Raw genomic sequence first — 144179 nt, forward strand, 5'->3', positions numbered from 1 at the left:
ATTTTCACCAATTGCGAGCCCCTCTTGGTTGACTTATGCCAAATGCATGGGGGTTGATGCTTAGGATAGGGTAGGTAGGATAGGTAATTAATTTTTATTATTAAAATTTTTTTTTTTAAAAAAAAAAGGGCATGTGTGTCTTTCCCAAGGGTCACGTGACCTCTCTTGTGAAAAGTTTTTAGTTTGCATACTTTTCTCAAAAAAAAGGTTTGATATTTTTAGTTAGAGGTCAGAGATTCTAGGGAATATTTCCTATGATTATTTTAATGGACCATAATAGGCAAGGAACTATTTTCCCATTCCCATACAAATTCCACAGAACAAATACACACCTACAGATTGGTTTGCTATGTATTTTCTTTTGGTGCTATGTTTTCTACCTGGTTGATTTGATATTCTTATTCCTTTTAGATGGTATATTTTATATTCCACTCTTACATTCATCTATGCTACATGATCATTAATGGTTTGCATGAAAATCTACGGGCTACCACATAAAATGAAAATATACAAAAGCAATTATATGTTTTCAAATGATGGTAAAGCTAAAATTTGGCAATGCTTATTATTGAAGCACATGGAACTATTTTCCATGCATACATATGAACAAGTGCAATACAAGAATTCTTTTTTTATTATATTAAATCACATAATATGAAACCTTACAATGAATTACTCGATCTACTTTGAATAGTTATTACAAAGATCATATTACATGAGAAATCCATAAAGTTTAGCTATTGATTGAGTACAAGAATCTACCTAAGGACAAGAACTGAATTACACAACTTTAACATGGTTTCCACCACAATAGACATTTATAACTTTTTTTTATGATTTTTTTGTCTTCTTCCTACATAACTATGAAATTTTCAAAATCTTTCTCTTACATTCCCAACTATATGCATAGCATTCATATGTCTTTACACATTTACATTATTATAAAATATGGTGTAAATACCTTTTACATTACATAGAGTAAAAATGGAGAGGTTGCTATCACAACACATTACAAATGACATAGAAATGATTGATTCTAGCATGACACTTGATTCTCTAAAGATGCCAAGGGTAAAACCCTAATCTCTTTGTAGGATCCATTCTCACAAAACCTACAAAACAACACAAAACTAGGAACCATGGAGGCTCACCTCCCATCCTAGGCCTCCCAAGAGGTCACCCACCGAGCTGGGGAAACAAAGCACAAACGAGATACACAAACAACATCTAATAATGCATACAATCACACAACACAACACATAAAAATCCCTCCCATGGCTTGTACATGGATTCACCATTGGAATCATGAATACATTGGGTGAAGGTGGACTCTTCAAAGAGGAGAATGTCATATCCGTAATACAAATATCAAATTGCAATTGTATTTTTTCCTTTCAAGGCTATCATAAAAAATAATCTCCTTCTTTTTACAGCATCCCCTTACTCCTCCCAAACACAAAGGCATATGGCTTCAATGGAGCCCATACTCCATGAAAGAAGGAACTACCCCTCATCATGAGGTGAGTTTTCTCAACTACAATGTTGAGCCCAACTAACCCTTTCACCCAAGGCTTCTTTTCAAGGGTGAGTGAAGCCTTCACACCCATTAACAATTCAACATCCCAAAAATAAAACAAGGAGATCAAGAAGAAAAAATCAAGAAAATACATGTAACACAAATCACAATTTTACCATCACAACACAATACAAGGATTCACAATGACAATGGATGAAACCCACAACAATAATACATGCTTTCTTCTTCATTATGCAAATGAAAAAGATGGTCATGGTTTGAGCACCAACCTTGGTCCAAGCTAAAGGAAATGATAGTTGATGAAGAGCTCCCTTCTACTTAGCTTCTGTCCCGAAACCCTAACTGTCTCTAAACTTAGAGAGTGGGTGAACACCCTACTAGTTTATCCAAGTCTCCCTAAAAATGCTCTCCCGCTATCTATTTTGGGAAAAACATCAAGCCACTCTCTCTTAAAACCTTGTCCCACCCCCCCAAGTTTTCTATTTTTGACTTAGTGGAAATATGGCGAAGGACTCATGTGACATCTCAGTTTTCGAATTGGTGGAAGAATGCATTGGTAAAGGGCCCCCCTAGGCTATCTAGGCATTAACATCATCAAAATTAGGCCCCTAACATGTTCTACTAACATATGGGTAGCTTATTTTCACACAAAGGACACTTTGGGACCACCTAATGACCCTTCAAAACCCTAGTCAAGTCTAAATTCGAATTCCCCTTTGATAATGACTCATCTTATCCCTTGTCAAGTGGGTTTACTTAATCTTTAACAAGGTAATTAGTTTAAGGGTTGAATGCTACCATGACCAAAAACCCTAGGTGACATGTCATTAACACACAACAATCTACAAGTTTCAAGTGACATATTAAAGCACATTACATGTCATCATGATATGTCCCTAATGCATCTTTCAAATTAAAATCTTCACGCACATACAAGCTTACACTTACAAAATAAAATACACCACAATGAGGCATTTGAATCTTCCAAAGATTTTCCTCGGCTAAACCATGTTCACATGAGTTTGGATCTTGTTTCCCCAATAATTTCCATGGTTCCGCTTCTTGTACACTAAACTCAAGCATCAGTAGTCCAATGGAAGGTCACATAAAATACATATCATAAATGCATACAAATTCCAATGTTACGTAATCCATATTACATAATTCAATTAAATTTCTTTTCTTAATCATTTCAAATAAAACATTTCAAAACATAAAAATATCAAAATCCACATATCACATTTAATCTTAAAACACATGATTGAATTAACATTTTGCATCATATCAAAAATCTAATTTCTATCCTACATGTGTAAAATTGCATCCATATTTGTTTGATCATCCCATACAAAAAAATTGGTTCTTAATACATATCATAGATGGAAATCACTATTGTAAATGCCAAAATCAATAAATAATATAAGTCACTATCCATCTAAGTCTTGAATGAATGTCAAAATATCCAAATCCTGAGTATCAAAATGCAAGTAAAATATCTATGTTATGATGGGTTGGGGTGAGGCCTCACAATACCACATTTAAGATTCCTCAGAGAGAGCTTTGACGATGTTAATTTTTCACTTCAATTAGAATATCACATTTTGATTGACTTCAAGAGAGTGAATACTTATCCTTAGAATAAATTGTCCTTAGCAAACCAAGTATTTTTAAAAATAATTCTACCTAAAAGTGCTATCTTTCAAACAAAACATTACTAATAGAGAACCAATGAACTAGTGAACAATTTTATTATTTTAATATTCAAATTTAAATTTAATTTTGTTTTCTTGACTTCATTTATTATGAGCTCTATTATTGCACTAAAGAAAATCTCAAAAATTAGATAGTTGAGAATGAGAAAGATTTTTTATTATTATTAAAAGTAGTAAGAGGGTACTGGACCATATAACAATACTAGTGTATTAATAGCACACTAATAAAAATATAACCTTTTCAACACATAAAAAACAACCCATAGTTTGCCTTTATCAAAAACAAAAATCATAAAGTTCATAGTATCAATTGTAATAAAAGTAAAGTCTTGCAACATACTAATTAAAACATAGTGTCTACGCCATGTAGGGCGGGTAAAAGTTCTAAAGTGAATTAGGCTTATAATTAAAAAAAAACTATAAAAAACCATACAAAAAAAAACATAACTACCTCTCAACCACTTTGACAATAGTGTGGAAGTCCACTACTATTTAAGGAATTCAAAGACATCTTTATAGTTTTCATCTATCTTCAACTTTGTCCTAGATATCTTCTCATGTAGAACACACATTGTCATCAAGCATGCATGCATCACTTTGACATAAAAACTTTTCAAAAAAATTAATTCTCATGTTGAAGCTACTAACCTCTCTTGTCAACCCTTGAAGTGCCATTTCCTTCTTCTCAATCTTTTTCTTCATCTTTTCCAACAACCCACCAGGTGTCGAGTCACCAATATCCTTAGTCACCTCCATGAAAGAAACTAGCATGAAAGAGGGGTTGAGATTAGGGTTTTGGGAAGGATTTTTAACTTGGGTGTTAGAGGGGGAGGGAAAGGGGGTGTTGTTGAGATTAGCGAAAGGGGAGGAGTCCATGGACTTACTTGAGGAATGTGTAGAAATTTCCTCACTAAATTTTTCTACCAAATTATCAAAATCTAACCCAAATTATTTTCAAATCTTGCTTACATTTCTCCTTAGCAAGCCAGTTAGACCTATGAGGCTTAGGGATTTCAATAATGTCACCTGACTCCATAGTATGCACCTCTCTCTTTCCTTTTTTAGGGGACCTAGTGAGCTCACTAGATTTTTCACTAGGTTCAAGCAAGGAAGAAGATTCTATTTTGGGCATCTTACTGTGAGTTTGGGAAGGGCTAGCCTCAAGGGACCCAAGACGATTGGTGGCATGCATAACAATGGGCTCATTAATTGGAGGGCATAACACATGGTGAAAATTATATAGCCTAAATAGTAATCCTTGGTGTAAAATAATATTGTCCTTGCATTTATGGCTAGCTTCAATATTGCTTTCAATGAAATGAAGTAAGTAAAAAGGAATGAAAATTAAGAATTTATGGTACAAATGGTTTAGGGAAGGAAGGTGATAAAATTAGTAAATATTAAACTTACCTTCAAGGGTAAAGTATTTCATTATGATGTGGAAGACATCCTTCCAAATACCTAAGAGATCTTCTCTATTGAACCTACCCTGCTTATTGATTGAGTCTTCTAGGGGATTGAAGAATTGTTTTAGGGCTTCATAGTTAGGTGTCTTACTTCTCTTTTCCATTTTCTCCCTTCTATGGCCAAGCCTATGGCCTTAGACATGACAACTTCATTCAACTCAAAGGTTAGGCCTCTCACCATAACTTTCTTGTAATTCCAGGATGTCAAAGACTGCTTTGATATACTTTTGTCATGCCCAACCGGTCATACATTCTATGAGCTGTAACAAACCTCCTTCCTCACACACAAATATATCCTTCAAATTATTCCTCAATGCAATGTCAATCTTGTTTAGCTTAATGCAGAGCTTAATACCACCCATGGTTTCTAGTTTGAAAAGATGCAAAGAATACTTTTTTTCCAAATCATGTAGAATGCAATTTAAAAATCCCTTTTTGATGTGGCCATAACATTTCTTTTTATTGCCATAATGACAATGATAGGAGTACTGGATGATTAGGTAATTTGATTGTCCGTACTCATGCAAAGCTATGGTTTAGCATAAATACTTAGTCTGCAACCTTCCTTTGTAATTAAAATTACTTAAGGCCACATTGGAAATATAAATTCCCAAAATGTTTCTGTAATGATGTGAAATCAATAAAATTTTGTGACTAAAATTCTTTGAATCAAGCCCAAAATTGCCTTTATAGCTCATAATTAATATGTGCCAAGTATCTTTTTGGAGAAAAAAAATTCTTTAAATAAGGGAAGGGTAACCCTTATTACCCTTAAACCTCTTCCATGTAGCCAACCAAATGGTGTTAGTCATGGTTACCTATTCCCAAATGCTCCTCCCTCTTGACAAGGTTCCTTGTATCTTGTAGAAGCATATTTACCTCCCTCTAGCATCTTAACCCTTCCATGTGAAGCCAAGTGGAAGCCATGGAGTGTTTCCCTCCTTGTATATATGCTCACTTTTATTGTTATGGAATCTAAGCAATTGGGTAGTGACATCATCAAGAATGGTACTAACTCTCCACCCTGCACTGACCTTCCTCTAGATGGCCTATATAATAACTTTAGAGTCACCCTCAACTTTAATTTTAGTTATCCTCAAGGTCATAGCAATATTCAGACCCCAGAGAGTGTCATGCCTTCAGCTTGATTAATCATATGATCTCTCAATGGTCCCATGCAGGAAATCATATATTTACTTTCATAGTGCTTTATTATGCCTCCACTTACCTATTTCTTTCAAACAACAACCCCATAAAAGTTAAGTTTACACCATCGTGCCAAAGGGGGAGCCCATTTGGTATTAGCTCTGGCCACTTTATTTGTACTATCAATTCTGTTAAACCCTTGGAGAAGGTTCCTTTCCCTCACAATTTCAATATCCATAGGGGAGGGGGGTGAGTCTGGACTTTTCCAACTACTAGTATTCACATTCTCTAACAACATCTGAAAACCCAAAAGTAAAGTAACATGGGGGGTATTTTCCTCTTCTTGAAATATCATGTTATTCCTCTCCTTTTAGATACACCAACATATGTGTGGGGGGATTAGTTTCTATAACATATAGATGAGGGAGTGGTTAGAGAGACTAACCCAATGAAAAAATTGTCTAAGATCCACATCCATAGTCCAATTAAGCCTTAGTTTATTGAGAACCTGATGCTATATAAAAGTAGAAACCTCACAGTGAATAAAGAGGTTATTAATCGCCTCCTAAATTATTTTTTGTACATTGCATGTTTATTGGCTAAGCTAAACCCCCTTTAAACAAGGTTATCCTAAGTGATGAGATCTTTCCCATGCAGAAGAGTCCATGAGAAAAAAATTATTTTGTTGATGAGGTTCTTATCCCAAACTTTGCCCCATTCAAGACTAGCACTAGGTAAAACTAGAGTGAGATCATAGGTCAAATTTGTGGAAAAGCCTTATGAGGTCGTAAGGGCCTAAAGAAATCTATCCTTACTACTAGTCTAAGGGATTCTTGTGTGCCTCATATTGTCAAACAACTCTTGAGGAATGACTTGCAACCTCTGGTTGTTAGTCAAATATTGAATCAAGTTAATCCACCTTCCATTACTAATGTACCCCTCCATTTTTTCACCCAGACTATGTGTTAGCATAGTACTCAAATTATGATTCTTAGCAGTGTCCAACTAAGTAGTAGTATTCTAGTTGTTCTTCTAGAAGTTAATTTTATTGTCATTTTCATGTTGCCATTTTAGACCTTCCTAGAGAAGAGCTTTACATTTAGTAAGGTTGTTCCAAATTTTGGAGCCCTATGGAAGATTCTCATTTTTGAATTTATCCTTCAAACTTCCCCCTTTCATATACTTGTCTCTCATAATGTTGCACCAATCCTCTTCTTCTATCATCAATTTCCAAACCATTTTACAATTGAAAGCTCTATTAATATTCCTGACTTTCCTTAAACCTAAGCCTCCAATTTTTTAGGAGCACAAATCATGTCCTAACTAGGTAGTGAGAGTCTATTTTTCTCCTCTATTCCAAACCATAGGAAATTGCATTGTATCCTTTATATTTTTTCATCCAACACACTAGAGATCTTGAAGATGGATAGGAAGTAAACTGGTATACCTTGGAGGGTAGATTTCAAGAGCTAGAGTTTGCTTGTGTGACTAAGGAGTTTTCCTTTCCACTTGACAAGTTTTTTCTGATTTCTCTTTAGGATGGAGTCCCAAAACCCAAACTTAATCTCCTTGACTATGAGAGGGAGGCCAAGATAAGCAGAGGGGAGGAAAGTACTTTGGCAACCAAGAATATTGATAATGTTGTTTTGAATACTAGTTTGGTCCATATTAAAGAAGAAGATTATGCTCCTTTGAAGGTTAATTTTCTGATCAGAAGCAACATCATGAAAAATATTTTCTTAAAGATATTGACTACAATAGTTTTGAGTCATCAATGAAAAATTGTTAGAGTGTATCTTTTTTTAAAAACAATTTAAATGCAATTTTTTTAAAAAAATGTTAAGACCCTTGTGTTGGAAATATAAGAGGAGTAACTAAAAGGGGAGGGGTGAATCAGTTTACACTAAAATAAATCCCAAATCCCTTAGATGTCAATAAAAAACATAAATTCTACTAAAACTTTTATTACTCGGTTAGCACATAGGATCTCAGTTAACACTAACAATATGTTGTAACTCGGCAAGCACTATAATATCAACTGTTACTCAGCAAATACTGAACATGTAGAACTTAAGATATTAACAGTGATTAACCTTAATGAACTTAGTTGCATACACATAAAAGAAATAGCATGAACACAAGTGACACTAAGATTTAACATGGAAACCCAATTTGGGAAAACCACCAATTGAAACTAGTTATTGATTTTCACTCTTCTAAAGTGAGCTTTATTAGGAGCCAACACTATTAAAGGTTAAAAAACACACTGTTAGGTGTGACTCTATTAGAGGATTTAATTACCCTATTAGGAGTGACCTTGTTAGAGGTCTTTAGACACTTCAATCTAGAAATACCACCTTGTTAGAGGATTTGGAAAATAGTTGTTAAGCCAACTAGGTTAAGAGATTTGATACACAGCTACAATGGTTAGACAGTAACAATGATATGACCTAATTGCTAATGCAACTATATTACTGATTTTAGATATTAATTTTGGCTCAAATACTTGATCCTTCCTAATCAAATTAATCTTTTCCACCCAACAAGGATATGTTAGAAATGCTTTAGAATAACTGAGAGGGGAGGGGAGGGTGAATTAGTTATTCAAGGTCCAAATGTCCAATTCAAACTTTTCATCAAGTAAAGTGATCCTAATAAATTTTTCATTCATCCAAGCTTAAACATTCCAATTCAACAAGTTACTATAAATCAACATAACACATGAAAAGATCAACACATGACACAATGATTTACATGGAAACCCAATTTGGGAAAAACCACCAATAATATGCTACTCAATTCTCACTCTTCTGAAGTGATGCCCTATGAAAGGCCTGCCCTATTAAAGGCTACAACACATTGTTAATGTGACCTAGTTAAAGGATTTAACCACCCTGTTAGAAGTGGGCCTGGTTAGAGAACTTTAGAACATTCACTTGGAATGCTACCCTGTTAAAAGATTTACAAATGGTTGTTTAACCAACCTAAGTCCATAGGATTTCTACCCTAACTGATACAATTGCTAGAGAGTAACAATAAGGGCTTTTGACCTAATTACAACTTTACAAATTATCTTGCAGGTTTTAGATCACTTCTTCAACTCATAACATTGCCTGGTTTTTAGTTTCTGCAACTCTTGACAACTTGCCCTCCTTTCAAGCTTTGTCTCCTTGAGTCTTCATGCTTTATGTACCAGTGCAATCTTTTCTATGACCACTAATTGAAGCAGAGTCTTTGTACTCTATTCTTCCTTCTCCTTGATGCCTTCTTCTTAACACCCTTCAACCACTTTGCAATTTGGCACACCAACAACTCTTACTTCTTGGTCTATGACTCCTTAAATAGAAGTCTGGAATTTCTTTTCCTGCTCGATTCTTCCTTCCTCTGATTTCTATTTGAATGGGTTAGGTAGGATTCATTGAATCTAACCCACATTTTGTTCCTTCTAGAAACATCTTTAAGAATCTTCTTGAATTCACTCAAAAATGGTTTACATGGAATTCTGTGCTTCCAGCTCATCATCCTTATCCTCCAACTGGTTCACAAAATTCAAGGTAACAAATTTGTTGGCTTAGATTTGGTGAATCTTTGACCTTTCCAATAATGCAACAGCTTGGCACTATTGAAATTCTGGTGCTTGACATATATTGTGTTACTCGGCATTAACTACATTTTATTGATGCTCAACACCTACTATGGATTCACTCGGCATCCACTAAGTTTTTTTGATGCTTGGCACCTATTACTTTGCTTGAGACCTAAACATGCTCAGCTCCTATATCACTCGGCATACACTAGATTTTTCATTTGGTCAACACTAACTAAAAATTTGCTCGACTTGAACTAATTTTCTTGGCACTTACTAATGAACTTAGTTTAAGCTTTGCAGTCAACCTTGTTCGAACTTATTCCTTCAATGTTTCTAAGTCTGGCCAATCTCTATATCTTTAAGTATGTTATCAATACATTATTTAATCATTGTCTTAACTGATCCTTGCACTTCATTACAAAACCATAACTCAATCTTTCTCTTAGGTGCTTTTGTTACATCTTGTTGATTAGATCCTCTTCATCAATCAACTAAGTGATAGTACTTGGATCTTATAAGCAATTGTCATTCTAGCAAATAGTAGGTTTGACATCAATGACAAAACAATGATTGAAAATATTCTTTTAACAACAATCTCCCTCTTTCAATCAATCTTCTTCTTACAACAATCTTTTTAATTAGATTTCCAGCAATCTCCCTCTTTGGCATTGATGGCAAACCAAACTAATCAACCAAGATAACAAAATGCTAACTAGGTTAAAACAATTACTCAAATACCAAAAAAAAACTTTATTCAACTATCAGCAACATAAACTAGCTTATGACTCTCTCTAAATTCTTTTGTTGATAAGTTGTCTTCCTCTGATTGATTCTTGTTTGTACTAATTTTCTCCTTCTAAGCTGCTATTTCCTTTTTCATAACTAAACATCCTTTTGCTTTATTGACTCCCTCTTACATTCTCTCCCTCTATATGCATTGCTCATCTTCTTCTATTTTGGTATCTAACTACTTCTCTCTCTGTCCATAAATATGATCAGTTTCTTAATTCTTCTCCCTCAATCTTCATTCTTCTTCATCTTCTCCCTCAATTGTTGATCAGTTTTCTTCATTCTTTATCTCCTTCTTTGACAACAATACCAAAGATTTACTGTTTTAGTATCTTAACATGCAAGTTTAGCATTTATAGGTACTCCAATTTCTCCTCCTTTCACCTTACTTGTGACTGTTTTGGAATTTCATCACTTTGATTACTTTAGGCATGATCCTAAAGTAAACATCCTCTGCATCAATGTGTAATATTTCAACAATCAATTCATTTGATGTAGAGCAGTCTTGTTTTATCTTAAGTAGCATTGGCTAGGGGTATCACCCCTAACTTACCTCTAAGATACTCAAAAACATCTTTAGGTAGTGCTTTTGTGAAGATGTCAACAATCTATTCTTTTCACCTATTCCATCCTTGCTTGTCTTCCAACAATTCTCTACATAGTGATACTTGATTGCAATATGCTTTGTTTTGGCATGCATCACAGGATTCTTTGATATGTTGATGGCACTTGTATTATCACAATAGAGTATCATAGGTTCAATTATTGCTTCCGTCATACCTTGGAACAGATGTTTGATCCATACAATATTGGTGCAATTGATAGAAGGTGAAACATATTTAGCTTCTACTGTTGACTGTGAGGTACAACTTTGCTTTTGTGCTGGTCAGAGTAATCAATATTTTTCCCAAGAAAAGTGCTCCTCCACTGGTGCTTTTTCTGTCATCAATATTACCTTCCAGTTCTACATCAGTGTAGGCTCTCAACTCAAACTTTTCACTCTTCTTATAGTATAAGCCAAAGTCATCAATTAATTTTAGGTACCTTAGTATTCTCTTTATTGCCATCAGATGATTTTCCCTTGGATTTGTAGAAAATGTTGCCACTATTCCAATAGTTAATGTAATGTTTGGTCTACTATGTACAACATACTACAAATTTCTAATCATTGATCTATACAATGTCTGATTCACTTCAACTAACTCATCATTCTTTGATAACTTATGTCCTGTTACCATTGGTGTGTTGATTGGTTTTGAGTCTTCTAATCCAAATGTCTTGAGTACCTCCTTGATGTATTTTGATTGGGTCACACATATGCCATGCTTCAATTGATGTATCCAACAAAGAATTTTATTTCTCCAAACATTGACATTTCAAACTCATGTTTCATTTTATCAGCAAAATCTTTGCATAGAATATCTTTTCCTCCAAATATTATATCATCAACAAAGATTTCAGATATCAAAATATCTTTACATTTTTCTGCCTTGATATATAGGTTATTGTTGTCATCTATTCTCTCAAATCCTATCTTCAAAAGATATTTGTGTAGTCTCTCATACCATGCTCTAGGTGCTTGCTTTAGACCATAGAGTGCTTTATGCAGTTTGCAAACCATATCCTTCTTGTTGTCATCAACAAATCCCTTTGGTTGTTCTATGCAGACTTCCTCTTCTAGTATACCATTTAGAAAAGAAGACTTCACATCCATTTGGTAGACCTTGAAACCTTTTTAAGTAGCATATGCAAGTAGTGTTCTTACTCCTTCCATTCTCGCAACAGGGGCAAATGTTTCCCCATAGTCCAGTCCTTCTTCTTGTGCATAACCTTTGCAAACTAGTCTAGCCTTGTTTCATGTTATCTCACCATTCTCATCAAGTTTGTTTCTAAAAACCCATTTGGTACCAATTACATTTTTATCAGTTGGTCTGAGAACTAGAGTCCAGGTTTTGTTCTTCTCAATTTGATCTATCTCCTCTTCCATAGCTTTATACCAGTTATCATCTTGTAGTGCATCTTTCACTATTTTGGGCTCAACCTTGCTTAGTAGACATGATTCATTCCTTGGTCCATTCCTTATCATTGGTCTTGCATCTTTGTCACCAATGATTTGTTCTGTAGGGTGATGTCTTCTCACATACTTGACTAGTCTTGGTCTTGTCCTTCTTTCCACATTTGGTTCTTTGGCTTTATAGTCACTTTACACATCACTATCTGGTATTTCATCATCTCTCCCATGCATACTATTTTCATATTCAGAATGTGCATTTTCTTCACTTTGTAACTCAGCTTCTGAATGCAACTCAACATTCACTGGTTGTGACTAGGCTGATATTGAAATTTGTTGTTGATTCCCAACTTGATTTGCAGCTTCATCTTCAACAGTCATTCTTTCATAGAGGTATACAAAGGATCTATAATCTTCTGGTTTCTTGGATTCATCAACTTGGACTTTTGCATGCTCATCAAAATTCACATTTGCACTCTCTACAATCTTATTAGTGTTAGTATTCAAACACTTATATGCTTTGCTTCTAGTGGAGTATCCAAGGAATATGCCTTCATCACTTTTTGCATCAAACTTTCCATTTCTAGTATCTTTAAGAATATAGCATTTACAACCAAATATTTTGAAATGTTTTACATTAGGTGAGTGACCATACCATAGTTTAAAAGGTGTTGCATTTGTTCATTTCTTGACTTGGACTCTATTCAGGGTGTAAACTGTAGTACTTATAGCTTCTCTCTAGTACTTTAGAGCAACATTTTTCTCCATCATCAATGGTCTAGCGCAATCTATCGCTAATCTATTTCTTCTTTCTACAATGCCATTCTATGGGCAAGTTCTTGGTGCTGATGTTTTCCTTTTGATACCTTTATCATTGCAAAATATCTCAAATTCTTTTGATGTAAACTCTCCTCCTCAATATGATCTTAGGCACTTCAGACTTTTGTCTGTTTCCTTCTCAACCCTGGCCAAGTACCACTTAAACATTTGAAATGCATCAATTCTTTTCTTTAAGAACATGGCAGTCATTAGCCTCGAATAGTCATCTACAAATAGCATTATGTATCTATCTCCTAGGTAGCTTTGTACTTCTATTGGCCTTTTTTAGTCAGTATGGACCAGTTCTAGTACTTCTTTGGAAGTGTAGGTTTTTCTTCTGAAGCTTGATTTGGTCATCTTTCCTATTTGACATTGTTTGTACATTGTGTTTTCAGGCTTCTTCAGTTTGGGAATACCTCTGACTTTTTTCTTTTTGCTGATCTGATCAGATTGTCAAAGTTAACATGACACATCATTTTATGCCACGACCAAACATCATCAAATTTAACAACAAGACAAGTTGCATCTTCCATATCTAGGTAAAATAGATTACTCCTAGTTTGTTCACATTTTCCTATTAGATTTCCATTAGTGTCATAGATTTTGGCAATTTTGTTTTCAAATTCTACTTTGCAACCTACATTGCCTAACTGTGATACACTTAGCAAATCGTAGTTCAAACCTTCAACATAGTATGTGTTATCACATGAACTGTTCTCTGTAAGTTTAATTGAACCTTTTCCTTTGATTTGACATGGAGCATCATTTCCAAATCTAATACTATTTTCATCATATTGGGTAAAGGTAATAAACTTACTTTTATCTCCTATCATGTGATGTGAGCATCCATTGTCTATGACCCACTTGTCATTCTTGTTCACACAGGTTACCAGTGTTATTGCCTCATCTTCATTTCATTCATCCTTCATGGCTACATAGACTACTTCGTCATCATTCTCATCATAATCTTCTTCAACAATGTAGCATCTTTTGCCTTTATCCTTGTAATCTTTGCTATCATCTTCTCTTTTGTTCTTGTACTTGTTTCCTTCTTTAAATAGTTCTTTAATTGTGTACACCTTGCAGCAATATGTCCTACTTCATTGCAATTGAAACAAATAATAGGAAGCTTACCTTTGAATTTAACTTTGCCTATGTGGAATCTTTTTGCCAGTAGTGCTTCCACTTGTTCCACATCTTCTTCATCTATGTTGTTGTCACTAGATGCATGTTTTCCTTTTCTACTCTTCTTCTTTGATTTCACCTTCTCAGTATCTTTCAATGTTAGCTTGGCCTTGAAAGTAGATTCAAGATTCTTAGGTCTGTAGTTGTCAAAGTTGGACAACTCAAATGCAGTAAGTCTTCCCACTATACCTTCAAAGGTTAGTTTGTTTCTTGGTACACACCTTAGCTCTTGGATGGTTGAAACTCTAATAGCATAAATGGGGAGCAAAGTTCTTAAATATTTTCTATTAACAATATCATCATCCAAATGACCACCTAGACTTCTTATTGCACTTACCACTTCTTTCATTCTAGAGGCATATTGAGCAGAATTCTCACCTTCCTCCATTTTCATGTCATCAAACTTTCCTCTGAGGCTTTCTCTCTTTGCTCTTTGAACATTTTGATCTCCTCCATAGATATTTGACAGGGCTTTCCACATCTTGAATGCAGTATCACAACCTTTGATGTCATCAAATTCAGCATAGTTGAGTGCAGAGGCAATCTCCAACATTTCTTGATTGTGCTCCTTCCTTTTGTTCAAATCATTTACAGAGAGGGGTCCAGCTAGATCTACATGTTCCACTCCAATTGAGGTTTTTGCATAATCACCTATTGATCTAAGGTGCAATTTCATCAGACTTTGCCATGCAACGAAGTTATCTTTGTTGAGCTTGGGAACTTCTCTCTTGGACATCTTGATCTTCCTACTTCTAGTACCTTGAAACTAAATTAGTAGATGGCTCTAATACCAATTGTTAGAAATGCTTTAGAATAACTGAGAGGGGGGGTGAATCAGTTATTCAAGATCCAAATGTCCAATTCAAACTTTTCATCAAGTAAAGTGAGCCTAATAAATTGTCCATTCATCCAAGCTTAAACATTCCTATTCAACAAGTTACTGTAAATCAGCATGCAAGCATAACACATGAAAAAATCAACACATGACACAGTGATTTATGTGAAAACTCAATTTGGAAAAAACCACCAATAACATGCTACTCAATTCTCACTCTTCTGAAGTGATGCCTTGTGAAAGGCCTGCCCTGTTAAAGACTACAACACACTGTTAAATGTGATCTGGTTAAAAGGTTTAACCACCCTATTAGAAGTGGGCCTAGTTAGAGGACTTTAGAACATTCACTTGGAATGTCACCCTGTTAAAGGATTTACAAATGGTTGTTAAACCAACCTTTGTTCATAGAATTTTTACCTTAACTGATATAATTGCTAGAGAGTAACAATAAGGGCTTTTGACCTGATTACAACTTTACAACTTATCTTGTAGGTTTCAGATCACTTCTTCAACTCATAACATTGCCTAGCTTTCAATTTCTGCAACTCTTGACAGCTTGCCCTCCTTTCAAGCTTTGCCTCCTTGAGTCTTCATGCTTAATGTACCAATGTAATCTTTTCTATGACCGCTAATCGAATTAGAGTCTTTGTGCTCTATTCTTCCTTCTCCTTGATGCCTTCTTCTTGACACCCTTCAACCACTTCTTCAATTTGGCACACCAGCAACTCTTACTTCTTGGTCTGTGACTTCTTAAATAGAAGTCTATAATTTCTTTTCCTGCTCGATTCTTCCCTTCTTTGATTTCTATTCGAATGGGTTAGGTAAGATTCATTGAATCCAAACCACATTTTGTTCCTTCTAGAAACATCTTGAAGAATCCTCTTGAATTTGCTCAAAAACAATTTACATAGAATTTTGTGCTTCCAACTCATCATCCTTATCCTCCAACTGGCTCACAAAATTCAAGGTAACAACTTTGTTAGCTTAGATTTGGTGAATCTTTGACCTTTCCAATAATGTAGCAACTTGACACTATTGAAATTCCAGTGCTCAACACATACTGTGTTACTTGGCATTAACTACATTTTACTAATGCTTGGCACCTATTGTGGATTCACTCGGCATCCACTAAATTTTTCTTATGCTCGACACCTATTACTTTGCTCGGCACCTAAGCACGCTCAGCTCCTTTTGTATCACTTGGCACACACTAGATTTTTCATTTGCTTGGCACTAACTGAAAATTTTCTCGGCACTTACTAATGAATTTAGTTTAAGCTTTGCAGTCAACCTTGTTCTAACTTATTCCTTCAATGTTTCTAAGTGTGGCCAACCTCTATATCTTCAAGTATGTTATCAATACATTATTTAACCATTGTCTTAACTGATCCTTGCACTTCAATACAAAACCATAACTCAACCTTTCCCTTAGGTGCTTTTGTTACATCTTGTTGATTAGATCCTCTTCATCAATCAACTAAGTGATAGTGCTTGGATCTTATAAGTAATTTTCATTCCAGCAGGTTTGACAACGATGACAAAACAATGATTGAAAACATTCTTTCAACAACAATTTCCCTCTTTCAATCAATCTTCTTCTTACAATGATCTTTTCAATCAGATTTCCAACAAGATATTCTATTTATCATTCCAATTTGTTAGTGTAAATAATTATTATTTACACTTTACTTAAGTTTACTTAGGATAAATGCATTATTTTATTATTTATTAGGTAAGAAACCTAGGACTCATACGAGTTTTCATGTTGACAACACAAAAGTTAGCAACTATATTTTAGCACATGGTGTCTACAATACTGGAGTTTGCATAATCAATTTAGTTGTCATGTAGACAACACAGTTGTTCATACTTTAATAAAGCACATGGTGTTTGCAACATAATTTTATGTGACACACCTATGTAGGCTTGTCCTCTCATCATTGCACTTACTCATGTGCTTAATGGAGGATAATCCACTCTTGGTGGACATGTGCTTAGTTGTGAAGCTTATCATATTGCTAACTCCTAGTCATTCTATAAGCCTTCATATATAGGCACTCCTAGTGTACTTGAACATCAATCAACACATTAACATCAGTTGAATTTCGTATTGTTATTCTAATCATACTTTATTGGCCTATGTGTGCTAGTTGTTGAGCTTCTTGGTCTTGGGTAATTTTGCCCTAAGGCAAATTCTTACATGGTATTAGAGCCATAGAGGCATCATTTCATAGCCATTGGAGACCATTTTTGCTTCACCTCTTGGAGGACCTTAATTCAGATTTAGAGTATCACAACTATTGGGAGCATCTAGAGCCAAAGTGGACCTCACCATTGTGTCTGGAGGATTGATTTGGTGAATTTTGACTATAAATTTTGCCTACCCTAGGCCATAGTCAAAATTGAGGCAAATTTTTTTTTGCAAACCGGCACCCAAATGCCTGGTTTGTGAATTTAGTATGATCATTTCAGATCTCTAAATTTAATTTTCAAATCTACATATTTTATTATTTCAGTCTCTGCATATTTTGTTCAAATGTTCTTTGGCCATCAGGCTTGTAGACGAGAATTTTTTTGTAGGAGAAGATTGGAGGTTGTTGGTGCTAATTAGATATTGGCATCATAGTTAGAAGGTCAAAAAACTCCCGAATCGACCTTTGTTTCATTAAAATTGGACATCTGAGGTGAAATCTAGAGTCAATTGATTTTGAGGCGCGACGATGGCAATTCAAGAAAAATAATTACAAGGGTGATTTTCAAACAACGATATCTCCCTCCTACAGACTCCTTTTTCCAAGCAATTTTTTTTTGTTTTGGGGTAGAATTTTGTGATCTACACATTGGTGTAGGATGTTTGAGATCTCTATTCTTGAATTTTTCTGCAAATTGCAAATCCCATTTTTTACAACTTCAAATGCTTAGCATGGGCTCATCTGGACACATAATCAGGTTCCATTTTTTTTGAAAGTACATATTTTTTCATCTACTTTCCAGATCTACAATCAGATTATAGGCTTGTGTGGACAAAAATACCACTTTCAAAAATAGGTCCTTTCTTTGCATTGTATTGCTTCAAAATTGTTGTATTTCTGAGCTACATTGTAAAGTTCCAAATTTGAACTATAAGAGGAGGTTGCAAACAAAAAAATTAGAAGTCCACTAAGTCCATTTTGACAAAGTGGCCTATTGTAATCACACTAAGCATAAAGTGCCAAAATTGAACATTAGGGGGGGGTTCATTGATTATTTTGTTCATTTTGGGAGGTGCATACATTTATTGATCTCATGGAGTTTTGTTTCACATGTTAGTTTGGTGTTAGACTGTGGTTGACAAAGAGGAACTATTAGAAATGGAGTGCCTTAATCATTGATCATCTAAGAAGAGAGCATAAGGAAGTATTTCCTTATCTATGTTCCAAAGAACTGCCCTCTGATGATCGTACACCTGTTAAAATAATTTTAGATGTCATTTTTTTCAATATCAATTCTTATTGCCTTGATGTCATTGGAAAGGTAATTGAACCTTATGACATTTGGATGGCTCTTTGGAAAGCATATGGAGATCCTATAGTTCCTCCATTTCCAGAAAACATTTTACCTTCAGTCACTCTAGTTATGGTACCTTCTACTCTAGATGAGATCCTACTTCTTGATGCTCTTGTTGCTTCTACTGATCCAGTTCCAACCACAGTTGCTCCTGATTCAGTGCAGCAGGAAATACAATGTCTTCCTACTTCAACTTCATGGGGTGACTTCCTTCCAGACATTACAAGGTATTTTGTGGAGTCTTACATTGAAGATGTGGGAGACATCATTGATGACATCAATCTTCTCTTTGTTGAGGAGACTTCTTCACTTGTTGTGAGGACACACTTTGACCCTCAACCACTTGAGCTTTCTTTCAAGACTAACTTATTTGTGGACATTTCTTTACAGCACTTGGAGGAGAACTCTTTCACTTTAGAGGAGACATATCAGTCTTTGGAAATTGTATTCCAGTTTCCTTAGACATCATATCTTCTGAGGATTCTTCCTAGTAGTTGGGGAGCATTCTCTACTCCACTTATGGTACCACTTCTTCTTACAAGAAGGACCATCATTCAGCTTTCATGGTGCAACTTCTTCAATAATAAAGGAGCTTCTTTCATGGGTATGCATTCATTATTGAGGGGAGGTGACATTGCTTCTCTTTCCACATCTTTCTATTAGGATTCTTTATCATCTTTGCAGGTTGATTCAGCTTCATACATGGACATGTTACCTTGTTTGACACCTTCTTTTGAGCATCCACCAGATTGGTTTTTGGCATCTACATTCATCAAGGACTTGTCAACATATGAGCAGACTTCAGAGGCAACATCCACAACATACTACATATGGATTCCTCTTGCATCTTCCTATCCATAGTAGGAAGCATACTTGCACCTAGACTTGGTATATCTTCTTCCTAAAGGGAGAAATGTTGTTTGTTGGCATTGGATTTTCTTTTGTCTTTAAGCACTCATCATCAAGAGATCCTTCACTAGGGGGGGGGGGGGGGAGGGGGGGATTTCATGGAGGGATTCTCTATTGTATAAGAATGATGTATGTCATAATGGGGTCATCTTGATTACTCCATCCATACATGCATCTTGTTTATTGTACTTATCTCTCTTTTTGGGGGAGGGTTTTTCCCATGAGGTTTTCCCTCTTTCTCCATTTTCAGAGATATTGCATTGCATTTGTACATGGGTACCTAACATGGCCTAGTAGCCAGGACCCATTATGCATTTCATCATAGCTTTTGCGAGCTTAAGTGCATTCCCCTAAGTTGCACTTAAGGGGTGGTGTTAGTGTAAATAATTATTATTTATACATTACTTATGTTTACTTAGGATAAATGTATTATTGTATGATTTATTAGTTTAGACACCTAGGAGTATGCATACTCATATGAGTTTTCATGTTGACAACACAAGAGTTAGCAACTCTATTTTAGCACACTGTGTCTACAACATTGGATTTTGCATAATCAACTAAGTTGTCACGTAGATAACACACTTGTTCGCACTCTAATTATGCATATGGTGTGTACAACATAATTTTACATGACACACCTATGTAGGAGTATCCTCTTATCATCGCACTAACTCCTGTGCTCAATGGAGGATAATTCACTCTTGGTGGACATGTGCTTAGTTGTCAGGCTTATCATATTGCTAACTCCTACTAATTCTAGAGGCCTTTATATATAGGCACTCCTAGTGTACTTGAACATCAATCAACACATCAACATCAATTGAATTTCATATTTTTATTTTGATCATACTCTATTGGTCTATTTGTGCTAGTTGTTGAGCTTCTTGGTCTTGGGTGATTTTTCCCTAAGGCAAATTCTTAAACAATTCGCTTCCTCTAAGCATCTTCTTATCTTCCACAAATTTCTCTCACATTCAATCCTCAATGTGACCTTATACTTATATTATTAACATTGTCAAGTTGGCTTGAATACAACTTAGAATAATTAATATTCATCTCCTTAATTGGCTAGAACCAATAAACAAATCCATTAAACTCAATATGCCAAAACAAGAAAATCCTTTGTTAGCTAACCCTGCTCGGTAGACACTAACACTAAAAGGATTTTCCTATGTTAACCAAGTGAACTTTGTTAACATTGCATCTTCACAAATTTCCTTTGGTAACTAAGTGAGTTCAGTTAGCATTGGTTCCATCCAAATTTCCTTTGTTACCTAAGTGAGCTCAGTTAGCACTCAACTTCTGCGAATTTCTCTTTGACGTCTAAGAGAACTCAGCAGACACTATCTTCAGATCTTGAAAAACACTATAATTCTCAACAAACACAAGAAGCTGTCTTAATCACCTGAGTGACCTTTGCATATGTTGACTAGAAGAGATATGACATTTTTGTATCATCAAAGACAATATACATTTGATCAACAATTTCCCTCTTTGGCATTGATGGCAACACAACATGTCATAATACAATGAAATTTCAGAGAAAAATAAAGTATAGAAAATATCCTTAGTTTCATTCTGATTCTCATCCACGAGAACTCCCTCTATTAGTATGAACTCTCTCTGACTTTAGTTTCTTCCTCTATTAACAAAATTTGTCTTCAACATCTTCTTCTGATAGAAAACTCTCCCTCTTTGATATTAGACCAAGTTCTTCCACTTTGACATCTTCACACAAAATTTATGTGATATGACTATGACAGTAAAATCTCCCTTTTTGACATCTTATGCCAAATACAATATTCAATGAATATCAATGTACCTAATGTACAAATTCATATGTAATATGCCCTTTCATTACTACATCAACATGATTGATCTCAACATGCTCTAATTGATGCATCACTATATTTCATTTAGTGAGCTTCAGATAGGGGAATAACCTCTAACTTACCTCTTAGATACAAAAATGCATCCTTAGGTAATGGCTTTGTGAATATATCTGCAATTTGTTCTTTAGTATTCACATATTCCAATCTTACCTCTTCGTCTTGCACCAATTCTCTCAGAAAATGATATTTTATTGCAGTGTGTTTGGTCTTGGTATGCATCACAAGAATCTTTGATATATATTAATTGCACTTGTGTTGTCACAAAAGATAACCACTGGAACCTTGATTTCTACTTTCATACTTGCCAAGAATTTCTTGAACCAAACAAAATTGGAACAATTAATTGTTGCTACAACATACTCTGCCTCTACTATAGACTGAGAAAAATAATTTTGCTTCTTACTTTTCTAAGAAACTAGTCTCTTACCAAGAAAGAGTGCTCCACCATTGGTGATTTTCCTATCATCAACACTTCCTGCCCAATTTTCATTAGTGAAGGATTTCAAATCCAAATTGCCTCCTTTCTTGTACCATAATCCATAGTCTATAGGACTCTTCAGATACCTCATGATTCTCTTTATTGTCATCATATAATTTTCTTTAGGATTAGCTGAAAATCTTGCCACCATACCAATTGCAAGAGCAATATCAAGCCTAGTATGTACAACATACTAAAGTTTTCTAATCATTGATCTATATGTGGTCTGATCTATCTCCTTGGAATTATCATTTTTGGAAAGCTTATGTCCACTAGACATAGGTGTTCCAACAAGTCTTCAATTCTCCATTACAAACATTTTTAGTATCTCCTTGATATACTTAGATTGAGTAATGTAGATAACATCTTTCTTCTATTGAATCTGCAAGCCAACAAAGAATTTGATTTCTCCAAACATTGACATCTCAAATTCCTTACTCATTTCTTCTGAAAATGCTTTACATAAATCATCATTTCTAGTAAACAATGTGTCATCCACAAAGATTTCTGCCAACACAATCTTCTTGTCTGATCCTTCTTTGATGTAAAGATTGTTGTTATCCTTTGTTCCTTGAAAACCAATCTTCATCAAATAATTATGAAGTATTTCTTACCAAGCTCTAGAAGCTTGCTTAAGACCATATAGTGTATTGTGCAATTTATAAACCATATCCCTTTTCCTAGAATCTACAAAACCTTTAGGTTGTTTTATGTAAACTTCTTCTTTAAGAATTCTATTCAAGAATTAGATTTCATATCCATCTGATACATTTTAAATCCTTTATATGCAACATAAGAAAGTAAAGTCCTAACACCTTCAAATCTTGCAATAGGAGAAAAAATTTCACCATAGTCAATACCTTCTTCTTGAGAATAACCTTTGCATACTACCCTTGCTTTGTTTCTTGAAACTTCTCCATCTTCATTTAGCTTATTTTGAAAAACCCACTTTGTGCCAATTACATTCTTATCCTTAGGTCCAGGAACAAGAGTCTATGTCTTATTCCTTTCTATCTATTCTATCCCTCCATTCATTGCTTCAATTCAACTTTCATTATCCAAAGCATCTTTAACTATTCTAGGTTCAAATTCAATAAGCAAACATGTACCTTTCAATTTGTTCCTTGTCATTTTACCATCTAACTTGTCTCCAAATCTGCTTAGGTGCATGGTACCTTCTGACATATCTTGCTAATACAAGTACTTCGGATTTAGAGCTTGTTCCACTTACCTCACCATGATCATTTGCATCATGCTCGGGTGCTACTATTTGTGACTCAGGTCCCTCAGATTCTGACTCAGGTTGCATTGGTTGCAACTCAGTAGCCTCTAACTGTGACTCAGGTCCTTTAGACTATGACTCAGGTTATAATGGCTGCAACTCAGGTGCTTCTAGAGATTTTTGGGACTTGGGAGGTGTAGTTTGTCGACTTCAAATTGGATTAGGAAATTTATTAGGTTCAAAGTAAACAAATTTTGTGTAATCTCCAGGTTCTTTGTTGCTCTCTTCTTCACTCCTTTTTGTAAATTCATCGATCTTCACATGTGCACTTTCTATGATCTTATGAGCGGTTAGATCCAAACATTTGGATGCCTTAATTTGACTAGAGTATCCTAGGAATATGTCTTCATCACTTTTGACATCAAACTTACCTTTCCTAGTCTCCTTCAAAATTTAACATTTGCTACCAAATACTTTCAAGTAACTTATATTAGGTTTATAGCCATACCATAGCTCATAAGGAGTTCAATTTGAGTGTTTCTTCAGTTGTACTTTGTTCAAGATATGAACTGGTGTACTAATTGCTTCCTTCGAGTATTTGATTGCAACATTCTTTTCTATCATCAAGGTTCTTGCACAATCCGTGATTTATCTATTCCTTCTTCCTATTATACCATTTTGTTGGGGTGTACCAAGGGTTGATACTTGTATTTTGCTTGCTCTTTCAGTGTAGAATTCATTAAGTTCATTAGAAATGAATTCACCTCCTCTATCTAATCTCAAACATTTAAGGTTCTTTCATGTTTCCTTCTCTACTCTTGCCAGATACCACTTAAACTTTTGAAAAGCTTAAGATTTATCTTTCAAATACATTACTATCATCATTCTAGAGTAATCATCAACAAATAAAATAAAGTACTTATTTCCACTATAGCTCTCAATGCCAATAGGTCCGCAAAGGTCTGTGTGAACCAACTCCAAGACTTCTTCAGAATGATAGTTCTTGCTCTTGAAACTTGTCTTGCCCATCTTACCAATTTGACAATTTTTTCATAGACCCATATCAGGGTTCCTCAAACTAGGAATACCTCTCGCTCTTTTGTTTTTCCTTATCTTGATCAAGTTATCAAAGTTCACGTGACATAACCTTTTATTCCATAACCAAATTTCTTTTACTTGACCAATGAAACATGAACTTTCACTAAGATTTAGGTAGAATAAGTTACCTTTTGTTTGGTTACTAGACCCAACTAGATTTCCTTTTTTGTTTAGTAGATTGGCCTTCCCATTCATGAATTCTACCTTGAATCCAATGTTATTCAACTATGCCACACTTAGTAGATTATGTTTCAATCCTTCAACCCAATAAACATTACCTCATCTAAGTTCATTGGCTAGAGAAATACAACCTTTTCATTTTATGCAACATGGTTCATTGTTTCCAAATCTTAAACTTCCACCATCATAGTGTTTCATATATTCAAACTTTGACTTATCACCAGTCATATAATGAGGACAACCACTTTCAATGATCCAAGTATCATTTTTACTAATATGAGAGATAAGTGCCATTTTATCTTCTTCATTATCAGATTCATCTTTTACAAAAATATAAACTATTTCATCATCATCACTACTATCTAAATCTTTAGCCATAAAACAAGACTTCTTACCTTTGTCCTTGTCATCCTTGTAGCTTTTTAAATCCTTCTTGCCTTTGTACTTGTTGTTCTTCTTTTCATTTTTGTCTTCTCTATTTGGGCACGTTGCAACAATGTGACCAACTTCTTCACAAGAAAAATAGATTAGAGGAATTGTACCTTTGTACTTTCCTTTTCCCTTGGGATACCTCCTTGCAAGAAATGCTTCAATGGATATTAAGATTGTCTTCCTCTTCACTTTTAGATTGTTTTCTTTTAGACTTTATAGCTTTCTTCTCGAGTGATAACTTGGCTTCAAATGTAGACACAAGATTTCTACGATTAGGAACATAATTATCATAGTTATCTAGCTCAAATGTTGTCAATCTTCCCACTAGAGCATCCAAGGTTATCTTATTATTTGGATCACATCTCATCTCTTGAATAGCTAACACTCTAATTGCATAGATAGGAAGAAGGGTTTCGAGTACCTTACTTACCACTATCACATCTTCAATTGTCCCTCTAGAGGTTTTGATTGTACTAACACTAGCTTTGATTCTATCAACATATTTTACAATTTTTTCATCCTCTCTCATCTTCATATGATCAAACTGACCTCTTAGGCTTTCTGCCTTAGCTATTCTCACATTATCATTGCCCCCATAGATGTCCTTTAGCTTTGTCCTTAGGTTTTCCATTTGGTTCCTCTAGAAACTTCTCCCTCAATCCTCTTTGAGTTCACCTCAAAATGGTTTACCTTGAATTCTATGCCACCAACTCATCATAGTTATCTTCCACATGCTTCACACAATTCAAGAAAACAAAATAGTTGGCTTAGATTTTTCAAATCTATGATTTAACATGAATACTAGCACTCGACATCAATATATTGTTACTAAACTTCCATACTGTTCTAAAGTTTACTGGTGCTCAACATCAACTAAATTTTACTTGACATTGAAACTTCACTTTTCTTGGCTCTAACTAATTGTCTGCTCGGCTTGCACTAACTTTTCTTGGCACCTACTATCCACTCAGTCAAGCTTGACAAACTCAATTCTTCTTACTTGTTCTTCTAGACTTAATCAATGTATCCATCCTTTGTAGTCTTAAGTAGATAATCAATACACTATGTCATCACTGTCTTAACTGATCTTTGTACTCCTTTTTCATACCATAACTCAACCTTTCCTCTAGGTTTTCTTTTTATCATATTTGATCAAAACTTCCTCATTAATCAAACATATGATAGTACTCAAATCAACTAGGTAGTTGTCATACCAACAAGCAATAGGTTTGGCATCAGTGACAAAACAATGATTGAAACATTACAAACTCATACTTATATCAATATGTTTTCAACAAATATTTTATGGATGCATCGCATCATCATTTTTCAGCCTATTTGAAGTGCATGTTAAATTAAAAATCACAACAATCATAAATAAAATTCAGTAGATTGGATAGCAGAGAAGTTGGATAATCCAGGGGGAAATGTTTGAGGTATTGTTGATCTTGTTATTGGCCTAGGTGTCTATGTTGTTGTAATCCAAAAGCATGTTATTCCCATTTATGGTAATTGAGAATACTAATATTCTTAATTTGGATTCCCTCATGGTGCTAAAAGCAGCTCAACATGGTGATCTAGGTGCGGATATTTGTAGGTATATTATTTATAGTTTCTAATGCAACTTGTAAAATCATTTTTTTAGAAAGAAAAAAAATGGGGTCTGAGTGTGGGGCCATAATCAGTTATTCCACTATTGGATTTTGCTCAATTTTTGATATGTTGTTGTGAGGCAAGTTGCACACAATCTCACTAGAGCGATTGCTAAAATATGATTGGGTTGAAAAGTTATTAATATCTAAGTATGTGTTTGTCCAGAAATTTTTGAGGAAAAGATTAAATATGAAAGTTCATTTTGTGAAGAGTTTTGAAATCAATATCCAGAAAGCTATTTGAATTTATCAATTACCACCAAAACTATTTTATTATAATGCCACATTTACAATACTATAGTATACCACTTGCAAAGAACCTTATGTTGAAAAGACATGAAGTAAAATGTGATTGAGAATTAGAAATAAAAATACCATCTTTTCAAGAATCAGTTATGTAGGTAATTGAAATGTTATAGGAATTGGCAAGTGTTAAAGTTGTAATAGAGTAGTGGTAAAGGGGTTCCTCTTTTCTGAGAGTCTGAAGGCTACAGGGAGAAGAGATATTTTAATTGCTGATTGTAACAGAGAGAAGGGGGATGTTTTCTTTTACTTTTTGTAATGAAGGGTACAACAGGATCTTACGATCATTCTATTCTATTCAGGAATACAGACAAGTTTACGTAAAAGATCATATGATTTATTTGTTTTCTTAATTGATTAAGGTTAATCATAGGGTTATCTTTTTCATGTTTCTAGATATTTACTCCCATTATTGTGTCATGTATGTGTTGTTGCAATCTAATGGTTCACATATCATACTTTACAAAATGGAATATTTAATATTCCTCATTTCCTATTTCCTCTATAACACAAAAAATTGGATAAGTTGTCTTGTGGTTGATCATTCGTCTTTCTATCTCTATAAATCTTATAAGCACATTAATTTCATGTATATGGATGCATGTTTTGATTATGTAAAAATAGGTTTTAAAGGACCCTAAACCTTGTACAAAGTATCATAGAAACAAGAGCAAAGTTGCTCAAATAAAACAAAGCCTCAATACTTCAAAAAGATCAGGCCAATCAAACTAAAACAAGAGGCCAAGAAATGACTATGCATAAAAAGACAACAAAAGTAAAGCAAAAAGACAACACTGAGACAACTACAATGTCTTTAGAAGATCTGCTGCTCTACCAGAATGTTCATGTTTTCTGCAAAGGATTTCATATCATCCAACTCTTTGGCTTCCACAACGTCACTCTTCTTGGAATTAGCCCTTGTACACTTGCTAGGACCTTGGTCCTCTTTCATATCCTTAGAGCCTTGGCCTTTACCTTGTTCAAGCTTGTTCAAAAGGGTGTTAAAGTTGTCAGCCACTATCTTCAAGATAGTGCAATTCTGATTGGTTAATTTCTTGACTATATTCTCTAAATTACCCACTCTGTTGTCTAGACCATCCAATCTTTTTTGAAAGTCTTTGTTCATCTGATCTAGATTTTTGTTCTTGGATTCAAGTGGTGGAACATGTTTCATCAAATTTTTTATCTCTTCAACATTGCCAATAACCTCATAGAGTCTATCAATATCCTGACCTAGAGTTATCTCCCCCCTAGCCATCCTATTGAGCTAATCAAATTCTCTTGAGATGTCTTGCATCTACTGCTTCTAATTGCTAATATCCTTCTTCATAAGCCCTGGGTTACAAAAGATTCCCTTAAAAAAACCCTGGTCATCCTCATCCCTATTATGCATAGGGTAATCCTCATTCCCTCCCCTTTTGTTCCTATCAAACTCAGCCTCCTTAAACCCTTTATCTGCATCCAAATCTTGAGAAAGCACATTTTTCCTTTTTCTCTCCATCCTCTTAACTAGGAGTTCATCATCAAAAGGAACAAAATACCTTTCTATATTCTTCCCCGTGTTTCTAGAAACCTTGCTTGAGATACCTTTCTTCTCAATACCCTCTTCTTGCTCCTCTTTAGAATTAGTGTCATGTTTAGAATCAATCTCCTTATTCTTCCTTTTCTTCCTAGACAAGCTCCCAAGATCACATTTCTTCCTCTTCTTAACCTCAACCTTAGCAACCTCATCCTTTGTATACTCATCAAAACCCTCCTCCGATTCACTTACCTCCGTTTCACAATCTAAAGTTTTCTTGCTCAAACAATGTCTATCCATTGTTTTAGATTTCAGAAGGTTCAAAACTAGAACCATTAAACCCTCATGACAAGCATGATCACCCTCAAGATCATTTTGAATGGCTAAAATAGTGTTACCCACCAATTTACTGAGGTAGAAGAGGAGATTAAGCCTAACCCTATGCCTAAAATGGTTAACCAACGTAAAATGGTGTCCATATATCTTTGTAAAGAAACCATCTAAAGTAAGATATTCAATCATCACAAACACGACAAACCTCCAAGGGCAAGAAATGGAACCAATGCTAAAGTATGAATTACCAATTTTCACTAGCCTGTTGCACTCCTTAATCGTATCTGTAAACTCTTCTACCACCCGATCTGAAAGCTTCCTATCTAGATAGAAGTTGATACCCTCAGTATCAAGACCTGTAGCTTCAACAATAATGTCCTTAGTAACCTCCATTCTCTGCTTACCCACCAAAATACTCCCATCCATCCATGTTTTGACGAATTGGTAGGTAATAATAGGGATACTACCTTTCAGCTTCTCCATAAATCTCGTTAAATTCCCCTGTTCTAGAATGTCCCAAATCTCACTCTTCTTCTTCCATTTTTTGCAACTTGCCAGTTCAATCCTCTTTCTCCTTCCTCCCATTTTCTTCAAATTAAAATAAGTTCTCTCAGTCCTCAATAAAACACATTGCAATAAAAACCCTATGTCAAAATCATAGCAAAGGATTTCGGTAAGAAAACAGACCCACAATTCACATGGCAGTGAATGATAAACATTGCCCAACTCATAATAACCCACCATTTCTCAATCCTGCCAATATCATAATTAATCCTTAATGCCATATTCATCATTAATGAAACTTTTTTGTTTGATTCTAACTTTTTCATACTCAATCAAAGAAAGCCCCTCAATAAGAATAATATCACCTTGATTCCAAATTAACTTTTCATGACTTTTGCATGCCACATTAGTAGCCCAGTCAACAACTTGATTAGTTTCTCTATAGTTGTTGGTGACAACAAAATTTTCAAAAGAATTTATTAGATCAATGACCTTGCCAATAATATTATGAATAGTCCAAGAAGGATTAGTAACTTTATTAGGACAATTTATAATATTAAGGGAGTCTCCCTCAAGCCAAATCTTTTTCAAATTCAAACTTTTGGCATAGCTAAGACCATATGGAGCTGCACTTGCTTCTGCCACATGATTAGTTGGTTCCCCAATAGGAATGGCCATCCCACCCAATCTATCCCCATTCATATTCTTGACGATGACACCACAATCCATTGTTATTGGGTTGCCCTTCGAAGCCCCATCAAAATTAATCTTACACGAGTCCTGAGGAGGACAATCCCATCTAGCCAAATCCCTTAAGTTAGGACCATTTTGAGCAAGACTAAGACCATCCAAATTCTAGTTCTGAATCACTTTTTCTTCCCAAGCATTTTGAGGTTGGTGCCCTTTTCCACAAGATCTAATATTCTTCATCATCATATTCTTAGTCTTATAGAACAACTAGCTAGAATTAGTTTCTTTACCCCTAAACACCCTATCATTTCATTCCTTCCAAACACCCCAACAAAGAAACAAAAGGATGAAATCCCACAACATCATAACCAAATTATTACTAGAGGGAGATTTCCAACCATCAAATAGCTCTTGAATGCTAAGGGGGAAGACCCAAATCATATTCAACAAACCACAAACCTTTTCCCATAATCTTCTAGTAGAAGAACAATGAATAGTCAAATGGTTAACCGATTCATCTACTTTCTTACAAAAATAACACCTGTTGACAAGGTTAAAACCTCTCTTCAACAAATTGTCAGTGGTAAGAATTTTATCCTGCAAAAGAATCCAAAAAAATATGTTAACCTTGGGTGTCATACCTTTAAACCAAACTTTGACCCAACAAGGCTCCTGATGCTCTTCAAAGGCATTATCATACACCAAAGACACATAAAATAACTCGTTGGGATAATGTTTCCATGTCAAGGCATCCTCCTCTTGAAGTAAAAAGAAAACATTTAGAATCATCATTAAGTTTATTATCCACTCTATTGAGGTACAACCCAATTATCCTCCTCCCAATAATCCTTCACAAAAATTCCAAAAAGGTTCTTGCATTGTGCCATAAAGACATTCCACCTTTTCTCAGAGCCGAGGGTATGATCAAGAATCCATATATCATCCCAAAACTGATTAGTCCTCCCATTTCCCACCTTCCATTTGACCCCTTTATTAATAATCTACTTATTTTTCTGAGCTTGTTTCTAAATCATTGAACCCCCTTGTAAAGTCTCATTGCTAAGGAATAGTTTAAAATCTTGATTCTCCCTATTATATTTATCATTCCAAATGTCTCTCCATTATCCCTCCTCTTTGTACCATCTCCAAATAAGCCTTGCAAGTATGAATCATTCATAGAAGCAACCCTTCTAAGACCAAGGCCTCCTTTATTAATAGGCATGCTGACTTTCTCCCACACAATCAAAGTCAATCTTTTCTTGTTTTCCATATCCGTCCATAAGAAAAGTTTTTGAATTTTCTCAATAGCCAAAGCAAACTTTCTAGGATCTTAAAAACACTCAAAGCATATAACGACACATTCTGTAAACTGGATTTGAGAACAATGACCTTACCAGCCTGGGTAAGGAGGGATCCTTTCCAACCTACTAACTTAGAATGGATTTTATCAATCAACGAACTCCAAAATATCCTAGGTGGGTCAAAATAGAGAGGTAAACCAAGATAAGACCCCAAAAGGGTACCAATCTCACAAATGATAATTCTTTTAATTTTATTCTGCCTATTGTCATTGACATTGATAAAATAATTCACACTTTTATTCCAATTGATAATTTGGCCAGAAGCATTCTCATAATCCTCAAGAGCTTTCTTGATGTTCCTCACATTCCTAGCAGAAGCTTCTCCCATAACAATAGAGTTATCCACAAATTGTTGATGGGAGCAAGATTTAGACGAAGTCTGAGCCCTACAAAGTCCCCCATAGATGCCATTTTCTCCACAAATCTACCTAAGCATTCAACCATGAGAATGAAGAGTATAGGCAAAAGTGGATCCCCTTTCCTCAACCCACGAGATGCCTAGAAGAAAGGAGTTGGAGATCCATTGACAAGAACAGAGAAGGTGGCAGAGGAAACTAGCATAAGGACCAACTCCAAAAGTCTCTTATTAAACCCAAAAGCTTCCAACCCTCTTTTAAAAAAATTCCAGTCCACCCTATCATATGCTTTGGATAAATCAAGTTTAAGAAGGAACCCCTCTCTTGGACATAGTAAGGGGATGAATATTCTCATGCACCAAGAAGATAGAATCCAAGATCTGCATGCCAGGAACAAACCCATTCTATTGTTTGGAAATCAAATTAGGAAGAAAAGATAAAATTTTGAGAGTTAGAACTTTTGAAATAACTTTATAAAAAGAGTTACATAGACTGATTCCAGTCTAAACTGATCCATGCAATTAGCACCATGCTTTTTAGGAATCAAAGTGAGGAAAGTACCATTCAACTCCTTGAGATTTTTTCTAGATCCAAAGAGCTCCTTAACTCCATTAAAAACATCCTCTTGAATGATAAACCAATACCTATGAAAAAATAGGAAAGAAAACCCATTGGGACTAGGAGCCTTGCCTCCTTCAAAGGAGAAGATAGCCTTGGTAATTTCATCATTAGAGGGAATAGCAGTGAGGAATTTACCCTGATCATTTGAAATACATTTTGGAATACAATCAAGAAACAATTTTTGCTTATCCTTATCCAGATTGGGATCACCTTCCAACATATTACTAAAAAAATCCATAGCTTCCCTTTTAATAATCTCATCATCATCAATAGGAAACCCGTGAACAATAAGTTTGGAAATTTTATTAACCATTCTATGCTTCAAAGTAGTCATATGAAAATACTTAGTGTTTTGATCCCCTTCCTTCAGAAACACTTATCTAGAGTGCTATCTATGGATGTATGTTAAAATCTTCGTGTCTTCTGGTTAAAGACATAATTGATTTATATAATTCATTGAATATCTTTTCACGAGGGAGTTGTACCTCTCAATTCAGAGGAGAGTTATCAATCCATGACAACTTGTCCAACTATTAATACATTTTGTTCTTCTTTTCAGACGTATTGGGTCATTATTTACGTTTCTTTCCTAAGGACAAATCTGTTTACTAAGTCAATGGTTGTAATGACATGTTGTTTAATTTCTATTTGTTAATGATGTTTATGTTTAATATTGTTAGACACAATATTCTGCTAGTTAGGTATGTTCCTAAATGGACTAGTCATAAGATTATGTATAGTTCTTCTAGCTTAGATGGTAGTGTTTATAAGATTGATAATAGCTTTGATAGCCTAGATACTGCTTGTTTCACTATTTTGATTAGATGTGATTTTTTAATTTTTAATGTGTTGGTAAGGTGCTAGTAATTTGATTTAAGTGTTAGCTTTCATAATTGGTTGTAATGGGACAACACCCTAATTTTGTTACTTATAATATAAAAACATTATTGTACTTATAAAATAATATCTATTAAAGATTATAAAAATATATAATATCACCCTTACTTAACTAACACTAAACTCTATATTCACATCAATAAAAATAATTAAATTTTTTATTACCCAATACATTAAATAATGGATCCTATCGTTTGTATATATTAAAATGATAAACAAAAAATATGAAACATAAAATACTATACATTTTATACAAAATTATAATTATAAAGAATACATTCTATAATTAATTTTGATTTTTTATATATAAAGAAAATACAAAAACCTAAAATCGTTCTTATAATGGAAAATTTTCAAAATGAGTCTAAGGAAATAATTGTCACAGTATAAATTTTGAATAAAATTATTTCTGTAAATACGAATTTTGAATGAAATAATTTCAGTAATATGAACTCTGAATAAAATAATATTCACTAAGACAAGTTCAAGTTACAAGGATACACACCGAGTATGAGCCCCACCATTGCGAGGGTGGTTTGCTGGAAAGAAAAGAAAGGGAAAGAAAAAGAAAAGCGTAAATGATATGCCACCCCAAGCTTTAGATTTTTTATATTTTCCCATCTGCACTGTGTTGGTTTCTCTCTCTGCATTTGCAATGTCCTGTAAATTGAGGGGAAGGGAGGGATCCTGTTCATCCAACACAAGATCATTTGTCTCCTTTGAATTCAATGGGTGTAAGCAAATGGTGGAGATGGAATGCTGATTACGAGGAGGAGAATGAGCAGTGGAGATGCGATTCACAGTTGTCAAACATCACTCTGTTTCCGCATGATGAAGATGAGCTTCCACAGGAGGAGGAGGAAGGAGGGGGGCAGAGCGATGAGTATACAATTGTCGAAGATGTAGACAATGAAACCCTCTACCTCACTCCATCATCATCATTCCAGAGCTATACTAGTTGTCCATCAAGCCCAGGTACACACTTTTAACGTTTTTCCCTCTTTACTGCTATTCGATAGATTTCATATCAATTGTTTTTGTTTTCTGTGATTCAGATATGGACTCAGGCGAGGGGGAACTCCAATTCTTTTGCGATGACAGGTTTGTGTCTTATCTTTGTCACGCAGATGCAATTCTTTTACATTTTTTGTTTCCTTGTGGCTCAGCAGTACCCTGCACATGTATGAATGTAGTAATTATGAAGATGAAATTGGAGTTCCTTGCTCTTACGAGTCGGGTGTTACACCGCAATCACAAGAATATATGGAGGAGAGTGCCACGGAGCATCATGTTACAAGGATGGGAAATGAAAATGAAAATTTGGACAAGGAAAATGTGACTGAATTTGAGACTAATAATGGACAATTGGAAGCAGAGGAGCAGAAATTGGATTCCAACTTCTTTAGAAATGAGCTGATTTTTGAGCCTCCGGAGGCGGAACAAGAGTACCAGGACAAGTATGGGGAGGATGAGGAGGAGGAGGAGGGATTGCCACGCTTTAACTCTAGCTCTTGTAGCACAAATGGTTATGAGGAGGCGACAGGGATGTTGAGTGAGGGATACAGAGTGAGAAACTCTATTCAATCAGTAGTAGATGGGCGCTTTAGGTTTTTGGTAGAAAAATTTATGGCTGCAGACAGTGTGAATATTGAGAGGTGGAAAGAAATAATTTGTTCATTGTCATGGGGAGCCGCTTCGCTTATCAAGCTAGATGCTTCAAAGGAAGGAAAAGCAATGGACCCTCGATGCTATGTCAAAGTCAAGTGTATAGCATGTGGCGACCACACGCAAAGGTTTTCTTGCCTTTGCCTCTTTAACCTATTTCTTGTTGAATATGGTAACATTTGCCTCAGTTAACGTATCTGTGTGTTGCTCTGACAGCGAGTTAATAAAAGGAGTGGTTTTCAAGAAGAATGTAGCACACAAGCACATGCCCACACGATACAAGAATCCGAGGTTGCTGCTGCTGGGAGGGGCTCTTGAATATGATGGGCCTTCAAGCCAGCTCTCATCGTTCGATAATTTGCTGCAACAGGTGCGCATACTATGTTCACTGATCTTGTTATCCGGTCTTCTTCCTTGGCGATGCCATATGTGTTGTATTTGTAATTATCTCTCCTTGTCCTTCTACAGGAGAATGATTTTTTGCATATGATCCTTGGGAGAGTTGAAGCTCATCGTCCTAATGTAGTGTTGGTAGAAAAGACCGTTTCCCGTCCCGCTCAAGAATTCTTTTTGGCCAAGGAAATATCATTGGTGTCAGATGTCAATAAATCACGCTTAGAGTACATTGCACAATGTACTGGTGCACATATTATAGATGTTGATAAATTGCGCTTAGAGTACAATTACATTACGAAAGGTACTGGCGCACAGATTGTTTCATCTCTTAACAATCTTACTATTACAAACGGAATGCACTGTGAGTTTTTTCATGTTGAAAAATTTGTTGAGGAACATGGCAGTATTGGCGAAGTTGCTAAAAAGTTTACCAAACACTTGATGTGCTTTGAGGGTTGTCCAAGGCCTTTGGGTTGTACGGTAAGGCCTCTTTTTTGTTTAATGTTTTCTGTTTCTATCAGGTTCATGTGCTTTGTGTTCTCTATTTTGATCTTGCAAATGGGTATTACTGTTTTTTGCTTGGGAACATTAAAATATAGAATTGAGTAACAAGCTCAACTTCTTATAAACCTCATCTTTTGCAATAATCTTTAGTTATTGTGTAGCAGGGGCAGTGGTCGCTAATAAGTTCTGTTGTAATAGACAGTAACTGATGGATGTATTATTTCTTAATGGATTACACGAGGACTAAAGTATCTTAGAAGAAACTTGCATTCAATTACCTCATTACACCGCCTCAGTTTAAATTCAAAAAGAACACCAGAAGAGAACACAGACAAACACAGATGATTGAAAGTACTATTCTACTTTCCAGATCTCATAGAAATTATTAGCTACATAAGATTTGTGTCAAAGCAAAATTAAATTATCTATCTCCAAATTAAAAATTTTACATTGCAAATAAAAAACTTATATGACGAATTGCTGGAAATTCAATTTACAATTTGATCTTTTACAGGCTAAGTACACAATATGTTTCCCATACAAATAAGGGTTTCTCTATTGGATTCCTTCATCATATACAAGCATTTGACACTCATGGAGGGTGTGGAAATCAGTTTAATACTTTTCTCACAAATTCTCACAGAAATCATTTGCTACAGATTTGAACCATTGTTGATGCAAGAGAAAATTAAGGGGTCTTATTGGACTGCTCAATTTTGCACCCTCTGAATCACATTCCTTTTCAATAAAAACATGAACACATAACTTCCCTATATAGTCTATTATAAATCAAAATTTCAAACATCAAGTTACAAATTCATTCCGCTACAGAGAGCATACAGAGTACTTTTATCTGGATTCTTTCCTTGGCTTCATGTCCTCCCCTGTCCTATCTTTAATCTTCTTTCTGCGACTCTGCTTGCTCTTTTTCCCTGTCTCTCACTGATTTTTCTTTCCATCCACTCTCTCCCAACTAAATTAGGAATTGACTTTTTGACTTCCTTATATCTCTCCCTTTGGCTGTGCATCTGCCCTCCCTTCATCTGTGTCTTCTCTCAAATTTCACTGTCACACTATCTTCACCTTATTACTTCATTTCAAACTGTAAACTTCAAGCATTTATCACTGCACCTTTGTTCTATTTGTTCTGTCTATCCCATGCAATTTCTTGATTCATATCTGCCGAAAAATAGTTTACTCTCCAAATTAAGTGCCATTCTTCTCGTATTTCCCACATAACTCCGTTGCTGTTTACGTTTATTCCCTCAACACAATTTGCTGTGTATTTGATTTCCATTTGACTTGGGCTTCATTTCCCTCCAGGCTGCTTCTCCTTCCTTTCTCTTTCAGCTTCACTCTTTGGTATTGGCATGTTTTTACCATTATGGTTGTGCTGTATGTTCTTTTAACTTCCTGCAATGCCCGATCTCATGGGATCTAAAGCCACACAACAGCTTTCTCCCTGTTTCTATGTGCTTGACATTTTATTCATCATCATTTTACCCTTCATCATCATATTACCCTCTCTTGGTATCTATGCTCTCTCGTGTACTTTCTTTCTCTGTTTTTCATTTTTTTGGCATATAAACTTCTCATTGCAGCCCTTACTCCACTGACTTGACGATGGAAATCATTTTGAATTCCCTTTCTTTTCGTGCTGCAAGTGCAGTAGTTTGTGAAGCAATTTGTTTGTGCTGCATACTAGAAGGATCGGGGGTATCACAAAGCAAACCTTAAATCATCCATTGTGACAATCAGAGTCTTCTGAAACTTGTTCAAAATCCAATGCTTTATGATGAATGGGCCAAGCATATTGAAGTTGACTGTCACATACGAGAACATGTTCAACAAAACAACTTTCAGCACCAATTCTGCAGGAACAACTTGCTGACGTCTTCAGCAAGCCTTTTATTTGTACTTTAAAGAAATGATGTAATAAGAAGGGAATGTTGGATATTCCATCATTTACTCAATGTAGATAGTTTGTTATTGTTTGTTTTGACATTATGTTTATTGTTCGTCGAAAAGGGTTGAAAAGGATTTGGGGGTATCACAAAGCCAACCTTTAATCCCCCATTGTGATAATCAGACTCTTCTCAAGCTTGTTCGAAATCAAATGTTTCCTGAATGGACCAAGCATATTGAAGTTGACTGTCACATATGAGAGCATTGTAAACAAAACAACATTCAGCTCCGATTCTGCCCAACTCAGGAATAACATGCTGACATCTTCACCAAGCCTTTTATTGGGACTTCAAAGAAATGATGTAATATTCCATTATTTACTCAACATAGATAGTCTGTTGCTTTTCGTTTCCACACTATGTTAATAGTTCATTCACACCTAATTTTTTCGTGAGTTTGTTGTGCAAAATTTGCCATAGGCTGAGGTAATTTATACCTAACATCTAATAGAGAATTCCATGGCATATTCATTAGAATTGGGTTTATGATATTTCACAATATCCTTTGATAGAGGTGTGCTACCCTTGACTTCATTTTGGTGCTGCCCCCAAATTTCAATAAAACTACAAGCAATAAATAGGCCGTGATCATAAAAATCTACAAAATACATATTCCTTGTTGTGAATCTCTACATATTCATAGTTAGAGCGATAATCAAGTATTATCTTGTTTCACATATTGGACTTGTGAAGTATGCAAGGATAGCCATAGACAAAGTTGGCATGCTAAAATCTGTGTACTGCCAAGTATAAGTCAAGTAATTGTTGGCAAGAAATGCCATTTTTATAATGCAAAATATATCAACCATGCCTTGCATACATGACTCATATAAGAATCCATCTATCATAATCTTAGCTAAAGTCAAAATAGAACATAACCATTTATCTTTTCACTTAATCACCTCTTCTTTGTTAATAAGTTTGTCAACAAAACATGCAGCATTGAAGGTTTCGGGAAAAAACCAAAACAATAGATGTCTCCCTTCATTATACACACAAGTTATTTAGATGCAAGCAAATATCATCGCTATATCATCATCCAAGAACCATCTGAGACACTAGCGCATGACTTCTCATGATGTTGGGATGAGTAACACAACTTCCTTTGGGTCATAATCTTATAATTTTAGTATTGATATTTGTTTTGATGATGTTAGTGTGTCTTTATTAAGGGGTGCATGAAAAAAGTTTTAAATCTGTAAACATTTCTGAATTTCTCGGGGTTTCAAATTTGCAGAGTCCTTGCCCAGCTTTTGTGTTGAGTTGGGGTCTGAGTCCGAGCCCAAAATTATCTTGTCATATCTGAGCCTCATAACTCTGGTTTCAAGTTTCCCACAACTCAGCAAAGAACTCGTCCGTACCAGAAATGGTTTCTTGTGAACCACTACACAAATATGAAACATGGGTTGATGTAAATTGACATGAAACTACACTGCTGGACACCAAAAGTCACATCACACTTTTGCTCTCCTATCTCATGCTTTCAATTTTTTGTCTTTCTAATATCAGAGACAAGTTCAATATTGATGTTTGGGATAGTTGGAGATGGCCCTTTTTTGAGATCTCTAAGCAATCCTTTCAATTATCTTCTTTCTTATATCAAACTCAAGTTTGATAATGAAATTTGGGATAGCTGAAGATGAGTTTAAGGAACCTCACTATTTGAGATCTTTGATAAGCTTTCCTTCTTCTGAGATGTTTCTTTATAGCGTAATTAGAAGAGTCATTGATCCCTGTGAAAGATGGTTAAATAATTTTGCTACTTTGTAGTCTTCTTGTTTTGAATCCAAGAAATGTAATATTCTGCACTAACTTTTCCCACTTTTTACTATCAACTTTTGACAATCATTTGCATTTTCTGAGCATGTAAGCTTGCTGATGTATACATTTCAGATTTACAAAGTCTGAATAATAGAAGGTAATACTGATGTTCACTTTCAGATCACAAGGCTAGACGATAGGCAGAAGATATATTAAAATTTCTGCCTTCAAATTATATTTATTAGGAACAGAAACGAGTGTATGAGATGACAGAAATATATAGTAGTCCTGACCTCATAAAAAAGGGCTACATATTGGCTGGTCTACATTTCTGTATATTACTTCAGTCCAGCTGCTACAGATATGAGAATGTTATCCAATGCTCCACAGTAAATTGCTACAAGTTTGGTGTCTTCGAATGCCATGCAATGCTTTCCTTATTGTTGCTCAGCAACTCCTTGAAGGTCCAGTCATTTATGCATTTCTCTTCTTTTCACACTCAACTTTCCCATACTCCTCATACCAGCAGTGCACCTCTTTGTGCCCCATTCTTGGCTCTGTCTTCCATAAAATGCTATGCCTTATCACTCAATTTGTAGCTGGAAGGAATTGATGAGTGATCACCTTAAGTCTGCACTGTAAGTCATGTCCAGCTCTTCACAAACTCACCAAAGCTCAGTGTGACTTTGTCAACCTGCATAAAATGCCGCAAACCCATGCCATTGTTCACAAAGCTTTTCTCCTGCCAAAAGCTCAGTTGCCCGGGTATGACAATCTCATTTGTGCAGATTTAGAGGCAAGAAATTGTTCAGTATCTAAAAAAATTAACCCACTGGCTTGAATCTCTGGTTTTCACAATTGGTGACCCCAAAAATATATACCTCCAAAATAGAAATCAGTTGTAACTGTCATATCCCATATCAAACTAGTAAGAAATATATCTTTGCAAAGACTTCATGAATTTCTAAAAATCCCAATCACTAAATCATCTGAGTGATCTGAATGATTCCTCCTGCACTATCTAGGGTAGAAACTTGTATTACTGAAACTAGTAATCCCTTAGGTTTTTTGTCCTAGGGTTCTAGCTGCAAAGAAGCTCCTCAAATTGAACAAGAGAAAATAAACCAAGCATGGTGAAAATAAGCTTTAAAAACATTCCTTATAATCATCCTAGGAAGTTTCTTGAAAGACTTTTCAAATTCTCATAACTTTTAATATTTCAGCGAATCCCAAAAATAAAGTGACTTTCATAGCTTCCTTTTAATATTTCACTTGAATCCCTTTATTAAATTAATTAAATACATTACCCGTAAAATGTGCTTTGTTGGAGAATATTAAATAATTAATTTAAGTTATTCCTTTGCTGCTGACTTTAGCCTATAGGAATAAAATGGGCTAAAGGATTACCTAGGCTCCTAGGAAGGGGACATTACAATTCCTCCTTCCCAAAATTGCTTGCTTCAAGCAATTGCAGATTTGCATGTTGAAGAATCTATTCACCCTATTGGTTCCCAAGACCACAGATTGGAAATCCAAGAGTTTTGCCAATTCTCTAATAGGATTGCTCAATCATGGCCAACAAATGGGAATTACCTCCTGATCTAATTCCCTTGCACTTTAGGCTTTGCTAAACCTAGGCAGGTAAACCTTGCATTAAACCCTAATCACTTAGTTCAAAGCTTTTCTATAGAAAATTTAGACTTTGTGAGTTCTTAAGTCGGCTCCTTAAACTCAATCAAAATAGAAGTTATATGGATGCTTTGAGATATTTACTTGTGAAATGAATATAATTTGATTGAAAGCAACAATGTCTATGAGTTATGGATATGGTGAAATTAAATGTCTTCTTTGCTTTTGTATATCAACCATTCCTTACAGTAGACTGATATATCGTATGCACCTTCAGCAGTGTTGTTTTGTTGCAGCTATTAAGTCTCGTTTGCTGGCTGTCTCTTTGTTGTTTATTGTATTATTCTTCTACCTGTTGATTTATATATCGTTTCAGATTTAATTATAGTCGCTTCAGATTTCCTTTCCTTATATCATTGTTCATTCCAGGCTTGTTGGACAGCCCTCATTGTCTGGATTGAATTTGTTGCACATTGCTGCCATAAGACTCTAAAATACACACGCACAGATATCAATGTGGGTGCCATTTCCTCCTTATATTATCATATTGCTGATCCTTATATATCCATCGTATTGATGTAGTCGCTGCTTTGTTTATGTCAATTGTTGCCTTCATATATATGTTGCCTAACACTTTTTATATATCTCACCATCACTGCTTATTTTGCAGTTTACTCTAAATCCCCATTGCCTTATATCTCTAGTGATGTAATTGTTTATAGACTCAAATACTTTCTAAAGCTGCACTATTGTTCCTCTAATATCTTTGTTTCGATCTCCATACCTCATACTATGTGACCTGGAAAGATGCATCGCAGGCTTCTTCTATATTAGTCTGATCGTAATGTATATTACTATATGGTATAGCTTGTTTTGTCCATGATATTAAATTTCTTATTAATGAACCTTATGCCTTTGACATTGATAATGACTTTCTCATTGACATCAATGGAAATAATTCCATCATTTCCATCATGAATCTCCAACATTATTTCTCAAATGGAGTTCCATCACACCCTCCCAAGTGGCATCTTCAATGGAAAAGTCTTCTCATTGGGTGAGATACTCCTTAATAACTTAGCTTCTCAACCTCCTCTCTCTAGCATCCAAAGCCTCCTTCGGAATCAATGTCAACTTTCCCTTATCAAGCCTCCTTCGATTTATAACATTCTAAATCCAACTGTACTTTGGCAGCTCAAGTTCATCCGCTGCTTCCCCCAATCTTGGAAAATCTTTTAAAGTCTACAGAAGCGAGGTTTCAACTTCCCTATACCAGTCTTCCTCAATGAGGATTACCTGTAGGGCTGAAAGCACAAGAAAACTGAGTCCCCCATTTCAAAGCTTTACTCAATTTTGTGTTGATCGACGTATATTTCTGTTGATTCTAGGCACTAAGTGTCTTAAGGACATCTTGACTTTCTCGAATCTTGTCCTTGGCTTTGAGTGTCTATCATTAAAAGCTAAAGCCATAAATGGTGGAGCATTGTGTTAATATCCCCGGATTTAAGATATGCTGTAACTTGTAATAGCACTTGTAGATTTTTATATATTTTTTAAGTTACCTTCTCAAAGCATATGTATATGAGTTTAAGAGGCATGTCTCCATAGAGACATGTCTCTTTTACTCTCATTAATTATCAATAACATTTTCTTATTGTGTGTACAAAAAGTGTCACACTTACCATTATTCTTGAGAATACTTATGAAAGAGAGCATCTCAAGAGGCGGCTTATAACTCTCTATCTATGATGTGCAAAGGTGCAAAATAATAGTATGGTGACTCTCAAGTGAACCAAGCTATGCAACTCTTGCAAGGTGTACCATAGAACGAGAGATTCAAAGATGAAAGCAAGAGTGCTAGCATCCAAGAATCGCAATGCAATGAAAGCTATACTAACATGAAATGCAATATGAAAGCAAAGCTAATCAAATATGAAGAGTGACAAGTCTTCCTACTTAAGCTATGTGAGCTAAACTATGAGCATAAAGAAAGACTAAGCTAAAATGCCATAATACAAGTAGAATGAGAGCTAAGCTAAAATGTCAAAATGCAAGAATTCTCCAAGTCTTCAAAGCTTCGAAGGCACCTAGAAATCCTCTAGAATGATGGTAGCATGAGAGTCTAAGATTTTAGAATGAGGAGAGAGCCCTCCTTTTTAAAGAAAAATGGACGGTTGAGATTAAAAGACAAAATAGGCATGATCAAGGGAGGAGAATGCATCTTGAGTGATCCATGTGCACAAGCATCTCCACCAATCACAATCACTAAGTTGACTTTTGAGAGGGAAAAAAATGTGTGGAGGAGAATTAAACTTATTTTAAAAATAAAAGATCCCTCTCACATAGAAAGTTGTGCAATCATGTGTAGACAAAAATGTGTTTTCTTCTTATTTTTAAAATAGGAATAATGCTTTATGTGTGCACACTTAGGATAAGTGGGAAGTGGGTTTTTTATTTAATTAAAAGGGAGCATGTTCTTTTAGTTAAATAAAAGATTTAGGATAAAGTGGTCAAACCATAGGTTATAATCGAATAAATTGTAAAATGAGGATTTGATCAAAGATAGGTGATTAATAAACTATGCAAAAATGCTAGAAAGGGCGCTAATAGTCTAGATGACCATTTTTGGGTGAGTACACTTATTTTCATGATAAAGAGTAAGATATTGACTTATATATATATATATATATGGATGGATGGATACATTAAATGTATTAAGTATATATGTCACATATATATAAAGTATTATATATACAAATATCTCCAGTGCATTTTATCCGACTGAAACTACACTAACATTACCCCTCCCTTTTAGTTGGGGAGGGTAAACATATAGGCAAATATTACACCATTGGCAATATTTAGGAATGACACATCAAGGAAATCTTTGATCATAAGATTTTCATTATATGATATCATATGAGTATTGGCCTATCAGAATATCAATACATGATATTCACCAAATACTATTTTGATATCATATTAGGTAACATGAGTATTGGCCTATTAGAATATCAACACATGATATTCACCAGTGACTCTGAGTAATAGCCTATCAGAATATCAATTATTGATACCCACCAAGTACTCAACACGGTAATAGTCTATTAGAATATCAAGGCAAGATATTCACCAAATACCTATCATATATCTATACAAACAACTTATAGACCGTCAATTTAATGACGTCTAACACTTAGTTGTTGATTTACAAGATAAAGCCCTTCCTGATCTATTTCAACATTTACATAAAATGTATATCATGATTTAAGTTATTGTAAGGTCGTCACCTTCCAATAACCTCTGCAAATACAAGTGATAATCATTTGGAAGTTGTTTATTCATCATGACGTACATAGGGGGGCAGACCCGTACACACATGACATCAAAAAGTTTACATGAAGTCACCAAAGATATTGTCATGTAGTGTTGTCATGACATCTACCATGAACTATATCAGAGAATGAGGTTTTCACCTCAAACTCATCTCTCATAGACAATAATGTATTACAAGGGATTGTACTTGGAACTTCTTCATGAAGAAACACTAACCTTTTGACCTCCTTGTCAAGGTTACTAATAAGGTGTCAAAACTCCCTTTGAGTTTGATATCAACCTTTCCTAACCTCTTAGTACAAGGTTGTCTCTGATGAAGTGTCAAACTCCCTTTGAATTTGTTATCATCCTTCTAACCTCTTGGCAGCAAGTCGTTTCATGCTTCCCTAGTTCAACAGGTATCCTGATAGCATAAGGTCTTCCAGCCTACATACATGAAACTTTATCCTGTGAATCATAGTCCTTTAACTGCTGTAGTTTTTGATCATTGGAGAATCCATCTCGACATGGTCTACTCCCTCTGAATCAATACAACCAAGATCATCAAAAGTTTGATTGAAGCATATATTCTATCTGCTCCCTTTGTGTTCCTTTTCTGCTGCAATAGACCTATTGGAATGAGATGCACCAGAATTGGACCGTGATAGCAGCACTGAAGTAGCAGGGTATATAAGTATGATCAGGCTCATGTGATCCTACAACCTGAGTAGTCATTTGCTTCTTCAATGAAACTAGAAACAAATAAACTGGATGCAGACCTATATCTCATAATACTACTGGAGACCTGTGTTGAACTATCAATATTCATGTTACTAATAGAACTGATACTGCAAACAGAAAGTCTGAAACTGATGCTATCTGAAAAACATGGCATTGCTTTACATGCAACACTTGCGCACAACCCCTTTCACAAAATTTGTTCATAGCATAGCACATAAGCTTGATCAATACATCTTCAAAAAAACATTCTATAGAAAAGAACATTTCAGAACATGCTGTACCCAATTGTATTCGGTTCAATTCTCTGTTTTAAATCTGATTGAAAACAGTTAGTTCTGACAGATCTAATTTCCTTTGGGCTTCTGTTTTCCCACAACTTGATTGCACTAAGTACAAGCACAATGTAGACTCCAGTGAATATGAAAAGGAAAACATGAAATTGACTTGCAATTGGACTCTGCCTGCATGTCAGTTTTCATTCTGATATAAGCATGGCAACGGGAACTCTCTTCTCTTGAGCACATGTAAAGAATTTTTCATCTTGTTTAACGAGAACAAGGTCTGAAATAACTTCAAACTTTTTCTGGCACCAAAGAGTTCTTAAACATACTGATGTACACATACAATTTCCTGTTTGATAGTTATATCTGATCGGTGTGAGCACCAACATTAATGACATATAGATGACTCCTAGATGTATTCCCCAACAGTAGAGGCATGTTGATCCCAGATTCTGAATAATCTAGTATTGATTGCACTGCAAATGGGAGAGGAAGCCGTTTTCCATTGGGTCTCTCAGCAAAACTCTGGCAACATGAAACAGGGTTGAAAGGTGATGGTGACTTGGAGTCTACCCTGAGTCCTGGTTCATACTTAGAGACAATATCAAGACTGTCTCTTTGAGAACCTTTGGAAGACTTGAAGCTTCTCTTATCTTTTGACAAAAACTTGAACTTTCATAAACCATTGAAAATATATTATCTTTATTGCCTTTCTTCTTCACTTCTTTAGGAGAAGATTTCCTCCACCATGATGGCATATCACCAGTCAACAAGATAACAAGCCAAATGCCAATTTATTTATTTGTGCAGCTTTGGATTTGAAACTTGACTTAGCCATTTCTCACATCATAACATCATCAATAAACACTTTTTCCAGTTCTGAGAGAACCACATTTGCATATTTCAGCTAGTGTGGAGAAAGCATCTCAACAAGCTGAAACTAATCAGTATGTCGACTAACAATTTCTGGGTATTGATTTGTTTTTAATCTGATCCAACTATTTTGCAAAGGAATCCTGTTGTGTACTTGTACTTGTCGGTGAGAGTGGTTTCATATAAATTATTGTCTATTAGATAAGACTTTCTCTTTCCCTCAATCGATTCAACTTCTGAAGCAATCTCTGACTTAGAATTGAACATAAGAAATTATAAAACATGATGGAACCCAATCTGTGCAAAGAATATGGAACTCAAGTTTGATCTCTCACAGAAATTTCTAAATGCCCGATGTGAGCAGAAGAAATACCGAAAAAAATAGAAGATTACTGTTAAACAAGAAAATCTCAATCCAGTATGTTGAGTGGATTATCAGTGGATGTCTGGAAGATGCAATAGGGAATGACTGTCTTCACACTCCTCCTTATTTCCATGAGTGGCGGTTCAATTATTAAAATTTTCAGTCCAATTTTTAAGCAGACAAAATAAATATAAATTTGATTACCACTTTCAATATTTTATACCCCTTTCCTTTTTTATCTTGCCAAGGTTCCAAGCAACTTGGGTTTTACTTATTTACGGACAACCAACACTAACAACACGAACATCGTTCACATAATTTGTTTTTGTAGTTGTTACTAGATCATCCTGGTATTTATTTATGATCTAGTGGGGTTTTAATCAAGCTCTGGTAGGGCACAATATAAATCGTGTCACATGCATATTGGGTCCACCAGATATGACCACTGTAGTGTTGTCTTTTGATGTTTGTATGAGCCACTCAAAAAATTGGCTCATGTTGCTGATGTGTCGGGAATGGGAATGCTTATCCTCACGTATGAAGATTGTAGTCTGACCACAATATATATGTAACAGATCGCAGCCATTCTTCCTGATGTTTTTATTGTGTCAGGTATCCTTCTTCATAATTTCATAATTTTAATCACATTCTATTGATTTCTATTAATCTTGATTTTGTCGTCTAAAGTGGTCACTTGCTACTGAAGAAGTTGACCACTCTTAATCTAGGCAATTCTAATAAACTCTACCACAGTTAAGACTTCTGCAACATATGAATAATTTGCTATGTAAAATCGCTATCTATTTTAACTTTTTCAAACTCATTAGATCTCGCCACCCTTTGGAATCTCTGCTCTTTTAGTTTTCTTTATTGTGGTGGGGTTTGGGTCTTTCTGCACTTGCATCAAGATTTTGCTTTCAGACAGGTTTGATAGGGCAACTAATGGTAGACCACCCCCAGATCTGATGAGGACCCTCCAATACATGAGTGCACCAAATCACTTGATTTGACCATGGTTCCAATACGGATTCTTGAAAATAAATTGATCTAACCATAGCTCTGATACCATGTTGAATGTCCCAGGATTTTGTATATGCTGCAACTTGTAATAGCACTTGTAGAGTTTTATGTGCTTTTTAAGCTACCATCTCAAAGCATATGTTTATGAGTTTAAGAGGCATGTCTCTGTAGAGACATGTCTTTTTAACTCTCATTAGTTATCAATAACATTTTCTTATTGTCATGATAAAGAGTAAGATATTGACTTGTATATATAATATATGAATACATTAAATGTATGAACTATATATCTCATATATATACAAAGTATTATATATACAAATATCTTTAGTGCATTTTATCCGACTGAAACTACACTAACATTAACACATTGTATCCATGCAAGGCTTTGAAAGGAGTCATCCCAATTGACATGTCATAGGGGTGGTTGTAATAGTGCTCACCCAAATGCAACCACCTAATCCAAGACTTTTGTTTCCCCATTATATAGTTATGCAAATATCCTTACACCCATTTATTCACAACCTCTGTCCGTCCATATGTATGTGAGTTGTAACTGATGCTTGGGATTAAATTTGTGCCAATCAATCTGAACAGTTTTGTCATAAGACACTCTGAATTCTATTGTCTTGATCATTGACAATATCCTTTAACAACCTATGGAGTTTGAATGCCTCTTTGAAAAGCAAATATACAGCTTCCAATGATTTCAAATCTGACTAACTGGCAAAGTTCAATGAGCAGACTTGCCAAAACAACCAACTACTGTAGAAGCACAATTTTTACCTTCTATCTTTGTTGACTAGTAATGAAATTCCTACATACACCTCCAATTTTTGTTCAGGGATAGACAATGGCAGAAGAAAGCTTGTTGGAGTTCATTTAGACTTTATTTTGGTAGCAAGTTAAACACTCACAAACATGATGCAAGAAATCATCCTTGAGATCTATTGATGTGTGTTTTATGACTCACCAAACAGTAGAACAAAACATTGAGATATCTTATCATCTCTTCATCAAAATCCCATGTGTGCTTAGATTGCGACAGATCATACAGGTGACTCCTAGGTTCTTTTTCATGTTGGGTTGTAACAAGCCATTTTCCCTAAGCCAAAAGAAGAACCATATTCTAAAGTAAATCTAGTTTTTATAATAGAATGACAAAATGGTAGTTACATTTGTTACTTCGCTTGAAAGGGAAAACTATCAACTGGTTACATTTTATGAATAAAAAACAGAAACTAGTAACGAACTAATCTAGTTCACATGAAAGGAAACTACTATAACTTTCATTTCTAATTAATTTCCAAGTCTATTACAGTCATAAAAAATAATGTAAAGGATATATCTAATAAATCAACATGCTACTAAATTATGAAAATGAAGTATACTTGGGAACAAGTACCATACATGTAGCAGAAGACAATCACTGTGTTGAGCAAGCCTCGACATCTGGTGAAGAGGAGAAGCATTGACATGGACTTAACATCCCAACACAGACCTTAACTTATTCCCACTTAATCTCAATTGAGAAAAGCCCTCCCTACCCTGGGGTTAGGCTTGGGGCACCATGGTCTTGCCAACCGAGCATTCCGGTGTTAGAGTGTGGGTTAGGCAGAAGACAAGGTAGTGGAAATCCTCCAACAACCTCCCCTTTGTCAGCTAGCACTCTGACCTCTAGTGATTGTTGTGACAAGCATGCCACTAACCTACCTTGGCCAAGGATTTCAGTGGGCTGCTATTTGTGTTTGATTACCCCGCTCAACTTGACAACAAGAATTATATTTTGGACAACCATGAGCTGACTCAATAATACTTATACAGTTTTATGTTTTAATCACTTTCATTTTTGACTTTCCTTTATTCTTACAGGGATATTTCTCCTCCCACCCATTATTTGCTTGACCTTTTTGGTCTTGGGTGCATCCTAGGAGATTCCGAGATCATGTACAAATCGAGTAGCTGATTGAGCATTCATAATTCTTCAACATCTCGAGCTGATCTTGTCTCAGAGGCATATCCTCTGTATAAGTCCGGTTGATTATTATGCGCAATAGTAAATCGGAGCTTGCTTATAAAATATTTCATGCACAAGATATGCCAAGGAAAGTAGACACGAAAATATTCATAGAGATTTCAAATCATTTTCGGATATATGTAGGACTATATTACCAGCAACATTCAATAAGCATGGCATCAAAAGATGTTCGGAAATTGCATAATAGCTCCTTCTGAAAACATTCTATGGCAATATAATAAGGCCATTGTTTGTGTCACTCAATATCAACAATGAACAACATCCATTTGACAACTTAATTAAACCATTTTTTGCATCAATCAATATCAAGAATGAACAATGTATATATGGCAACTTAGCAAGAACGATGGTTGCATAACCTATAGTTGTTTGATAGGATACCTAGCATGGCTTGAGAGCATTGATTATGACGTGATGAAACACTAACTAGAATTGTTGGCAACAGAGGATGACAAGGCTGAAGTCTTTGCTAACTTCTCTGTGGTTGTTGTGGTTTCCAATGATCCAAACTATAATTGTACACTCAGCTTGAGGCCATAAGAAGGAACTCTTGTAGTGTATACGAAATGGGGAACAATAATAGAAGCGCTTGCATGGTTATGGAAAGAGCAATAAATAAGACAACCCATAAATGTATCTTAGTTACAAGAAAGAGGCCAAGGTGGCGGTGTATGGCTAGCTATCGGTCAATAAAGAAAGTAACTTCATCTTTTTAAATGTTAGGAATTATGAGCCGATATGAAGTTGGTAATCACTCAACCAATATGGAGCCAAAATTAAATATATACATAAATGTTATCCTTGCTCATGTTTTTTTAATATATTGTTATCATGCTATTTGTGCCACCTTTATTTGTATGTACATATATACATATACATACATACATATATATATGTGTGCTTAAATTTAATCAAGTAATTCTTTTGTATCATTATATTGGTTTATGCACATGTATATATATACATGTAGGTGCAAGTACAGATGTTAAGATAACATGGTGTCAATATATTATATTCAAGTGACTAAACAACGATCTCAAATATTAAAAGGTAACAATTTTTAATGTTATTTTAAATGTTTAATGTTTTTCTTGTATTGTGTATCGACTGGATAGGTCATGGCTGTCCAAGGTATACTCTTGCTTGCCTAGTCATTAAATCTTTGACCAAGATGATTAGAACCCATACTTGATGGTCTGTCGATGGACTTTATGGTGCCCCAATCCTTATATCCCATTTAGCAATACTTCCCTCCTTCATCCTCGCTTGCATCGAAGAAGAATTTTCCTATGATCATAACATACTCCTCAAATTTAAATCAAGGTAACTAAAACCAAAATGTTATTCCATAATTATCACAACGACTAACCACCATTTCTACTACACAACTAATTTTGAATAATAATAAATATTCATTTACAGTTAAAAGTTGTAATGAACAACTAACAAGTCATCTTTACATGAACAACAAAACGATCAACCATTATTTCCATTTCACATGATAGTGACATTAAACTGTTTAACCAATCCAACTAACATTCACATGAAATATGTAACGGCTATATGATTATTTTAAATGGACAAAAATTTGGGATGTAACATACTGTCCCCCTTGTGTTACATCATCCCCAATGAACTTTATAATAATAAAAAAAACAATATTCTACTTAAATAATATAATGTCTTAAGTGACAATTCAACAAAAAATTATTGCTCAAGTCCTTGAGAAAAGGTGGGGAAATTTTTGGAAGATCTCATCATAATCTTCCCAAGTAGCATTCTCCTCGATATATTGGTCCAACTAGACCTTGCACTGGGTTTTTTCTCGGTTTCGTAAGGGAAGTTTATGCACCTCGAGTATTTTGAGCAGCTCTATTTCCACCACCCCTGGGTCTCGTACCTGTAAGAGGTTCCAATTAATTACATGCTCATGATGAGTGATATATTTCTTAAGGTATGACTTGTGGAATACATCATGCATTTTGGCAAGGGCTGGAGGTAGTGCAATTCTGTAGGCTACTGGGTTTACGACTTCTAACACCTCAAATGGTTCCATGTATCCCGGGGCTAGCTTGGCATTCTTCCCAAACTTGATAGTGCTCTTTTGTGGTTTTACTTTCAAAAGAACCTTTTCTCCCACTGAGAATTCTTGAAGTATCCTTTTTGCATCTGCATAACATTCTTGTCTGTCGTTTGCCTCTTTCAGCCTCTAATGGATTTGAACTATCTTTTCTTCCATCTCTAATAGTATCTCGAGCCCAATGATAATTCTGTCTTTGATTCGGTTCCAATTTACAAGGACTCTGCTTTGACGATCATATAGGGCCTCAAAAGGTGCTATCTTGATAGTAGATTGGTAAGAATTGTTATTAGCGAACATTACTAAGGGAAGATACATTTCCCATCGGTATTGTCGATCTATGCAATATACTCTTAGGAGATCTTCTTACACCTGATTTACTCTTTCTCTTTGGCCATCGGTCTCAAGGTAATAGGTGGAATTGATGTTTAGCTTGGTTCCCAAAGCTGAAAACAAGGTTTGCCAAACTTTGGATGTTATTCTAGCATCTTTTGTGGTAGTCCGTGGAGTTTGAAAATTTCCCTGGCAAATTTGTGAGAAATCTTTGGTGCTACATATGTTAAATTTCCTAGTATGAAGTGAACTACCTTGGTTAATCTATCCACAAACACTAAGATGGTGCTGTGTCTATTCTGGGTCATAGATAACCCTTGAATAAAATCCATGGTAATTATTTGCCACTTCCATTCTGCAACCTCATTTAGATGCATTTACCTAGCTGGATAATGGTGCTCTGCCTTGACTCTTTGACACTCAAGGCATCCTGCCATGTATTCTGCTATTTCTCTTTTCATCTCTTTACGAATATATAAGGATTTCACATCTGCCAACATCTTGGTCACCCCGAGATGTCCAGAATATGGAGTTGTATGGATTTCTTCTACAATCATCCTTCAAATTTATGGATTCTCATGAATATACATCCTACCCTTGTATCTCAAGAGTCCATTGTCTTTCAGTTGGTAATCTCCATATCGGGGGTCTTGAGGGTCCCTTTGGGGTGCTTCACTAACCTCATTATAGAAGTCGTCATTGGGTAGATGCTATAGTACTTGTTAAAAGTAAAAGGGGCTCTGATAGATAAACAATTACAAATATTTGTTTATTAATTTTGAATCAAATAGGTAGAATGATTTTACTTATCTTCATTGTTTTGCAACAGGTTCTAGAGTTCTTCCTTCTTTAGCTCTAATTGCTTTTACTAAATCTCTGCAAGACAAATGTTGTGAAATAATAATAGCAATTGATATTCTAATGTGAATATAATACTGCAGGTACTTGTATTGCCTTTTTGTAATATGTTCACTGCAGTTGAAGGAACTCAAATATATATGCACCTGAACAGCCATGACTCCGAAGAGTCATGCCTCTATGTGGCCCAAGGGCCATGTAGGGACATGCCCCTTCGAAGTCATGCTCCATATAACTGCTCCATGTTTATTATTGTTGTTACCCGATAACACAAGACATAATCTCGATATCATTAATAGTGCCAAGTCGCGGGTTGTATACCTGACACAAGATGCAATATATATATATATATATATATATATATATATATATATATATATATATATATATATATATTACGCGGGTTATAGCATCTCGACTATATATTCATCGAGGATAGCAATAAGCCCAACGATAATCATCAGTCATGAGTAATATAAAGTTCGACAGTGATATTTGTCGTGATTTAATGTAAAGCTCGACAGCAAGGTCTGTCAAGAGTAATATGAATCTTGACCACTTAAGTTGGTCGATAATGCATATAAATACTGTCACTATTCATATATGTACATAACAGGGATGTATGTATATGTACATGTATGCATACATCAGTATGAATACATGTACATATATATAGGTCTCTGTCATGTATATGAGACAGTGATGCATAGATACTTCTTTGCAATATAAGACAGATATCAGAGTTAGAACACAAATTGCTTATATCTCTGAAATGTAATTACAAATAATAACATCATGGAAGATTCAGATTTACTTCTCTTGACGCTAAACATCAACACTCCCTCTTTAGCTAGGGAGAAGGAAAACTTGATCAGAGTCATCTAATAAGCAATACTGTAAGAGCAGTAAATGATCTCTACTTGCACTTAAGCAATGTCTAGAGACAACACACACAACCTCTATGGTCTTTTGAAGAGATCTGAAAGCAACTTTCGGAGCCATACTGCTTTTCTGGCACATAGGGAGGATGCAATATACTCAACTTCAGTAGAACTCAAGGCCATAGAAGTTTGTTTCTGACTAGTCCAAGAGATCATATCGGATCCAAGACTAAAACAATATCCTGAAGTACTCTTGCGCTCAATAGAACTTACAGCCCAATCAGAATCAGAGTATCTAGTTAACTCAAGATTAACTTTGTCATATTTGATTCCCATTCCAATAGTACCCTTAAGATACCTCATTATGTATTTAGCTGCTTGCAAGTGTATCTTCTTAGGTGAGCACATGAATGAAATGTCCCTTTCCTGATTTTACATGATATTTCCAACCTTTAATCAGATCTTTAAGATCAAACAACTAATATCACAAAGATCCTCCAAATTTCTCCAGAAACCCCAAATCGGGTATGCCAGAAATTGTGCCAAAAGCTTCACAGCTTCACCAATTATTAATAAATCTGAAAGTGGACATTTTTACAGAAATTTCAGCAGCATAACAACTTACAAAATGACATTTCCAGATCCGTATAACCTTTACACAACAGTTCTCAAATGTAGGACAAAAACTATGCTCATCGGGCTCCCGAAATTAACACAAAAATGCCCGGAAACACCACACAACACTAATAAACTATCTCAAAAGTTTAATCACGTCCCAATACATATATTCAGCTCTATTTTAACAGCTTAAAGTCTGAAATACAGCAGCAACCAAAACTGATATGAAATGCTCAACTGAAAACACCAAACTCATGCAAAAAACACACCCAAAAACCCACAAATCTACACTGTTCAGCACAAAGGCAAACTCTGTATGAGCATGCACATGGAATGGCTTCAAACTCCCGTCCTTAGCCTTCCTGGAAACCTGCAAACTCCCGTTCTTGGGCCTCCCTGGAAACCTGCAAACTCCCGTTCTTGGGTCTCCTTCTCCACAAGTTTGGCAGCCTCTGAAGAATAACAAAGAATGAACAAAAATCAAGTTCTGGAATGAGCCCAAAATGCCTCCAAAACTCCTTAAAAGAGGGTATAATTGTAACTCACGTCCAAGAGAGGTTAATGAACCATATTTTAATAATAATTTTCATTTATTAGTCCAACGGTTTCCAAAGATTAACCCCCTTTTTCCGAAACTTCACTTTCTTGGGCCTGCCTGCCTTAGCAAAGATTATTATTTTTTAATTATTTGAAAAGGGGACATGACAAGTCCTCCCCTCCCAAACATTGCTTGTCCTCAAGCAATGGTTGAACAATAAACCAATCAATCCACCTGGATCCCAAATGTAGTCATGAACTATACTACTACCTATTAACATAGCCTCCTGCAATATCCTCTGCAATATGACCAAGAGGAATCCATAATCAAACTGACAATTATAGCTCAACCAAACTCCGAAATCACCACTACCACAATCAAAAACCCATGAGGCACAAACTCTTAGAACATCAGAACCCAAGCAAAGTGGACAAATCAAACTGCCAACACAGTAAATACCATCAACGCATCCCACTGGCCTATACGGAATGCACAATCCAACTCTGCAACAATGGTGAATGCTCTTGAATGAAACTTTACCAAGTATGGAGAATCCACACACTATACAACTCCTGCAGTCAACACAACTTTGCAAATCACCAGCCACTATCTCATAACCATAACTACCATGCACCCCTGATGGTGAAAAGCCATCACAAGATAAATAGCAAGAATTGGAACCCAAACCAAATCTTCCTGCCATCAACTCCTCAACACAAGGATCAAATGCTAACTGATGTACATACCTTGCAATATAATGTTGATAAAAAAAACCAACCTTAGTCAACAACTCACCATGAACAAGTGATACAACCCACTGTGACTGATCACCAGCTAAGTCAGGAGATGTCATAGCCAAAGGAGTAGAATCAATAACAACACCCGCTGAAGCATCACTCTGAAACTCCTGCTCTAAGTCATGTATTATCAAGCTGTCAACTGTAGAACCTATCGCCATGTCATGCCCATCACAACTCTCATCTTGAGGCATCAAATTGTCCCATAACTGATGATAAGCACTAGGAACCAAAGTACATCTCTGTATCATTATCTCATCAACATGGTCATCAAAGGTAAATTGATGAGCATACCTCACAGTGTAATGCCGATAGAATGCACCAATCTCAGTCAGTGGCTCAGACTGTAATCTAGATGAAACTAACTGCAATTGATCATTAACCATGTTGGAACTAACTACTACCTCCGAAGATATCACCAAGGGAGTAGTGTTACTAGTAGGAACCATGCCAACTGCCGACTCACCAACATCACACATGATCTTTGATAAATCTCTAGTCTCTGTGCCATCAATACTAGAGGCCACCACCATGTCAGGCATACAACAATCTGCTACAACACCCAACTCAACTGAACCTAACTCTAGTGGGAATGAACCTGATATTCCAATGTTAGTATCAAGAATGGATGCATCCCCATCTCCACTGTCTCTGACAATCTCGGCCATGGACATCCTCGGATCACCAAACACCACTGCTTGTGATTGTATAGAATCAGGTGAAGACTGTAGTCGCTCTAACTCCATGGTCACCTTAGCCAAATGAAACTGTGACTCCTTGAAAGCCAACTGTGTACTCTCAAGAATCTCAGAAGTCACCACAAGCTGCTCAGTAAGCTCACTCACCTCATCTTCCTTGGCCAACAATGCATCATATGCTGTACTGCCCCACTTCATAAGATAATCTCTGTCGGCTACCAACTGCATATAATCCTGTCTCAGAATCTGGATAGCCTCCCATAAAGAGTGGAACTCTGTCAAGGAAAGATAACTGCCTCCCTGCTCATCACTAGTAGGAGAACCCCATCCATAAACTGCTAACAACTGACGAGCAGCATCGAAATGCTGGCAAGTGATAGCAATGTCTTGGTCACTAACTCTCAACTGATTAGACACATGATGGCACTGGCTTGACTGTCTCCTACAAACCTCCTCTGATGCACTGTCTAAAGGAGTATCCTCAAAGTTACTAGTCTCTAGAGTATTACCATCCATATCCTGTGAATCAAATCTAAAACTCATATCAACATACGGAGTATCAAAAACATTAGCATTGCTGTCCAACTCCTCTATACCCAAGGAAACTAAGTCTTCAAAATTGCCCACTGCATCCTCCTGGATGTCATCAATGCCAATATGATCCTGGGACTCATCTATACACACTGCCAAATATGAAATATCATCAACACATTCTAGCAAGTATGGTCGACTGGATATATGAACAAAGCCCAACATCGGTGTATAAAAACTAATACCAACATTGGACAAGCTGCTAGCACAAGAATAGACAACACCGTGCAATCTGCTAATCAAATCCATGATAGCACCCAAACAAACACTGCTACCAAAAAGTGTTAAAGATCTCCTGTCAACTGAATCCCAAATGCCAATATAACAATCTTGAGTCCATATCTGTAAACTAGAATCAGCTGGTAACTCAAGCAAAATCCTCACTTGAGTAATATGACCAATACCAACTAACTCCACATACCTATCATGATGAGATAATGAAGTCAAAATACTATCTTCACTCACCTTCAGCTGGCGGGATAAATCATGTGAAGTACTACCTGCCTCAACCTCATGTGATGAAGCATTTAATTGTGCCTGGTACTCTTTCTTAGCAAAGTCATGAATGCTCAATGTTTGCTCATCTCTACCAGGTATCTCACCATCCTGCACAACAACATCCTCATAATCATCATCTGAACCCACTACACTGTAGTCACTGCCTGTTGTAACTATACCATCCTGAATACCTGTGGCATCACCCTTTGACAACCTGTAAACAATTGTCTCAATTTGCGTATCAAGTTGACCGTTACTATCAATCTGTGTAATATCCTTTCCCACCACCTCCTGTGGCAGAGTAGAATCTAAGACCTCTACCTGGCTATCAGCTAGTTTCTCAAACTCCTCATGCAAGTTCTTGGGAATTGTGTCATCTGTCCTGTGAGAAAATCTGCCAAATAGAAATCCAGTCAACTTATCCACCTTAGCTGGGTCAAATAACATGTCATTCATTATACGGTGGTGCTCAACCAACTGTTTAGACATGTCATGGCTTATTTTCATAAGTTTATCTCGAATGTCTAAATAACCATCCTTTCTACTATTTTGACTCTGGCTATCAATTGTCCAAGATCGTTCCCTCTGAGACTCTGTACTATACCTGTCCATTCTGGATAAAGTAGAGTGTAACCCCAATAGGATATAACTTCTTCAAACACCAAGAACTAACATGCAAATGATTAGAAGTAGTATGCAACCATAGATTTGGACATACAACTGATTAGAAGCAATATGCAACCACCAAATTATGACATGCAAGATCTGGGTAGTTGTCAAAATTGACATGCAATATCTGGGTAGTTGTCAAAACTGACATGCAAACTTCTACAACCACCAAATTCACCAAGAACTAACATGAAAATGATTAGAAGTAGCATGAAACCATAGATTTGGACATGCAACTGATTAGAAGCAACATGCAACCACCAAATTATGACATGCAAGATCTGGGTAGTTGTCAAAACTGACATGCAAGATCTGGGTACTTGTCAAAACTGAAATGCAAACTTCTACAACCACCAAATTCACCAAGAACTAACATGAAAATGATTAGAAGTAGCATGCAACCATAAATTTTGACATGCAGCTGATTAGAAGCAACATGCAATCATAAATTATGACATGCAAGATTTGAGTAGTTCTCAAAACTGAAATGCAAGATCTGGGTAGTTGTCAAAACTGACCTGCAAACTTCTACAAACCCTCAGGCTGGCAAGATCATGGCTCTGATACCACTGAAATGTCCCTTTTTTGATTTTGGTATGATATTTCCAACCTCTAATCAGATCTTTAAAATCAAACAGCTAATATCCCAAAGATCCACCAAATTCCTCAAGAAACCCCAAATCGGGTATGCCAGAAATTGTGCCAAAAGCTTCACAGCTTCACCAATTATTAATAAATCTGAAAGTGGACATTTTTACAAAAATTTCAGCAGCATAACAGCCTACAAAATGACATTTCCAGATCCGTATAACCTTTACACAACAGTTCTCAAATGTAGGACAAAAACTATGCTCATCGGGCTCCCGAAATTAACACAAAAATGCCCGGAAACACCACACAACACTAATAAACTATCTCAAAAGTTTAATCACGTCCCAATACATATATTCAGCTCTATTTTAACAGCTTAAAGTCTGAAATACAACAGCAACCAAAACTGATATGAAATGCTCAACTGAAAACACCAAACTCATGCAAAAAACACACCCAAAAACCCACAAATCTACACTGTTCAGCACAAAGGCAAACTCTGTATGAGCATGCACATGGAATGGCTTCAAACTCCCGTCCTTAGCCTTCCTGGAAACCTGCAAACTCCCGTTCTTGGGCCTCTCTGGAAACTTGCAAACTCCCGTTCTTGGGTCTCCTTCTCCACAAGTTTGGCAGCCTCTGAAGAATAACAAAGAATGAGCAAAAATCAAGTTCTGGAATGAGCCCAAAATGCCTCCAAAACCCCTTAAAAGAGGGTATAATTGTAACTCACGTCCAAGAGAGGTTAATGAACCATATTTTAATAATAATTTTCATTTATTAGTCCAACGGTTTTCAAAGATTAACCCCCTTTTTCTGAAACTTCACTTTCTTGGGCCTGCCTGCCTTAGCAAAGATTATTATTTTTTAATTATTTGAAAAGGGGACATGACAATGAACTAACTTAAGGTATTAGTTACATAACAAATGTCAGGATGAGTATTAACAAGGTACATTAAGGATCCAATAATCTGTCTGTAATAAGTAGGATCCACATCTTCAGATTCATTCATATCATCTTTTAGTTTGTGTAAGTTTATCTCCATAGGTGTAGTAGCTGATTTGCATTCCATCATACCAAACTTGGTTAATATGTCAACTAAATATTTTCCTTGATTTAGTATAATGCAGTTGTCCAGTTGCCAAATTTCTAACCCCAATAAATAGTGAAGTAACCCTAGATCCTTCATTTCAAATTCAGTAGAGAGATCTTGTTTACATTTTTCTATAAGATGTTCATCACTTGTAATAAGTAAATCATCAACGTATAATACAAAGATAACCATATCATCACCTTCAATTTTGAAGTATAAATTTGGATCAGCTTCATTTTTCACAAATTCCAATTTCAGTAGATAATTATCTATTCTTTCATACCAGGCTTTGGGAGCCTGTTTAAGACCATAAAGTGCCTTCTTCAATTTACAAACATGAGTCTGGTGATCAATAATACTGAACCCTTCTGGTTGTTCAACATAAACTTTTTCTTCAATCTTTCCATTGAGAAACAGTGTTTTGACATCCATTTGATGAACTTTCCATCCTTTAGAAGCAGCAATAGCTAGAATTGTCCTAACTAAAGTATATCTGGCAACAAGGGCAAAAGTCTCATCATAATCGATGCCTTCCTTTTGAGAGAAACCTCGGGCTACGAATCTTGCCTTGTATTTTTCAATACTGCCATCTGCAACATGTTTAATCTTGAACAACCATTTAGAAGAAACAACAGATTTGTTTTTAGGTCTTGGTACTATATCCCAAACATCATTTTTCAATATTGAATTATATTCTTCAATCGTGGCTTCCTTCCAAGATTGATGTGAAAGTGCTTCTTTAACATGGGCAAGTTCAGATTTTATGAGTTTGGATAATAGAGCAACATAGCAGGATTGATTCCTAGTCCTTTTGCTTTCCTGAATTACATCATTTGGTTCAATTTGATTTTCAGCTAACATCTTTCTAGCCCAAAGGGGTCTCTTCTTATTGTTAAGGTTGACACTTTTAGATATAGTATGATTTGACATGGAAGAGATGTCAGAATTTTCCTCCCTCTCAATTTCTGTATCTTGATCTTCTTCTGAAATAGATTCATCATTATTGGAAGTCTTGAAGGCGGCGTCTTCTTCAAATATGACATCTCTACTAATCTCAATAGTTCTTTGTCCAGGAATGTAGATTTTGTATCCTTTTGAAGTTTCACTACAACCAATGAATATCCCCTTCTTCCCAGAAGGCTCTAATTTGGTTCTCTTTTCTTTAGGAATGTGAATGTAGACTGGACATCCGAAAATTCTTAGATGACTTAAATCTGGTTTAACTTCGGTAAATGCTTCTTCAGGAGTGATGTTTTCTAATATAGAGTGAGGACAATGATTTTGAATGTAGACGTCTGTATTGGAAGCTCCAGCCCAAAAGGAGTAACAGAGGTTTTGATCATGTAACATGGCCTTGGCTGGCTCGACAATTGATCTATTTTTTCTTTCAGCTATTCCATTATGTTGAGGATTATAAGGTACGGAATACTCCTCCTTAATCCCAACAGAAATACAAAAGTTTTTGAAAATATTAGAAGTGAATTCACCCCCATTATCAAAACTAAGGGTTTTGATCTTTTGACCTGATAGATTTTCGACTAGAGCTTTAAACTCTTTAAACTTGGATAAGACTTCAGAGGACTCCTTTTGTTTCAGAAAATAAATTCAAGTTCTCCTAGAGTAGTCATCAATGAAAATTACATAAAATTGACATCCATTTAGAGAGGGAACTGACATAGGACCACAAAGATTTGTATGAATCAACTCAAGTATGTTTTTAGATTTATGAACTCTATTGGGAAAGGAGTGTTTAGTGTTTTTCCCTAAGGCACACCCTTTACAAATACTTGAGTGATCTGAATTAAGATTTGGAAGACTTTTTACAATTTTATTTATACATGCTAAAGCTCGAAAATTAAGATGACCTAATCTTCTATGCCAAATTTCAATGGAGTTTGTCTTATTTTTACTAAGAGTTAAGTTTAACTCTAGGTTTTGAAAATTACATAGTTTATAAAGACTTCCATCCCTGACTCCTATGGTTATAGCTTTCTTGATAGATGAGTTCTTAGTCCAGGATAGAACTTAATCTCCTTGAAATGCAATGTGGTACCCTTGATTAGCAAGTCCAGAGATGGAAACAAGATTTCTTTTGATCCCTGGCACATAAAGGACGTTCTATAGTTGCAGAGTGATATCAGAATTCAGTTGAATAGAGCATGTACCAATGCCTTTAATTGGATGAGAGGAGTTGTCTCTAATAGTAATTTCTTCTGATTCATGATTTGAGAGAGTTTCAAACTTGTCTTTAAATCTAGAGATATGGCGAGAAGCTCCACTGTCTATGATCCAGGTGTTGTGATTAGAGTTTAACTCACTTGAGAGAGCTACTATAAATGCATAATTTTCTTTGTCTGTTTTCTCATTATTTTCTTCTTCAACTTCTGCCAATGCTGATTGAATTTTTTGTTTTTCAGGACACACATAGTAGGAATGACCAAGCTTATCACATTTGAAGCATCTTACTTTGGACCAATCTCTATGTTTGTGGGATTTGTGACTTTTATTATTTTCCTTCTTGTTATGTTTGAACTTTCTTTTCTTATTTGATTTGGAATACAAAGCTTGGATGTCACCATCTTGATTTGAAATTAAACCTCTGGATGCTAATCTGGACTCCTCTTGAGTGCATTCATTCTTTAGTTGATCAAACTTTGGAAGTTCGGGATGAGAACTTAAACCTCTTATGAAAATTTTCCATGATAGTGGAAGTCCTCTAAGTGCAATCATACTTAATTCCTTATCATCTATTTGATTTTGCATAGTAGCCAATTGATCCTTTAATTCAGTAAGTCTAAGGAAGTGAGATGTAATGGATTCTCCATTTTTCATTTTTATGTAAAGTAGATCTTGTTTCAAAGTAAACAATCTACTTGTATTATTAATTTCAAGTGTACTTTGAATTGTAGAAAACATATCAAATGTAGTTTTGAGATTTTCTATAGAAGGAAGTATATGATCTTTAACTGAATCTGATTATTTTCATTGCCTTATTATTATGCCTTTTCCATATTGCTTTCTCAGATTCATTTTCAGGCATAGGTAAATTAGTTTCAATGTGATTTTCTAATTCCATCTCTCTTAGAATTATTAATAGCCTAGTTTTCCAAGATGAAAAATTAGAAGCTCCATCTAATCTATCCTCAATTCTTGCATGGTTCACCATCTTAATGCCTTTTAAAACTTTTCTTTTTCCTTTAAATTAGACTCATAATTTAATATTTTGCAATGGTTTTCTTATCAGTGTTGCTTTGATATCATGTTAAAAGTAAAAGGATCTCTGATAGATAAACAATTACAAATATTTGTTTATTAATTCTGAATCAAATAGGTAGAATGATTTTACTTATCTTCACTGTTTTGTAGCAGGTTCTAGAGTTCTTCCTTCTTCAGCTCTGATTGCTTTTACTGGATCTCTGTAAGACAAATGTTGTGAAATAATAATAGCAATTGTTATTCTAATGTGAATATAATATTGCAGGTACTTGTAATGCCTTTTTGTAATATGTTCACTGCAGTTGAAGGAACTCAAATATATATGCACCCGAACAGGCATGACTCTGAAGAGTCATGCCTCTACGTGGCCCAAGGGCCACGTAGGGACATGCCCCTTTGAAGTCATGTTCCATATAGCTGTTCCATTTTTATTATTGTTGTTGCCCGATAAGACAAGGCATAATCTCGATATCATTAATAGTGCCAAGTCGTGGGTTGTAAACCTGACACAAGATGCAATATATATATTATGCGAGTTATAGCATCCTGACTATACATTCGTCGAGGATAGCAATAAGCCTAGCGATAATCATCAGTCATGAGTAATATAAAGTTCGCAGTGATATCTGTCGTGATTTAATGTGAAGCTCGACAGCAAGGTCTGTCAAGAGTAATATGAATCTTGACTACTTAAGTTGGTCGATAATGCATATAAATACTGTCACTATTCATATATGTACATAACAGGGATGTATGTATATGTACATGTATGCATACATCAGTATGAATACATGTACATATATATAGGTCTCTGTCATATATATGAGACAGTGATGCATAGATACTTCTCTGCAATATAAGACAGATATCAAAGTTAGAACACAAATTGCTTATATCTCTGAAATGTAATTACAAATCATAACATCATGGAAGATTCAGATTTACTTCTCCTGATGCTAAACATCAACAGTACTTACTCCTTGAGCCCAATATTTATCATTACTATAGCTGATATATGGCTTCGCTAGCTTAAGGCGTTTGCTACCTTATTTTCCTTGCCTTTAATATAATTGACCACGAAGTCATAGTCTGCTACAAACTCTAGCCATTTTCTTTGACGAGCATTGAGGTTAGCCTGAGTGAATATATATTCCAGTCCATGATGATCTGACCGGAGTTCGAATGGTTTTCCTATCAGATAGTGCCTCCACATCTGAAGAGCATGAACAATGTTTGTTAATTCCAGCTCATGTGGGGCATACTTTTGTTCATATTTCTTCAATTTCTTGGATTCATAGGCAATAACTTGATCTTCTTGCATTAGTATACCTCCTAACCTCTCCAGATGCACCTGTTATAGCCACAAACTATCCTTGTGGATCAGGTATTCTAAGTATTGGGGCAGTAGTTAATTTTTCCTTCAGATATTCAAAGGTTGCTTGACATTTTTCAGTTCAAATAAACTTCTAAGTTCTTTCCCTTCCTTTGGAGTGAGGTGATGGGATATGCTATTCTAGAGAAATCTCTGACAAATTTTCTGTAGAGTCCAGCTAAACCCATGAAGCTCCTGACCTTTGACACATTCTTAGGCACCGACCAATCTCTGATCACCTTGATCTTGGCGGGATCTACAATTATCCCTTGAGCTGATATGATGTGCCCTAAGTACTGAATCTCCTTTTGATAAAAAGGACACTTGGATAATTTCCCATATAGTTTATGCTCTCGTAGCCTCTGTAAGACTATCTCTAAATGCTTTTGATGTTCTTCCTCATTTTGGGATGTTCTTGTTGGACTAATTGCCAATGTTCCCCTTCGAGATTTGTGACATGGCCTAATTGCCTCCTGTGTTCTATAAGTCTAGTGGTTGTTTCGAGCATTAATAGGTCGATTTTTTGGTGTAACAACAACCCTAGCTTGTAACAAGTGGTATCAGAGCTTGGTCACAGGTTTGAATCTCCTTGGGCAATGCTAAGGGGGGATTTGTTGGACTAACTGCCAACATTCCCCTTCGAGATTCGTGACATGGCTTAACCACCTCCTGTGTTCTATAAGTCTAGTGGTTGTATTGGGCATTAACAGGTTGATCGTTTGGTGCAATGACAACCTTAGCTTGTAGCAATTCTTCCTCAATTTGGGAGTAGATGAGAATATCATCAATAAAAACTAACACAAATTTATCCAAGCAGTCTTGGAAGATGTTGTTCAAAAGGTTCATGAAGGCTATTGGGGTGTTGGTTAGTCCGAAGGGTGGTACGGTAAGTTCATAGTGGTTGTATTGGGTTCTGAACACAGTTTTGTGAATGTCTTCTTCCTTAATCCAAAGATGATGATATCCAAACCTAAGATCGATCTTGGAAAATACGGTTGCTCCTCTCATCTGATCGAATAAGTCATCAATCCTGGGGAACGAATACTTATTCTTAATGCTGACCTTGTTAAGCATCCTATAATCTATGCACAACCTCATAGTCCCATTCTTCTTCCTGACAAACAACACTAGAGTTCCCCAAGGTGAAACACTAGGTCGAATAAGTTTCTTATCTAGAAAATCTTGTAGCTACACTTGTAGTTCCATTAACTCGGTAGTGGTCATTCGGTAAGGTACTCTTGGTCTACCCCGAGTAGCAAATCTATAGTGAAATCAAATAATCTAGATGTAGGTAGGCCAGGGAGCTCTTCTAGAAACACATCTTGAAATTTCCTAAGATATGGATACTTGTCCTTGAAGGATTCTTTCAAATTCTCTCTAATTTCCCCATCTTCTATAATGTAGTCATCGTGATAAGTAGTTTCTATAGGTTCCCTTAAGTCTTCTATCTTTGGCGCGAAGATTTCACTCCCTTTTCTTCTACATCTCTTAAGTTGCATGGCTGATATCTGACAAGATTTAGCCTCATGCATAATTCCTTGAATGTTTACAGGGTTTCCTTGATCATCTAGGCACTCTACTGTCTTGTAAAGACAATCTACTTTTGCCTTATGCTTACTGAGCCAATTTATACCCATAATAATGTCATAGGACCCTAGAGGTGCTACCTATAGATTTACTTCTATAGAGAAGTTCAGAAAGTCAACCCAGGCCTCAAACATGCATTGCTCTACCTTAGCCCTTGTTTGGTTTGCATACTCAACGGTCCATAGTTTTTCCATAAACCCAATTCTCTTAGGGAATCTACTCAACAATTTTGGGGAGATAAAACATTCAATTTCTTCTGTATAAATTAGTATAGAAACAGGGTTTCTATGGATCTTACCCGGAGTCTCTATTGGACCTAGTTGCTGTTTGGCTTGCTGGTTATTCAGCACTGCATGTATCCTTTGCTAATAGACGACCTGCTATGGAGGTAGTGGGGGTCGTGGCAGCTGGTTGGCATTTGGCTTGTTAGGGCACTTATTGGCATAGTGATCCCCGCCACACATAAAACACCTTGAAGGAGGCCCTTTCTCTTCATTCCCTTTATTGCCTCCGCTAAAATTGGAGTTATCCATGAACTCCTTGCTACTATTTCCCTTGGATTCTGGCTTATTGGTTTTGAAATTCTTAAAATGCTTTCTATGTGGCCCTATATCTGAGCTATCTGTGTTCCAGCTAGTTTTCCTCTTATTATCCCAAATAGAATCATCTCTCTTTATTTTATGTTCCTGTTTGATGGCTCTTTCGAGAGCTTCGTGGGGTGAGGACATCCACCGCTCCCTTAATTCTATTATTCAAGCCCATAACAAACTTCCTAACCTTCAAGCTCTTGTCTTGTTGATACGGGGGAACATAATTCAGCAATCGGGCGAACTTTCCCCAATATTTGTGCACAGTCAAATCCCCTTGTTTAAGGTTCTAGAAGTCAAATAGTTTCTAATTGTAGAAGGTCTGGGGCAGCCATTAGTTTTAAAAAAGGGAGATGAACTTATCCCGTGTAATTTTAGTTGTCTTAATGTTGATCTCTATCTTAGTGTTTCCCCACCAAGTAGCTGCTTCACCAAAGAGGTGATACATCCCCCATACTGCTTTGGAAGTTTCAGAGAAACTCCTGATTTTAAAATATTGTTCCATCTCAGTTAACCAGGCCTCTGCATCCTCTCTAGATTTAGAGCTGGAGACCCTAGGTGGTTTGATCATTTTAATATCTGTGAACAAGTCACTAGCTATCTCTTGTTTCTTTTGTTTTTCAGTTCAGGTAGGTGAGGCTTGATTACCCCTTCCAGAATGGCTAGAACGCTCAGATTCAATTCTACGTAGAAGCGATGAGTGAGTCTCCTCGTGACCTCGCTTGATCTGGGCTGCCAGTTCATTCATTTTCTTTTCCATGTTTTCCAATTTCATTTGCGTGTCTCGCAAAACCTGGAGTAATAGATCTTAGGAGCTGTGGGGATTGGTACCATTGGTCACTTCATTGTCTACAATGTTTCCACTACTGGCCATGTTTCTAAGTTTGAGCTTCAAAGTTTCCTGTAATGTACAAATGTTTCTTAATCAATATCATGCTCGTATGCAAAAGTATATGATTGCTCAGAAAGATTAAAGACAACAAAAGAAGTATTGCTAATTGCTCATTTCATTATGTTTGTCGAAAATTGCTGGTTGTAATTGCAACAACTTTATTTACAAAACTTTCCTCTTCTAAGGACACAACAAAAGAATATTTTAATACAAATCAGATACCCTATTCCTTTATATTTTATCCAGTTTCATTCTTGGGCTTATCCAACCGTGTACATGGTTTACAAGAGATCATAAGAGGATCGATTTGCTTGGCATTCCATGCCTCAATAAGTTTGTTTCTTAATATTGCCTTTCTAGCAGGAACCCATCTGACTCTCTCTTTCTTGATTCGCTACAATGCCTATGTTAAGGTTTCATCATCCTTAGGTGTAGAGTAGTAGGAGTAGTCATGCTTCGACATGTTCTTTATCAAATAAAAGAATATGGGATGTCGGGGTTTCTTGCAGGGAATCATTTGGGTGTGCATTCTGTTAACATTTAAATCTACATTTTCAGCTTTGATGAGCCCAAGGTTCAGAGATGAGCCCAAGGCTATGATGACATATGTAACAAGCCATTTTCCTTAGGCCAAAAGAATAACCATATTCTAAAGTAAATCTAGTTTTCATAATAGAATGACACAAACCTAGTTACATTCATTATTTCACTTGAAACGGAAAGCTATCAATTGATTACATTTTATGAATTGCAAATAGAAACTAGTAATGAACTAATCTAGTTCACGTGAAAGGAAACTACTATAACTTCCATTTCTAATTAATTTCCAAGTCTATTACAATCATCAGAAATAATGTAAAGGATATATCTATTAAATCAACATGCTACTAAATTATGAAAATGAAGTATACTTAGGAACAAGTGCCATACATGTAGCAAAAGATAGTGATTGTGTTGAGCAAGCCTTGCCATCTAGTGAATAGGAGAAGCATTGACATGGGTTTAACCTCCCAACCATAGACCTTAACTTATCCCCACACAATCTCAATCAAGAAAGGCCCTCCCTACCTTGGAGTTAGGCTTGGGGCACCATGGTCCTGCCACCCAAGCATTCCGGTGTTAGAGTGAAGGCTAGGCAGCAGACAATGCAGTGGAAATCCTCCAACAACCTCCCCTTTGTTAGCTAGCACTCTGACCTCTAGTGATTGTTGTGGCAAGCATGCCACTAACCTACCTTGGCCAAGGATTTCAGTAGGCTAATATTTGTGCCCGATCACCCACCGCTCAACTTGACAACACGAATTATATATTGGACAACCATGAGTTGACTCCATAATACTTATACAGTTTTATGTTTTAATCACTTTCATTTTTGACTTTCCTTTGTTCTTACAAGGATATGTCTCCTCCCACCATTATTCGCTTGACCCTCTTGGTCTTGGGTCCATCCTAGGAGATTCCAAGATCATGTACAAATCAAGTAGCTGATTGAGCATTCAGGTATTCTTCAACATTTCATGCACAACTAGATATGCCAAGGAAAGTAGACACCAAAATATTCACAGAGATTTCAAATCATTTTTGAATATATGTACGACTGTATTACCAGCAACATTCTATAAGCATGTCATCAAAAGATGTTCGGAAATTGCATAATAGCTCCTTTTGAAAACATTTTATGGCAATATAATAAGGCCATTGTTTGTGTCACTCAATATCAACAATGAACATCTATATGGCAACTTAATTAAACCATTTTTTGTATCAATCAATATCAACAATGAACAATATATATATATATATATATATATATATATAATAGCTCCTTTTGAAAACATTTTATGGCAATATAATAAGGCCATTGTTTGTGTCACTCAATATCAACAATGAACATCTATATGGCAACTTAATTAAACCATTTTTTGTATCAATCAATATCAACAATGAACAATATATATATATATATATATATATATATATATATATATATATATATATATATATATATATATATATATATATATGGCAACATAGCAAGAACAATGGTTGCATAACCTGTAGTTGTTTGATAGGATGCCTAGCATGGCTTGAGAGCATTGATTATGATGTAATGAAATGCTAATTGGAATCATTGGCAATAGAGGATGACAAGGCTGAAGTCTTTGCTAGCTTCTCTGTGGTTGTTGTGGTTTCCAATGATCCAAACTATAATTGCAGACTTGGCTTGAGGCCCTAAGAAGGAATTCTTTCAGTGTATAGAAAACAGGGAACAATAATAGAAGTGCTTACATGGTTATGGAAAGAGCAATAAATAAGACAACATGTAAACATGTCTCAGTTACAAGAAAGAGGCCAAGGTGGCGATGTATGGCCAACTATCGGTCAATAAAGAAAGTAACTCCATCTTGTTGGTTCCCAAAATGTCATGTCCCCTTTCTAAAGTGGACATCAGAGACGATAGAGTTAGCCTATCAGGGAGTCTCGTAGGCTGGCAGTGGTGTTTAGAGACTCAGTTAGGGTATGCAGTGTTCGGATCTGGAGTTTCAGATAGTAGGAGGGCAGTTGAGAGCAGTTCCTTAATTGTAGGAGTTTCATACATTTTAGGAGGTGGAGATGGGTTATAGTCTTGAGTCTCTAAGAGATCATTCTATGGTTTCACTTTCGGGAGATTCAGAGACGTTCCTATTTTTTAGGAGTATCCCTAATTTTGAGGGATGAGACTGTCAGTTATTTCAGATCATCCGGCATCAGTCATAGGAGGTGATGAGTTCAGATTCACCTTGTAGAGGTGTTTTGGCTATCAGTTCGCTATTTGGGAAATGTTTTAATATATTTAAATATTCTCCTAAGTTAGCATTTTAATAATTTAAATAAGGCTAAGTTATAGCCATTTTGGAGTAATAAGGGGTTTTTTAGCCTCATCTGGGTGAATATCCCTCGGTGTAATAGCTCGTTGAAAAGGTCTTGAACTTTTCTAAATATTTCTCTTTTGACTCAGAGCATTTTGGTGAACGAATTTCTTTCTATTGGGAAAAAGGTCATTTTCTGGATACTAGACCACTTTAAAAATGAGAAATATATTATTTTATAACCCAATGCCACATGGGGACACTTTTAGGGTTCAAGCTAAGTTGGTGGGTTATAAGGAGGTAAAGATAAAGTTCGAAGGCATTATTGACATATTACATCTTGGATTTGTGTTTTGGGCTTTGATTGAGCTTTCAGCATTTGGGACGCCAAACCCACTTGCTTTGCCTATTTGGGACGTAGCCCCCAAAACAGTGGTCTGGATTCTTCCAGTCAGAAGCATCTTGGAGATTGTGCATTGTTTCTTTTGGGGAACGCAGTACTGAGTCAAAGTTTTAGCTGGGGTTTGGGTATTTTACCCACGTGTGGGCACTTTGCAGCTGTACGGCCGTGCCTGGCAGCCATCTACTTTTCCACGTACAACATTTGAGAGTTGGATTCTGGCCGTAGCTTCCTTTTGGGCTCATATTTCACCTTTACGCCTTTAGGTTGGCTTTATTCTTGATTGTAATCATCTGGATATTATTGTAAATCTTCATATGGTTACATATTAGGTGTATATTCAAAAAAATCTGCTTGAAGCGACTTTTCTTTAAATGTATTTGGAATACATTCTAAGAATTGGTTCATGTTATTGTACTTTGTTATTACTTATTGAAAAATAATAAAAAATATAAAACAATCAAACCCTTTTGCAACTTTTGTCTAGCTTTGCAAGAAAATTTTAATAAACAGGGAAAACAAATTTAAAAATATAAAATTACAGCAGATTAGCAGAAGAGATCCATCAGGGATCTTTCACAAAACTGCAGATTGGAAATCCAAGAGCCTTCTACTTCTCCGATAGGATTCCACAATTAGTTCTAGCCAACGAACGAGAATCACCTTGATTCCCCTGCACTTCAAGCTCCGCTACACCTAGGTGTGTAGACCACCTCCTCGAACCTAATTACTTGGTTCAGAGCTTTTCTAAAGAGAATTTAAGCTTTGGTGAGTTCTCCGATTGGCAAGGTCCTTGAACTTGATAAAAAATGGAATTGAATGCCGAGTGTTCAAATGGTTGGATGTTTTGTATAATGTTTGTCAATAATGGATTTGATGCTTGTAGGAAGGAAGATATAGATTTTTCGATTTCAATAATAAAAAGACCAGTGCCTTTGCTCATTCATACCATAGAGTCAACTTCAATGAATATTTTCACGTACAACTTTATAATGTTCTACACACTTATACTGCTAACAATTAAATATTAATAATCAAGATGTGACGGATCAAATATATATGCAATCTTAAATTAGTCTAGAATGCAGTTTGACTCCTAAAGAGACAAACTAGACACAGATACAGAAAAAATTTGATATTTCACAATATCTGTGACGATCGAGTTTAAGATGCTAAATGACCATGTCCACTTATCCGACATTGAAATTGGTTACAAAATTTTTAAAAATGATTATAAAGGACAAATCATTTTCAGTTTAAATCTCCATGCCATTTAAATAAAAACAAAAGACCTTTTATTTTATAATAAAAATAAAATAATTGAATTCATATTGCAAAGCTATATTAAAGCTCCTTATTCCTCCTTACAATATAAATTTATGAATCTCTTCGTTTGACTGATGTTTTTCAAATATGTCTAATATCTTTTCTTTGGAATGATACAATCCTTATTTATATTTGATTGTATAAAATGACATCTCTTTTCAAGATTAAAAGTCACATCCCTTTTTACTAAACAAACTAAAGGTTTTGTAATTTAATTAGCAATAGACATGGTTATACTTTCCCTCGATAACAAATATTATTTAAGGTGATTCTTTGTGGGTGATCTTCCCATGCTTCTCCATTGCCAAACCCACAACAATGCTCACATCCTCCTATTTCTCCTTGACCTGCGACTATTACAAATTACAATGAATATATATTGATCGATGCTTATCTTTTGTTGTTTATAATTGATGTTCGATCTTCATCTCTTTATTGTTTGTAACCTGCCATTTTATTTCCAACTGCTTGGTTGGGTCCTTCATATACGCACATATATCCAAGACTTTATAATATCTATCTTTTGCGATAAATCATATATTCCAGATTATTGTCTTCATTCCAGTTACAAATTCCTAACTTACCAGCGGTATATTTGTTCCTTGTTTGCACAACCAATATCTTCTCCTGACTCACACAAATATTTGTTTCCATTGCTGCTGTATATATTTTCGTTGAAGATTGCTTTGACTATTCCCAACATCTTTATGCAACCTTTGATCACTGGACTAAACTTCGGTGCCCATAGATATGCTTGTTGTTTCCAATCTGGTGCCCAACGTAGATCCATATTTCATGTATCTATTTCTAATCTTTCTGTCTAGACTCCATCCAGGTGTATTTTGTCATCTCTGCATGATTGAGATTTCATCGTTACTAATCTGGGACATTCAGAATGAAGTATCTCTTATTGCTCGACCCAACAACTTCCTTCCTTGATAGCATGAATATTTTATTATTGTCTTTTGATTTTCTCTAATATATAATTGTGCAAAATGTTCCCATCTCCTAATGTTTTTATTTGTCATTGTCATATCTTTCACTAGCTTTGAATACACCTGTCTTTTCTGGCATATTCTTTGATGGGGAGATTCTTCAACTAAGAGCTTCTAGCTCTTCCCAGGCTACTCCTAGCCCACTATAGGGTCTTCTCTCCTAACCCTAACTTAGAGGATTCCTCTACAATCCCCTTTCCACAAGAAACTCACCCACCAATTCAGAACTTCAATGCCATTCTCCCAATTCACCCCAAATGCCTTCTTTGGCTTAGAATGCCAAAACTTCCCCAAGAACACCAGGTGCCACAAGAACAAGGTAGAACACTCCTATTGAGGTCCTTAATGCATTCCTCATCATTCTGTATCATTCTTTCAAGGTTCTTTCACCAAATCACCAAATTGGCTAGTTAGGCCTTGTAGCCCTAAGAGCCCCTCTTAGACCTCCTAGAATCAAGGAAAGAGCTATAACTCACAAAATCCCTTAACAAGGCACCTTGGTGTATACTAGACTTTTGTTCCCTATGACCACCTCTTGAAGATTTTGCAGGTTCTAGGGTTCTAGCAATGCCCGTACTGTACAGATACAGAAAACCCTACTTTTAGGGGTTTTGGAAGCAATGTTAGTGTTTTCCCTCTTGCAAGCGTCAAACTCCATACCCAACCTCCTCCTTTGAGTTTAGCTTCCCTCACACATTGCTCCTACCTTTCCAACTCAAGATTGACCTTATGCCAATCATTTGTTCTTCACAAGAACTTCTTACAAGCATCTCCTTGTACCTTGCCAACCTTGCTAGCTTGCCTAGGGCTCGCTTGTAAAAACAACAAATGACCTTCCACAACTTCCACAACCCATATTTACAATATGTACAAAGGCTATTGCTTGGTCTCCAAGAGCCATGGTGATTAGACCAAGGACACTCAAGCTATAGCCCATTCCATGCCTGTTACTCAAAACTGGACGGTAGGATTAACAAAAACAAATAATTTTCTAAACCTTATTGAATGCCTACTTGAAATCAAAACAATGGCACTCAGATTTAAAACATGAACACAATATTCTACTTCATTAAAAACAGTCTTCTATTCAATCCAAAAATCCAACCAAAAACTCCAAACTACGCTCAAATGCTCACAAACTGTCCTATTGTTGAATGTTGTCCGTACATCCAATTGTCCAACCCTTGGAACTGAGTTGGAGAAGTCTTAAATGGACTTCATCTTTCCTCCTAATCTGCAGTTCAAACCATAACTGCCCCAAATCGTTGGTTTTTCAAAACTGCCTGAAAAGTTGTCAAGCAATTTTGCAAAATTGCAAAGTTGTCAAGCAATTTTGCAAAATTGCAAAGTTGTCAATGCAACATTTTGACAACTTTTGCAATTTTGCTCCTAGACTCTCCAAACTTGCAAAGAATGTTACCAAACCTCCTAGGATGACCTTAGAATATCTAAGGGCCATTTTGACACACTCCTTGCCCCCTTCTTTGGCATTTTACCTCATTTTGCCTCCTAGAGCAATTTTTGCAATTTTCAACTATTAGGACCTAATTGACCAAATTAGACTCCTAAATCAAAACCTATCAACTAACCTCTTAAACACACCTTGGGACTTTATTTTTAGTTCTTATTAACCACATGGTTGGTTAGACCATCCACAAACCAAAAACTAGACTTAGGGTTTGACCTTACCCTAGGTGCTCTTGCACCAATTCGATACCATGTGTGATTTCTGACTATTGCTGACTAGATTTGACCTTTCTCTCTTATATATTGGCTTATCTTTATATCCATCGTTGTGGGCTTTGCATCCTTCTAAATTTTGTGGATAGTAAGTTTGATATGTCATATGGTCTGATTAAATGTTGGTGAACGCATACTATAAGGAGACCAGGCACAGACCCTGATTTTGTGTCATTGTCCATGAGTCCACATTTTGCACGTTCACAAAAATATAACAAATAGACTTTGACAGATGCCTGTGTTATGTATCTTCATTAAGTAATTCCAAATACCCTTCTGCTTGAGACAACATTGCCTGACCTTTCCAATTTGGTCCTTTTGCAATCTGGTCCAAGTATATTCTACCTTGATGCATCATGTTCCTTGCGTCTGCAAATGGGAAATTTTAGGCTTAGTTATGGATGTCTAAATAAAAAGTTCTATAAATGATGTACGTACAAATTATGAGAACGATGGCATGCTGATATATATCTGGCGTACTATCAAATGTAAACTTTCATAGTTATCTTCAGATTTTCTTAAGCACTCTTAACAGTTGAGTTCTCTATGAAAAATTCTGCTTTTTAATTCAATAGCTCTACTTAAAATTGTAATTGCAAAAAACTTTATCTAATATACTAATGAAATATTCTTCTTCAAAATGCTTCAAAACAACTCCAATAGAGATAATTGAATGGTAGTTTGAAACGTTGTGCACATCTTGATTTCCAGATATTAGGACTATCTTTGACATTAACAACAATATCTCATCAACAACATTGCCTGACCTTTCCAATTTGTTCCTTTTGCAATCTGGTCCAAGTATATTCTACCTTGATGCATCATGTTCCTTGTGTGTGCAAATGGGAAATTTTAGGCTTAGTTATGGATGTCTAAATAAAAAGTTCTATAAATGATGTACGTACAAATTATGAGAACGATGGCATGCTGATATATATCTGGTGTACTATCAAATGTAAACTTTCATAGGTATCTTCAGATTTTCTTAAGCACTCTTAACAGTTGAGTTCTCTATGAAAATTTCTGCTTTTTAATTCAATAGCTCTACTTAAAATTGTAATTGCAAAAAACTTTATCTAATATACTAATGAAATATTCTTCTTCAAAATGCTTCAAAACAACTCCAATAGAGATAATTGAATGGTAGTTTGAAATGTTGACTATCTTTGACATTAAATTTGAAATGTTGTGCACATCTTGATTTCCAGATATTAGGACTATCTGTAAACTTTCATAGGTATCTTCAGATTTTCTTAAGCACTCTTAACAGTTGAGTTCTCTATGAAAATTTCTGCTTTTTAATTCAATAGCTCTACTTAAAATTGTAATTGCAAAAAACTTTATCTAATATACTAATGAAATATTCTTCTTCAAAATGCTTCAAAACAACTCCAATAGAGATAATTGAATGGTAGTTTGAAATGTTGTGCACATCTTGATTTCCAGATATTAGGACTATCTTTGACATTAACAACAATATCTCATCATCATGTTATAGTCTCCAAGTGTCTTTTGACCTTTGTCATCAATGAATGTCCTTTTCCAACTCTTGAACATCATAAATGGAGGCCTCGACTTTTGCAAAAAATAGGGCTCCATCACATCTTTTTAAATGTTAATAATTATGAGCCAATATGAAGTTGGCAATTGCTCAACCAATATGGAGCCAAAATTAAAGATATACATAAAGGTTATCCTTCCTCGTGATTTTATAATATATTGGCATCATGCTATTTGTGCCACCTCTATTTGTATGTGCATATATACATATATATAGGTGCATAAATTTAATCAAGTAATTCTTTTGTATGATTAAATTGGTTTATGCACATGTATACACACACACACACACACACACACACACACATATGTAGGTGCAAGTACAAATGTTAAGATAACATGGTGTCAATATATAATATTCAGGTGACTAAACAACGATCTCAAATATAAAAAGGTAACATATTTTTAATGTTATATTAAATGTTTAACGTTTTTATTGTATTGTGTATCGATTGGGTAGCTCATGGTTGTCCAAGGTATACTATTGCTTGCCTAGTCATCAAATCCTTGATCAAGATGGTTAGAGCCCACACTAGATGGCTTGTCAATGGATTTTATGGTGCACCAATCCTTATATCCCGTTTAGCAATACTTTCCCCCTTTGTCCTCTCCTGCATCCAAGAAGAATTTTCCCACTATAATAACGCACTCCTCAAATCTAAATCATGGTGACTAAAACCAAAAATTTATTTCATAATTATCACAATGGCTTACCACCATTTCTACTATACAACTAATTTTGAGTAATAATAAATATTCATTTACAGTAAAAAATTGTAATGAACAACTAACAAGTCATCTTTACATGAACAACAAAACGATCAACCATAATTTCCATTTCACATGATAGTGACATTCAACTATTTATCCAAACCGACATTCACATGAAATATATAACGGCTATATGATTATTTTAAATGGACAAAAAATTGGGATGTAACACAAATCTTGAACATGGATAAGCTCAATGGTAATTGTGATTTTCTGTTAATCACGAGGGGCTTTACGTTTGTATTGCTCAAGCCGATTTTAGATGGTAATGGATGTGGGAGTTGTCAAAGGATATTGCAATGAAGTACTTTTTTGGGGTTTTCACAAATATATTGAAAACAAAGGAAAAAAATTAAGGAATCCTAATCAACTCCCAAGGGTAATGACAACAATGAATACTGTTTTGATGGACAAATTCCACAATAACCAAGCTCCACTTCGTCACGGTGATCGACAAAACATAAGAATTGGTGCAATCTTTAGTGGGTTATGCAAATGATTTTCATACCACAACAAACACCATTAAAACAAACAATGCCCATTGGATGATAGAAGTTAAGCAACCATTAAAGTGGTGTTTAGGCTAACTTTACACAATGAATTACAATCAACAAATTGTCAAAAATAAGAATCATGGAATTTATCAAAACATCATCACATTCTCCATTAAAATCAAAACACTTTATCCGAACCAATCTAATCTAAATGAGGGAACTATGAAATCATGCAAGCACCAAAATATATCAATTAATCACTATGAAACCAATAATGAAAACTCTATTATCTTGGTAGCACTTAGAAACAACCTCAAAATTCACTTTGCTTTATGAATGAGAAGCGAGGCCTCAATGTAGATCCTTGGTTACAATGAGTGGCCTATATCAAAATTATAACCAATGGTCCAGATTTTGCCACCTCAGCCTTAATTAGGGTAAGGGAAAGAAAATAGAATCTACACTAATGAAGGAATCCACATGGACCAATCAGGAGGAGGCCACCATTGTAGTGGGTAATAAATGCCCACTATGCATGCCCATTTAGGAAGAGAGTTGGGTGACATGAATGCCCACTATGCATGTAATGCTCTGTCTTCTTTGAATAGATTATCCTTGACTTCCTTCTTCAAATGCAATGAACTTTGACTGGAAGACCTTTGATTGACCAGTGGAAATGACTAGGTGCCATGTTAGCATGATCAATGCCGTGTAAGAGTGGGCCTTTTCTAAGTGCATCATTTTGTAACTTAGGTTCAAATTTGATTACTTCTTTTAAATTGATCTCCCTTGACCATTTTCTTCCTTCCATGCACCTGCTTAGGAACTCATCCTCTTGAAATGGAATGGACTCCCTTGATGATTAAGGCATTCTAGAATTTCTTCCCACAAAATTGCTTGATTATGATCTTGGACTTTTGGAGGAAAATCAAGATGTCACATTCTTACTTATTTATAACCATACTTGAATTGTGATCTTTGAAGTTTTGAACCTAGTATGCCCCGAACTGGAACTGGAACTGGAACTTTTGGTCTTGAATGTCTCCCTTAGTGTCTATATCTGGAATTCTTTCTCTTGCAAAATAAAATGACTGGCATAAGAAACATGCAAGAAATCAAAATAGAAGATATTGTTACTTGAATATAAAACTTTTCCCATTCTAGAAAGTAACTCTCTCTCTCTCTAAAAAGTTCTTGTGCCTTCCTTCTGCTTTCTCTCAAAGTCCCCTGTTAGGCTCTTTTCCTTGTTCAAAGATTATTTTCTCAGCATTTTTCTACTTTTGCCATGGCTGCAGACTAAAAGGGGTGGAATTTCTTCACTTAGGTAACATTGGACAACAAAATTTCCAAAATTTAATTATATTCCCAAAATTAGAGAACAACTTTGAACTCTCACCATAGTTGACTCCTGCCATAGTTAACCTTCCATACAACCTTAATGTTTAAGCACTTCTAATTTTAAATTTTACTTTAATCAGGAACATGGTTAGTGATAGCAAATCAAAATTATTAGTTCCATTAGGTTGCTTTCCTTTATTGTATTGGAACAAAACAAAACATGCTCAACGTACGACCTCTCAGATCTCTTAGTCTAGGATTCCTTATCAATTTTTGAACATTAAAAATCTGAACATGGTCAAATAATAATAATAAATAGAATTCACAGCCTTTCGTCATGGTTTGATTTTCATTTCGAATCTTACAAACTTGATTTTCCAAATGCAACCTGTTTCGGTTCGACCATAGCCTGATTTTCATGTTGACTCCATCCTTTCATTGTGCCTTCCTTCTGCTTTCTCTCAAAGTCACCTGTTAGGCTCTTTTCCTTGTTCAAAGATCATTTTCTCAGCATTTTTCTACTTTTGCCATGGCTGCAGACTTAAAGGGGGTGGAATTTCTTCACTTAGGTAACATTGGACAACAAAATTTCCAACATTTAATTATATTCCCAAAATTAGACAAAAACTTTGAACTCTCACCATAGTTGACTCCCTCCATAGTTAACCTTCCGTACAACCTTAATGTTTAAGCACTTCTAATTTTAAATTTTACTTTATTCAGGAACATGGTTAGTGATAGCAAATCAAAATTATTAGTTCCATTAGGTTGCTTTCCTTAATTGTATTGGAACAAAACAAAACATGCTCAACATACGACCTCTCAGATCTCTTAGTCTAGGATTCCTTATCGATTTTTGAAAATTAAAAATCTGAACATGGTCAAATAATAAATAGAATTCACAGCCTTTCGTCATGGTTTGATTTTCATTTCGAATCTTACAAACTTGATTTTCCAAACGCAACCTGTTTCTGTTCGACCATAGCCTGATTTTCATGTTGACTCCATCCTTTCATTGTGCCCAGGTCGAGAAATATTTCAATCTTTTGGGAACATTTCCAGATTTTTATGAATTCACTTGTACCTGTCTTGCAGCCCTCTAAACTCTACCCCCCTCTTGAAAATCTGGGGCCACTCAATCAATGGTCTCATCCTTAATGCACTTCAAGTCTCTGATTGTAAATGCTGGTCAATATCCTCCACATTTGGACTTATTCAGATGAAGGTCGCTGCTGATGAAAACTGATTTACTGTGCTTCCCAAATTGATCTGCAGTTGAGTTTGTGATTATGGTTTGAAATTAAATTGTCATTGCCTTTATATTGGCATTGGGGAGATAGTATGCACCTTTTGAGGCCAGACCGGCTTGATTTTAGTTAAATCAATTAAATTTGAAAATCGCACCCAGTCATATATAATCATTAACTAATCAATTGTAATTAATTAATAGTTATCCTTACCATTTAATCATTCCATCTTAAACCCCCAAGCCGACATTGCACAACGATTGGCACTGCATTCATTAAACTTTACAAGGTATGTGATTAGTTTTGTGTTTGAGCACCAGAAATAATGGAGCCCGAAAACCTGACCTCTGCTTGGGCTCGTGAGCCCGAAGGAAGGTTGTGATTTCAACCACTCCTTGGGCTCAGTCTAAATTTACCTTCACTTCCTCATACTTCACTTAAATTTCATGCATTTGCCTTTAATTCTCATTGTGACTTCAACATCTTATCTCTAAATTTTTAGCTTGACTAACGCTTGATTTCATCACCTTGTGGCTTGATTTCATCATCATTGCCTTGAAAACAAGCCAAACTCATCATGTTCCTCCTTGTTTTGGCTTTGATTTTGGTCAAACAAGTATGTGACCCAGATAGGTTGGAGTTTGATCATCTCTTTGTTGATGTTATTGTAGCTATGGTCGGATTCTGTCAGGCCGACATAGATGACATAAAGGTTGTGATGATATAATTATTGTGATATAATAATCATATTGATATTACAATTATTATATATTATTATTGTGACAATATAACATTATAATTATAATAATATAGTTATATTAATCATATTTATTATGATTATATATTAATTATATAATTAATTAGTGTATAATTAACATTTAATTATGTAAGAGTGGCGACCCTTCATGAAAGGTCACCTCTTAAATATATAATAAATTGGGCAATCGCATTCATAAAAAGAACAACATAGTTGAATGCAATTGCAAATTGACATACCGAGATGCTCAGGGGAGACAATAGTGTATTGTCTATTGTTGAGAGGGCAACAACAGAATTATTACTAGGGGTTAGACGAGCATTTAAAAAAATGGTATTAGAGAAATGACTAGGAGGAATTATCATGCACAAAGAAATGTCTGGGAATCCATCTAAGACAATTGAAAAATAGGGAGGAGGCATAATTGTATAATGTAAAGTTCTATGTACTCGCACACAACATATCAACAAGATATAAGAAGGAAACATCGCTACAAACAACACCTAAAAAAATAGACGAAACCCTCCTGATCACCAATCTCAATCAGGCGCTATAGAAGACAAAGAACAAAAACGATAATCTATTTTGGATTGAATCAATACCAAGCCCTATTGCGTTAGATGAAGACATATAGAATCACCACAGATGCTATTATTGGCTATGCGATTGGAACTCATATTGGTGACTATTGAATTTTATGACAAATAATGTAATAATCATCAACTTTAGTCACAATGCATGAAGGAGTTTAATGGAAGATAAGATAATTGAATAGGAATTCACTTGCGGCTAATGTTGTAGAGGCAAAGCTATATTATACAGATAAGAGATTTTGCTTCTTTTTCCATATAATAAAGAAATCAAGCTTGTGTAGAACATGGTAAAGTGCATGTTTGTAAGAGAGCATTTGCAAGGTGTGTTTGGAGTGTTACCTTCTCTGCTCGTGCCTTGTGTGTGGGGTCAGTCAAAAAATGAGGGATAGTAATTACCATGTGAGGAATAGAAGCTAGAGATGCTACATAGTCAAACTCTGCAAAGGGAAATCAAAGTACTATACATGCCATCTAGAGAACTAGTTGGAATGAGACAAAATAATCTAAGGAACAATTGACAAGAATCATAGTCGTTAAACTACAGTATACTGATTTCCTTGAATTTGGAGTACGTATCTCTTGAGTGGAGTTGTCTGTCACACAACTTGGATGAGATTAGATTATACCAGAAATAAAATATATTACCAAGTGTGAATAGAAGAATTGGGTGTTAATGTCTTCAATAGTGGCAATAGTTGTGGATTGATGTGATGGGGAGAAAACAAGGAATTAGAATCAATCATGAATCAGATCACATTTTGTATAAGAGGGATTTCGAGGTATTGATGCCGAGGTTGATAGAGAGGCCATGCAAACATTTAGGAATATTGCGGCTTGACAACAACAGATGATAGGTGTACTGCAATAGTTATCTAACATATTGTAGCAGTTAGTTCTCCTATAGGGATGAAGTTCCAGACAACTAGTTTAGAGGCATTTATCAAGAGTTCCAGAGATTGTCAGTGATGGTATATGACATATCAAAGAGGAGAAGGGTAATGCCCTTCATTGAGGGTCTCACTGAGCCACTCAGGGGTTGGGTTAAGTCATTAGACCCACCCTTACTACAGGAAGCCATGAAGAAGGCTCATAACTTAGAGGCTTCTACACCCAAGAGCAAATTTGCCTCGAACCCTGCTACTTCATCTTATGAAAGGACAAATTGCAAGAGAGAGGAGAAATCTAAGGATAAGAAATCTTGAGGTGTAACAAGATGATTCCATATCTTCCAATTAGGCTTAACACACATGCATTCACTACAGATTTTTATGTGGCAGACATGGGTTGGACAGATAGAGTTCTTGGCATGGCATGGCTACATTCTCTTAAGGATATCTAGTTGAGCATTGAAAGGATGGAGATGAGATTCATCAAGGATGGGCAACCTTAAATCCTCAAGGCTATCCATAATGAAGAGCTTAAGCGACCTTGAGGTGTAACAAGATGATTCCATATCTTTCAATTAGGCTTAACACACATGCATTCACTACAGATTTTTATGTGGCAGACATGGGTGGAACATATATAGTTCTTGGCATGGCATGGCTACATTCTCTTAAGGATATCTAGTTGAGCACTAAAAGGATGGAGATGAGATTAATCAAGGATGGGCAACCTTAAATCCTCAAGGCTATCCATAATGAAGAGCTTAAGTAGATATCACTCTGGCGCATGCAACATCTAGTATGTCATGAGGATTCTATAGATGGACAAGTTGAGTGCAGGATCATGCCTATCCTGAAGAGTATTGATGAGCCAGATTATCATCCAGATATCCAGCAGTTGAGAACTAAACACATTAAGGTGTTTAGCGATTTGCCTCCTAGTAGACCTCTAGATAGAAGGATTGAGCATATCATAGAGTTGGAGGAGGGCACTAAGCCCATCATGATCATGCCCTATCGACACTTAAAGCGGCTCAAAGATGGGATTGAGAAGACCATACAATAGCTACTTGACATGGGGCATATTAGCCCTAGTAAGTCCCCATTGACTTCCTCAATTGTTCTGGTAAAGAAGGATGGTACCCTTCGGATGTGTATAGATTACCGAATGTTAAATAAAAAGACTAGTAAGAATTGGTATCCAATTCCACGGATTGATGAGTTGCACGGGGAAAAGTATTTTTCGAAGATTGACTTGAGATCCAAATACCATCTGATCCGAGTTAGAGAGGACATATAGAAGACTGCATTCAAATGTCACTGTGGACATTTTTAGTTTTTGGTCATGCCTTTTGGCTTGACGAATGCATCTGCTACTTTTTAGTCTACTATGAACAGGGTGTTTCATAGTTAGCTTTGAGATTTGTGTTGGTATTCTTTAACGACATCCTAATTTATAACGAGACTTGGGATGATTGCGTTGCTCATCTGGATACAGTTTTGGGTATATTGGATTGGGCTTCCTTGTATGCCAAGGAGTCCAAGTGTGCTCTTGGCATGATAGAGTTACTTTACTTGGGGCATATCATCAGTGTTGATGGAGTTCACATAGATTCAGATAAGATTCGTGATATTGTGGAGTTGCCCACACCTGAGAACCTAACACAATTGAGGGGTTCATAGGTCTTTGTGCTTTTTACCATAGATTTGTGGTAGGATTCTCTTGACATGTGGCTCCCCTTACAGATTTGACCCATATGGGTGCTTTTCAGTGGACTACTCAGGTACATGAGTGTTTTGAGAGGTTTAAGACCATCACGACTTTGTGCCCGGTTTTAGCTTTACTTGATTCTCTAGGCCCTTTGATTTACGTTGTGATGCTTCTAGAGAGGGTATTGGTGCAGCTCTATCCTAGGATTGAAATCCCATAGCATTTGAGAGTGGGAAATTGCGGGGATCAGAGAGATCATTCAGTTTTTACGATAAGGAGATATTGGCCATCATGCATGCTTTGGCCAAGTCCAGGCAGTATTTAGTGGGTAGGAAGTTTTACATTAAGACTGATCATAATAGCTTGAGGCATTTCCTTAGATAGAGGGACTTGAATGAGAGGCAACAGAAGTGAGTAAGTTACAGTCATATGATTTTGACATCTCCTATATCAAGGGAACTTAGAATGTTGTTGTAGATGCTCTATCGAGGAGGCCTTACTTATGTGTAGTTATGGAAATTTCAGATGATTGGAGACACTTGATTATTACTAAGTATGCTCGATATTAGTGGGTTTCAGATATTTTGGATGGTAGTAGACAGGATGGTAGTTATTCACTTGCGGATGAGTTGATCATCTACAAGGGGAGGATATATTTGATTCCAAGGTCAAGTGTGCGTGAGATTATCCTATGAGCGTTCCATGACTCTCCTATGGTTGGTCATCCAAGACTCTTCAAGACATATATACAAGTTTGGGAGAGATTCACTTGGAAGGGTATGAAGACTGATGTTCAACGCTATGTTCGAGAGTGTTCTGTTTGTCAGCAGAACAAACAAGAGCACACTTAAACTGCTAGTTTGTTGCAGCCACTTCCCATTCTTGAGAGGAAGTGGTAGAGTATTTCCATGGACTTTATTGTGGGCTTGCCTAAAGCCCAAGGCCGAGACTACATTTATGTGGTAGTGGACAGGCTCATGAAGTATGCTCACTTCTTTCCTATTTTTACTACTTATTGAACTGTGCAGCTAGTTGATTTTTTTTCTAGGAGATATTTAGGTTGCATGGTCTACCTCAGACCATAGTGAGTTATCGTGATAGTAGGTTTATGAGTCATTTCTGGCAGGAGATTTTTACATTATGTGGGACTGAATTGACTCCTAGTATCAATTATAACCTGTAGACAAATGGTTAGAATGAGATTGTGAACAAATGGGTTGAGGGTTATTTGTAGAACTATGTCTCTTCTTAGCAGAGCGCTTGGGTGAAGTGAATTTATCAATGCAAGTGCTATTGCAATTCCACTCACCACATGACCATTCATATGTCTCCTTTCATAACTTTATATGGAGATGATCCACTCAACTTTATGGATTTTCTATGCAGTGATAACACAGTGTCGAGTGTAGGAGATTTTTTATAGGATAGTTAGGATGTTGTGAGATCTTTGAGGGACAACAAATAGAGAGCGCAAAGTCATTTTTCGCAGGAGACTTTTAGATTATGTGGGACTGAGTTGACTCCTAGTACCAATTATCACCCGTAGACAGATGGTTAGACTGAGATTGTGAACAAATGGGTTGAGGGTTATCTGCAGAACTATGTCTCTTCTTAGCAGAGTGCTTGGTTGAAGTGAATTTATCAATGTGAGTACTGTTGCAATTTCACTCACCACATGACCATTTAGATGTCTCGTTTCAAGGCTCTATATGGAGATGATCCACCCAACTTAATGGATTTTTTGTACAATGATAGCAGAGTGTCGAGTATAGGAGATTTGTTACAAGATAGTCAGGATGTTGTGAGATCTTTGAGGGACAACAAATAGAGAGCACATAATCAGCAGAAATAGTATGCCAATCAATGGAAGGCAGCTCGTGCTTTTCAGGTGGGTGACATGGTCTACTTGATGTTGTAGCCATATCGACAGTCTTCGATTAAGAAGAGTGGATTAGAGAAACTAAAGCCGCAATATTATGGTCCTTTCCATATAGTGAGGCGTGTCGGTGAGGTGGCATATGAGTTAGATTTGCCTGAGGATAGCAGGGTTCATAGCGTGCTTCATTTTTAGATTTGCCTGAGGATAGCAGGGTTCATAACGTGTTTCATTTTTTGCGCCTCAAGAAGGCTTTGGGTAGACATGTGGTGCCATCTCGTGTGTTGCCTCCCCTAGATGATGAAGGGAGACTTGAGTTGATTCTGGAGGCGATTCTTGATACCAGAGAGAGAGTTGCGAAGGACTATTAGAGAGTTTCTGGTTAAGTGGTAGGACTTACCAAATGAGGATGATACCTAGGAGCCTGAGGATATTCTGCAACACCCTTGATTGCTATTTCTTGGGAACAAGCAATCTTGGGGAGGGAGGACTGTAATGTCCCTATTATAGCAGAATCTTGAAGTTTGGATTTGTCAGCTCATCATTGTGACCCTCGTGAGTTGATGCTTGGTTTTGGGGGTTCTTGTTGCTGATTTGCTATTTTTGGACTCACTATTTTTAGTAAGTCACTTTTGGCTTATAGCTATTTTTAGTAGGGCAGTTTTGGCCGGGGTGGTTGCCTAACATTTTTTTTTTTTTTTTTTTTAAAATTTTTTTTTATTTAAATACGCCTGGTAAACTTTTTACCGTGACCGGTAGCATTGGCGCGACACGCCCATCGGTACCACGAGGACGGAGGAGACTAGAACCCGTGACCAACCCCCTGCAACAGGGAAGATTTAGCCAACCGAGTTAGGGCCCCCGCCCTGGTTGCCTAACATTTTTGCTCCTAGTCTCCAGATGGATTATTTGGTGAAGTCATATTTATCTAAATTTTAATGAGACTTAATGAATATTTAATGCACTTTTAATTATTATTGCACTTTATATTATAAAGTAATTGGACTTTATATTATAAAGTTATCTCTAAGTGAAAAGTGTATAAACATCCATCACAAAAGATAACCATATATCACAAACATAAATAACTAAGTGTACGGTTCCTCCCAACCGTAAATAGCATCATTAGACCATCGTGGATCCTAGCCATCCCTCCGTGCGTAACATTCCAAAGCACCGAAGAGATCATCGGTATTAACATAGTAGGAATGTCACTCCTAAAACATCCTACTAACATGCAAAGTAAAGCATAATAAATCATCAACTAACATATGCAAAGTAAAGCAAATCATCAATATAAGAAACATACCAGTAAATACATCCATCATAAGGTAAATTATCTATCATAATGCTCCAAAAACATAATGAAGAATAAATACCAACCAAGGATACTCCAGCCACGGTGTCTCGGACGGATCTCAAATGATAAGAGTGAAAATACACTACCACCCGACCGCGTGGAACTTAAGTGGTCCACTCCCACCGTGCTGAGGAGATAATCTCAAGTCCCAAACAGGATATCAATTTACGAAGCACAAATCTCTATAAGTCCAAGAGTCCTAAAAGCATACTAACTCAAATGTTCCATCACATAAAACCGACATCTAATTCCCAGAGGCACACAATGACATGTAGGAACCTACTCTGCAAGCGGGAAAGTGTCATCGCAATTATCACGTACAAGTTACCTTGGCAGTTAGCTAAACTCCACGGGTCCATACTGATCTCATGCAGCCACTAGTATCCTCTCATACTGACGAGGCATACTACGGAATGCACGGTCACAACCATGCGTTCTCACTACTCCCATCCTAGCCTGTACAAGCACTCAAGGCACGGGCGAGAACATCAAAACAATTATCTTTTTAAGTTCATTTAATCCCCATTTAGTGTGTAAATGTTATCACTTATTAACCAAACTTACAATGAGTTACCCTGGCAACCACTTAGGGCCCCGACCCCCATTGCAAGCCACTTCCCGACACTACAAGTAGATTACCTACCCTAAGCTCATGGAATCATAAATCTCAAAATCATAAAAGATAATCCATAATAAAATCATCAAATATGCATCAAAGCATCAAATATCCATAATAAGAATCATCAAATCTCTAAGATAAGAATCATCAAATCTCCATGAGCATTTGAAAAAGCATCCATAGAAAATCATGACTACAACAGTTCTCTATTGGCAACTGAAGGCATCACTGATAATCATAAGTATCAATTGGTTCTCAATAACCAAAATATATCTCAAGATAAATGGTTCTCAACAAGCAACCAAGAATATTTCAAAATCATACTGATCAAAGACTCCAAAATGGTTGAGTCAATCATGTCACAACATGACATCATCAAAAAATAAATCCATATTTCAGTCCCATCATGGCGACTAGAAAATAATCCAAGGATAACTGATCGATGACTCAAAAATAATTAGCTCAAGTGTCTCATACACATACCTCTCAACTTCACACATGAAGACTGATGAACAATAACAATCAGTAAATACAAACATTTTATAGAGCATACGATCACTTTACCATGGTTGGGCTTATAAAGATCGAGACCAAATAAGATCAATATGCCATCATATCTCATAACCTCCGAGCCTCTAGTAACATCCTAGGACTGGTCAACACTAGTCAACCCAAAACAAGAAGCATATAGAATACACGATGCAAACACATGTTTTGGTTTACTAAATTCACATAGTTGAATAATGTGTAGGGGTTTCCAGTTTTCTGTTTGCAAGTATACTTCAAGTGTTTAAAGTTATCATTATTTGACCTACAAGTCAACCCAATTGTTCCCCGATAGCATTACCCTTCCATTATTAAGAATTAAATTCTAAGAATAATTTAAGGATAAATATTTACTCATTAAATCATTTGCTTTATTCGCTAAGATCCATAGTACTAATTGATCAACTCTTCCTTAATGTTACTTCTACATTTCAACATAATCAAAGGATCATTATTCATTCATAAAAGAATCCAATTATTAATCTTCGATTAAGAAGATTATAACTTAATTAAAATGATCAATTTAATTTACCAATTAACATAGGTACATGATTCCATGACTTTTGTCATTTAATAGTTTTCAATTCAATATTACTACGTCTCATCATTAAAACATCTAAGGTTATTATTCAAGTCATGAGAATAAGGCCTATCAACTTTGATATCAATATTTCTACAATCTTATTAAAAGAATTATATCAATTAAATCTTCATTACTTAATTGTTAATTAAATCTAATTAACTCTCATTGATTGATTTAATTAATAATTACATAATCATAGCAACGTTTCAATTAATATCAGTTGACTAATAACTAACTATAATTCTGTATGATAGAAGTCAACTATAATTTGGTACACAAATATTCATATTCATAGTTCAATAATAATAACTCGTTAATATTTAATAAGAAGCTATATTGGAAATCTTATTAATAAATCTATAATGACCACATTCGTCATCTTTCAAAGAATACCAACATTCCCTTAACAAATTCGTATTATCATTAATCTTTTCAAATAAGACTCTATCGCACAACTTAATTATTAATATCATAGTTATAATATCAACTCAATGAATATCAATTGATTAAAAATCAATTATAATTCAACTCCAAAAATTATTATCTTTTACCAAACTTCAATCAATAAATAATCTCCACTAGATTAACTCTAATCAAATTTGTTGATATCTATTTAAACCATTATTTATTAATAGTTTGCTAGTCCTTACAAACATTAATAAATAATAAACTCCTTAAACTATACATACTCGATCTATAGAATCCTTCCATAAACTCATTAGTTAATATTTGGCTAACTCTTAACTCCATTAAGGTATTCAAACGTATTAACCAATAACATAATAATTCAGTCTTAATCCAATATCATTCAGAGTTTCTAAATTTAAATCAACATAATATAAATTATCATTTTACAATTATTTAATCAATATTAAAATCAACCATTAGACTCCATTTTCTAATTGTTCTAATAATATTTTGTCTATATAAACGTTGTTTGAAAGAGATCCCTATCCCAAACCAATAAGACTCATTGTAGATTTTAACATGAATAATCTCCAAATTCTTAACATTATCATCTTCATTAAACAACTCTAAAATTGTTTAATATATATTAAATAGTATTCAATATACATTATAAAAAGTCCACTATATAAACTATATTAAAAACTCTTTTCTTTTAATTTTTTTTCATTTAAAAATTTATTTACTTAGATTGACTAATAATTAATTACACTTCTTCTACTATTAACTAATTTTAATTAAATTTGATTTAATTAGATTAGATAATAAACCATATAAAACTAATGCTTATTAATAAGATTCTAATAAGGGAAGATTTCAATAATATCTTTAATTCATTCTATGCTTTGATATATTATTTTTGTAAAGTTTAAGCATAAAGAACTCTTGGTTATGGAAAATAGAGAAATATCTGTCTTTGAATAAAACAGTCTCAGTACGACGGCCATATCTCCCTAATAAACCGTTGGATCGGACTGAAATTGAAATATGTTGGAGAGGGCCAAGTTGCGCCAATTCTGACCGGAGCGATCGAATAAATTCGTTTACAATAAAAAGTTATGAATGACTGAGTTCGGGTCTATCCAAGGGGCAGCGACAGGACAATTTGTGATGAATTAAGAATTTCCTGTTAAAATAATTGTTCTATAAATTTAACCATAAAAGGGTTTGTTCATATGCATCCAAAAATATAATTGATAGACAGATTACATCTAATCATTCGAATTTTCACCATAAAATTTCTATTTTAATTCCAAATCTTGTCTTTCTAATTTAATATAAATTCGAACCCAAACCCGATTAAAATCTAATTTCTTTCTCATTTGGAACTAGGGTTTTTCTATTGTTTTCTTCTCATCCAAATAAAATATCTAGATTCCAATTTCAAATAGTAGATTCAATCACATAGAGTATTCAGACACATAAAACAGATATGATGAAGACAAGAAGAAAAAGAGTGCAAAGGGAATATGAGAATATTACGAGTGCACCTGGACACTGATGGTACTTTGCCATGTCTCAGAAGTCCATAGAAAATCCCTTCCTTCTCCATCATTCGCAATTCTTCCAAGAATCCAAGCCGATCGAATCCTCCAAGTGATTAGAAGTGCTAGAAAGAGCATAGAAGCAAGTAGAAAATATATGAGCATATGAATCTTCTCTCATGCATGTAAGCTTTGAAGCATCTATTTTTGCTTGTAGCTCGTGGCTTCCATTAAGCTTGTAGCTCCCATTAAGCTTGTGGCTTCTATTAAGCTTTTCATTTAAGCTTCTATGAATGCCTGAATATCAAGAGCTCTCAAGAAACTTTTGGAATGCTTCTTGAAACCGTTGAAAGGTGTCACCAACTAAGCATGAGTCTTTTCCAATTTTTTTTGATTACTCATAGAATTGTAGACACTTTGTGCTTAATTGATGAACTAACCCCTGTGTTGTTGACACACGTAATTCCCATGCAAGCTTATAACTCCAATTTACTTTTTAAATAATCTCTATTTAAATTTTATAACTTTCATTTTAATTTTTATAACTTTTATTATTATTATTTTATTTATTACTTTATTATTATTTTATAATTATTATTAATTTTAATTTTTAGTTTTCTTTTATTTAATTCCTTTTTCCCAATAATTCACATTTAATTAATTACAATCAAAATATCAAAGATCATGATATTTTATTAATTTTCTCAAATAAATAATTTATGAATTAAATCTATTTATTAAGAATTAATTAATGGAAAATTCACCATAGACCTCCAAGATAAAATATGAAAACCCATCATAAAACAAATCATACAAAATAAATCTAAAGGGTTAAAAATCACGAAATATGTCATCCGACACATTCGGTGGGAATTCAACTTAGATACTTGTCCAATTAGGACAAATGGCTCAAAGGGTTGGGATTTGGACTTGAGAATTTATCTCCCCTCTCTTATCATTGAGATAATGTGATAGGGTATGCTCATATTGGCAATTCAGGGAAGTCGACACCCAGTACTTGCAACCTGCATAAAAACCATGCATGTACAAACACAATATATACTAAACTAAACAGACAATAGTAGAAAGTGGTGCATCGTGTAGATCCCGACTAGCAGGTGACTACGACTCCCTTCCTTAATCACATCAGACACGCCATACAAAAGCAAACACGCAAGACAAACACGCGCACCATACATATGCAAGTATGGGGTAAGTATCAATAAGAAAACACATATGATAATAAATCATTTTACTAATCATCATTAATAATTGAAAGCAATGTAATAATCATTATCAATAATTGTGAACACTAAAAATAATCATCATACATACATGAAATGTAGAGTCTAAGTAATCTCATCACATAATAAACTGAATCCATAGCACAATATCTGATAATCTCAAAAGAATGCTGCTAACCAACAGCATAAAACTAGTTCTAAAAGAATTCAGCAACGACAACAAAATGTGAACTAGGGGCAGGCACTACAGCTGCCTAGTTTATGAACCAGGGATTTGTTTATCCCATTATCAGGCAGGTCGGATTGCAAGGAGTCTACAACATTCATTACAGGTTCCATTTGTTATTTGGAATTGTATTGAGATTATATGCATGCTTTGTTCATTTTCTCAATTTAATCAATTGGCAAGTGATATTCTGGAACTGCATATTTTCTGCAATTTATTTCTTGTTACTTTATATATTTCAGAAAAACAAAATAAAAACATATCATCCGGAAATTACAAAAAAATCATAAAACTTCAAAATACAAAAAAAAATCAGTTTGTGCATCATCATTCCAGTAGAGATTAGCTTGTGTCGTTATAGAAAACCCATTGTCGGTTGGAGACATTGCACAGGTGTTTCACATATTGCTTCAGGTTAATTTTTCTAAAATCCAATCTTGCTGTAATTTTTGTGACTACAATTGGATTGTGTGGTTGTTTTGTTGAAGAAATTCAATGCAAAATTATTTCTAAAAGTTTATTTCTGGTAGAGATTAATTGCAATATCATTTCTGAGACTACACTTTTATCTAGTTATTTTATGGGGTTTTGCTGGTTAAATCTGAAATGGATTGCATGAAAATTATTGTTTAAAATTACTAAGATTTATTGTGAGAGTTGGGCCAAATATCTGACTGGGGATATTACAATATTTAAAAAGCAGTTTCATTATAGTTATGCTTGACATTGGTTTTCATTCTCGTATTCAAACATAGAGTACATTTGCTAATGCATATTGAGTTCGATATACAAATCAATGATTTTAATTCTTATATGTAAACTTAAAAAATTGGTATGCAACAAGGACTCTAATATTGGCCTCCTTATATGTGATGCATAGAATATTTAAGCTACGGACGATCCATGGCATTAATCCCAATCTTAATCATTCTTTTATTAAATTCAAGAAATTGTATGAAGAACATTTAAATTATTATGAATCAGTTGCTTAAAATAAAGAAATAGCACCAACTAGAATTAATACAGAAGGATTTTTCTTGCTTGTAATTAGACAATGGGGAATGATTTAGTAGAATAGGGATTGAAATCCTTAATTTGAACTTACTCGATGATGTGATGAGCTGATGCATCAATTAATATAATGGAATAATAATAATTGAGATTCTTAATTAATGGTATGATATGCTCTATTACAGTTATCCAAGAAGCTGGAGAAAACATTAGAACAAAATTCCCCCCCATTGTCTGATCTAAGAGTAATAATAGATTTCCTAGACTCTTTTTCAACTAAAGGTTTAAACTTCTGAAATACAGGAAATGCATCTGATTTCTTTTTAAAGAAATACACCCACATTTTTCTACTGAAATCATCAACAAACAACAGAAAATACCTAAACCCAAGAATAATAGGAGTGGCCATAGGACCACAAATATCGGCATGAACAAGCTGAAGTACCTGAGAAGCTCGCCATGAATCGCCATTGGTGAAAGGTGTGCGATGTTGCTTTCCAGCTTGGCATGTGTCACAAACTCCAAGATGTTGAGTCTAAATCTCTGGTGATCAAAGAACAAGCTCATCCTGAGCAAGCTATGAGAGATAATGCACATTTAAGTGCCCATATCGCTGATGCCACAGTTTGTTGACAGAAGATCGCCGAGCAGACATAGCTAAGTCTTGAGAATCACCAGAATCAGTAAGTCTGAAAAGACCATCCTCAAGATCCACTGAAATAGTAGACTTAGTCGCCCGATCAATGATGGTGCACTGATGTGAACTGAAGGTGATTGCCAAGTGTGGAGAATGTCGCAACAACTGACTAACTAAGAGTAGATTTAGTTCCATCCTTGGAATATAGTACACATCAAGGAATATGAGATTCCTCCCAATAGACTGAATCTGAATGTTGCCTTACCGACAACTGTGTACTCTTCTCCGCCACCAAAAATAACAGAGTCTGAATAAGGCTGATAGTCAGTAAACCAATCTCTGCGGTGAGTGGAGTGACGAGAAGCACTTGAATCAATGTACCAGGCAGATGACTTCACATGATCTATAGGTCTTTTAGCCATGAAGGCGTAAAAGGCACCTGCTCAGTGTGCTCTGCATTGTTTGCTTTGGGCTGCAAACCTGATTGCTTAGACTATGCAGCTAAGCGTTTCTGACATTCAACCTTTATGTGTCCAAACTTGTGGTAGTAGTTGCATTGAATGTTCTTTTTAGAACCATTTGATGCTGTTGCAGAAGACTTCTGTTGAGATGGCTGTTGAAACTTTCCTTTATCCTTTTGAAAGGATTTTGCAGCAAAGGCTTGCTTTGTGGAGGTGGAACTGGAGCTGCTATTGAATTTTTGTTTCCACTGATCTTGTTGAAGCAACAATGTGTAGAGATCAATGAACTTCAAATCAACACCAGAAGATGTGATGTTGAGAGTCTCGATAAAATGCTCATAGGATTTTTGTAAACTCCGAAGAGTGATAACCACAATATCCTCTTCTTCCATCTTGTGACCGATGGCAAGTAATTGATCACGAATTTCCTGAATTTGATTCAGGTGTGCCTGGAGCGAGGTGCGCTCATCCATGGACCATGACAATAGAAAACAAAGTGTTTTTCAGAAAGAAGGCTCTGCTTTTGTCAGAAGTCTCATGAAGACCTTTGAGATGTGTCTAGATCTAGGCAATTGTCTTGCCGGATGGAATTTGAGAAAGTTGGTCATTAGCCACGGATAATTTGAGAAGCATCACTACCTCTCGATTATTTAGATCCCATGTATCTTGATCAAGACCCGGAGAAGTTGGACGCTTCGTAACACCCATAACAAGTTGATTGGTGTTCCGATATTCAAAAATTGCGATGATGCGCTGCTTCTAGGTGCCATAATTTCAACTATTGAATTTGGAGTTATGCTCGAGCAGAATGTTTGTTAGATATGCCATGGCATGCTTTTCAATGAAAAACTGTGAAAATTTGTGAAGACACATTCTTCGAGGCAAAAATACGGAAGACCCAGAAGAATCAAAGAGTGACACAGAAGAGAGCTTGGAAAACCCAGAAGAAATATGCTATCGGTTTCTCAATCCACTAGCTGGAAAATCGAGGCACCCAGAAAAAATAGACAACCCAATTGAGCTCTCAAAAAACCCACCAAGAATCTGCAAGCAAAAATAATTTCCAAGCTCAAAATATAGGGTTTTGTGCAAAACCCTAATTGGTAGCTTACAAGGTCGGATTTGTAGAAAGAATGGTGGTTTTCTTGGAAAAAAAATGGCCGATTTGTTTCCTAGAGCGCGACTACAGGCTATGACGGCACTAAAAAATAGAGTTGACCTCCAAACGGTGGCGGATTTGGTAGACACATGATTTTAAATCGCAGAGCTGTCTGTAGAAAAACATTAGAGAAAAAATGACCCCTGAAGTGAGGATTTGGTCATGAGCTGAGAAGCATGGGGTATGGCAAAACCATAGTGATTTCTTCCTCAAATTGCAAGTTTATCGAACAACAAATTGCGAGTTTTTTTTTCGAGGGTTTCAAATGCGGTTTGCATCTCGCATTTTGCAGATTTGCTGAAGACAAGACAACCTGCACAGTATTCTAAAGACGTGATTTGCAGTTGATTTGTAGAGAACATGTGATTTGCACAAAGGGTTCAAACCCTAGCTCGAATATCAATCTGATTTGAATTTCTCCAAGCAGAAAAACCTAGGCGGGTTTTTGAGAAATTGACTGATTTTTTTTTGAAAAAGTTTAAACAATTTCAAAAAGAAATTATAATTTTTTTCGAAAAAATTTAAGTATTTGCTCTAGTACCATATTACAGAAGTAATTGGTAAAATACTTGCTTGTTATTAACAGAGACTAGACGGTCAATTTATACAAAAGAATGAGACGATGTTTCCTTAGGAAACAATCATAAAGAATAGAAACATTCTATTCTAGAGAAAGCAAAAAACGAACGCAAACTAAAGCTAACTAGATATTTACAATAGATAACCATTAACTAATAATAGATGACTTATCTATTATTGTAATATGCTCTTACACTTATATAAGCTTATAAAAGCTTGGTGCCAATTTTCATATCCCCATAAATATAGACATATAAACTCATTGTAGATGCATTAATATATTCACTCTTTATTTCATAACTATATGTTTGTTAATACACATGTAAATTGGCATTCAATGTACACGTAAATGTGTACATGCATACATGTAGGGAGAGAGAGAGAGAGAGAGAGAGAGAGAGAGAGAGAGAGAGAGAGAGAGAGAGAAGGTTCCATTTAACTTGATAAAGGAGAGAAGGTTCCATTTAACTCGATAAAGGAGATGCTTAGTATGAATTTCTTTCAAATTCTTATTAAAGAAGATTAATTTATTTCTAATTATTCAATGAACAAGGAAAGGACCTTGTATAACCACTTTGACAATAGATGACTTACGATCAAACTTCACCGTGTCACTAGGTGACCGGATGACCAAGATACCTATTAATGGAACTCGATAAAGGAGAGAAGGTTCCATTTAACTCGATAAAGGAGGTGCTTAGTATGAATTTCTTTCAAATTCTTATTAGAGAAGATTAATTCATTTCTAATTATTCAATGAACAAGGAAAGGACCTACTATAGCCACTTTGACAATAGATGACTTACGATCAAACTTAACACTGTCACTAGGTGACCGGATGACTGAGATACGTATTGATAGGTTCCGATTTGGATGGCAATTTAGATCTTTCCCATGCATCTGCATCCTCTCTTTGTGGTGATACTCTCCCTGCCTTTTTCGAGTGTGACCGTTCTCCTACATCTGCTAACATATAAGGTACTTAGCCATAACTTACTTTCCATTTTGATAATATATTTAACATTTCTTTCTAGCATAAGTCATCTAGTTTTACTAAAATTTATCCATGTTCATTAGTATACATAATTAATTATCAATAGATTACATCATTCATTTTAATGCATCATTATTCAAAGCTATTGATAATAAGCATAATTCAATATAAATGTTACTGGGTTTGGCTGATTTATGGCTGGACCAGGGCTGGGTTCGAACTGTTGTTGGTTTAAGTCCAATTCACCTGAGGGTTTGACTAGGGTTTGAGCCTAAGTAGGCTGGTTTATTCAGGATAAACCTAGGTCAAACTAGGGTAGACCAAGTGTGAACCAGAAGCACTTCCACTGAGAAATATTCAATAATTTAGCGCGGGAAACAATTATTACAGAATTTGAATAAGATCTTTAACATTACAAGGAAATTTTTTTTTAGATTAAGATAATTATTACTTCAAATAAACTTGCCCGGCAGATTTCTTCCAGTGATTTTTTTATATCCAATTGCTGATGACCCCCCTTTGATTAATCAAGCTCTCTATGGCAAAAAATTATATTTTAAACACTAAACAATATCTCCGACACGTAAAGAGAGTTGCAAGATATTTTTTAACATTTTTAAAGTAGGACATTAATTACAAACAAACAAGCTCTCTGTACAATGAAAAAGTAATAAGCATTTAAGGAGTTGGAAAGCAAGAATGTTAGTGTTGCAACTGATCCCATTGGCATTGGCACTATTTTTGAATCAGCTAATGTCTTTGATGAATAAGAAGATAAGATAAATTTATTAATGTCCAACAAGAGCCCACAAAGAGGGTCTAATGGACTGGCAACAAATAGCAGAAGGCCAGCCAACTATGGGAACACCCAATGGTGCATGGGGAAAGACAAGAAAACCCAAAAAAAGAAGTAGAAGCAAACAACAAACTAGTTCCTTCGAGTAGGTGGGAAGAAATTTAGAACCGAAGGATACGGCCCAAGGCAAGTGGAAGCTCCAAGTCATCTATGGGGACCACTAGAAGGAGGTGGCTGCCGCGTATAACATTTTGAGTAGGCAGGAAGAAATCCAGAACCGAAGGATACGCTCCTGGGCAAGCAGAAGCTCCAAGCTGTTTATGGGGACCACTAGAAGGAATGAAGAAGAAATCTCAACCTTTTGTGCCTTGGAAAAAGAAGTGGAGATGAGAAGTCTTTGGGCTATTGAAAACGATCATCTGTTAATAGCCAACTATCGTGAATGACAAAAGGAGACAAGGTCATCAAGAAATCTTTGCAAGCCCTCCGGAGAGGAGGCCAATAGGACCACATAGTCTGCAAAGAGCAGAATAGAGATCAAGACCTACTAAGGTTCAGGTTCTATAATATTTGCCCTTTTATTTTACTGTTCGGTAGAGGTACAGGTTCATGAAATTAAAATTTTTTAAATCATGCACATAAATTTCTATGATTCAAATTTGGAAAACCATTAAAATCATGCATCATATTTAACAAAGACTCAGCAAGTGAAAGGGTGAATAAACTTTTAACTTGAAGATTTTAAACATTCAAAAAGTCACTGGCAACAAGAAAAATAAATTTGAGTCATATGTGAGTGTCGGATCAAGTTTCTTCCAAACAGGCTGATATTCCTCATCAATGTGATACTAAGTTTTGTAGTATTTTCTGACTAATTTTGGAGAGATTCTAGTAGAAGCTGTTAGCATCAACATTAGAATACCGACCACAAGCATTCATTTACATTTTATTGGAATTAAATAATTATTCTAAATCCTAGTCACAAAGTTCATTTCATATATAACTGGGTAATAGTTTACATAAAAGGAAGAACTCAAGTTAGGAATTGGCTGTTATTCTGATCACTGAAAGTCCTAAATAAAATTCAAATATATATTTCAGCTAGTTTCCTTGCTACCAATGATGGGTCTTTGCTTACCGATATTATTTGTCCTATCTTAATAAGGGTTGGCTTTTGCATTATTTTCTGTCTATGCTTGTAAGTATTTAAGTTGCACGAATGATGTATTTATTGAAGCTTCAGTAGCATCACTCTTTTGGCATTTTCAGTAAATTTCCGCTGTGATGAACAGGCTTCCTCCTCCATTCTCCTTATTATGGGAGGGATAGGACCTGCTCTCTTCCTGCATTGCTCAACCTTAGATGGAATTCATGCCTACTTAACCAGCTGTTCTCAATTTAAGTAGATTTTAGCAAAGTATGAATTGATTGATTTTGGATATATTGGCTTCTTTTGTGCTTTATATTATATTCTAGCAGTTTTGGATGCTTCTTTTAGTTGCTTGAAAATTCTTATTGTTATGTTCTTTTGCAGATTTTGCTAAGAGGGGCCAGTGGAGATGAGCTGAAAAAAGTTAAACGTGTTGTTCAGAGTGCAGTTTTTGTGGCAAACCATTTGATCCTTGAGACATCCTTCCTTACAGATGAAAGGGTCAGGTTTCTTGAAACTTTGTCTCATTCTGCAGCAGTTGTTGGCAAGCCAAGCAGACAGATACACTCAGAAACATCAATTTACAGAATACATGGCTTTGCAGTTCCTGTTCAAGATAAATCACCTGCAGGGAATTTTAAAGAACATAATAAAGATCAACATCTCCCCATTTCTCCTCATCTTTCAAGAGATTTTCTAAACAACATTGAGTGCAATTTGGAATCCACTATTTCTTCTGGACCTTTACAGATAAAAGAATGCATTACCATGGCTAGTTGCAGGGATGCTTGTCCAACAAATGAGGAGATTCTTCAAAGATCTAGAAAAAGAGCTTGTCATGGTGTTATTTTGTCACCCGTTTCTTCATCTTCTTTAGTGCCTAGTTTAACAGCTTCTTTGAAATGGGCCTTTGAAGAAGCTTTCCCACTTACTGATAGAAGCTCATATGCAGCAATTACTTCTAATACGGGCATGAAGGATTCAGAATCTAATGATTGTACTACAGGTAACATATCCACATTTTCCGACACTTCTGGAACTGCTGATTGTAGAAAGATTTCTGAAGAATCACCTGGTAAAGTGCAGTTAAAGAATGAAGGAATAACTGATGTTGAGGATGATTTTAGCTCATTAGAGTCTCATCCGAAAATTGAATCCAAGAACATGGATAGTACTGATCATGAAGGAGGAGGATTCTCTAAAGAAGGCTTGACAACTTCTCTTTCTTATCATCAGAGTATTCTGGTTTCTTTTTACAGCCACTGTAATTTGAAGGGGGTTGTGTGTGAACATAGTCGTGTCTCTCGTATCAACTATTACGGAAATTATGACAAGCCTTTTGAAAGGTTCCTGAAGGATAGATTATATGACCAGGTATTGTTTTTTCATGAGATGTGTACTTACTACCTCTTACAGCGAGAGAGTGTTTGACAGGGCATTCCTTTTTGTGACTGGAGCAATAGATTATTTGACCAGGCATTCTTTTCTATGACACAAGTATTTTTCTTACTACCTTCTGGGGTATATCATTAGCAGGCTACATAACCTTGGGAGGTCACTGATCTTTGTGTATGATATCTAATGCTTTGTGCATGATGACTTACTGGAATGAAGAATGTTTGCAATCATTGCACATGTTCACACAAAGTAAAATCCAATTTGAAACTTTACCAATTTAATTCTGACTCGTTAGTTCTGCCGACTAACCATTGAGATGTAGAAAGGAGGTTTTGTACACACAAGAACATGGTTTAATTTCTGAACATAATCTCAACTTCTCCATGCAGAAATAACATTTTCTATGAACAAGATGAAAGTTGAAGTGCTAAACACAAGCTCAACTTTGAGATGCTGAAAGAAGGCTTCCAACGCATTAGAAGACTCAAATGCTGAACATGAATTCAACTTCAAAATACAGAAGGTTTACTACACAAAAAAAGACAGTTTAAGTGCCAAACTGTAATATCCCTTGAAAAATATTTATATCAAATCTGAAACCATTACAACTTCCTTTCAGTTAAAATTCGCAAATCAACAAAGAAAAGCAAACTAGCTTCTAGGAATGAGTACTGTAAGACCCCATATTCGTAAGAACTTCATAGAACTGTTTTTTATGAATTATTACTGATTTGTAACATGGAAGCATGTCTTATTTTTCTGTCATTATATTTTGCAAACAGAAAGATACGTCTGCTATAAATTATCCAAAATCTGAGCAAATAAGAAGCCTGCAATCAACTGCAAACTCAGAATTTTCAGGAAAACTTACCAAACTTGCAAAAAGGATTTCTTATAAAATACTGATTGATTCCACAATGGAATAGCAGACAGATATGGCTTCAAATCTATCATTAATATCTGCAATGAAATATTATTGAAGCCAAGAGAACTTCCTAGAAACAAATTGTAGAAACTGAAGAAATTCCTTAACTAATCAGCACAATGATAATCTTTGAATGAGATTATACTCTGGTAGTCCGTGGACTCCATCCTTAGATGACCTGGTAATCCTCTGATGCTCATCCTTAGATCACCGTGAGAAACATGAACATCCTCTCCAAGTCTTCATCTCCACTAATTTACCAGCCAATAAAGAAACAAGTCAAAGCTCGAATTGAAAATCAACTTCTGGATGAATTGCAATTGCCTAAATTTCTTAATATATAAATTTTAAATTCAAAATTAAATTGGGCACCCAATCCCACTACTTGACATGGAGGAAACTTGCCAGAAAAGAAAATGATATTTTTTAGCAACTTTCACTATAAGGCCACTGGTTGCTAAAACTGACCAAGGATGCGAAGGAAACTCTAAAAACCCACACCCAACAAATGAGGACATAAATTTATTTAATATCTATCTGTACGAGAATTATTGATATGCATCAAACAAACAAATTATTAAATTAATATTATTTTGCCAAACTGTCCTGTGGCCCCGATATACCATTTGCAATCTCTGGTCAGTGGTGACATACTATTTTTAGTAATTTTCTATTGTTGGACAAAGGGGACACGACATGAACATAAGCTCACATAAAAATGGGAGGATGACATAGTTGCTAGGAAACTCAGGTACAAGAATGGGATCCAATCCCCATACCCTTTTTCACATTCATTGATATCCTTATTAATGAAAAAATAATTCCATTGACAAATGTTGGCATAAGATTGCTCTCATATATCTCTGGTCAAAGTGGGTATCCGGGTTGACTCAGTGTGTGTGTGTGTCTGCTGCTAACCATAGAAGATGATTCTCTGTGTTTCTGTGTATGTGCACATGTGCATTTTTTGCATGTGTAAATGTATTTGAATGCGTACAGTAATGGATTCATCAATTGCAAGTGTAGATCAAAGCTGAATGGATTGATAACCTAGTGAATAGAGCATGAAGTCTAACAGTTTTGATTGTAAGAACTGGGCATCACAATTCCCCTTGATTTTGCAGAGTTCTCGCTGCCATGCATGTGATCAACCTCCAACTGCTCATGCTTATTATTTTATTCATCAGCAGGGAAAGCTTGCAGTATATGTTCAACAGCTTCGTTCTGATTTAATTCTATCCGGTGTAGGGGAAGGGAAAATATGGATGTGGCATCGTTGTCTGAGATCTGATTGGAAAGATGGAATTCCACAGGGAAACCAGAGAGTAGTGATGTCTGATGCAGCTTCAGTTCTCTCCTTTGGAAAATTTTTAGAGCTGATTTTCTTAAATCATTCTGAAGCACATATTGCAAGTTGTGGACATTGCTTGCATAGAGACTGCCTTCAATTTTATGGGTATCAATATAACCTGTCCTCTATGCCAATGTCATCAGTTCCAGTGACTTCGTAGCTCTTTTCCATAGATTTCTTCTTTTTCCATTTCAGAACCTTGGAATGATTTGTTGTTATGTTTTTTCTGGGCAAATTGGCTGGAGCAGGTTGGGCAATATGGTAGCATGTTTCTATTATTCAGCCATCAGCATTTTTGGGGTTTGTTTGCCTTCTAAAATAATATTAAATCACTCAAACCGGCAAGAATGGATCATACGGGAAGTGGCAGAGGTACCTTTGATGACTGTTGTACTGTTTTTTGTTTTTTAACTTCTTGGATAGTTCCATAGCTTTGCATGCTTTTTTGGATTATTCAGTGGTTTACAATATTACTTACTGATTGTGCAAGCAAACAGGTTGAAGGAGAGGCGTCAAACTTCTATTTGGAGATTTCGCGTTTGATTCACAGGATTGAGTGCAATGCCCCTGGTGGCTTGAAGGATCATTCAAAAATAGAAGGAATGCTACTAGAAGAGGAGCGAGAATTCAAGGTTACGGCCACTCAGGACTCACAACTGTCTTTTTGGTTTACTCTGGTTGTAACATTTCCAGATTTTCTCTAGGTTGTCTAATGTTTTGTCGAACAACCAGCCTTCATATATTATAGTTGGTGAAACAGGAGTCATTGCAAAAGGCTACGACCAAAAAATGGCAGTCAGGTCAACCGAATGTTACTATTTTGGAGCTCAATTGTTTAAGGCGGCAACTTCTTCTCCAATCTTATGTATGGGAGTGCCGTTTCCGTCAGTTGCTTTCATCAGTTGAAGTATCTTTGGGAAGTTCTGTTTCCGAACTACACAATCTTGATAGCTGTGGGAAGAAGCAAAGCAGGAGTATTGAAAAACTTGGGAGTCACATGGCAAATAATCATGATGGTAGTGTTAGTGGCTTAAACATATCATCTGTGCATGGTGATGGCCATGTGGTAAATAGTGAATGTACTGGCATCAAAGAGACAAAGCTTGGCTATGAGAAAGTGATTGGTGATGAAGTAACCCAGTCTTTTCGCACTCCTTGCAGTCTACAGGATTTAAAGATGGTGGACCAATGGGAAGAGGTACCTAAAACATATGATAAGCGTGTGGACTTGATGGTGGATGGAAAGCAGCCTATCAGAAACTTTGATATACCTGGGCAGGAAATGACATCTCAGTGTGTGGGAGACAAGTGTTCTGCCAAGGACAATATTTTAGGAAATCAATCACTTGGTTTAGAGGCTAGCAAGGATGATGTGAGTCTTTTGGAAGGCAATTTGCAATTTTACAGACCACCATCAAAAGGTGATTTTTGTCATGTCTCTGAGCTTTCTGATACATTTGATGCAGTACGGCCTGCTGCTCACTTATTCCCATCGCAGGCTTTGAATCAGACAATGAATGCTGAGGAAGTCAGAGAACTGCCTTTTGAGAATTTAGGCCAACAAAGTCTAATTCAGTCAATCAGTAACATTGAATCTAGTGACTTCAGTTTGAATGTGCAGGATAAGGATGTTTTAAAGTCAAGTGCAAGTGCACCTTCATTGCCCGGCAAATCTTTTAATGAACTGAAAGACTTCAAAGACTTAATTTGGCATCCATTTTCATGCTTGCATGCAAGAAAGGCTTCTCAAGAATTTCTCAATAAGTTAATCAGTCAATACACCCCAGTTTTAGTAAACTCGGCTTTTAAACTGCTCAATCAAGGTGCAGCCAGGGTACTTCTACCTTCTGGCATTGATAATATTGTAATTCCTGTTTATGATGATCAACCAACAAGCCTAATAGCTTATGCTCTTTCATCTAAACAATATTGGGCCCAGATGTCAGACAATCCATTGGAGGAGAAGCAGAGAGAAAACATAGATTCTGTTGGTATTGATAGAGTTGTTTCTCAATTACGTAAGAAAATTGATCTCTCTTCAGAGGTGTGTGAATTTGATTCTGAGGGTAGTTGTAACTCCTCTGAGAATGCTTCTACTTCTGGTTCACATGGGAACACAGGTTCAGAACCATGTGCACATACAGAGACCATACATGCAGAAATTAGTTTTACTGATGTTGATCAACTTGGAAAAGTGAAGTACTCAGTAATTTGTTATCATGCAAAAAAATTTAGTGCTCTTAGAAAAATATGCTGTGTAACAGAGATAGACTTTATATGTTCTTTGAGTCGTTGCAAAAAATGGAAAGCAGAAGGTGGAAAGAGCAAAGTTCTTTTTGCCAAAACTTTGGATGATAGATTTATTATCAAACAGCTCACCAAGACAGAACTGGAGTCCTTTTTGGAGTTTGCCCCAGAATATTTCAAGCATCTTACATACTCCTTAAGCACAGGAAGCCCCACTTGTCTTGCAAAAATACTTGGAATTTATCAGGTTCTTGCTATAACATAATTCTCACGTTTGAGTAGAATTTTTGAATGTAATTGTGTCAGCATCATTCTGTTTTGAATTAAGATTCTAGTTTTCCTAATTGCAAATCTGGATGCTTTATAATTTGACTGTTATGCAGGTTAGTATAAAGCAGTCTAAAAGCGGCAATGATGGAAAAATGGATCTTATGGTGATGGAGAACCTTTTCTTTCATAGATCTGTAACAAGAATTTATGACCTTAAAGGTGCTCTTCGCAACCGCTACAATCCAGATCCCAGTGGAGTTCTTCAAGACCAGAATTTAATTGAAACAATACGATCCTCTCCAATCTTTGTTGGGAACAAGGCGAAGCACCATCTGGAGCGAGCTGTTTGGAATGATACTTCTTTTCTTAATGTAAATGTTATTCCATTTTTCCTTAGTATTCAGATTCTTGAAAGTTTGGTTTGGGTTTGTTTTGAGATTTTTCTTATGGTTATTAATGTGGATTTGATGTTACAGTCAATTAATGTGATGGATTACTCATTACTTGTTGGAGTTGATGAGGAGCAACAAGAACTGGTTTTGGGAATTATTGATTTTGTGAGGCAATATACATGGGACAAGCAGCTTGAAACTTGGGTAAAAGCCTCTGGGATTCTTGGAGGTCCAAAGAATGAGTCACCTACTGTTGTTTCTCCAAAGGAATACAAAAAAAGGTTTAGGAAGGCAATTTCTTCCTACTTTCAGACTGTTCCAGATCCATGACTTCCTCATCTTATTCCTATACCGATGAAATCAGATGAAGATAATCTGAGAAAAAGTATTGGAGAGGAAGTTCAATAGTATTGATTGTGTGAAAAGAAGCACGATTGTCTCCCCCTATCTGTTCCTTTTTTGTGGTAAATTGTTTTCTGAATGCCAAAAATACATGAGCTATAGTCTCTGTAAATTTCTTTAAATTATAGTTTTTCCTGGGTATTTGATATGAGTTGGGTCTGTAAGGGGTCATGTACCACTAAATTATGAATTTTCTTGATATTGAAATTGTTCAGTGAAATTCCGTAATGAATATAATCCTTGTAACTTAAAATTTCAGAACCAGTCACACCTGTAGTGGCTAGAATGGTTGTTGCATCTCATGTCATGCAATATTGCCTGAACTTAGATGGGTTCTACAAGTTCTAGTAGAATACATCGGCACTAATGATGCATTTCTTTTGCTGGCAAACACTTTTATTAAAAACTTTGTAGCTGTTTTGGGTTTTTGCTCGAATACTTTGGGTTGTGTTTCTATATATCAAGTGGTAAATGACATAAAACCCCTGATATTCTAGCATTGTGGTGGTCAGTTAATGACATTCAAAGATAGTCAACTGCCTCTCAGTCTGTTATCAACATGAAGAGAGCAAGAAGACAACAAAAATGTATAAATACATAATCTGTTTTCTAAGACTATAAATAATCTACAATAATCTATAATTGTCTTGTGAAAGAGAAAGGACACATTATCCAGTTATAAAGAGAAGATTCAAATAAACAATATCCATGGGTCAAAATCTCAGAAATTGAATATTGCATTAGAATTGCTGCTTGCTACTTTCCTCTACAAGCTACAAGCGTCAAGAACATATAAACATAACGGGTTAGACAGTAACGTCCGTTTCGCAGTGTTAAGGAAAGACATTGCCGAGTTTTCTCAGGAGGAAGAAATCCTACAAATTAGAGACTTCAACGCTACTATGAGCAAGCCAATGTTTTAAAAGGACTGCGTCCTGATTTGACTTATGGAAGAAAGCAATCAGGAATGGTCAAGGAGCAATCACTTTGGGGATTGCAATGTTGTAAATTTAACCCTTACAACACACATTCAGATACATCCAAATTGGATAAACTAGTAGAAATTTCCTATTTTACATAAGGAGGAAATATTCTAGCTGCAAAAATGGGGGACAAGACTACAAAGAGTCTTTGGTCCAAATCTAAGTGTCTCGGTCATGGACGCCAGCGCAATATGCGGATGTCTGCCGGGGCACGTTGTAGTTCTATACGGATAAAAACAAATAACACTCGAAATATGGCAAAAACTTAGGTTTGTTCTTCAAATAACTTGCAATACACAAAATTAGAAATATGGTGATAAATACTATGTAAATGAATAATATCACAATGAATAATATGTTTAAATACAAGCAAGCCTCCGTACGTTTTAAGGCTTCCAATAAACCTGCACACATGCAAGAGAGGGAAATTCGTTTGGGGTTATTTGGAGACTTGTCTTAATTAAGTCGTTGCTTTGATGTTTCCACCAGAACAGCTATATAGATAGATCCAAAATATAAATAAATGACAATGCAATAGAAACAAACCAACCTCGGTTAATGGAGGGAAATCCCTATTTCATCAGATACACAAATAGAAACAAACCCTGCCAGTGGAGGAAAATTCCTACTACATCAAATATATTATAGATATAGGATATGATAAATCCCAAGATGCTCAAAGACACAAGAGAGATGGAGAGATATTACAAGAACATTGCAAGAGATTTATGTAGCAAGTGGAAGATTGAGTTGTGGGAACCAAGACAATGCAAGATCACAAGACAGATTGTAGAGAGAGAGCTTGTAAAGATCTTAGAGAATTTAGATAATTTCTAGGGAGTGAATTTGGAACTTAGAGAGAATATTTAATGAAGCAAAGAAGTGAATTTAAAGGTAAGAAGAGGAGGGAAAAAAAAGGCTTCTAGGCGGTTCTAGAGGATTCCCACCGACAAAAGCAAGTGCCAAGTAGAAATCATGCACATGGCCAACATTTGAAAGTTGAGATGCTAGTGGATGAATGTGTGGCATATAGATGTTCATGTGGTGTGCTTGTGTCCAAATGGGTCATACTAAAACAATGGCAAGTAGCAAGGATAACACAAGATTAATGTGAAGATGATGTTAAATATAGTTGTTGACAAGGACTCTGAGCATCTAGAGAGGGAAATGGTGTTCCAAGGGATTAAACGGACCTACTCAAATGCTAGGGGAATGGACACTAAAGTGTTTACAAAAGTGTGGCCTAAATTGTAAATGGGAGTATGCAATTTTAACTCTACATTTTGCCCCCACTTGAGCAAATTGATGAGTCTAAATTGATAATGTAAATCTACTGGAAAAAATAACATCATAATGCCAAAAGGATATTGTGTAATCAACTAAAAATGGTTTAGCAAACTATAGGCCCCCTTTTCAGCATATTAAGTCTTTATGCTAGACTACATCTTATGCTTAACCTAACCAATTTTGCATAATTTATTAATCAATAATCCTTTATCAAATCATCAACTAATTATTTATCTAATTTTATCCTATGGCTCAACCACTTATCCTAAGTTTTATTTAATTGGAATAACATGCTCCCTTTTAATTAAATAAAAATTCCCTCTATCCCATGGGTGCAAATGAAAAGAGGAGTTTCCTAATTTAGAAAAAAAAAAAGAAAAAACCTTTTGTCTACACATCGAATGGAGACTTTCAAAGGTGAGTGGAATCTCTTTTGCCTCTTAAACTTCACCACTCATTCTTTTGCCTCTTAAACATAGCCTTTGAGTTTGCCTCTTTAGAATCTCGAGTTCAAAGTCAAAATGAGAATACTTCTCCACCGTTGATTATGCCTCTTAATCTCTAACCATCCATATCTCTTTAAAGGAGGCTCTCTCCTCACTCTATCATATCTTGGACTTTCATGCTATTGTTATGTTGCTTCTTTGTCATTTGATTTCTTGAGCACTTGAGCACCCACTTTGCACTCTCTCATCTTTGCATACTAGTTTAACATTTCCTCCATTGCATTTAGCTTAGTTCACATAGCTTAATTAGGAGGATAACAATCTTCATTTTGTTAGATTAGTTCACTTTCCTTGTTCTTGCATTGTCATTCTAGATTAATCTTGCACCTCATATTAGCTTACTCTTGCATTGCATTCACACTTGATTCTTGGATACTAGCACTCTCATAACTTGTACTCTTTGAATTTTCCAATCTATGGTGTACCTTGTAAGGATCTCCATCATTAGGTTCATTTGAGAGCCACCATCGTTTGGATTCTTGTACGCCATGGATAAGAAGCTATAAACTATCATTCAAGATTCTATTTTCATTGAATTCCTTGGATAGAAGGGTTTATAAAAGTGTGCCACATTTAGAGCATACATTTTTGGCGCCCACTATGGGGATGAAGCCAAGTTTCTAGCTTCACTTTTTGCTCATTTTTTTGAATTTTTAGCTTGTAGTTCTATCATTTTTATTTTTAAAGGTAGAAATATTGTATGATTGTTCTTTGTGTTGTAGGTGATATTTGTTTCTGTTGCAGAGGATATTTTGCAGGTTTTGTCATATTGTTTGTCTGTATTGTGAAATATCGTCTGTAGTCTAACAACATTTCATCTCGGTTTGGTTCCTTTGTCATCTAGGCTTGAAGTGTGGTCTGTCTTCTGAAGTATATCATATGATATTCTGGTGAACTATGAAGTTTCGTCCATATTTTTTATTATTTCCTTCTGGTTTTTGATAGATGAATTTGCTTTCATTTCCTTGCATTTTGGATTTTCTAGTTTTTAGCAACATCCTATCAAGTAGTTTTGCAAGTTTGCTTGCATATTTTGTGCCCTAACTTGTGATTTTGTAGGGTTGCTTACCAAAAGAGTTGCATTGCTAAGAATACTAAAAAGTGGTTTTGTAGGTTGCCTTGGAGAAAAATAAAAAAGGAACAAATATCATTGTGTTTATTTGCTTATATTGTGCTTGTTGTTTATTAGCTTTCATTTAATTTCCTAGACACTTAATAGCTCATTAGTAAGGGTTCATATTGGTGGTAGGAGAGTACGCTCTTTTCTTTCTAAGGCAATAAAAAATCTTGATCCATTAGTGCGAGTCAAGAAAGTGACTGGAGAGGTCACTCTTTAGGGGCCTTAATTAACTCTTGCGTAGTGCATTTGGGAGAAGCATTTTGAGTAGGAGAGTATGCTCTTTGCCTATTTGATGGAAATCATAATTTTTGACCTCCATTTTTCATCCATTTTGTGTTAATCTCTTAGTTAGATTCTTACCTTTAGAGGGCCAATCGTTGAGGGAAAAATCTAATAGGAATGACCCAAGTGGGGGCAAGCGAACCCGACTACTCCAACGCATTATAATCACGAAGCCTTTGGAAAAGACTAAAGTCTTGGAGGGACATAGTATCTCCATTCACTCTAGTGAGGATGCTCATGGGATTGTGACGATGGGGAATCACTAGTTTAAATACTCGTGTGGCTATGAGGCCCTAGTTCTGTATTGGATACAAGGGGGTGCTATGAAAAAATTCCTTACTAAGAACCTAGGATTAAAGGCCACCCTATTTTAGTTGCTCAATATCTTTGTGCAGGACTAACCTAAGTGGATTACTCGAGTCATCTGAAGATTTAACTCACCATATGCATCCCTTTAGATGTGCTAACAACACTCTATCAAAACCAATATCTATTATGGGCAACCACTTTGTGTGAGGTGAAGGGGCATCAAGTTGTGGGAAAAGGTATTGTGTAAAATTTGTGTCCTTCGGGTAGAATTTTCTTGGTGTGTCTTCATTTTGTGCTAGACCCACAAAAATCTATTGAACACACACATGACGACAATTTTAGGACTTTTCCCTTGAGACTTCACAAGTGTTTGTATCATAAAAGGTTGTTTTCTCCCTTGCTTAATTATTTGAAGACTATTCTATGCGTCACATATTGCTTGATGAAACTTTCCTTTTGAACATATTTTTGCTTTTATAATTGAGCTAACTTGTTATCAAAACATATATTGAAAACAACAAATAAACTAGGTCTTTTAGGTGAAAATTAAGTCATTTTGCACTGCCAATTTACTTGGTCGCTTGTTGTTTTGTGAAATATCGTACGATAGTTTAAATTGTTGCCTACAGTTCTAAATAATATCGTACAACCTTTTGGAATATTGTCTGTCAGTTCTGTGAAGTGTTGTTTGCCTTCTGGTAAACTATTGTCTAGCATTATTATAGAATATTGTCTGTTGCTGAAACATCATCTGGTTGTCTCTCCATTGTTTAGTTCATTGTGAAATATCGTCTGATTGTCATTCCTAAATTTGGTAGTTTGAAACTTTCTCTTAGTTTATTAGGGAAACATACACTTGACTTATTTTGGTTTCCTAGCTTAAAACTAGTGGGTTAGAGATTGTTATTCGCTGAAACTGATTACTTAGACATCCTTGGTTACATACTTGGTTAGTAAGATTGTTTACTTGTCCATATCTCTTTTTATCTCTCTTTTCTTTCTCTGGCTTTGATCCTTTCTTGTTCACAAGTGTTGTATATAGGGTATTTATCCACAGCTTGGACACTTTGTGCAAGTTATCTTTGCTATCTTTTTAATCTCTCTTTTTCCTATTTGGACAAGTGAACATTTTTCTCATCAAGTTTGGACATCAACTTGTCTTGAGTCATCCTATTAGATTTTACTCTCTCTTTCATGGTGATGGCAACTAGGTATCAAATTCATATAGGAAAGCAACCTCAAACTAGCTTTGACAAGTTGCCTTTTACTACTAGACATCAATGTTGTCAAGGAAAATAATCTCAAGCGATCTTTGATGAATCACCTAAAAAAAATTTAGAAACTTGGTTTGACCCTCTTGGTAGCATCTTTGAAATACAACTTAGCTCACCTTGGTAAAAAAATAGTCTCTCTTACACCATGGATAGAGAGGAATGTAACAAGCACATTCATGACCTTTTCATGCAAAATGAAAGACTTAGGAAAGATAGCTTACATGGAAGAAGAAACAAGATGTTTGGCTCAACCACTCAATAATCAAAACTTAGGAAACTTTGGAAATGGTTCACCTCTAAGTACACCTCCAAGATCACATCACAATGCTAGATATGATTCACCTCCTAGGTCTTCACATACTAGATGTGCCTCATATGACTCCCAACATGGGAATGAATCTAATCTCAAGATTGCTAGATGTGATCCTACACTTTCAACAAGATGATCTTTTACAAAAACTCATGAAGAAAACCTTGGAGAAAAATGGGGACCAATACTTTATGCATCTAGCCTCTAGAAGAGTGAAAATTCCACACAACTTTGATATCAACAATTTGATTCAAAAGGAGGAACCCACACCTTTGAAGATAATGAAAAGATGATTTGAGAAACAACAAGAAGAATGGACAACCATGAAGATGGAACAAAGAGAGCCCAAGACATCTTTCACACTTGAGTTTTTCATAAGAGTTTATACATGCTTCCTTTCCGATGAGACGTTAAAATACCTAAGGCAAGTATGATGAAAATAGTGACCCACATGATCACGTTAGACAATTTTATTCCTTTAGTATGGAATTCATGCATGACCACACTTATCTCATGTGACTCTTCCCTAAGAGTCTTAGTGGTCAAGCTATGGAGTGGTTTACAAAGATTACACCTCCACTCAAGTCCTTTGAAGAATTTGTCCAAGGATTTATCCAACATGATTCTTACAACATTCAACATCCAATTTCTATGCTTTACCTATGCAACAGCAAACAAAACCCAGGAGAACCTTTTGTTACATTCTTACAAAGGTGGAGGAATCTATACTCACGTTATCCATGACAACTTCCTAAAAATGAAAAGATTGGTATCCTTGTCAATGATCTTATACCTGATTTGCACTATGATATTAGGAAACACCTCTTTCTCACATTTGACACTATGATAGAAAGTGATCTTCACATAGAGGGTGTTTGGTAAAAAAGGATGAGATCACATTGAAAAAGGATAAACCCAACAATGGCAATGGAAAAAAACAAAGACAAGAACAAACCTTGGAACAAGAATAAACATGTGGTCAATGATGGTGTTGTTGATACACTAAAACCTAAGGAGCCTATTTTAAAATTGACTACTACTATTTAAACAACCAAACAACAAGAAACTTCCAAGGCTAGTGAATCAAACAAATCAAATGAATCTAGAGGAAAATCTAATTGGGTGTCTAAACCTAGACATTTCACAACTTTGGGAGACTCATACAATGTGGTGCTCAAGATCCTAGTTACAAATAAGATCATCACCTTGCCAGACAAATCTAGACCTTATGAACCCGAGATTAGACCTAAGTGGTGGAATGGTGATCACTATTGTAATTATAGAAACAAAGGTCATAAAACTGAAAATTTCACAAGGTTGAAACATGTCATTCAAGATCTTATTGATGATAAAAAGGTGTGAGTTGATGGGTTAATGACAAATAAAGATCATTCAATTTTTAAGAAACTTCAACCTCAGGATGAGAAAGGCAAAACATCTAGGAAAAAGAATGGATATGCCAAATTCAATCAACTATACCTACACTGATAATGATAATGTGATACATATTCTTGGACAAGGTGAGGAGACTATAAACATGGTTAAGCCTAGGGGTGATAAGCAAGACTGTGATTCAAACATTGATGAACCACCCAAGGTGATTTTAAGAGTTATCGACTCTTCTTCCTCATGATCGCAATCTTATAATGATGACCTTAGGGACTCGCATGAAAAAAACCTTTGATTATTCATAGAGGTGTTAATCCACCTTCACATGTTAAAAAATTGAATGTTGTCACATGAAGCCAACCAAAATTCATCCTTAAGGGTCCCAACTCCTCTAAGCAGTCACCATCCAAGAAAGTAGGATTCTCTTCCAAGCAAGCATCTACTTCCTCTAAGTCAATTTACAATCATGTGGATCAGTTACAAAGAACCCTTGCTCAGATTTCAATATTTGAGCTACTTGAGTTGTCACCTACACACAAGGACAACGTAGAGAAAGCATTACACATAGCTAGTGTCCCCAACAATATTGATACAGATCGATTCCAAACTATGGTCAAACACATTTCTAACCTCATTATCTCACATTCTCTAATGAAGATGACATATCCCTAAGTCACCCACATAACGTTGCTTTGCACATTGAAGTTCAAATCTGTAGAACTCACATCAAATTTGTATTGATAGATGGAGGCGTAAGGTTAAACATATGTTATTTCAACTTGGTTAAAAAATTGGGTCTTTCTGAATTTACCATTGAACCTTGGCATAAAATTACTATTGAAGAATATGACCAAGATAAAATATCAAAGGGTCTTATGGTTTTTCCTATTTGAGTTGGTTCTATGGAGAAGGACATGATCCTTCAAGTGTTAAATATTCCTTTTTCTTACAACATTTTTCTAGGGAGGCCATGGATTCATGACATGCAAGTGGTACCGCCAGCCTATCATCAATGCATAAAGTTCCCTTATAATAGTACATAGGTCCCTATTCCTTGAGATAGCTTGATGCATGTCAATACTCTAAATGGAAATTTGGTACTACATAATAGAGCTATTGAATAAAATAGGAATACACTTGTTGAAGGTGAAGAAAGGTTGAAAATGTTGGATATTGCAATGGGAGAATATCACTTAGATTGTATTGCCTCTCTCCCTATTTTACCATGTTCCTATGGTAAACCTTCAGAGAGAATGAAACCTTTATCTTCATCTATGATAGTCTATAGTACTTTTGTTCAACCATCCATACCCTTAGACGATGAGAACAATTAGGAAATGGATTTATAGGGAAGAAGTTCCTAAAGAGGTTGTACTTACTATTGAAATTTCTCCACAGAAATATGTAAAGGGATATGAGTTCTTAGCTAAAAATGAGATACCTAGGTCGTGGTGCTTTGAGTGATTAAAAATACACTCTTGTAGAACCCTTGAATCATACAAATGGATGAAAGTCTAGGGACACAACTGGATTGGGATTTTCTAATGCTGACGAACAACCTATTTTTGACCGAGCTTTTGATAGTTCTAGTGAATATGAAGAAGAGACTTTTCTTGTCAATACTATTGAGAAAGATGATGAAAACCTTGTCTCTTCTACTGCCATCCTTTGGAATGACAAGGGAACTCTTCTAGAGCATGATGATGAAACTTCTACATCTCACCATCCTAATGGCCTAGATGTTGAAGATCCCAATAGAGAGAGAATTTGAAGAAACACTGCACGTTTACTAGAAAGACATTTTAGTAAAAATTCACATGAGTATGAGTGGGATTAAACTTTAGTAGAATTTGTGGAATTGGGGGTAGATGTCGTACATTCTTTTGCTAACTAGATTGAGGTAGTAGTTGAGTCACTCATAGCACTTGATGAGTTGAACCCATATAATGTACTTATTGATCACATTGATTATGCTAGGGACTAATCGATCTAGGTACCTTTGAGGGAAACCTTGTAGATTCTTAATTTGGTAGTTTGAAACTTTCTCTTAGTTTATTAGGGAAACATACACTTGACTTATTTTGGTTTCCTAGCTTAAAACTAGTGGGTTAGAGATTGTTATTCGCTGAAACTGATTACTTAGACATCCTTGGTTACATACTTGGTTAGTAAGATTGTTTACTTGTCCATATCTCTTTTTATCTCTCTTTTCTTTCTCTGGCTTTGATCCTTTCTTGTTCATAAGTGTTGTATATAGGGTATTTATCCATAGCTTGGGCACTTTGTGCAAGTTATCTTTGCTATCTTTTTAATCTCTCTTTTTCCTATTTGGACAAGTGAACATTTTTCTCATCAAGTTTGGACATCAACTTGTCTTGAGTCACCCTATTAGATTTTACTCTCTCTTTCATGGTGATGGAAACTAGGTATCAAATTCATATAGGAAAGCAACCTCAAACTAGCTTTGACAAGTTGCCTTTTACTACTAGACATCAATGTTGTCAAGGAAAATAATCTCAAGCGATCTTTGATGAATCACCTAAAAAAATTTAGAAACTTGGTTTGACCCTCTTGGTAGCATCTTTGAAATACAACTTAGCTCACCTTGGTAAAAAAATAGCCTCTCTTACACCATGGATAGAGAGGAATGTAACAAGCACATTCATGACCTTTTCATGCAAAATGAAAGACTTAGGAAAGATAGCTTACATGGAAGAAGAAACAAGATGTTTGGCTCAACCACTCAATAATCAAAACTTAGGAAACTTTGGAAATGGTTCACCTCTAAGTACACCTCCAAGATCACATCACAATGCTAGATATGATTCACCTCCTAGGTCTTCACATACTAGATGTGCCTCATATGACTCCCAACATGGGAATGAATCTAATCTCAAGATTGCTAGATGTGATCCTACACTTTCAACAAGATGATCTTTTACAAAAACTCATGAAGAAAACCTTGGAGAAAAATGGGGACCAATACTTTATGCATCTAGCCTCTAGAAGAGTGAAAATTCCACACAACTTTGATATCAACAATTTGATTCAAAAGGAGGAACCCACACCTTTGAAGATAATGAAAAGATGATTTGAGAAACAACAAGAAGAATGGATATCCATGAAGATGGAACAAAGAGAGCCCAAGACATCTTTCACACTTGAGTTCATATGTGCTCTACCTTTTCATAAGAGTTTATACATGCTTCCTTTCCGACAAAATGTTAAAATACCTAAGGCAAGTATGATGAAAATAGTGACCCACATGATCACGTTAGAAAATTTTATTCCTTTAGTATGGAATTCATGCATGACCACACTTATCTCATGTGACTCTTCCTTAAGAGTCTTAGTGGTCAAGCTATGGAGTGGTTTACAAAGATTACACCTCCATTCATCACATTTTATTATTATTTTGACTTGATTCTCATGTTTCATCATCTTTTTCAAATTGAGGCATATTCTCAGCACTTGGTGGTCAAACTTGGTTCTATGCTTTCTAACTCGATTATCTATCATCATGGACTTGATCTTAGCTCAATTTGATCAAATCTATATTGTTTTTGTATCTCTTCTACATCATTTCAATTTTTATCCTAAGGAGGCAGGAATAATCTACTATCAATCTTTCAACACTACAAATTGATTCTACTATATACATCTTCTTTCTGCTTTTCTTGGGGCAGACACTTGTCTAATCTAATTTTTTCTTTGGGCATATCGGTTATCATCGCAAAAATTCAATTCTGATATTGTCATATCTGTCAATCTCTATTTTAGTGTTTAGTTTTCGCTTCAAACTAGACATTGGAATTATCTTGTTATCTTGCCAACCTTTGTTCACTGCTAGTTTAGGGTTAGTTATCTTATTGCATTTCATCCACTATTAGTTCAGAGTCAGATCTCAATCATCTTGACATCATCATTCTTTGACTTAATGTGTTCCCAAACTGCTCACACATAAGTCAAAGAGGGACAAATGTAATCACCTAAAAATGATTTAGTAAATTATAAGCCCTTTTCAACATTTTAAAACTCTATGCTAGATTAAATATTATGCTTAATGAATTCTGATTAATTTATTAATCAAGAATCCTTGAACAAATCACCAATTAATAATTTAAAATCTGATTTTATCATATGGTTTGACCACTTATCCTAAATTTAATTTAATTTAAGAACATGCTCCCTTTTAATTAAATAAAAATCCTCTTTATCCCATGTTTGCACATGAAAAAAGGAATTTCCTAATTAATTTTTAATTTTATTTTTTTTGTCTACACATTGAATGCACACTTTTTAGGGTGAGTAGAATATCTCTTGTCTCTTAATCTCCTCCACTCATTCTTTTACCTCTTAAACAGAGCCTTTGATTTTGCCTCTTGAAAGTCTCGAGTTAAAAGTCAAAATAAAAGTAATTCTTCACTATTGATTTTTTCTATTAATCTCTAAATTTCGATATCTCTTTGAAGGAGGATCTCTTTTCACTCTCTCATATCTTGGACTTTCATGTTATTGTTATGTTGTTTCTTTGTCACTTGATTTTTTGAGCACTTGAGCACTCACTTTTTACTCTTTCATCTTTGCATACTAGTTTAACATTTCCTTTATTTCATTTAGCTTAGCTCACATATATTAATTAGGAGGATTATAATCTTCATCTTGCTCGATTAGTTTACTTTCCTTGTTCTCACATTGTCATTTGAGATTAATCTCACATCTAATTTTAGCTTAGTCTTTCATTGCATTCTCACTTGATTTTGGATACTAGCACTCTCATTTCTTGTAATCTTTGAATCTTTCATTCTATGGTGCACCTTGAAAGGGTCTCCATCATTTGGTTTATCAAATCCACCATCATTTGGATTCTTGCATGTTATGGTTAGGAAGATATAAGTTGTCATTCAAGATTCCATTTCCATCAGACTTCTTGGATATAATGGTTTGTATAAGTGTGCCACATTTATAGAATACACACTATAGAGGAAACAAATAAATTTCCAAACCATAATAATATAGCTCTAGGGTGAAGAGCTGCAAGAAAAATGCATCAAAGAGAAAGAGTTGTACAAGACAACACATTTAGTGCATGAAACCCACAAAGTCATGGGATTAGCACAAACAATAAATAAATAAAATCTTTGGGTCAATAATGTTAAAGAGACCTTGATATAAAAGGTGGTATCAATAAAATATATCATTCTTAAAATAAAAGAAACAACACATAGATGAATATAAACAAGGATAGAAGAATCTAGGATTTCTTGCTTATTTAAGGAAGAATACAACCAATAGATAGGGAAGAAACCAATGTCAAAGAGACACCACATGACTAAGTTATTCACTTTCTCTATTGCTAGAGGTCTTGTAGATGATCATGATTGGTATCACCAACCCTACTATGGAGGAAATAAATTACCAAAAAATGCACTCATTGTAACCAACTTTTCTATGAAAGAGGGCCACTATCAAGAAAATTATACTGGTATGGGTAGAAAATTGTGTTATGCTAAATAGATACATGATATGAAAATTTTGATAATCTTGTATAGGCATGTAATAAGGAGGATTTAGATAGGGCACCTATATGAATAGAAAAATATAGATAGGCATGTGATAGGGTTTCTTAGATACATTACACTGATAGACATAGCATTGAGCTAGAGAGGGATGTGATAGGGTCACTTAATATTACAAGGATACACATATACTTAAGATAGATAGGAAAACGATAGGGAAAGATCAAAAAATTGAGATATTGGTTTGGTCCCCACAAAGGTAGATAAATAGATAATGGATTAACTAACATGAAGGTAGATAAGAGAAGACAATGTATTGTCCCTCATAAAGGTAGACAAGATAAGCTAGTGGATTGGGCCCCACAAAGGAAGATTAGATAAGACACACATGCAATAAGGATAAAATAGAGGTAAACCTCAATATATGTTGTGTTTTATCTTGTAAGGATTTGCATTCACTAGTAGAATGACCCAACACTTGATGATATGAAAAAAATTGTGAATTTATATACCATTTATATCATGGAGATTTTTATGTATTGGAGGAGGAAGAGTAATAAAGTGGCCTTTTAGGAACCACAACAAGATATTATCTTGTTCAAAATGGGGAGCAGGAACAAACCCTTTATCTTGTGAAGGAAGGTTTGATCACTTGCAAGAACACATAGAGAAATTAGATGTTGGAGAAATGATTGAAGCCAAATAATCGACTTAAGGGTGAGACCTTGGTTTAAAAGGGATCTTAACTCCTTGTTTCATGCATCCAAGACACTTTCCCTTATACCCACACCTAGAAATAATATTGAACCCTAGACCATACCATGATTAGAACTCATCAAAGGGGAGAGGAGGGTTAATAGTATCTGCATAGTTGACAATGTGTTGGTTCCCAAATCAATAGAGTGCAAACCCTATCATCTTGCCTAACTCAATTATTGGATCTTTCATGACATTTGACTGATGAAGGAAAATGATCAATTATAGGACCAAGGTGGATGTATCTATTTCTTCACCTAATATGTTGGTTGAAGTCTTCATATAACATATATGATTGTATTACAACTCTGGTTGGATCTTTCAAGATGGTAATGTGGTCTCAAGGAAAATCAAATTATATACCTCAAAATTTACAACATATCCTCTAATTATCAGATTTGTATTAATAGTAGTTTTCAATGCTTTATAAATAGATTTATTCATTTGAAACAAATGTTTGATATTGCTTCCTATTTGTAATCTTTTAGACAAAGACTTCAATTAAAGATGATGGACTAGTGTATTTCTTATGTTGGGCAATAGAGATAGTTTCTTACTTAATTCTATGGATCAGTTTAGTGAGATAGGAAACTCCATTTGAATGTTGGAAATTTTGGTAAGGGGCTACTATGAGGTTTTCATTTATGAAAACATATATTCTATATCCAACGAGAAAACTTTGGAGTTATATTTTAGAGGATATAACTCAGAAGATTGTCTAAGTGTAACAAACACTAACTGTCAACATACACACCTTTTTGATTGTTGAGGTTCACAAAGAATAAATTGGCATGTGCATAATTAACATGAGTTCATATGGATATTGAAGATCATATCCCCAAGTGTGCATGTCATAATGAGGTGTATGGACATAGTTATTAAAGTTTTACCAGTTCCAATTATGTATAGGTAGAACATAACAAAGGTAAGGGATTGGTAAATTGTGTTAAGGAATCATTTTGGTTTACCAAAATAACTACTTAACTATTGTGGGATGACATCCTAGATGTTAACCTTAACTTAGCATGAAGTAATTTTATGTTTTGGGACACGTGTGAATGCTTGAATGTTGATAGGACAGAACAAATGGGTATAAAGGAAATATTTTTGGATATGAAGTTATGTGATGACTATGTCATTGTATTGTGATAATTATATGATGCAAACTTTATCTTCTAGCAGAGAAAAGATAGTAATATGCGGAGTTTTTGTGAAGAGAGCTAGGAAAGGAAAAAATAGATATTGAAGATATCAACACTGTCAAAGAGGTTTTTGTATCTATACCTTTTATGTATATAATACATCAAGGCATATGCAAATTTAAGAAGTGGGCTTAGCTTTCTACTTTGTAATTATAGTACTAACTCCTAATAGGGTTGAGGCTTTTAACAAGGCCTACTCTTGTAATAAGGAAATATACACTATATGGATGTAATAGACTCCTAATAGGGTCAATATCTTTCAAAAGATACTTTTGATTAGTGGATAATTTATTGGGTACCATTCGTACAGGGGTTTTCCCTTGGACATGGCTTCCCTAGTTAAAAAATAATGGTGTTATGAGTTTCATTGAATTACTATTATGTTTACTTTTCAGTTTAATCTTATATGCATTCTTAAAGATTATTAAACATATCTATAGTAGGGTATTTTTTTTGTGGAATACTGATTCACTCTCTCTCTTAGTAATTATTATTTATAACAATTGATATTACAACATAGTTACTTAGAAGAGGCCTAAAAAATTGAGTAAAATCTCTATGGATTTGAATTGGTTATAAAAGAACCTAGAGGAAGCTCTTAAGGAACTTGATGTAATCACAGAAGAAAGAGACAACCAAAAGATCAAACTTAAAGATGCACAAGCTTCTTTGAAGATTAAATCTACTAAATCCAAGAAGAAAGAATCAAATAATCAGATCAAGGATAGTGGTGCAATTTCAAAGCTTAAGAAAGAGAATGAGATTCTAAAGAATGGATTTGAAATCATAAATCTTAAGATGAGTTTGATAGAAGATGAGAAGAAAAGTCAATCAAATTTGGGATTTGAGAATATAGATATGAAATCCAAACTTACCAAGGTGACATCTAAACTTGAATATGAAAAGCTAAAAATTAGTAAACTTGAGAAGTATAATACTGCTATGAAAGGAGAGCTTATAAAAACAAAGCAACATCTTGAGAAGTTTTATTCTAGCACTAAGAAGATTGATGAAAAAATCAGGGCACAAAGACCTAAAGATGATATGATTGTTATTGGCTACTATGAAGGAGAATCATCTCAAAGATTTGAAGTTACTATGGAACTAGATCTAGTGATCCAACAATCTTATCAATAATAAAAATATCTAAACAAAGAAGTACCTAAATAATCTAAACAACCTAAAGAAGTGAAGAAATAATTCAATGGAAGATGCTTTGCATGTACAGGTAAGTATACTAACCCTTTCTCTAGTTATTGTTATAATTTTTATGCTTATGGACATACAGCTAATGAATGTAGAAAACTTAGATTTAATAACAATAAAATGCATCAAGGTACTAACCCTATAGATGCTAGACCTATTGGAGAAAGTAGTTTCATAAGAAACAAAGTTGCGTGTTTTAGATTAAGGTAAAAATAGGTTTTGAGGGGACTTGAAAATGCTTACATCTATCTAAAATATATATGAGTAAAGTACCCCAAGTTTTACAAGGACCTAGAACCTAAAAAGCACAAAACATCAAAAATCCAAGTTTTAAAAGGACCTAGAACCTACCCAGAAAAAAAATCAAATTTCAAAACTAGGTTTTATAAGGACATGGAACCTAAAATTAATAGTTTAACAAAAGTTGGAAACGAAACAACACCAAGAAAACTAGAACCAACAACCCAACCAGAGACCAGAACCAATAATTAAACTAGGGCATGTGTAGGATCATGGTGTGCCAAAATGTGGCGATGTGAGAAAAATAGAGTTTGAAAACATCTAAAATTGTTTCAAAATCCACTTTGACTTTTTTCCACCCATCCTGATACCAAATCTAAAAAGTTAGGACCAAGCCTTATCGGGTATTTGATATGAAATTGAATACTTGAAACTTGTAACATTGATTTTAAAAATAAAATATGAGGGCTCTTTTCTCATTGCATTTTTTTTGTGTTCTCTATTTTGATATCAGATCACAGAACAGGTAAACAATAATAGTAATTTTTTAATGTTTTGACTAAATATTATTATAAATTAGTTATTTTTAATTGAATTTGTTAAAAATTAGGTTTTAAAAATAAAAATTATTGAAATTTAGGTTGTTTTTAATAGAAATTATGTTTTGCAAATTAATAGGTATGGCTGACCGAAATGATGATACTGAGGCAAGAAATAATGTTCCTCGTAACCCTCCACCAAACAATCCAGTGCCCTCTCAAAACCATCCACCAAATGATCCCCTACCCCCTCAAAACCCTGTTCGAATTGAAGATTTGATATTTGAAAATCTCATCAAATTGAGGGTTTTGCGAACCACATATAATACTATACCCACATTGGCTTCCATGTTATCCATGTTAAACACCATAGTGGATAATAGTAAAATACTCACCAATGAACAAAATGTTGTTCTTCACTGGTGTGACCAAATGCATGATGAGCTTGATGATGGGTTAGACTATGATGAGGTTGTGGCCCTAAATATAAGCAGAGATTATCTTATTAGCCTTTTTGTGGACCCAAAAATTGGTAAACAAGTCAAACGCATAAATCCCAAACTATCAATTAAATGGTGCACAAATGAGGCTATGCATATAAACTTTTGGGATCATTGGTGGACGGTTTTTGACATCCCTCCACACAACAATTTAGAGGTGCCATTTTATTTCCTTAGAAAATTGTATGTAGAATTTGTGTTAGGCCTCAAGGCGAACTATTGGAGCATGAAGTCCAACATGGGTGTAGGAGGAGGAGCTCCTCAGGATAGACCCCTTTCCTAGCGGAAGAATGCTAGCACTTTTGTCCTCCCTATTGATGTCTCCCCGCCCTCCTTGAGTGCAGCATCTTGATATCATTACAGAGGCTAGCTCTTAGACTATTAGAGCTATCCATAGATTGAGTAGCCTATTGATATCCGAGGCTAGGTTAGTGTTGCCTTCTCATGTTGATGATGCTGGCACAAGTACATCTTTGACGTGCTCATCACATGTTTGTGTGCCCCATACTTGCATAACGTGAAAGAATATTTATCTGGGTTCCATAGGTGATCTTTATGAGTATCAGTTTGTATTTGAGGAGGATACACCAGATGCATGTATAGAGGCTACACACCCTGACATGAGAGAGGAGGGGCATGCAGAGCCATGGACTCCTTCTATATTGGTATGTGTATACATTATTTTTTTATGACATATGCGATTTAAAGTTAATATTTATAACAAAGTAATTTTAAATTTTAACCCATACTAAGTTATACATGTATGTGATCTTCATTTATGTTTAGTTGATGACTAAGGAGGAGCTCAAACAGGTTGATAATGTCATTCTCTTAGCTATTTCATTTGGCCTTGAGACATCTATGGTACATTATGTTGTGTTCTCATTATTATTTTTATTTGATATTGTAGCATATATGGTTTCTAATCTTTCTTTTCTCTTGCAAGTATCACCTATCAGTGGGGGGCAGAGTGCAAGGGATGAGGTATGACTGATTGACAAGGGAAAGGTGACTAGTTGCTTTATATTTGATTAAATATTAATGCATTCTTGTAAAATTTTTTTGGTACTGAAATTTAATTACATTCTTTATTGTATAGGGTGTGGCTACTGGTGATGAGTCTAGGCAGATTCCATGCCACAGACGCTATGTCATTTCCATTCGCACTGAGAGCCCCATCGTATGTATAAGTATCATTTATTTTTTATTTTACTTATTTTCATAAATAAATTCAAAACTAATTTCTATGATATTAACAACTGGTATTTTGTATCTCATAGGAAATGCCTAGTGCATAGGAGGTTGGACACCAAAGTTTTATATCTTTGCTGATGTAGCCATTATATCTAGAGGAGGAGTCAACACAGGTAAGTTGTAGTTTGAATTTTTGATTATATGTTATAAATTGAGCATGTTATGAATTAAAATGTTATAGTTTAAGTTGTAGATTCGTCTAACAAACATACTTGAACATACACAGGCCACAATCAACGAGGTTCAAGCATTGCCAAGGATAGATGAGAGGACTCCTGACTAGTGAAGGAGATTGATGAGAGAGGTATTTATGATAAAAGTTTAATACTATAAATCTTCATTAAAAAAAAGATCGTTATGCATTTGAGTAATTCAATGTTAGATACATAGAATCATATAAATTTAGTAGTCTGACTTTGGGTTTTCCTTTTTTGTTTATGTAGGAGGCATCCAATCCACCTAGTGTAGCAAAGAGGCTGCATTTTGGTCATCCACTAGTAGCCTAGGATAGTATAGTTGTCATAGGATGCATCATGAGACATTTTGAGATGGCATATGCCACATTGTTTATAGAAACATTGATATTATACACATTTTGATGGCATGATCAGCCACATTTTGTATATGGATCTGTGTATTTTGATATATATTTATGTAAGTTGTCTATGGATACATGAACTTTGATATATATATGTGTGTGTGTGTGTGTGTGTGTGTGTGTGTGTGTGTGTGTGTGTGTGTGTGTAATTTGTCCATGGATACATGTATTTTGATATATATTTTTGTCATTTATGTGCACAATGATATACATATTAATTTAGTATAGTATTGTTCAATTTATCATGGATCATGTGTATTGTTCATATTTATGGAATATCATTCCTTTTGATCATGTTTGTTATATTTGATTCAAATGCAATAATTTGTGAATAACATTCTAACAACCTTTATTATCAAATTTTCATGCAATGTTTAATTTGAAATGCTATCATATATATGTTTAATTTGAAATAATCTTTGCAATCCATTAAGATATCACTTTGGTTCACCCACCCAAATGCAGTTAGAGCACCTTGAAAATGATATAGGTTATTGTAGGCCTCAATATGACCATCTTGTAGCATTTGACGATCCTTAGAGATTGACCTCAAGACACACTTAGAGCACCTTGAAGACTCTTAGGTACGGGGTGTGATTTACTACAAGGCTTGCTCACACTGACTAGTCCTTTTTAGGACTTCCAAAGGTCAAATTCAAGACCTTTCTATTTTCTTCTTGCTTTTTCCACTTTGGATCCAACTAAGATCCACCTCCTTCACCCTGGTACATCAACTTTACAAAGAAAAATGAGAACAAGTGCTATTATGAGACTTTACTACACATTTGGCTTACAAGGTCCACATGACATTTTGGCAATGCAAGAAATATTCAAGGCTTCTATCAGCATCATGCCATTAATATGTATGAGTTTGGATCAACCAATAGCTCTACAATAACTAAAAATCAATATCTCAAACAAATTTCAACTAGATGATGTTGTTAGCACATTAAAATCATAGTCATAGCAAGGTCATTTCACACATTATATAGGTGTTTCTAACCTTGTATGGTCATGCTCAAACCCATAACTAACTCTTTGCACTAATTTTCAACTTTGCAAGAAAAAGTTGCAAACGTTGCAAAATTGCAAATTTGCAACTTTTTTTGCAATTATGAGCAATTTTTGCTATAACTTAAAATTCTTAATTAGAAAAGTTCACCAAACTTGGTAAGGGGTCGTATGAGGTTGATTTAGACATTATAAGATGGTTTTTGACCCTTGGTCAACTATTCTACCACTTTGGTCAACCTAACCCCTATTGAGCAACTTATAGGCATAACAACAACTTAGGAGCAAAAACCCACTTAGCAACTGAGTTAACCTTACCTAAGGACCTAATAGGTTTTATTAAACCACTAGTGATGTGGCTAGCAAAACTACAAGCCAAAATGGCAAGAAAGAAGCACTAGGTACAAACTAGACTACTTAGGTGCCCCTGTACCAGGGTGGCCGTGGACGATGGAGGCTTTCTGCAGTCAAAACAAGGGTGTTAGTAGGGTTCACCCTCCCATCTAGAGCTAATGGAATTGATGATATGATGCCAAGATCAGCAGTTTCAATGTTACATTGTGATGCACCTATGAACTGAGGCACACTGCGAGTTTTGGCATCGAGCGAGATCGTTATGCTGAATCTAAATAGAATGTGATCTCTTGAAAGTGGGATAGGTTATTTTAGGCCTCAACATGACTGTCTTGTAGCATTCATCATTTCATTGATAGCTCCCCATGAGCTCTGAGTTACGACTCTCAAAAGATTGACCTTGACACACACTTAGAGCACCTTGGAGACTTTTTGGTACAGGGTGGCCATAGGTGATGGAGGCTCTCTGCAGCCAGAATAAGGGTGTTAGTAGTATTCACCCACCCATATAGAGATAATTTCACTAATTATTTGATTCCAAGATTAGTAGTTTCAAAGTTACGCTGTGATGCACCTATGAACTAAGACACACTATGAGTTTTGGCATCGAGCGAGATCACTATGCCGAACAAATAGAATGTGATCTCTCAAAAATGAGAGAGGTTATTTTAGGCCTCAACATGACCATCCTATAGCATTTGATGTTTCATCGATAGTCCCCATGAGCTCTGAGTTATGACCCTCAGAAGATTGACCTCGACATGCACCTAGAGCGCATTGGAGACTCTTCGGTACGGGGTGGCCACAGACAATGGAGGCTCTCTACAACAAAAACAAGGGTATCAATAGGGTTCACCCACCATTTAGAGCTAATGGTGCTGAGGATTCGATGCTAAGATTAGTGGTTTCAAAGTTATGCTATGATGCACCTATGAATTGAGGCTCATTGTGAGTTTTGGTATCGAGCGAGATCACTGTGCTCAATCCAAATGGAATGTGATCTCTTGAAAATGAGAGAGCTTATTTTAGGCCTTAGCATGATCATCCTATAGCATTCAAAATTTCTTGATGGCCCCCATGAGCTCCGAGTTATGACCCTCAGAAGATTGACCTCGACACGCACTTAGAGCACCTTGGAGACTCTTTGGTACGAGGTGGCCGCAGATAATGGAGGCTCTCCATGGCTGGAACATGGGTGTTAGTAGGGTTCACCCCCCCATCCAAAGCTAATGGTGTTGACAATTCGATGCCAAGATCAATGGTTTCAAAGTTCACCTATGAACTGAGGCACACTGTGAGTTTTGGCATCGAGTGAGATTATTGTGCCAAATCCAAACATAATGTGATCTCTCAAAAATGAAAGAGTTTATTTTAGGCCTTGGCATGATTTTCCTATTGCATTCAACATTTCATCAATAGTTCCCATGAGCTCTGAATTATGACCCTCAAAAGATCGACCTCAACATAAACTTAGAGCACCTTGGAGACTCTTCGGTATGGGGTGGCTGTGGATGATAGAGGCTCTCCAATGATAGAACAAGTGTGTCACTAGGGCTCACTCGCCCATCTATAGCTAATGGTATTGATGATTTGATGCCAAGATCAACGATTTCAAAGTTATGTTCTGATGCACCTATGAACTGAGGCACACTATGAATTTTGGCATCAAGCGAGATCATTGTGCCAAATCCAAATGAAATGTGATCTCTCAAAAATGAGATAGATTATCATAGGCCTTGACATGAACATCATCTAGCATTCAAAATTTCATTGATAGCCCTCACGTTCTCTAAGTTACAACCCTCGAACGATCGACCTCGACAAGTGCTTAGAGCACGTTGGAGACTCTTTAGTATGGGGTGGCTGAAGACAGTGGAGGATCTCTATAGCTAGAAAAAGGGTGTTAGTAGGGTTTAGCCACCCATCCAAAGCTAATGGCACTGATGATTCAATTACAAGATCAACAGTTTCAAATTTACGCTGTGATGCACCTATGAACTGAGGCACATTGCAAGTTTTGGCATCGAGTGAGATCGTTATTGTGTCGAATCCAAATAGAATGTGATCTCTCAAAATGAGAGAAATTATTTTAGGCCTTGACATGATCATCCTATATCATTTGATATTTCATCAATAGCCCCCACTAGCTCCGAGTTATGACCCTCGGAAGAGCGACCTTGACACACACTTAGAGAACCTTGGAGACTCTTCGGTATGGGGTGGCCGCGAGAACCTTGGAGACTCTTCGGTATGGGGTGGCCGCAAATGATGGAGGCTCTCCACAATAAAAAAAGGGTGTTAGTAGGGTTTAGCTGCCCATCCAAAGCTAATGGCACTGATGATTCAATGCCAAGATCAGCGGTTTCAAAGTTATGCTATGATGCACCTATGAACTAAGGCACACTATGAGTTTTGGCATCGAGCGAGATCGCTGTGCTGAATCCAAATAGAATGTGATCTCTAAAAAATGAGAGATTTTATTTTATGCCTTGGCATGATCATCATGTAGCATTTAACATTTCATTGATAGCCCCCATGAGCTCTAATTTACGACCCTCGGAAGATTGACCTTGACACACACTTAGAGCACCTTGGAGACTCTTTGGTACGGGGTGCCTGCGGATAATAGAGGCTCTCCACAGCCAGAAAAAGGGTGTCATTAGGGTTCACCCACCCATCTAGAGCTAATGGAATTGACAATTTGATGCCAAGATTAGTAGTTTCAAAGTTATTTTGTGATGCACCTATGAACTGAGGCACACTACGAGTTTTGGCATCGAGCAAGATCGCTATGCCGAATCCAAATGGAATGTGATCTATCAAAAATGAGAGAGGTTATTTTAGAACTTGGCATGAACATACTATAGCATTTGATATTTTATTGATAACCCCCATGAGCTCTGAGTTATGATCCTCTGAAGATCGACCTTGACACACACTTATAGCACCTTGGAGACTCTTCGATACTGGGTGGCTGCGGATGATGGAGGCTCTCTTAGTTGGAAAAAGCGTGTCACTAAGATTCACTCACTCATATGGAGCTAATGGTGTTGATGATTTGATGCCAAGATTAGTGGTTTCAAAGTTATGCTATGATGTACCTATGAATTAAGGCACATTGTGAGTTTTGGCATAGAGCAAGATCGCTATGCCGAATCCAAATAGAATGTGATATCTAAAAAATGAGACAAGTTATTTTAGGCCTCATCATGACCATCATGTAGCATTTGAAATTTTATTGGTAGCGCTCATGAGCTTCAAGTTATGACCCTCGAAAGATTGACCTCAACACACACTTAGAGCACCTTGGAGACTCTTCGATACAGGGTGGCCGTGAAAAATAGAGGCTCTTTGTGGCTGCAACAAGGGTGTCACTAGGGTTAGTATTAAGTAAAAATATTATTTTTTACCGCTCTCAAGTTTTTGGCATTGGGCACAGTGCAAGTTTGGTGTTAGTATGTATTAAACTCATCATTTTTTAGGTCCCTCCACATAAATTGCATTAAGTAAAATCATCTTTGTTTCTTTAAGTGTTTCATCATTATTACATCAATACACAACTACCAAAAATTGTAGTGTCAAAAATAGTAGTGTCAAAAATCATAGTGTCGAAAAAAGTAGTGTTAAAAATTGTAGCGTCAAAAATATAATATATTTTTCTTTAATCTGCTCCTTATTTAGTTTTTTATCTTCATGCATGGATACTCTTCATGATGTACCTACATTCCAATATCATAAAAAAATTAGTAACTTATTGTATTAAAAAAGATAATCATTAGTTCATCAAATCATTATGAAAAAAATAACATAAGAAGTAAATATACCTCATCGAGTGTTCTAGTAGGGTCCTCTATTTGTTTTAGGGTCTCTAATAGGGCTTCATGATCAGCATTAGTAATAGTAAAAAGTTCTTTTACTTTTGGTCATCCTTGATGCTTCAAAAAATTTACATTTGTTGCTATAATAAGATGCAAATATATGAGAATTGTTTTGTGCTTCTAATAGTCTTCAAATGCAGGAATTCTATTCCTTCTAAGTATGTATGTCCGCAACCATGTTCCAATGACAACCACTGAACCGATAGGATATGTGAATCCATCATCATCTATGATTAGTTGTGCAAGCTTTTTTTTACCTCTTACACAATGTGCTAACCAATAATTTGATTTCTCATCATTCCCTCGTGGTGTAACCAATGTAAAGACATGTCCTGGCTAAAGAAGATCTGATAGATGGTTATGCTCAAGTGAACTTTACATGTCATCATTTCTGATAGAGGGTATGATAGAAAATGAAGTAAGATAATGTGGAGCCCGTGTGTCCACCCACTCACTCAACTCAATAGTGATCCCAATCACACTGAAAACAACTAGGACAAAAGCAAGCTAGCTGTCATGTCCAAATGGTCCATGTACTAGAATCAGAGCTCTAGAATGAATGCATTTTTGATATCTTACTGTCGCACAATCTGATCTATCACCTATGGACCCTTCCTCAACCAACCAAAATAATTTTCATAATACTAAATCAAGAGTCCCCCTTATGATAATGTTGAAGTGCACCAATCAACAATCCTATGAGCATCAAGAAGCTTTGTTCTTGAAATTTTCAATTGCTCCTTAACTAGAGCTCTCTTCACACATACCCCTACTCCATCATGTTCCCCTTTCCCATGTTCAGACCCAAAAAAACTCCAAATATGAGGCACCCCCCTCTCTACGTGCATCCTACACAACCAATAAAACATGCAGGCATTCTTAAATTGACCTTTAAAATTATCTGACCAAGTGATATGTCTATCCATAGCAATTGCATGCTCCTATAAGAAATCAAAATAATTCTCAAAACAATGTTGTACAAACTCATGAGAGTGAGATCTATCATCACTCATATAAAAATGGTACTCCCTAATAATCTTTTGATTATCTTCTGCACTATTAGGGGCATGTCTATATGTTATGTGGACAAAAATTGCAATTTGAATGGAGTTGTAATACTAAGATTGTGTCTCATTTTGAGGCTACAATGTGTAGTTCTTAGCAAAGTCATCAACTGATATAATATTGCCAATGAGAAAAGTCTCCTTACACATTCTAAATTGTTGATCCAACCACTAAGACCTATAACTATGTCTTGCATACTTGTAAAAAATATTTGTCTTGAAATCTGAAATATAACTAGCCATACTGATTTCTTTTGCAACCAATTCACATCTAGAGCCCTCACCCCCACTCTTCAATGTGTATTTCACCATTTCATATACCATTTTTTTTACTATTATCTTTCGTCCACATACTAGAATCAGAGCTCCAGAGTGAATGCATTTTTGATCTCTCACTATAGCACAATCTAATCTATCACCTATGGACCCTTCCTCAACCAACCAAAAGAATTTGCGTAATATTGAATCAAGAGTCCCCCCTATGATAATGCTGAACTGTACCAGCAACAATGCTATGAGCATCAAGAAGCTTTGTTCTTGAAAATTTTAATTGCTTCTTAACTAGAGCTCTCTTCACACATACCCCTACTCCATCATGTTCTTATTTCCCATGGTCGGACCCAAAAAAGCTTGAAATATGAGGCACCCCCCTCTCTATGTGAATCCTACACAACCAATAAAATATGCAAGCATTCTTGAATTGACCTGTACAATTTTCTAACCAAGTGATATGTCTATCCATAGTAATTGCATGCTCCTATAAGAAATCAAAATAATTCTCAAAACAATGTTGGACAAACTCATGAGAGTGAGATTTATCATCACTCATATAAAAATGGTACTCTCTAATAATCTTTTGATTATCTTCCGCACTATTAGGGGCATGTCTATATGTTATGTGGACAAAAATAGCAATCTGAATGGAGTTGTAATACTAAGATTGTGTCTCATTTTGAGGCTACAATGTGTAGTTCTTAGCAAAGTCAACAATTGATATAATAGTGCCAATGGAAAAAGTCTCCTTACACATTCTAAATTGTTGATCCAACCACTAAGACCTATAATTATGTCTTGTATACTTGTAGAAAAGATTTGTCTTGACATCTGAAATATAGCTAGCCATATTGATTTCTTTTGCAACCAATTCACATCTAGAGCCCTCACCCCCACTCTTCAGTGTGTATTTCACCATTTCATAAAACATTTTTTTTACTATTTTCTTCCCAAGATCTTGTTTGCACCCCTTATGGAAACATGTGTCAAACTTAGATAGCCACCACATTCTGAACACTTCTTATTTAAGCAACCATTTCAATAAAAGAAACAACCATCAAATCTATGGCATAAAAACTGATCTAGCAAGTCTCTTGATGATTTTGGAAGACCACTAGCACCACAATTCTCCAACATTTCTTTACTATACAAAGTAGAACAGATGGAGCGTAATAGTTCATGGTCCATAGAAAACTTGACATGATATTTGCAACAACAAGTATTTCAAATTTTAAGTGGCACATAATAAAATGGCTTCAATGATTCAAAAGCCCTTTGTGATATATGAAATCTTGGATGAATCTCTCTAAATTGTTTGAATAACATAGTTTGACTTACCCTTAAATAATGTTTAGGATGTGGCATGCAGTCTTTGATGCCAATTCTCAACTTTAACACATCTTTAGCATTGGGTGATACTCTTCAGCTAGAGTGCCAAAATTGTGTAATTTCTTCCTTCACATCATCAGATAGCTTCTTATCAAAATGTGGAAGTCTCGCACCAAAAGTACATGTTTCATTTTGAAGAGGATCATCAATTCTCTCTCATCTACTATGTGCTCTTCTCAAAGTAGTATGATTTAGGTTCAAATCAATACAAGTTTGTCTCATATATCTACCCTTTCTCAAATGATAACTTACCAAAGAGGTTGTAATAACCCTTCGAGCAACTCTCTTATCCTTCTCCCTACTATTTTTTCCAATGGTATTGAGAGCATTGAAAAGATTCTTCACAATAATGGCATTTCTTTCCAATTTTTTATTGACATGAATCTTCAATTTGGAAAGCATAGGTCTCATCTTTTGCATCTTTAATGAGTGCATAAAAAGTTGACATTACTCCACCACTTTCTTCTTGTCAAAAAAACATCTTATATAGTGTTGAAGCCCATAATCGAATGGTTCTTTTTAATTTTTTCCCTTACAAATTGGTAATAATCATTTTAGCAATTTCAATTATCCATTTTGGTGTTTTAGAACCTTCATGTTGATTATAATTACGAGATATGTAATGTTCCTATGCATTTTCATTTTTGACATTGTCAATCATGAAATTTACATTATGACTTAGTATCATTTCACTCTCCAAATTTGCAATCTCTAAACTTTCAATCCTGACATTATCATTATCAATTGGTACATTTTCATTCCCCAATCACACATATTCATTATCTGACACTATGATTTCACCTTCGATCAATACATCGTCAACTTGACTCACATTTAACATACCTTGTCTCTTCCTTCAATGATTTAGCTTGTCCATTTCCCTATATGTTGCAATCTGACACTATGATTTAGCTTGTCCCTATATTCGATACCTTCCTTTTGCGTTTAGCCTTTTGATGACTGCTACTCCCCATTTAGAAAATAATATCGGACACCTAATAATGTATTATAGAACTTTTTTGATCATATGGGCCCCAAAAAATCAATTTTCTCCAAATTTGTGAAAATGGCTTGCAAAAAATGTGATTGTCGAGTCTGCAGTCATAGGGAATATGTTGGGAAAAGCATGCCATTTTTTTGGGTACCTGATCTCATATCAGGTACCTGAAATGGATGCCCAAATTTTGGATTGAAGTGAACAAATTTTGTGGGCAATGTGAACAAATTTGATTATTATATATGATTAATATATATGATTATTATATTATTATATTATTATGATTTTGCCTATTATTACTAAATATAATATAGAAATATATATTATTATTGTTATTATTATTATGACCTATTAATATTAATAATATATATATAATTATATTATATTATTATGATTTTTACTATTATTATTAAATATAATACAATAATATATGTTATTATTGTTATTATTATTATTATGATTTTTACTATAATTATTAAATATAACATATTAATATATATATACATATATTACTATTGTTATCATTATTATTATTATGACCTATAAATATAATATATTAATATATATATGATTATTAGATTATATTATTATAATTTTTACTATTATTATTAAATATAATATACTAATTTGTCATAGGTTAACCTATGGTTCCTTTCAATGCATTTCATTACAACATATGTCCCTAGGGGCCCTAGGACCCCAAGGGATCAATTTAATTAGTTCCAATGCATCAAAAGGGGACATAGGTTAACCTATGACCCCTTTTGATGCATTTCATGACAACATATGTCCCTAAGGGCCCTAGGGCCCCTAGGGACCCATTTGGTTGGTTTAAATGCATCGAAAGAGGTTTTCGTTGGTTTAAATGCATCGAATGGGGTCATAGGTTAACCTATCACCCCTTTCAATGCATTTCATGACAACATATGTCCCTAGGGGCCCTAGGTCCCCTAGAGACTACTTTGGTTGGTTCCAATGCATCGAAAGGGGTCATAGGTTAACCTATAACTCTTTTCGATGCATTTTATGACAACATATGTCCCTAGGGGCCCTAGAGCCCCTATGGACCCATTTGGTTGGTTCCAATGCATCAAAAGGGGTCATAGGCTAACCTATGATCCCTTTTGATGCATTTAATGACAACATATGTCCCTAGGAGCTCTAGGGCCCCTAGAAACCCATTTGATTGGTTCAAATGTGTCAAAAGGGGTCATAGGTTACTTTTAATGGGGCCCTAGTGCCCCTAGGGTCCCATTTGGTTGGTTCAAATGCATCAAAAGAGGTCATAGGTTAACCTATACCTATGACCCCTTTAAATGCATTTCATGAAAAAATGTCCCTAGGGGCCCTCCCCTAGGGATCCATTTGGTGAAAACATATGTCCCTAGGGTCCCTAGGGACCCATTTGGCTGGTTCAAATGTGTCAAAAGGGGTGATAGGTTAACCTGTGACCCCTTTCGACGCATTGAGACCAGCAAAATGGGTCCTATGACCCCTTTTGACGCATTGAAACCAACCAAATGGGTCCCTAGGGGTCCTACGACCCCTAGGGACATATGTTGTCATGAAATGCATCAAAAGGGGTCAAGACATTTCATGAAAACATATGTCCCTAGGGGCCCTAGGACCCCTAGGAACACATTTGGCTAGTTCCAATGTGTCGAAAGGGGTCATAGGTTAACCTATGACCCCTTCTGACACATTTCATGACAACATATGTCCCTAGGGGTCCAAGGGCCTCTACGGACCCATTTGATTGGTTCCAATATCTTAACCTATGACCCCTTTTGATGCAGTTCATGACAACATATGTCCCTAAGGGCCTTAGGGCCCCTAGGGACCCATTTGATTGGTTTAAATGTGTCGAAAGGGGTCATAGACCTATGACCCCTTTCGATGCATGTCATGACAACATATGTCCCTAGGGGCCCTAGGACCCTTGGGGACCCATTTGGTTGGTTCCAATGCATCGAAAGGGGTTAGGAGCCCTAGGACCCTTGGGGACTCATTTGGTTGGTTCCAATGCATCGAAAGGGGTCATAGATTAATCTATGACCTCTTTCAATGCATTACATGACAAAATATGTCCCTAGGGGACCTAGGGCACCTAGGGACCCATTTGGTTGGTTCCAAAGCATCAAAAGGGGTCATAGGTTTCTACTCATTTCATGACCCATATGTCCCTACGGGCCCGAGGACCCCTTGGGACCAATTTGGTTGGTTCCAATGCATCAAAAAGGGTCACAGGTTAACCTATGATCCCTTTTGATGCATGACAACATATGTCCCTAAGGGTCCTAGGGACCCTAGGGACCGATTGTTGGTTCTAATGCATCGTAAGGGGTCATAGATTAACCTATGACCCCTTTCAACACATTTCATGAAAACATATGTACCTGGGGGCCCTAGGGTCCCTAGGGACCCATTTAGTTGGTTCAAATGCATAAAAAATGATATAAGTTAATATATGACCCCTTTCGATGCATTTCATAATAACATATGTCCCTAGGGGCCATAGGGCCCATAGGGATCCATTTGGATGGTTCAAATGCATCAAAAGCCTATGACCCTTTTTGATGCATATCATGACAACATATGTCCCAAAAATTTCAACGCATTTCATGACAACATATGTTAACCTATGACCCCTTTCGATGCATTTCATGACAAAATATGTCCCTGGGGGCCCTAGGGTCCCTAGGGAACCATTTGGTTGGTTCCAATGCATCGAAAGGTGTCATAGGTTGACCTATGATCCCTTTTGATGTATTTCATGACAACATATGTTGCTAGGGGCCCTAGCACCCCTAGGGACACATTTGGTTGGTTCCAATGCATCAAAATGGGTCATAGGTTAACCTATGTCCCCTTTCAATGCATTTCATGTCAAAATATGTCCATAGGGGCCCTAGGGCCCCTAGGGACCCATTTGGTTGGTTCCAATGTATCGACCCCTTTTGATGCATTTCATGACAACATATGGTTGGTTCCAATATGTCAAAAGAAGTTAACCTATGACCCTTTTTGATGCATTTCATGACAACATATGTTCCTAGGGGCCCTATGGCCCCTAGGGACTGATTTGGTTGGTTCTAATGTGTCAAAAGGGGTCTTTCGCCCCATTTCATGACAACATATGTCCCTAGGGGCCCTAGGGCCCCAAGGGACCCATTTGGTTGGTTTCAATGTGTCGAAAGGGGTCATAGGTTAACCTATGACCCCTTTTGATGCATTTCATGACAACATAACATATGATCCCTTTTGATGCATTTCATGACAACATATGTCCCTAGGAGCCCTAGGACCCCTAGGGACCCATTTGGGCCCATTTGGTTGGTTCTAATGTGTCAAAAGGGGTCATAGGTTAGCCTATGACCCCTTTCGATGCATTTTATGACAACATATGTCCCTAGGGATCCATTTGGTTTGTTCAAATGTGTCAAAAGGGGTCATAGGTTTGATGCATTTCATGACAACATATGTCCCTAGGGGCCTTAGGACCCCTAGGGACCAATTTGGTGGGTTTCAATGTATTGAAAGGGGTCATAGGTTAACCTATGACCCTTTTCAATGCATTTCATGACAACATATGTCCCTATGGTCACTAGGGACCCATTTGGTTGGTTCAAATGCATGGAAAGGGGTCATAGGTTAACCTATGACCCCTTTTGACGCATTTCATGACAACATAATTTTGTTGGTTCTAATGCATCGAAATGGGTCATAGGTTAACCTATGCCCCCTTTCGACACATTTCATTAAAACATATGTCCTTAGGGGTCCTATGGCCCTTAGGGACCCATAGGAGTCCTAGGGACACATTTGGTTTGTTTAAATTGTTAGTATAAATAATTGTTATTTACACTTTACTTAAGTTTACTTTGGATAAATGCATTATTTTATTATTTCTTAGGTTAGACATCTAGGAGTTTGCATACTCATTTGAGTTGTCATGTTGAGGACTTTGGAGTAAGAAACTCTAATTTAGTACATGGTTCGTACAACACTAGAGTTTGCATAAACAAGTGAGTCGTCATGTTGACAACATAGTTGTTCACACTATTATTTTAGCACATGGTGTCTACGACATAATTGTACATGATACACCTTTGTAGGCTTATCCTCTCATCATCATACTAACTCCTCTGCTTAATGGAGGATAATCCACACCTGGTGGACATGTGCTTGGTGGTAAGACTTATCATATTGCTAAATCCTAGACATTCTAGATGCATCATAGAGGCCTTTATTTATAGGAACCTCTAGTGTACAATACATTGAATTAAATATCATATTGTTATTTTGATCATACTTTGTTGGTCTTTTCTGCTAGTTATTGTGCTTCTTGGTCTTGGGTAAATTTTTCTCTAAGAAAAATTCTTACATGGTATCAGAGCCAAAGGAGCATCATTTCATAGCCATCAGAGACCAATCTTGCTTCACCTCTCTGAGCGCACCTTATTGGAATATTCAAATAGGAAGAATGCTTCTGAGAGGGGGGGGTGGGGGTGAATCTGAAGTATTGCACTTTAACCATTAAAAATTTTAACTGAAAGTAAATTGCATGCATGTAAACATATCAAACAACCATGAAAAACAAACATGTACTACCACATAATATTTGAGATTTTGGTAACCCAGAAACCCTCTAGGAATAAGAAGGTAAAATTAGGGTGGGAATGATACCCACAAAATTACTGCAGCAATAATGTTTGACCACTTCTGATGGGCTGCCCTGTTAAAGGCCTGCCCTGTTAAAGGCTTTACACTATGACAATAGCAACCTTGTTAAAGGATTTAAGAACACTTTACATGAAGTGTTACCCTATTAAAGGATTTAATCACCTGTTTAAAGGATCTACAAAATAGCTGTTAAGCTAACCTACCAACATAGGATTTCCTTTCTAATACAATTGCTAGAGAGTATTAGGTATAATAAACCTGATAGCTTACAATCCTTGATTGCTGAATTCAGACACTTGATCTACTTTCTCTGATCTTGATTCTATGAAATTTGATATCTGTTCGTATTCCTTGCTTAGTTCTAATCAACTGAATATCTATTTGCTGCTCTTTTCCTCTAATTCTTTTTACTCTTCACTCTGAACTCCACTATAGTTTTTTTCATACACTTCTCCATCCATCTCTCATACAATGAGATTTCATCTTATTTATAAAGACATTTGAAGACTTAGGGTTAGATATGGATCTACAATCCATATTGAATCTCTTTTTCCTGCTCATTCTTTGCACTTTTATTATTGGTTGCATGCTTTCTCTATTTTTCTTATTGGCTGCATTTAGATTGCATAGAAAATACAAAAGATTCGATCTTATCTATTTGATCCTTCCAGATTCATCATATGTTGGCCATAAAAATGATCTACATATGAGTTTGTGCCTTTTCAAACTCATATGTGCATTCAGTGTTACTTGACACTTTACTAATTCTTGATGCTTGACACATATAAGAAACTAGCTTACTTGGCTGCTGTAGTGATTCTATCTTGCTCGACATCATCTATGACTCAACACCTAAATATTACTCAGCACTTGTATCATGCTCGGCACCTAATGTCACTCGACACTTGATATTCACTTAGTACCTGAAGGCTGCTCGGTACCTGAAGATCACTCGACACCTATTGGATTTTTTGACTCGGCATACATAGTGTACTCAGCTTAAATGTAGAAAGTGGTTAAGTGTGTTGGCACTCAAATGTCAAAACCATTCTAAGACTAACAATCTCCCCCTTTGACATGAGTGTGAAAAATACTTAACTAAGCATTATTTATCTGACCTTATGAGTACATTCACTAATATGCTCAGTATATATATATATATATATATATATAAACACACACACACACACACACACACACACACACACACACACACACACACACACACACACACACACACACACATAGGTTTTAAAAGAAAACTTGATCAAAATTTTGTAACTTACAATATATACCTCAGAATTATTGTAACTCCCCCTGAGTTGATTGTGCCATTATTTGTGCTGTCTTGGTAACCAAAATTTTATGCTGTATGTCATGCTCCCCCTTTTATCTTGTCTCCCCCTTTCTCTTTTATCTTATCTCCCCCATTTTATTTATAATATCTCCCCCTTTTTGACACTTATGTCAAAGAGTGCTAAGGGTTAAAACCAAATTTTGACCAAAAATGCACTATTTACTTCCATAATTATCTTGAGAGCTACATCCCAATTACGCAAAGCAATTTGCAATGACTTGTGCTAGATGGCAGTCTCTACAGCAAGGTGAACAAGTCCATCTAAAGTAGAAAGATTAGGATCTTTCTTGAGAAAAGTTTCTGCATAGACTTGTTCTTTATGGAGTACTTCCAAATGTGGGGTAATTGAGGATTAAAGTTGTATTAGTTTTGCCTTGATGGTGGCCTCTTCTGCTGTCAACACAGCTACTTCTTTTTGAGTGTGAAGCGTTTGAGAAAAATGCTTCTCACTTTGAGCTGGATCTTTGGGTAGTTGCATGCTTGAAATCTTTAGATTCCTCTCTAGGCTCATTATTCTTTGGCTTGTCTCCTGTGTGAAGTATGAAAAGTCACACAACTTTTTGTACAATGAGAATATGTTCTCAAGTACCTTTTTCACTTTGTCAAGCGTCTTTGCCAATTCAACCTGGGAAAGTGAAATTTCATTAGATATTTTCTCATTTACTTTCCCTTGGAATTTCCTTTCAGACCATTCTATAAGTTTTACATTTGTTTCTTGGTCTTCATTTGTCACCTGGTCAACAATATTTGATAATTGTTCCATTATATGTTTTGACTCATCTAGTGACTGCAAATTGAAGGCATCCATAAAGATGTCCTTAATCTCATCTAATGTTTGCTTTTGTTTATACTCCTTCCTGAGTATCTCCTACCTCTTTCTTCTATTTAGTGCTTCCTGCACCTCATTGATTTGATCAATGCTTATTATTTTTGAGTCATAACTTGGTATGAATATCTCCTCATCTAATTTAGGGTCTCCATAGTGAAGCACCCTTGCAACTTTTGTAGTACTTGATCCTGGTGCTAACATTTGCAGTGGCATTGCATCATTGCTTGGCTATTTCGAAGGAGTTCTTGAGGTAGGAAAATTTATCAATGTTTGTATTGCCTCCTACTCTTTAGGGGTTTCCTTTGCTTTCTCCTCCTTCTGTGTACTACCTTGATCAATTATAGAAATGTTAGGAAGTGCACCTTGTGTTTGTGCTGTAGGATCAGATGTAATAGTCTGTCCTGTTTGTTCTACTTCTTTGTCTCCTACTGCACTCAACTTCTGTACTATGGTGTCAACTATTCCTGATGAAATAACTATTTACATTTGAAGTTGGCCACCAGTAGCTGTAGAGATGATGGAAGGTGGTTCTTGTGGATTCACCTGATCTCTAACTGTGTCTTCTACTAACTTTTGTAATTCATCCACACTGACCAATACTGGATCTATACATATTTTTCTTGTTGTGTGGATTGTTCAAGGATTCTTTTGAGATCCTTTGTAGTTAAAGGTTTGATGTTCTGAGCAGAAGTGTCAGGAACATCTTGTATCTTTATAGTGTCTTCAGGTGTGATGGGTACATGAGGAGGGCTAGAAGGTGGCAATTGTGTGTCTTGCACACTCTGGTCTCTTTGCTGCTCCTGCTCAGCTATTGCCATTTCATCTTGTTTTTGTGTCTCCTCCTCCTCACCTTTTTCTTTCGCCTCTCCATCTTTCTTTTCTTCTTCTCCTATTTCTGTATTCTTTACTTCTTCCTCCTCTTTCTCACTAGGCTCTTCATGTTCTGTGTTTTTTCCCTCAAGGGGATCTTCTTCTCCATCTTTGACAGTAGTCAAACCATATATCAACTTCCATATTTTTGTTGACTTACTAACAACATCTTTGATCTTGTTTTGTAAGATATCAAAGGCTCTATACTTTGGTGTGAAATTGCCACTATACTTCTTATTAGCCTTTGTTATTTGACCTCTTGTTAGGTTAGGCATCACCTATGCTAAGGTAGATTCTCTTATCTCCTTTTCAATTTTCAAACAATAATGCCATTTGTTTTCAATTTTCTCATATAATTCTCTAGGCATGGTATTGTCTAGCTCTAGAGGTGTAGACTTGAATTCAGCCATCATGGCATATAATGATTCCTCTATTTTGTTTTTCTCTTCTTTACTTAGCTTATTGAAATCAATGCTTTTCAAATTAGTAAAATCTGCATTCTTAATATTTTCAAAAATTTTATCTAAGGCTAATTTGGGAGGATGACTTACCACTCTGAATTGGCTAATATCTTCTGACTTTGTTCTCTCCTCCTCATCAAAATCTGGTTGTGCTACATATTTTCTTCTCTTTCTCGACACTTCACCAGTCTGTTCAATAGCCTTCTTCTTCTCTTTGATTTGTTCCTTGGATTTTTGTGAAGATTCCCTTGTGGTAGCCCTTGTGACTGGTATCTGTGGCTTGGCTTGAGTTGGCTTAGCACCTTTCTTTGTTTTGGGCTGGGCTGGGGGCTGTACTATTGCCTTTCTTTTCTTTGGCTCATCTTGGGTTGGTGCTTCCTCGACTTCTTCTTCCTCATCACCTTTCTCCTTATCTTCACCTAGGCCTTAAGTCAATTCCATTTGGCCTTGTTCTTGTTCATCCTCCTCATCATCATTGTCATCATCATCTTCTGCTTCTACTTCAGCCTCAATTCGTTCACCAAATTTCTTCTTTATTTTCTTCACCAATTTATCTTTCTTCTTCATTAAGGAGGTAGTCTTTAATTCTATTACAACTTTAGATTTAACAACATCATATGTGCCAAAAGGCTTGGCAGTCTTATCTATTTCCTCTGTAAGCAATGTAGTGATTGTTGTTGATACTTCATCCACATCTAGTTCATAACCAAATGGCCTTAGCCATCTCACCCTTGGAACTATTGCTTGGATGTAGGTGAAATCAATATCAACTAAGAAGCATATATCATTAATATGTTTTTCCACTAAGGAAACTAGTATTCTTACTCTTTGCTTCATGGATTTCTTGAAATCCTCAAAATAACTTGTCATATGGGCTTCAAAGTTGTCACCCATCTGATTAATAAACTCATTAATTTGTGTAATTATAGTTTTTTTAGGATTCCAATTTACCTTTTCTATAGAAGGAAACTCTTCCATTATATAGAAGAATATACACATAAGAACTAAACCAAACTTTCATTGAGCACATTTTGTTCTCCTTATTGCTCCTAGGTTTTCATTTATCTATTGTAGAAAAAGTTCTGACAGATCATATGTGTGATCTCTCTTTACCAGTTTGTAGGCCACATCAACTATTATGCATGGAACACTGTTCAATCTGCTGGACTGATAGAATTTGTGGAATATTATCCTCACAAAAAAATCTAGAAGGGGATAAGTGATGGTATCAATAGTCATACCTCTCTTATTCCATTTTGCTCCTATATTCTTTTCAATGACCTCTTTGGAATCACTGCATAGGGTCTTAGTCTGATCTAGGGTTGGAAAACCAGTAACCCTATATACTATCCTTTTTGTAATC

General features: G+C 35.7%; 1 protein-coding gene across 2 annotated transcripts; it reads left to right on the plus strand.

Moving 5' to 3' along the window:
* The first annotated feature begins 33638 nt into the window (after window positions 1-33638).
* On the plus strand, window positions 33639-106637 carry LOC149548209 (1-phosphatidylinositol-3-phosphate 5-kinase FAB1B-like). Of its 2 annotated transcripts, none has more exons than XM_089792253.1 (12): window positions 33639-34060; window positions 34141-34186; window positions 34279-34878; window positions 34967-35120; window positions 35219-35626; window positions 99776-100765; window positions 102839-103170; window positions 103311-103437; window positions 103563-103697; window positions 103826-105559; window positions 105696-105953; window positions 106059-106637. In XM_089792253.1, exons 1-12 carry the CDS (start codon window positions 33814-33816, stop codon window positions 106302-106304), a joined length of 5277 nt encoding a protein of 1758 aa, XP_089648379.1. In that variant the 5' UTR covers window positions 33639-33813; the 3' UTR covers window positions 106305-106637. The 2 variants fall into 2 exon arrangements, with proteins under 2 accessions (XP_089648379.1, XP_089648380.1); XM_089792254.1 differs by having other exon boundaries at window positions 33640-34060; window positions 103314-103437.
* Window positions 106638-144179: the final 37542 nt, after the last annotated feature.

The sequence above is a fragment of the Cupressus sempervirens genome, chromosome 7, assembly GCF_028749045.1.
Source record: "Cupressus sempervirens isolate cs-2001-9-10 chromosome 7, ASM2874904v1, whole genome shotgun sequence".
In the NCBI taxonomy this organism is placed as follows: Eukaryota; Viridiplantae; Streptophyta; class Pinopsida; order Cupressales; family Cupressaceae; genus Cupressus; species Cupressus sempervirens.

Bases quoted from the DNA above. Each gene is read 5' to 3' on its own strand.
- LOC149548209 (XM_089792253.1), top strand. From the start codon at position 33,814: ATGGGTGTAAGCAAATGGTGGAGATGGAATGCTGATTACGAGGAGGAG. The intron at 103,438-103,562 runs GTACCTTTGATG...GCAAGCAAACAG, and splicing joins TCATACGGGAAGTGGCAGAG to GTTGAAGGAGAGGCGTCAAA. The intron at 105,560-105,695 runs GTTCTTGCTATA...ACTGTTATGCAG, and splicing joins AAATACTTGGAATTTATCAG to GTTAGTATAAAGCAGTCTAA.